This window comes from Saccostrea cucullata, unplaced genomic scaffold (assembly GCF_032062105.1).
Source record: "Saccostrea cucullata isolate Sc308-1 unplaced genomic scaffold, CSIRO_AGI_Scuc_v1 ctg5024, whole genome shotgun sequence".
NCBI lineage: Eukaryota > Metazoa > Mollusca > Bivalvia > Ostreida > Ostreidae > Saccostrea > Saccostrea cuccullata.
The window spans coordinates 1-106107 of NW_026925992.1; the positions used below are offsets into that span (position 1 = coordinate 1).

At 32.3% G+C, this 106107-nt stretch overlaps 3 protein-coding genes, 1 long non-coding RNA gene and 1 pseudogene across 4 annotated transcripts; all 5 read left to right on the plus strand.

Annotated features, from left to right (window-relative positions):
* Positions 1-8122: 8122 nt before the first annotated feature.
* LOC134270294 (uncharacterized) lies at positions 8123-12148 on the plus strand. Its single transcript, XR_009992771.1, has 4 exons — positions 8123-8156; positions 11067-11213; positions 11645-11772; positions 11916-12148. It is a non-coding gene; the product is annotated as an uncharacterized LOC134270294 (long non-coding RNA).
* Positions 12149-19314: 7166 nt separating this feature from the next.
* Positions 19315-47660, plus strand: LOC134270290 (multiple epidermal growth factor-like domains protein 10). Its single transcript, XM_062752482.1, has 10 exons — positions 19315-19395; positions 22917-23141; positions 27074-27313; positions 43206-43346; positions 44043-44183; positions 44277-44417; positions 46052-46180; positions 46505-46651; positions 47093-47222; positions 47385-47660. The coding sequence occupies exons 1-10, from the start codon at positions 19320-19322 to the stop codon at positions 47542-47544; spliced, it is 1530 nt and encodes a 509-aa protein (XP_062608466.1). The 5' UTR covers positions 19315-19319; the 3' UTR covers positions 47545-47660.
* Positions 47661-66835: 19175 nt separating this feature from the next.
* Positions 66836-75762, plus strand: LOC134270291 (multiple epidermal growth factor-like domains protein 10). Its single transcript, XM_062752483.1, has 5 exons — positions 66836-67045; positions 68555-68794; positions 70278-70415; positions 70537-70677; positions 75614-75762. The coding sequence occupies exons 1-5, from the start codon at positions 66850-66852 to the stop codon at positions 75760-75762; spliced, it is 864 nt and encodes a 287-aa protein (XP_062608467.1). The 5' UTR covers positions 66836-66849.
* Positions 75763-89203: 13441 nt separating this feature from the next.
* On the plus strand, positions 89204-90536 carry LOC134270292 (piggyBac transposable element-derived protein 4-like; annotated as a pseudogene).
* An 8568-nt stretch (positions 90537-99104) lies between these two features.
* LOC134270293 (multiple epidermal growth factor-like domains protein 10) lies at positions 99105-104701 on the plus strand. The gene is made up of 10 exons (XM_062752485.1): positions 99105-99344; positions 99500-99637; positions 99741-99881; positions 100535-100675; positions 100763-100900; positions 101505-101622; positions 102919-103013; positions 103701-103876; positions 104402-104489; positions 104604-104701. Exons 1-10 carry the CDS (start codon positions 99107-99109, stop codon positions 104699-104701), a joined length of 1371 nt encoding a protein of 456 aa, XP_062608469.1. The 5' UTR covers positions 99105-99106.
* Positions 104702-106107: the final 1406 nt, after the last annotated feature.

Consider the following 106107-nt stretch of genomic DNA (forward strand, 5'->3'; position numbering starts at 1 on the left):
TATTTGAAAATTTACGTCGAAATTCAAGTTCGTCATGTTATTGATTTACTGTAAAAATATCGATTAGTGAAGCTGAGCTATATATTGCACAGGACATAGTTTAACAGGATATGAACTTGGGAAAAACGTGTCATTTTTACATTTCTCGAGTACGGGAAAACCCAACTATGACGTCACACATTTGCGTAAAAAGCGAAATTAGACATACCTACAAAATATTTCCGTCAACAACAATGTAAAAATATTTTTTGTGTTCTCAAATTCAAATACTAGTAAAACCCCACCATATACTGATCATGACAAGTTTTTATGACATCATACTACCCGTGTTTCACTGTATATAATCTTACTGTACTAAGAGATTCACTATGACGTCAACGACTCGTTGGACGTGCAGTGTAGGAAAACAGAAGAGTGGATCAATTTTTTCCGTAATTTGATAATATTTACAAGAGAGTATGTATGTTTTAAATATTTTTTTACAAGATGGTGAAAGCTAACAAACAGTCAAAAAATTATACAAGAACTGTAGTTTAAATCGTGTTTTGTACATGTCTTATCAGAGATTATGACGTAATTAAACTGAGTCATGTGACCATACACCCTTCGTCCCCTTAATTACAGTATGCACAGAATAGTGAATAACGAACAGTGTTTAAGTTTTTTATCTTCAGATTCCCAGATGTGGAAACAAAGTAAGTGTTTGGTACATATACTTACAAGATTCAGTTTCTCACTACATTTAAAATTGGTTTGATTTTTTTTTACATTTGTAATTTGAAAATTTAAAAATTTGTAAATGTTTGAATGGGAGTAAGTTTCAATTATGTTTGTGTATTTTGATTTTCATGACTTTCGCTACGTTCATTATATACATTATAGTCAAATTTATTTCACCTTCTAATAAATGTGTTAACATTAGGTATATGTGTTAATATAGAGTATAAATGAGCAATTCGGGTTCTATTTTTAAAGTCAACTGAGTTACATGTACTCAGGTGACCTATTGGAATCTGCTTTTGTCCGTCGTCGTGGAACTTTTGAGTACTCTGGGCTTTTCCCAATAAATTGCTGAACCAATTTCAACTCATTTGTTGTAGAGCAGCTACGGGCAGAAATTATAGAATTGTTGGTTCCTGCTCTTTTGTGGTGTTAGGTATGGGCAAACACCGTGGACGTTAATACAATTTAAAAAAAAACCCTCTTCATCTGAACATCAATTAGTAAAACAGTTGGCATGTTTATAACATACAATGGGTCCTTTGCCAGAGTTGTAGAATTTAACGGCAGCTAATTCAGAGGTCCTGGTGATAAGGTAGTTCTCTACTGTTGATATAGTAAAAATGTGTTTGAAGATCTTCTTCCGAGTATTTAACAGACATACTATATGTTAACACGTGGTCATGATCGGCAAGTGTAGACTTCCATGGCCCCTTTGTCAGGGGTTTTGTGTTTGGTTGGAGTTCTATTGATTATATTGTGAAAATGTATAAATTCTTCCAAAATCTTCTTTGTTCTTTGGCATTTTTCCAATCATAATTAGCAATAATTAATATATTAACTGTGAATTTCTCACCCTCTTGGTCAGGGACTTTATTGTTGGGCGAGGTGTATTGGTTATATAGTAAAAATAAATTATTTCTTTGACAACTGTCTTCTCTGTCCCTGGGTATTTAACAAACAAGTTTAACACTAGGTCATGATGAACAAAATGTGCGAATTTAACCGCCCCTGAGAAAGGAGTTGTAGCTCTATTGAATATTTAGTAAAATGCATCAATTCACTGAAAATATTCTTTGCTCGTGGGTATAAAGCAGACAAACTAAGTGCATGGTTTTGATGAGCAAGGATGCGTATTCAAAATTGTGTCATTTTTTATCCCTGGCTTAGGTTCAATATGCACATAATACATGTATATATGTGAAAATGCAATAATTCTGTAAAAACCTAGGTTGCGCAAAAGTACAAAGCTAATAATAAGCAAGAGTCATTTACCAGAATTCTTTTTGGAAAAGTCTGGATCACAAGGTCAAGTGTTCTGTTGTTGGGCTGTAATGAATTGTAGATAGATATGTTCACACTGAATTGCTTTTTTTAATGTTACTATTAAAAGAATTTTCAAGTCAGAAAGACTTGTAGTGAAGGACATTCATAATATCCCTGACCCCCAATTTCTGTCCTTTATTTTCGCAATTTTGTATATTTTATATAAGACTATATATACAATGTGTGTGCACATTTTGGACAAAATAGTTTGAATTATTTGGGCAGGAAGTTCCAAAAGATAGCTCCATTTACTTGTTCAAGAAAATAATTTCAATCTACAAGCTTTAATTTCATTGATTTTTCAAAAGTATGAGCTAGTTTGACTGTCAGTTTCCATTGCGTCATTCATATGGCCATCAACCAAACACAAAAAGCTATGGAACGCCGTAACTGCCTTATGTGGAGAACTTTCATTATATGCTTGTACTTTGTCATTATATGATGGTATTTTGTTATTATATGATGATATTTTGTCATTATATGATGGTGCTTTGTCATTATATGATGGTATATTGTCATTATATGATGGTATATTGTCATTATATGATGGTATTTTGTCATTATATGATGGTATTTTGTCATTATATGATGGCATTTTGTCATTATATGAGTGATATTTTGTTATTATATGATGGTATTTTGTCATTATATGCTGGTACTTTATCATTATATGATGGTATATTGTCATTATATGATGGTATATTGTCATTATATGATGGTATATTGTCATTATATGATGGTATATTGTCATTATATGATGGTATATTGTCATTATATGATGGTATTTTGTCATTATATGCTACTACTACTTTTCATTATATGCTACTACATTGTCATTATATGCTACTACTTTTCATTATATGTTACTACTTTTCATTATATGTTACTACTTTTCATTATATGCTACTACTTTGTCATTATATATATACTACTACTTTGTCATTATATGCTACTACTTTATCATTATATGCTGGTACTTTGTCATTATATGATGATACTTCAACATTATATGAAGATAATTTTTAAATAGGTATAACATCGGGATCGGGATACCGTTAAGTAGTACACTAGTTTAAGGAAAAAAATGGCGCAAAATTGTGAAAACGCGATCACATTGTAAAGCATCCTCGAGGAACTAATGATGGGTCCGCAGGTTATCGATGGATTTGTAGAAGAGAGAAGAGATGTTGAAAATATTTTACATCCAGAGCGATGAACAATTGAGCAGTTCTGGAATTACTACTATTGGCGATCGAATTCGTGTAAGAGAAATGGTCAAATTCAAAACCAAGAGAAGTTCAAACACCAGTGGCAAATTTAAGGGCAAGCGGTAAATGTAGTCTTCCCGACTCCCGACGGTCTCAGATTTAGGATTTTTAGCGATTTCCTTTTATTGTTGCACAGAATTTATTCAAATTTTTCATAACATTTTCTAGGTTTAAATGAATTCATTAATGCATGAAAACTTTAGGAGACATGCGTTTTTATTACTGAATCAGCAGTATGACTATCACCTGCCAAAAAGCTGCAAATCTAGTACTCTATTATAAATGTTAAAACCCAAAACGGACACCGATGTTTTTGGTAAAATCTCGATTAAAAATATATTTTTAAAAAAAACCTCATTTACATACTATAGATAATTTGTACGCACAAAAACTTTTATATATTTTCTTATTTAATTTAAAGTTATGCTCATTAATTATCGATACATAGCGATGAGCGGAGACGTGAGGTTTCGTAGATCATTAAATTGATATTTTTTGGGAAGATAATTGGCGGTATTAAAAAATATGAACATATTAATTTTCATTAAATCCATAACATGAAAATGACCTTTAAAGTCTGTTGCCTTAAGAATTTCAATCATATAATTTTTTAACATGTCAATGGAGACGATAATCACTTATCATTAAAAGCTTTATTGAAGCAGTGTTAGATTAATTTCCTAATCACCTGATACAGTGAGAGTGAAGAGTGAAGAGATACTCTGTCAGTCTGTCAAATAAAAAAAATAATTCTGTATGGTAAACTGCTGCTAAATCGAAGCTATTGACAAAAAAGCTATTTGTGCTTTTACAGTAATTAAGTTACAAAAGTACAATCACCTTAAAAAATAAAAAGGGGGGCTCCGAGGTAGAATCATGTCAACGTCGTAGAGCCCGGCTGTGAACATGATGTGACAAAGAGTTCTATTAGTACATGTATACAAGTAAAAGAAAGAAAATATGTGGGTGTTTTTGTGCATACAAATTATCTGGCATGTAATTGAGGTTTTCCTTTATTTTATTATTATTTTTTTTAATTTTACTTCATTTTCAAAATTGTTGTTTTTAATTGCGATTCGGTTTCCGTTTTTGGTTTTCAAATTTATAACAGAGTTCTAGATTTACCGCTTTCTGGCAGGTGATACATCTGGTTCAGTAATAAAGACACAAATTTGTTAAAGTTTTTATGTACGAATGCATTCATTTAAACCTCGAAAATGTGCTTGAAAAGTTTGAATAGTTTCTGAGCACCTTGAAAAAGAGAAATCGTCAAAAATCAAAATTAAATCCGGGATCGTCGGAAGTCGGGAAGACAAGATTTACCGCTTGCCCCTTTAACGCCACAGGTGTTTGAACTTCTCTCGGGCTTGCATTTGATCATTTCTCCGAGAATAATTCGATCGCCACTAGTAGTAAATTCAGAACTGCTCAATTATTCGTCGCTCTGGCAAGCAAAAAATATTATCAACATCTATTATCTCTTCTACAAATCTATCGATCACCTGCGGACCCATAATGTTGAAGTATCATCATATAATGACAAAGTAGTAGCATTATAATGACAAGTAGTAGCATATAATGACAAAGTAGTAGCATATAATGAAAAGTAGTAGCATATTATGACAAAGTAGTAGCTTATAATGAAAAGTAGTAGCATATAATGACAAAGTACCATCATATAATGACAAAATACCATCATATAATGACAAAGTACCATCATATAATGACAAAATACCATCATATAATGACAAAGTACCATCATATAATGACATCATATAATGACAAAGTACCATCATATAGTGACAAAGTACCATCATATAATGACAAAATACCATCATATAATGACAAAATACCATCATATGATGACAAAATACCATCATATGATGACAAAATACCATCATATAATGAAAGTTCTCCACATAAGGCAGTGACGGCGTTCCATAAAAAGCATTTTGTAGAGGTACATAATCGGCATATTGTTTTTAAAGAACTTAAGGGGGGAGACTATAGTTATATTGTGTGAAAACTACAATAGCGAAACTCTTCATTTTTATTTATACCATACATAACTTACATTAACTTCAGTGTACATGCAAATTTTGGGGGAAATCTACCGTCTAGGTATTTTTGAGGGAACGTCTCAAAATACAGGTACATTTACTATAGGATACGAAATTGCCAATTTTTAGCACTTTAAAGCAAATTATACCAATACTACAATAGACATTTTGTTCAAACTATAATATTTGATGAGTAATACTATATTATACGATATATGTAAGAAACACAAAATTCTACCGTCTTGTTACCAGAGGGGTCATCTAAAAATGCAAAAAATTAGCAAATTTTACTATTTTATAGAGTATTACAAAATATGACGTACACAATGAATTCACATGAAAACATAATAAAGATATTGGAGATATTTTATAATTTCTATGTTTTAAATTTCAAGAGCGTTTGTTTATTACTTTTTCTTTAATAATATATTTATTTCCCCTTTCTTTAAGAGCTACAGATTATCATAACGTCAAAAACACACTGCAAGACATCAACCTATCTATCAATTGCAAAATCGTTAAAAAAATCAGTTATATCAAATTGTAATCACATTCTTATACCTATAATTTCTTAATTTTGTTTAATTTTAATAATTAAGTGAAAAAAGTTGCATTAAAACAGTAAATACGCTTCATTTTATGATGATGCGCAATGGAAACTATAGTCGGCCCCCTTAAACTAAAGAAATACATATATATGTTCCCTTCAGCCTTGAAAAACCGTTTTATTTTCAATTGAGTACTTTTTATATAAAAAAAAACAACAACAAAAAATATTTTGGAAAAAAACATACTTTTTTATGTTACTGGTTTAAAAAAGACGTTAAACGTTAATGCGTTAATGATTATATCTTCTTGACCAAAAACACCTTGTGATAAACATGATGACTTCAACTTTTCGGTACTCAATTTCTTTTACTTCTTAATCAATGAATTTTAAACCTTATCTCCTGCCTATTAAGTTTACGTCTTCAGCTTATTCGATACTCGATACACATGAGCATAAGAACAATTGTTGGTTGATGAAACAATTATATTAACAACAATATTAAAAGTCAACATTTACATGTAGATAGTTCTGAGGTCAATAAAATGACCTTGATATCTAATACAATCCATTATTAAGTCGAAAGCTATTTAACGTCTAAAAACTTATTGTAAGACCATTATTTACAACTGAATTGTCTACCGGTTTTTTCTGTTTTCTTGTTCATGACAAGGATCATACGACGGTTGATCTTTTCTCCTCCATTTCACATTATTTTTAAGAGGCCCACTCTTATTATAATTATTTAAATGGACTTTTGAACTTGATAACTGTGCATTTTCTACGTTTTCCATTTAACCATTAATACATTTTGACTAAATTTGTCTTTCGTAAGTTTTGTATACCCCGTTATTGAATATTTGAACATTTGGGGGTGTACAGTTTTGCTCTGTTCATCCACCTGTCTGTCTATCTGTTTGTCCACAAAAACTTAAGCATTGTCCATAAATTTTGATGCAGGGATTGAATTAAGCCATGATTCTCACATTTACAAGTGTATTTCTTGTGACAAGATCTATCTTTGGGTCAAACATATTTGACGTCATGGCATTGACATTGTTTGACGCAATTTTGCAAGAGTTTACCAAAGCTCTAACCTTGGCCATAACGTTTGAACAAATGATTCTAGGACATTCATAATTCACATGTGTATTACTTATGATAAAACCGTTTCATGGAAAAAAAAATATTCTTGACATTTTGAGCATGACATACAAGTTTTACCCACTTTAAAAAAATTAATATCGAGAATAACTTTTAAACAGTTAGTACTATATCATGTGTTCTATAGTTCTACATCATGTGACAAGACCTTCCTTTTGGATACAAACAATTTTAACCTTTTGACTTTGACCTTGAAAATAACTTTGAACAATCAACGTTGCTGCTACAGCTGTAAGGCTTTCATATTTTACAGGTATATTCATTGAGAACAAGTCCTTTCTTTGGGTAACAATATTTTTATAACTTGACTTGGAGTTTGACCTCTTTTCCAAAAACTGTCATACGGGGGTATCTGTGTTTAACAAATACACCTTCTTTTCATACAAAAAGTTAATTTCATAATCTTTTATTATTGCATGAAGGTTTGGATATTGAAGATGCAATGTATATACAATGTCAAACAGTTTTTCTTGCGAAATATAAATCTAAGAATGTCTTTGATTGAAATATAAGACAGTTCAAATTATAGAATGTAACACATGGTACGCACACATTCCACTGATATTATGTTTATCTTCAAATTATTACTCGATGACTATTTTCTTTGTTACATGTACCTCTATTATTCTTGTCAGAGGTATCAAATACTTTGTTTTAGGTTGCAATGAAACTTTTTATGGAAGAAACTGTGATCAACACTGCTCGACAGAATGTATTGAACAAAGATGTAACATCAAAAATGGAACATGCTTAAGTTACCCGCGTGGATGGATAGGAAAGGCATGCGAAGAAAGTAAGAAAATCGCGACTAGCTTTTACTATTTTGTTTTTGAATGTCTTATTGCTTATATTATTTTATGTATATAATTAAAAATTGTTTATGCATTTCTTTAAACTGGAAAATAGATATACATTCTTTTTGTTTAAAAGAGTGTCCAAGAGGATGGTATGGGGTTGGTTGTTCACAACAGTGTGTAACCCATTGTATAAATAATGAGGTGTGTAATTATATGACCGGTCGTTGTGACAATGGGTGTGCTGATGGATGGATCGGAATTTATTGTGAAAAATGTAAGTACAATAAACTTGCCGTTTCTAATGCACATTATCATCTTTATTTTTATCCAAGGGGGCCGACTGAGATTTCTATTGCACAATGCTTCGCGCATCATAATAAAATGAAGCGCATGTACACTTTAAAGCGACTTTTTTCACTTAGCTATACTGTAATAGATTTTCACGAAGATAAAACATAATTATAGGTTAAATACTTTTAATTACAATTTTATACAACTAAATTTTAACACCGTTTTTCAACCGAAAGCAGATTGACGTATTAATAGTGTGTTGTAACTTTATGAAAAACTGAAATTCTAGAAGATTGGGTAATGACAAATGTTACAAAAAGGACGTTAAAACATTTGAAATTTTAAACATATATAAAAGTGAGAATCTCAGAACTATTTTTAGTATTATTTTTTTGTTAGTATCCCTTGTTTTTGTCCCATTTTGTAGTTCTCTATAAAAAGTAAAATTTCGTTAATTTTAACAGTTTGAAATGCCCCCTCGAAAAACCAGAGGATTTTTGTCTTACATATAATGTACTATACATTATATCTCATCACACTTAAATTTAAACAAATAATATATTTTAGTATTTTTTAAAAAAAATTCCTCTGAAGAGTGAAAAAATGGCACTTTCCCAAATAATCCAATAGTAAATGTATCTATATTTTGAGATGGTCTCTAGGAAATATTTAGACGGTAGATTTCTCTATACTAGGCATGTGCACTGTAGTGAATGTAAAATACATACTGTATAAAATTAAATTTCTGTATTATAGATTTCAAACAAAAATACACCAGTCGGCTTCCTTAAATATCTTAATGTCATAATCGAATGTTGGTTGAATAATGGTTTGTTATAACATATACATGGCGACTGTTAACAGCATGTATATATGGAAGCTATGGCCCTGGTTGTGCATATAACTGCAGTGGTCACTGTCTTAATGACACCTTCTGTAACAAACAAACTGGACACTGTGACGCAGGGTGCGAACCGAGCTATACAGGAAATTTATGTAACAAAAGTAAAGGGAAAAACATTAATTAAAAAAATGTCATTTAAAGGATTATAACAAATATTAAATTTTTTTGTCAAAGATTTTTTTTCCTTTCCTAAAATGCATTTCTGGACTTTTTGGACCAAACTGTACGGAACACTGCAGCCAGAACTGTTGGAATGATGAGATCTGTAACCACATAGACGGAGTATGTACAAATGGATGCAAGAATGGATATATTGGAGAGAAATGTAACTAAAGTAAGAAAAAGACTGCTGCAATGAATCTTAGTAATGGTCATGTATTAGACCCTTAAGCTGGGTAAAGAGCAAGAGGCATCTTATGCATAAAATGGCCCTGTACTTATATAAATTAATTAACTATCACCCTCTTTCCCATTTCATATATCGAAAAACGTAGACACTTGGTGCTTTCATTTTCTATAATAGGATTTCGTTTTGAGAATCCAGATATTGAAAAACAGGTTGGAGAAATTGCAATGTTCTTGAAATTTGCAGAAAACATGCATATTTGACTACCTTCAGCAAAGAATTAAAATATGAGCACAGCCCACGATCCAAAAACTAAAACTTTTTTTGGATCTTCAGAAATATAGAAATAGAGCTTTCATTATTTATTTGCATTTTTTGGATCAGAGGTTGTGCTCTGTATGAGATATTGAAAAAATGCTTCAACTTAAGGTCATTTTTAAATGAATTTACAGGATATGAGGGAAATGACGCATTTTATGACGTCATAATATATTGACTAGTTAGGAAATTACGTCACGATTAATAGATACGTGGTCACCAACACTCCAAGTGATAAATTCTGCATTTGCAACCTAAACCGAGCGGTTTTGATTTTTCAAAAAATCGCAGGGCCAAATAAGGCCCAAAGTGGTTCTTGCTCTTCCAGCTTAATTTTATCCTTTGTCGTTGATCTTTTACTGCACTTTTCTCCAACTTTTTTTTTCTTTGGTTAATGGCGATAAACCCTAGTTCTCCCCATAATTGGAGCTATTTTTTGGAGCTTCGCTCTAAGTTCTCACATGGTACGATCTGTACTCTCATCTTTTTATTTAAGGCTCCTAAACATTCACTTAATAAAATGTTTGATTCGATTAAGTAATGTTGTGAATTCTGTTAGATATAGATGAACATTTTTACTGGAATATTTGATAATTATTATTCATAATAAAATTCATAAAAATTAAAGTCTTTTAAAAAATATCGGTACATGTAATAGAGAACATTTTATTCCAGTTTGCTATTGTTATTTTACATTTTTTATGGCAAAAGGCAAAACGACGGAAGGACAAGCACACTTCACCAATCAATTTATATATTTTTCTTTCAGAGTACTTTAATTTTCTTTTTTTTTCTTTGAACACTTGATTGAAAAATAATTATCACAATAATATATTTTAGCCTGTGACCATGGATATTTTGGAAGAAATTGTTCTGGTGTTTGCTCTCAGAAATGCATCAGTCTATGCGAGCTCAAAGACGGATTTTATGACTGTGTCCATGGTTGGAAAGGCTTAAATTGCAGTGAAGGTACGTTAAACTCAAGCGCACCGGAGCACAGACACACACACACACACACACCCTCACACACCCTCACACACACTCACCCTATACATATGAATCGTTACTATTTGATAAGAACAATAATACTTTCCTTGTAAAATGATTAGGTCCTTCGGATGGATAATTATAATACTAGCTGAGGTATACATGTACGTGGATAAAATGTAATGCTACTTTTGCTTTAGTGTAGTTTACTCTGAGATTAACGAACGATTCAAGCCAAAATATTTTCAAAATATATTTACATGATCAATATAAATATAGTTACAGGTTTGTACAGATACTTACAATAACAAAATTTTATACTCTCTTTTGATATTTAGAATGTCCTTTCGGAAACTACGGAATAAACTGTGAGGGGAAATGTAGTTTACACTGTGGATTTAACGACACGTGCGATATATACGAGGGAACTTGTCCACGGGGATGTCAAGAACCCTACACAGGATCAAACTGCTCACAGCTGCTAAGTAATTCAAATTAAAAAAAATCATAATTACATTACGTTCTTTTTCAGAGTGAAAACCAATTACAGCTGAGCCTCATGTATCCGGACGCTTTGGTTCCTAGTCAAGTTGTCTGCATATGTGAAGCGTCCGGATATCTGAATGACCAGTTAAATAAGATAAATAAATGTTAAAAAATTCCGTGCCGATGAAAAGTCGTCCGGATACTGAAGAATCCGGATATCTGAAATTTCACTGTATAATATCTTTATTTAAAGTATTTTTGTTCCTCTTCTCGTTAATTTTTTTAATCATTTTTTTGTTCTGAAATAAAATCTTTCAAATCCTTTGTAGAGTTGTTCAAGCTGATTTGATATAGAGCAGCAACGACTATATAATTTTTGATTCCTTCATACATGTAACAGACTAGTTATAGAAACATTTTTTTTATTAAGGTGACATCCTTCATCCGATATCTACCAGAGATTCCACTCTTCCCATTCCCATGCCCTGCTTTCTAGGAATCACTCTGTCTGGAGTGCTTAACTTGTGTCTAATGCTAGGAATGTGTTATAAGCTGCAGGTATTTTTTTAAAAACATAATTATCTTTTTACGATTCACTCTTTTATGATGCAAATATTCATATGTTTGTTTTCTAAAACTGTACAACTGTAATGGTAAATTGTTTTCACAATCAACTGCAACACATTTTCTTTTTCTTTAAGGGCGTGCTCAAGGAAAAAGTGTAACACTGTTTCTTCTCAAAACATCCAAAGTTCCAGCTACATTAGCAATGAAAGAGGAATCACTTCGTATGAAATACACAACTATCAAGAATTAAGAAATTCCAAAGAAGAAATCCATTATCAAGAAATTACTTCAATTTGAATTGTACTACAATTGCCAAAATATTTTTTTGTCTCACCACACTAACCCTTACCTTAAACCTGTGACTGAGATATACCTAGGTTGTCGGGGTATTAAGTGGACAAAATGTATAGAGTGAAAAATATTTAACATATTTATCTTAATATATTTATTTATTTCATTCCATTTGTAGATATATATTAATAATTAATAAAATAATACTTTTTTGAAACTACTTTATCATTCATTTACCACAGTATATCGTTATTTTTATTTAATTATTTAATTCACTGGAAAAAATATATTAGTATTTTGAAAGCATAGGTTTCAGAATTACTTAGTATATTTTAATCATCATGCTTGAAATTTATTGCACTTATGATGAGCAAGGGCGCCTTTTTCAAAATTCTTTATTCCTTATCCCTGGCATCAGATGTTTTTGGGTTGGGATCTGTTTAAGGGATAGTGGAAATGAATTTGTTTCTTGATAAAGTCTACTTTTGTGCATGGTAACATGTATTATAAGCAGGTATTCATTTATAAAAAATGGAAAGTTCATATGGCCCCTTGGTCACTGTTTCGGTGGTGCTCTGTAGTGAAAAATGCAATACCGCTTTGACATTCGTTTCTTTTCCTGGGTATTGATCAAAACAGGATAAAAACGAATAAGCAAGGATCATTTTACCAGATTTGTGAATTCATGGAGCTCTGGTGCTAAGCAGCATTTTTTGAAATTGTAGAGAAACGTGTACTCCACTGAGAGAAGTTATTCCCCTTTTCTATTCATCTTATATGATAATTAATTACTGCAATCGATGTACAATGTAAATAAAAGATTAAACTGCTTAAAAGAAAGAAAGAAAAAAAAACAATAATAATGTGTAAGAATACAAGAAAAAAATCATTTACAGTTTGTAATGGTCATGTAGATATGAAAATGATACAAAAAAGTAGATAAGATTAAATAACTGTAGACAATTACTGTAGTTTATTAATATATACACAATGTATTTTTGCATTTACGAAGCATTTGAAAAATGCAGATATCTTACTGCACATGTTTTCGAATTTGCTTTCCATCACTTCAAGCATTGCTTTAGTCTAGATCTATTTCGGATACCATCAATCGCCGATGGAAATTCGAAAATTGCAGACTGATGTAGCCGACACTAATGGCCACGGAGCAGTGAGAGATTTTCCACCATTTTCGATCCTTTACTGTATACGTAATTCGGTATCTGTTTAAATCAAAAGTTTCCCTTATTATAAAGCAAAGGACTATTCCCTATTTCTGAATCCACAGGGTAATGATAAATTCTTTATTCATTCCAATGGAATACTCAAGATAATTTATCTAAACAAATATTTTTGTACATATATGTTATTTTAACTTGTCAGGTCTCAGATGTGCCGATATGTTGTGATTACTATCATTGAATTTTAAATCCTCATACAACTGCCTACAATTATGCAGGGAGAGATTTTTTTTGCAAGCACCTACTGCGACACGAGACCTCGGTTTATAAGTCTCATCCGAAAGACCTGTCTCCAAATCACAAAGTAGGATTTGAAAGGTCAGTGACCTAGTTTGGGTGAAAAAATCTTAGGTCACAGATGCAGTAATTGAGAAAGATTGATTACTCTTGCCATTCAGGTATATCCCTCTCAACACAATGTTCCTTGATAATTTTGTGCTCCATATTATAGCCTCACAATTTTAGACAATGTCTAATTTAAAGTGCTTTGGTATATATCGAAATATATTTAATGATGTCAAATAAATGATTTTTTAAGACAAAGAACACCAATTAATTGAGTTTTTACCTACGTAAATAATATTTCTGTATACCCTGAAAACTACTAACAATGCTAATTGTAAAAGTAAAAAATTGTCGTGCGCCGACCACCGATATTTAACCGCATCTAAATGCTTTTTCTGATAAAATTATGCACAGGGCATTACAGGCTTATAATATTTTTTACAATTACGAAAAGATCATTTTCCAACTTCATGCAAAAATTATTAGTTGTAGTAGAATAGTATTTGAAATATTCAGAAACCTCGCATATACCCAATAATACCAGACATATCTGGTGCCGCGTGTGGACGTATTCACAAGCAAGGTATATTATGTCTTACAAACAAGGTATATTTAAGGAATCGCTGTCTAGCTAGTACAGTATGCCATTGACATCAACGATAGTGAGAAACATGGGATAATTTATGCATAACGGGCTTATCCCATGTTTCTCACTATCGTTGATGTCCTTGGCATACTATACTAACTAGACAGTGATTCCTTATTTTTCCATTTCATTGAGAAATAAAATTGTATATTTAGACTTTAAAATGCAGACATAGATTTCAATTACAAGAGGACTCGCATGGCAATTTCAGTAGTCCTCGCCCACTGACGTCAAACACAAAGGCAGCCGCACAAGATTTACATTCATATTTGGCCTTCTTAGCTCCTGACCTATCGTCGTGCCTAATTTACATTCCGGCAGAATTATTAAGAAATCAACTCCTCTTACTTCCAAAGAGTTATCACAGAGAGAGAAAAATAGAAATGGAATAATAATGTCTTAAATCTCCTGCATGTCAGACGGTTCCGCAATTAAACTAACATCCAAGTTAAACTCCTTGGTAAACAGCAAATCATCAAATGTGTTCAAAAGTGTTTACATTACATTAAACATCTGATAAAGGTATGTCATGTGTAAGACCGAAAACGACTGTGCTATGAAAGCAAGATGTGTTTGTGAACACTGTACCCCCGAGGGGCAACAAAGCAAATATTAAACTTCGCAGCTAGGTTAAGGACTACCAAGGGTATCGTCGTGTACCCTAAATTCGTCCGTACCTAAAATCGTGCAACCTTCTAGAGACCAGCATGTTTCGAACTTTGTATCGATGACGTCATTTTTAGTTGTTATGATTACTGAACACAATGATGCAACTGTTTTAGCAATTATTTTTTAGAATTTGCAGTTAAAACTAGTATTTAATCTAAAGAAAATAAAAAATACTTAAAATATCTGATTTTTCCTTTGGTCCATTTTTTTTTATTGAAAGTGTACACGGCAGTTACGTTTCCCAAAATTACTTCCAGATCAAATATACCTTCATTTATATATTTTTATACCTGCCAGTGTATTTGATTACGTGCATGGCCTTTCAATTTAAGAATTTGATAAAAAGAAATCAACGCTCCAAAAGAATCAAGATCGTATACACTAGGATATTGACGTTACCCGTGTTTGGTTGACATACTAGGCGGCAATGCGGGTATCTGTAATTATTTAGGGGAAAAATCTAAGTCATCACTGCAAATGAGAGTCTCCAAAAATCAAAGATTTTAACAGTCACTTTGACTAACAGCCGTGGATGCTTCCAACAGTAGAAGTTCTGTTACTACAAATTAAAACAATTTATACTTATAACTGTGTTGCTGATTTTCCCTTTTTTGTGTGTGTTTTGTTTTTAATAAGTTTTATATAATCGAGATTTTTTTCTATACAGGAATATGTTATTGAGACGGAAAATAAATAAAACAAATTATATTATATCAAAAATATTTACAATATGTTTTATGAAGTACAGTATCAATACAACTGTTAATTACTCTAGAAGTTGATGTAAGAACAAGCCTGGTTTTTTGGCATGACTTCGCCTTTATTAACCACGTGAAAAGGGGAGATGGTATTGTTTCATGATAATAATGATTAGGGAGTATTCATTAATTAATACAAAATACTGTTACATCCCCCTTTCTTTAAAATGTTAAGTTTGCAGATTTCTGTTAATTCTGAAACTTTACTGTCTTTGAATTATTGTCCATTTCAGTGTTTGATTGATTGATTGTATATTGTTTAACGTCCCTCTCGAGAATTTTTCACTCATATGGAGACGTCACCGTGTGCCGGTGAAGGGCTTAAAATTTTGACCTTTACTCGGCACTCAGGGCCATTGAGCAGTGAGGGATCTTTATCGTGCCAACGCCTGCCGCTGACACGGGGCCTCGATTTTTAAGGTCTCATCCGAAGGACCCGCAACTTTCACTTCAAAGTGCCGAGCGTATGGCGAAGGAACAGTTGCTACCAATTTTAACATAAGGTCAGTCGCGGCCGAGATACGAACTCACGACCTCCCCATCACGGAGCGAGCGCACTACCGACTGAGCTACCGTGAACGTTTTTCAGTGTTTGAAGACCATGGTCAAATTACTATTTAACTTTAAACAAAAAAGATTGTGTATATTCAGCATGCAACATTACATCATGGAATGAGAAATTAGTTTTGATTAATGACAATCAAGACTGACAATTAAATAATGAAATGCAAGGCTATTTGCCCTGTTAGGGAGACTAGGGATTATTATGCCCTCAACACAGTCTTCCTTTGCAAAGTAAACATACAAACAGTCTTAACTAAACAAATACAATGTAATGATTAACATGAAGTTCTAAGCTAAACTTAGAAATAGGTAGACGAGGAGTTATTATTACCTCTTTCACTATCTACCTATGCCCTACACATCACGATAACGCATTTGTCTCACAACTACACGACCACTACGTTTCTTCATCGGACTTGAAGAGACTGGTTGCTTTGGACGCTGAACAGGTACGGAATCTAGTGTATTGCGTAGTTCCAATGTTGGTGGAGGTAGTGTTGGTTCACTGCTGCCTATTATAGGAACTGGATCATCATTGCACTGTGATTGGTCAGTTAGAGGTTCAGGCTTTGCATTTTCATGATCAGGATGAAACGGTTCTCGACTAAATAGGAGATGACGTTGATTGCGTCTGTATACACGTGAAAAAATGAGTTTTTCCATCCTTTTTTCATTTCCTTTGGGTCTGATGCGAACTATATTCCTTTCTGCTAAGGGTTTTAGTTTCTTAGCTCCTGGATTATAGTAGTGTGTCTGATGTTCCTTGCGTTCAAAGAGTTTTTCCCTAGTGCGGTCAACATAACGTGGTCTGAGTAGATGTTTTGCTACTGGTAATAGCGTTTTAGTGCTCCTACCAAAGATTCGTTGTGCAATTGAGTAGTCTATTCCTTGAGTAGACGTATTGGCGGTATTGCGTAGATCAAGGAGCGTCAAGAATGAATCTTTTCCGCCCATTGCACACTTGTGAATGAGTCGTTTGGCAATTTTTACAGAGTTCTCTGTCTTGCCATTATGTTTCGCATATCTTGGCGATGATGTAACATGCTCAAATCTGTAACCTTTACTGAACTTTGCAAACTCTCGGCTTCCAAATGGCGGTCCATTGTCTGATATTACTCAATCTGGAGTTCTATGACGTGCGAGTTGCGATTTCATCATGTGAATGATTGAACTTCCTGTTTTATTATGAAGTCTTTCCACCTCAAAGTAATCTGAATAATAGTTTGCGAGTATGAGGTAATCTTTGCCTTCACATTCAAAAAGATCACATCCTATGGTTTGCCAAAGACGAGCAGGAATCTCATGGCTGATCATAGGTTCCCTCTGTTGATCATCCTGGTAAGTATTACATGCAGCACGTTAACCAAGGTTTGATTCAATGTCATTCAATGACATATTTGGCCAGTAGACATAGTCCTTGGCACGATAGATACACCCTTGGATACCGATATGAGTGTTATGTATACGCTGTACAATACTATGTGTGATAGATTTCGGTACAACAACTCGCTCGGCCTTGTAGATGACACCATTCTGAATAACTAACTCCTCTCTAAATGGAAAATACACTTGTATATTCAGGGTAGACTTCCTTTGACGAGTCCGGTCATCCCTTAAGTATGATCTTCTTCAAAAACTGTAGAGAGTCATCCCTGTCTGTAGCTTCCTTTATCTGTGAATATCATTCCTCAGATATTGCTAAGTAGGTGCGGTGGTTGATGCTGTGTATGTCATGCGTGTTCTCTCCGACTGAATCAGAGTCAGTTATAAGGCCCTACTTAACCTGATAGAAAATATTTAATCTTTTGGAAAGTTGAAAAATTGTGCCTTATTTGCTTTACACATAATGTTTGAAATCTAAGTTTGTTCACAAATATTAGAATTTCATCACTGAAAAATGAATTAAACATTTCCACAGTTGATATATCTGAATAGTTTTTTCCTTTGATGTTTCAGGACCAGAATTGAAATAACAAGCAGGGATAAAACTGCACCTTTCGATCCACTGAATTATTACTTGAAGATACAGCAATGTGACAGAATGGCAGAGATCCATCGTTTAGTCACATATCAGTGAACTTTCAGTAACTTTCAGTTATCGATCAGTGAATGGAACAGCTTTATTCTGTAAAGGTCTATTATCGGTTATTCCTAATGGACACCTTTCTCAATAAAGATCAATAATGCCTTTTAAACCCATTACATGTTCTGCTGACATTGGATCTGGGTTAATACGTTTTAAAGACTGGTTTTCAAGTCCCGGCAGTGATATTCGAACCCGTGATCCGAGCTAACATACTCTGAAATTTATTTTTATCTGCAAACCTTTAATTACTGAGTGTTGTTTGTCCATATTTGTAATTTTTTTTAAATTATTTACTATCATTATCCAAGTGTCATTTCTTTAATGCACACTTGATCTCAGCTCTAAATATTTGGAGGCACATGTTTCCTCTGCTCCTATTTTGTATTGTTTTATGGACTTTGAGCTTGTTTACTGTTCGTTACCTCCATATATTTCATACAAGAAATTACAACAGACTATTGAGTAAATGTAATATCTGTCTTCTTTGCGCTTCTTAAGAATCATTTGTGAAGAAAAAGAGGACAAATTAATGAAGAGAAACCAATTTTACCATAATTACTTTAGTAAGATACTTTTTGGGATAGTATGGAAGATATTTATTGTCAAAGTTTCAGAGGAGAAAAATATCAAAGAATTATCAACCTGTTACATGATATCACTATCCTCCAAAGAAAACAATGTCTGCCTAAAACCGGTATTATGTGCAAGAATTTCAAAAAATAAATCTTTTTATCATTGAACATATACCCATTTTAATTTGGAAAAAAGCCCAAAGAATATCACAATGAAAATGTGTCATGCTATAGTTCAGAAATCAACGGTGTACTTGACATACATTTCCTCAATCTTACAATATTGTATACCGTGAAGGTTGTGTTGTAAATAATGTTTTCAGATAATAGGACACAACACCATATTAATACTTTCATTTCATTTAAAACTTCCTGGAGATCAATTTATATTTTCAATTTCCTTAGAGAGTTCATTCTTATAGCAAAATGAATTATAAATCAATAAGTGAAGTTCTTCGGATATTTATTTTAATATCAAGATTCGTTCCTTTCTATGCTTACGGTAAGATCTAAAAATGAATGTTAATGCAGTAATACTCAGTCTGAGTTATGTTAAGGAAAATAGAGAGACACAATTAAGGTTAACTTTTCACCTATAATTTTCTAATTATCTGAACAAGATGTGTTTGTAAAACACTAAGCACCCGGGGGCAGCAAAATCAGAAAAAGCTATTTTAGCAAAATGTCACATTCAAGGTGACAAAGTATTTGACCTTGGTGTCATTTGAAAGAACTAATTCAATGGAGTATACATAATAGATATGAAGTCTCTATCTCTCATGGTTCAAAAGTTATGGCGAAGATAAAGTTGACAACAGACAGACACAACTGAGAGACAGACAAACAGACAAGACAACAACAATATACGCCTTGGATCTATTAATCCGGGCGCATAAAAATCTTCGTTTTATTACTCTTTTGATCCCTAAAAGAAATATAGAAAATTTTATTCACTTCTTCAAAGCTGATTAATGTTTAAGTTTAACAGTTCTATATTCATTTGCTCCCCCCTAAGTGGGTATATTTCTATGAAGTAAATCTTTGAAAAAGGCAAACATGTCTTTATTCAATTTATGAGAATTTTACGTGGATAGTGTTATCTATAAAACCTTCCTTTTAATCTTTTCCTTCTTGTGTTATAATTTACAAGACCTTCACAGAAGATTACAGTCCATATACACGTAAATATGTACTGCAAAAATATAAAACATGGACCACAGCGCTTTGTCATTTTGAATATGACAGATGACTGGATATTTTCCCCTTTGTATCTAAATCTAAATCTATTTCAGCTTGTAATAAACCCCTGCTTGCTCGAGGGACTCAGGGCCTCACCAAACGCCATGCACTTTACATTTACTCTCTTCATTGCGTGAAATAGTATTAACCGAGAAACTTTATAATTGAACGCAATTTACTATTTTTCATTTACTTGTGAAAATAATTTTTCGAAATAATTTCATATTAAATTCCTCTGCCAATGACACCTGATCCAAAGGATGGTGTTAAACAGATTTGTGTTTTTTCTGCTGATTTTGTGTTAGGTGACCCATAATCTTGAATAATGTTCGTTGCTTCATATTTAATACATTTTACTCTTTTTGTACCCCGCTATCCCAGGGATATATGATTTTTTTTTTTTACCTTTTTTTATCTTCAAAAATTTAATTTTTTTTAATCAAACACAAGTTGGTATGGTCGTTTCATCATGTGCCACAAATTGCCAAAAAATGCGTTTGTCAAATTTTACATTGTCTCAAACTTTTTTTTTTAATTTGACTATGAATTCAATGAATCTAAATACGTTTTCAAGATTCATAAAAGAAATATAGGACTCAGGATCACTCAAAAGTTCATTATACTTAAGCACACAGGTTAAGACAATACTTAGATCATTATTTTTTGCACTAACATTTTTACACCGGTCACGAAAAGCCACGGATAACACTTTTTATCATCTAAAATAAAAAAGAAAATTCGATTACATTTTATTTGTCAATAAAAGCTGTAAATATGTTTTACATTGATAGACTTTTTATAAAATATATATGTACAAATTTTGATAGGATAACTGCATTTAACGCTGTACTTTGGTTTTTTTTTTTTCGTTCGCTTCTGTTGCATTCAAATCTTGACCTAAGTTCACTTTTACATATCTACTACAGATTTCTGTCAATTAGACACCCAATTTAAATGTCAAAAATGATTTTTGACTGTTATATTAAAACTTATTTTAGGTTTTTGTCCTTACGATTTTCCAATAAAAGTCGTTTACACATATCTGCCCTTTGTTGAACATTATGTATGTGTGAGAGGCAGAATTGGTAAGAATGGAACTAAAATTAGCCTGGATGAATAACAATGACTTGAATTAAAAATACGAGATAAATAATTTACGGCAAGCGTGGGTCTCCGAATGGAATTGCGCCCGCTCCTCGGCCATTCTATTAGGAGACGTTCATAAAGTTGTATCGTTTTTAAATTCATCCACGCTTTGCTTTTCAATATTACAGGTATGGTAAAATGTTTTATTTAGTTAATTTATTTTTCTTAGAATTATAAAGAAATTGTTAATTTATCATTTATTAACATTTACCATTAATTTCTGAACTTTACAAAATTTGAGCTTTCATATTTTAATATTAACAATTTACTTTATAATGAGATCCGAGCAGTTATATTTGATAGTTCCCTTTTTAGTTTTGCTGTATTTCTGTAGTTAGTTATATGTAGATGTGTAGGTTTAAAGTTTGGCATGTTTTACCGCACATTAGTTTTATGCCGGAAATATAATGTCTTTGTTTGTTTGACTCTATTATTATTATTGAACTCTCCAGTCAAGGGAGGTAAATTTAAATGTATCCAGTATAAGTATTTCAGTGAGAAATGACATTGTTTAGATTTTTATGATATAGAGTGAGTATTTTTAATATTGTTTTATCACTCTATGAGTCACCAGATGTTAGGTAGGTTAGGGCACGCTTATTTGTAATGCTTTGAGCAACTAACGATCATTTATTATTGTGCCTGGTGACTATTTATTGTACATTCTATTCGGAGACGTTAATAAAATACGTTGTATCGTTTTTAAATTCATCCACGCTTTCCTTTTCCATATTACAGCACACCCAAACTTACACTGGACCTGGTGGCTGAAAAGCAGAATCGTAATATCTTAGGGTCTCTCACAAGCCAGCGAGTTATATAAATTCTCAAATTAAGTGCGGTCACCCAAGAGGGCGACACGACAATACTGTAAACATATTTCATTTGGACGTGCATGTTAAGGAAAGTAGCTTCTGCTAAATCAAATACATGGACATCACCTAAAGTTTTATGTTTTATGAAAGTAAGTTTCAGAATGTAGTGATTCAAATCTACGTCAACTTCCTGAAAATTCGATCACGGTCAAATATCATACATGTCAAAACATACATTTACAGTACATAAAAGATACTTTCAATTGTGTGTCTTATCTAAAACTAATTATGTAGGTGTATGAACGTTTACCAAACAGTAGTCTCGTTATAAGATCTTGTATAACGAGATTAGCTGTCTTGTATACGTTCACTTAATAACACTGAAAAAAAATTAGTGGCGTTATTACAGATACAATACCAAATTGGAATATATCATATCCTAGGACTTTTTTTTTAGATTTACCACTGTTATGAAAGTATAAGTTTTGTAAAATGCATTAACACATATGCAGAGAGATATAATATGGCAGACATCGTTGCATCAATCAGGTTAATTACGTTTTCAACTATTACATCTTTTTGGTTTCCAGTATTCACCATATTTCAAACGTACGTGTTAGGATCATATTCCTCATAAAAATATTACAATCTAATTTGTATTTTAAATTAGAGTTTTTATCAAGGAGAAAAATACTACAATGGCGTAAAAATGCACTAGGGAAATCGAATACGAAATTACAACATTTTTATGTGGTTATTTACACTTTTTCTCCTCAATATTACAATGTTATGTTGGTATATCTTGATTTGATTGTTTTTTAAGATAATTTATCAAGCGGTCGAACAACCATAATGTTGCCAACATACCACAGTTGTCATCTTCTATGTGGACCAACAACTGCAACAGATGGACAAAGAGAAACATGTACTAATACTGAGGCCATTGGACCAAGTTCAAGCAGTAAAACAACAGTATGGTCTGTAGATCTTGGAGGAAATTACAATATTTACAGCATCGATATACTATTTAAAGACTATGCTGGATGGGGTAGGATTTAGATTTGAAAATTATTACATTCTGCCCTTCTCAAATCTTTTTATATTTTCCTTTTCAACATTATACCTAATCTTAATTGCAACAAAGAACTTCTTTCGTATAACTACTCATAACAACTAGAAACATTTTAGTCTCTAGCCGGTGAAACTATAGGTTTCCTCTGAACGTGTCTGTTCTGTCCGTCCATTAGTCTTGCTGTCCCTCTCTCTGTCAGTCCGTCAGTCCCACTTGCTACTCGGCACTTTTTGTCTACTAAGAGAAAGATACTAAGCTGGTTTTGGTATGTGAGTGTATCTTGATGAGGTACAGATCAAGTTGCATTTCGTTCAACATCAATAATTTTTTTTTTACAGAATAACGAACTTTCATTTTGTCAGGGTTTCTGCATGTTTTCATATCACTTGCAGGTATTGAGCTGCTTTTGATTTGTGACTTAAACTTAAGGAGTTAAAGATGATGTTTGCACTTTGTTCCGCTCTATAGATTTTTGACGGAAGAACGACAATTTAATTTTTTAAAAGAACCAGATTACACTTACATATACAGGGTGTTTCACAATACATTGTATATGTCACATATCTAAAGACAGATAGATAAATGACAACAAAAGATACATAAACATTTTATATATCATTTTAATCAGCATATATTCAAAACTATTTTTATTGAGTCAGAAGTATCCAACATTGTCCACTTTAGTTACTATGGCAACAAATCCTAAAATGTTATTGTCCAAGTGTTTTCCCAACATTGTTCTATTAAAATAGAAATTTCTGACCACTGGTTGGTAACTTTCACAGGATACTTGAGACTTTCTGGCTTCTTAGAACCTCCAAAGTGCATATCTATTTTTATTTAAAGTTGCATATAAATAAATGTGTCTTTTCAGAACTACCGGTATGTGTTAATTTGTGTCCATTTCTTTCGCTCTTCCATTCAGTCAATCTTGCAAACTTTAACCGGCTCTGAACACCAATTGGCATTTAATGCTGAAATCTTGTATGCAGACACACTAAACTCATATTTAAGATTTCTAAATACAATTTATACACTTAACGACATTGTTACAATCCATTTCCCTAAACTCAGATCTTTAACTTTCATGAGGTTTTCTCAGTGATTGACTTCAGTTTGATATTGTTCTCGTCTCTTCTTGGTTTTTTGGGGGGAGGGGGGAAAGCTTTATCTGTCTTTCATCTCTACATTATAATATTGTTCAAACTCTCTAATTATTCTTAATATATGAAAACTAGACAGCAATTACTGGTCTGGATAGTTTTCATCATCACACCCTGTACAATGTGCAATATTTAGGATATCATTCTTATAATAAAAGTTTACAACAAAATTTTGCTGCATGTTTATTCCATTTTGAGAACAGCTTAAATTGTGACGTCACTGATTATATCATCAGTTACTTCATGGTATATTATAATTTCATCAATACTTTGCAATATCATAATTTTAGATCAATATGCTTACCTATAGTGTTTTGGTATTTTTGGTATCATGCTCGATATTCAAATTATGCCCATTTAGATGTGTGACATATATTGTGAAACACCCTGTACATTTAGGAAACTAGTATTGCTAATGCAATATCCTAAGAATTCTTGATTAAAAACCCTCTCTACAATGCATACAAAAGGGATCTGATTCTAAAGGCTTTTTTGTGCAGTTCCGAAAAAAATCCCAAAAAAGAGAAATGTACAGTATATTAATCAAAACGTAAGTAATTCAATTACACTGTTACATTATTAAAGACATACGCAAGGTACCTTACCTACTGATCATTTTTCAAGATATTCAAAATTAAAATTTATAATTCCATTACAAGGTCTTAGACAAAAAAAAATCAACATGCGTTACCAGGGTTTTTAAAAAGATACAGTAACTGTAAAATCACATATTTTCGTGGGGTCAAATTTTTGTGGATTGAGGAAAATCTCTTGGTTCGTGGGGATTTGAATTTGTGGATAGAATGAAAGTGTACTTATGTATGTAATTTTTTAAAATTTCTCGGTGGACATGAATTCGTGGGTCTCGTCATACCTCGAAAATAACGAAAATTAAACGACGAAAAGTTCGAAATTTTATGATTTCGCAGTATCAAATTATGAAAAATTTGCATTATTCAAAGAAAAAATGTACAAAAATTACAAAACTTTTTAATCCCAGCTTTTTTTTTCATCATAAATTGTTATAGAAGAGATGTACAAATCGATATATAGACATTAAAAGTATTGCACACAGGTCCTTCAATTAGTGGAACTCTTCAACTCCAGGGAAGAACCCATTCAAGTTCGAACTACGTTGCGTATGACATTAAGGTAGGATTCTTCGCACACAAAACTGTACTTCTTGTATTTAAAATTTAATTAAATTTTCACAGAATCAAGAAGACAATACTACTAAGAGATGGTATCAGTTAGATACGTTTTGACTGTTTTATATTAGAGTCAAGGTCAGGTTAAGGTCATTACCTTTTTCTCTGGACATTAAGAATAGAACTGACTGCATCTATTTATGCGATAATGTCTTCTATTTCAAAAGACGAAATGTTTCTCTTTTTGCGTAAAAAAAATTTTACCATATAGGGTCTATAAGGTGATATTACCAAAATGACGCAAATAGTTTAACAATAATGAATTTTGGCTAATCTGAATTTTTTATATTTTTGTTAAATTTTTAGGATACACATGTATTTAAGTTATTTTTTATATGCTCCCTATATCTAATTTTTTGTTATTTTCACATATGGTAGAAAAGTCATATAGAGATACAAAATGATATAAAAACAAAAAGTTTTGACCGTTTAATAAGAGATTAAAAACACCTTCTTCGGATTATTGGCTTATATCTGTACTTAGATTGGAAGCTTTTAAAAGCTAACATAATTGTAGTCTGTTTGGAAAATCATATTTTATATGTTTTAAAGCTTTAGTCTTTTATTATTAATTTAGCTAACATTTGAAAAATTCTTTAAGCCTCTGATTTTGTAAAAATTATAACTAAATTAATTGTTCTAAAATAGTTTTAGAGGAAGAAAAGAAGATATTTTCATACGCCATAATTCCGCCAAAAATATAGTCCCTGCTAGTTTTCAAACACAATTTACCATTTCTATTTAAAGTTGTAAAATTGTGATGAGGGAAGAAAAATCTGATCTTTTAAATTTGTTTCACCTAAATATATAAGACATGTCAGGTAATATACATTGAATGTTTCATCTAGTCAGAAACCAGAGAAGAATCCTACCTTAAGGGCCAAGATAAATTAGTTGAAGAAGTGAAATGCATGTATTTTTTTCCATGGAAAAAATACACTCCTTTTCAATGTCTAAAAAACTCTTTGCACCGGTAGATAGGGTCCTTAAATACAATTTAATACATTGGGCTTTCTAAGGTATAAATTGTAGAACTTTCGCTTTCTACACTGTAATCGGGAGGCCCGAGTTCGAATTTCCTTTGCGGCGCCATGTCAAACATAAAATGTAAACAGGTAGTGACTGTTCCTTCGCCAAGCGCTCGGCATTACTAGTGTATGCCACGTTTCGTTCGGATATGACCTTCAGAACATAGTTCCCGTGTCACGGTAGGCGTTGGATCGATAAAGAATCGTCACTGCTCAATTGCCTTGAGCGTCGAGTATATGTTTAAATTTGAAACCCTTCACCGACAACGGTGTCGTCTCTATATGTCATTGATGAGTGAAAAACTCTCGAATGGGACGTTAAACAATTTACAATCAATCAATCTTAGTTTAAGAGCACGTTGAAAAAAAAATAAATCAAAAAAGCAAAATGATAGCTTTTCAAAGATATTTTCAAAACAGAAAAAACAAAGACGTTATATATAAAACTAAACGAAAATTAACATGCTATTTAAATATAGAGTGCAATACGATATGACTTTGTATTTCAGAAATGAGACAAAGAGGTCGTTTTGCCGGATTTTCTCTTTATATATCCAACACGCCTCAAAAAGAGGACGGCCATCTTTGTTTCAAGAACACACTTCCGTTACCTCCCTTGGATTTCCATACAACGTGTATAGGATATGGTCGTTACGTTATCTATTACAATGAAAGACTGGACGGTGAAATCTACCCTAAAGGATACCAGACTCAAATATATACACAGTTATGTGAAGTCGACGTAAAAGGTTTTACTACTTGTCTCTTTAGTTATCAAACCTGATAAGAGGTGGGAAAAACGTGTTCATTATTGTTCATGATATTCAAATGAACCTATTTGATCATTTGTAAAATAGCCACTGGAAAACGTTACAGATATTTGTAATAGCAGAAAAAAAGTTTATGTAGAAGAACGTACCCGGGTATTCCATATATGGTATGACTAGTTACATGTAAAAATAGCGGGCTTCATATTTAAGCGGCCTTGGCGAATACGAGGATGCAATTCATGAATACGCAAAAAATTCATTTATAAAAAGAATATACGGCACGAACATGTGTGCCTGTTATTCATGATTATATTCGCCAACAAGTCCATATCCATTGTTTGCGCTAAATTTTAAACTCTCCAAATAATGTATACTTTCATGCAGTATACAATTTACATGTATGCTTCTAAACGTTACATAATGGTATGTTACATTTATTTTAGAGTGTTAAAAAAATATATCAAAAAGGATCTCAGAGAAGGAATACAATCTAAAATTATTTTTAAGACTGTTAAAAATTTATAAAAAATTAATGAAATTGAAAGAAAGTAAGATAAGCACACAATGTTATGTTTTATCTCACCTGAGCCGAAGGCTCAAGTGAGATGTTCTGATCAATATTTTCTGTCGTTTTCGTTGTAGTTGTTGTTGTTGTTTTCATAAACTTTTCACATTTTCATCTTCTTCTCAAGAATCACTGAGCCAATTTCAACAAAATTGCCACAAAGTATCCTTGGGTGTAGGGGATTTCATTTTGTTCATTAGAAGGGCCACGCCCTCTTTCAAGGGGATTTAATTATGACTAAGCGAAAAATTAATGGCATCTCTTAAAAATATTCTTCTTAAGAACCACTGGGCCAGGAAAATTGAAATTCATGTGGAAGGGGTTAGGGCGGGGTCACAATGGCTGGCCAAAATTTTACATAGGAATGTATAGGGAAAATTTTTCAAAGCTTTCTTCTCATGAACCACTAAGCCATAGTTGGTGATATTTATATGGAAGTATCCTCAGGTGGTGTGGATTGAAATTTTTATTTCAAAACATGACCCCAAATGGTAGGGTGGGGCCACAATGGACGATCAAAGTTTAACATAAGAATATGTAGTTAAATCTTAAATCTTTCTTTCTTCAAAATGCTATTCCTACAGTTTTTGTCTGTTTTCAATTTAACTTGGCACACAAGTACACTAAGATACACAATTCTGTATATCGGTTTTTGATTTCGATGAACGGTGTTGAAAAAATTTTCAAAATATTTTTCTCAAGAACCACTGGGTGAGAAAAGCTGTAAATTATGTTGAAGCATCCTGGGGTAAGTGTAGAATCTACATTTTCCAAATTATAGGATTCTTTTGTACAGAATAGCATGGCCAAAGTTACTCAGATGAGCGATGAGACCCTTTCATAAAGTGTGCGATACATCATTTCTCGGTGAACAAAAATAATTTATATAGTCTATTGTAACGTTCTAACAAAGTACAAATAATAAATGATTGAGTTCGCTTAGGTTTCCTTCCTACGAATTACGTTATAATATATGCCCTGTTCACACGGAGAGTTTAATTCGAATTATACGTAAAGTTACTGCGAATTAGCTTCGCTTAGCGTTCACACGGAGAATTTAATGCAAATTAGTTTAATTCGAATTAGTTTATTGCGCATTAAATTACTTCGCATTAGCTCCATGTGAATCGAATTAAATTTTGAGGCATGCGGAATGGCAAAATTAGGTCCAATGCCAAATGTCCGTGGTCAGATTGAAGTATTTGTGCTATTTTTGAGTGAAAACCTAAGGAAAATTGTGTTAATCACTAGAATGTGACATTATGTCAAATGCATCTGCTCCTGCATAAGGTGACGTGATTTGCAAATGACGTCATAATAGCCTTACTGACGCCTGGCCGTAGAAGTAGAATTTTAATTCGCATTAGTTTACTTCGCATTAGCTGTCGTGTGAACGCAATTTAATTCGCATTAGTTTGATTCGCATTAGTTTACTTTGCATTAATTTACTGCGAATTAAACTCGTCGTGTGAACAGGGCAATAGAATCAAACAAACTTACAGTACCGACCAGACCCAACCTGACACCCAAGCAGTCCCAGAAAGCAGTCCCCGGGACTGCTTTGGGACCACTCTGGGACTGCTGTGGGACTGCTCTGGGACCGCTGTGGGACTGTTATGGGACTGTCCTGGGACTCTAAAAAGCAGTCCCAGCAGTCCCGGCTGTCCCTGGGACTGCTTTCTGGGACTGCTTTGTTCACTCATGTGTGAAAAAGGTTCTGAGTGACATGATAGCTCCGCCCCCTTGTGTATTCTGAATTTGTAGGCTCCCAGTTGTTTTGTTTACTTGCAGCAGAGGGGATTTTAAACTATTAAAAAAAAGCAAGGATTTCTTACAATCTTTTGAAATTAGTTAATTAATATTTTCAGAGACTGTAAATGTAGTTAGAATATTTTTTTAAACAGTTATTAAAAAAGAAAGTCAGGAGAAGATTTTTATCCCTAAAAAGAAACTACAGGTTTATGAGTAAAAATAACTACATGTAGGCCTATTTCATTATTTAATATAAAATTATGTGCACTCAAAATTTGCATTGGCACTATTTAGATAAAATCATTACAGTTAGATATAAGAATTTAATTGAAAAGCTTCATGTTTTACGAGTACCACACTAAAAAAAGTATTCCATGCAACCCTCAAATAAAGCCTAACAATTTATTAAATGACCATGAAATAAAATTATGCTACCATTCTTCCATACCTTAAACAATGTGAAACAATATGAATAATCATTGGAGAATTTATTAATAAATTACCAGTAGTTTTTAACTTATGAACAAGTTACCAAAAGAATACATTTATTTTATAAATAAATAGTTGAAAATACCGGGAATTGTGTTTTATTAAGGTCTTCCGTTTCCAACGGAAGACCTTCTACTGATTCTGATGATTAAGATTATTAAGGTCTTCTGTCTTCAGCGGAAGACCTTACTGTTATTCTTCGGTTTCTTTTCCACTATTTTTATTATTGTTTTTTTTTTCTTACCGATTTTGTGCACGCGATTTCTCGAAAACGGCTGGCTCGATTTTCATGAAACTTTCAGGACTGATAGAACATCAAACAAACTTTATATATATTTTTTTGTTTTGATGACGTCACTTCCGGTTTTGAGATTTCCGCGATTTAGTGATTTTCAGATGGTCAATTTGTCCGGCAGTTTTCTCAAAAATGCTTTTAGACAGAAACATAAGATTTTCATCGCTGATAGAGCAACATGTGCAGATGTGACATACACCTCTCTTTTCCTCCGGAAATGCAGCACGTCGGCGCTCGGTATGGCTAAAAAAAGTCCTATCGGGGACATAGAATTTTTTCACACTTTTTCGGCAATATCTTTTTACAAGTTAACATTTTGTAAAAACATATAGAATAAAAGTTGTAAAGAATTTCACGTTCTTTCAAATGATATTAACGATAAGGGGCTGGCCCCTATAATTAAGGGCTGAAAGGGCCGACAATTTTTCATTAATATCTCAAAAAGTATTAAGAATTTTTAATGCATCAAAGAAGCAAAGTTGTTCAAAATGTCGTGCTTAATCTACTAAAGTCGTCGAAATACGTCCGGCGTTGTCACTTCCGGTCAAACCGTAAGTGGTCAAAAATTGCATATTTTTGCTGTTCTTGACAGGTTTTTGGATATCATTTTTCACTGGAAGCCTAAATCTTAATTTTCCGTCCGTCGACGGTACTTCCGGTCAAACCGGAAGTTGCCAAAATGGCTTAATTTTGCAATAATTAACATAAATTTGGAGGATTAAGCCATTTTGGACTTCATTTCTCTTTTAATTTAGTTTGAAAGTTACTTCCGGTCAAACAGGGCGGAAGACCTACTCGTTGCTTTGCAACGAGCTCGGCTCTAGTTCTTATTATTCTTTTTTTTTCTTCCTAGACGCCAATTTTGAGGCCTCATAGCTCACTCATTTCTAAATGGATTTTGCTCAAATTTACGGACATTATAGACGGTAATAAACTCTATCAGAATGCTGTCTAAAATTTCAAAAAGTTACTTCCGGTTATGAGTTATTTTCCTTTAAATGAAAAATTATAGGCTTTCATTTCCAGACAAAGGCTCAGAGACCGCTAGAGCTGGAGCAGAAATTTTACTGGTTTTTTGATAACAGAAGGATTGAAGTTGTGCACATCGGTTTTTGTTTTTCGATTTCTGTATTCAAAATGGCGCTATATAGGGGTCAAAAATTAGAATGCCTAAAAGAGTGAAAATTTACACATGTTTTCTTTTTTATCTTGAAAACTAAACATATTTTGTTAAGACATGTTGAACAAAAGTTGTGCATAATTGCAAGGGCTTTCATATGATACTATTCAAAAGGGGCTGGCCCCTATAATTAGGGCTCTAAGAAAATGTTTTTTGTTCGATTATACCGGGGGTATTGCGTAATACGTAGTAGAAAGCAGGCCAGGTAAATAGGTAGCGTTTTTCATTTGGAAAGGAAATCAGACCTCTTCATGTGTATAACTTAAACAGACTCGCCATCAATTATATATCCTTTAGTATTTAATGTTAATTTTCTTCTCAAAAGGGCTTTATACATGCTTTACGGTTCACTATTAGGTTGTTTATAACAATTAGGCTTTCTTTTTTTATTTATTATTAATTAGTTTTATAGTGAACACGTCTTCATAAACAGAATATATTAAATCCATCTTTCTACGTTTATTATTATAACAATTATAAGTAACTTTAAACTTTATGCATCGAATACTTCACGATCATTAGTTGTATACATTTGGCTATCTCCATATTCGCCTACTAGATGTTTGTGAAAGTTATGTAACCCAACGCGCGAATCCCACGCTGTCGATCGAGGTCACTAGTGTACCAGCCACCTGTGGTCGCAAACAAAGCAAGTGTCTGTGATCGTGTTTAAAATCCCTTGTGTAGTGCAAAGACCTATCAATTAATAGAAAATTGTGTCTTTAATTATATCGAATCAATAAGAATACTTCATCGATCTTTCATTTAATCGTAATTCTAAACACCGGTGCATAAAATCATTTTGAATTGTGATCGCTTTCTTTGGCCTGTTCACGCAAAATTATTTCTCTGTTCCGTGTTAATGTATTTTATTTAAATTGTAATTGAAAAGGGGCTTCGGCAAATTATTATAATTAGTGATGGAAGTCTTGTGATAGGTAATGTACTATATGTACATTTTATTTTTACCATCACTCTTTTGTTTCTCCATTATTTTTTTAATATTAATAAACCTTGAACATTAAAAAAATACTTTAAAATATACTATTATTCAAGTATTTGTAATCTAGTAAAAAGTTTATATCCACATCCAGCTTTGTCGCTTTGTGTGTAAGATTCTGTAGCCCGGTCCTCGTTTACAAGAACATGGCCGCAGAGAGCAGCGGGCATATCTGTGTGAAAATCCATTGTGTACTCCGATAGTTGCAAATGGAAAATTGGGTTTGAAATCATGTAGACTCCTGTCATTTAATTTTACTGTATTTCAGCTTGTTTAATTCAATTGTAATCGATTGTGCATTTGTTCATTGCAAGTTTTTTGATAGCCGGATAAACACCTGCTGGGTTTGCAACTTTTTTTTCTGTATTTATCGAGGTGGATATTATTTTATGAATCTAAAACTACATGTACGCATGAATGATAATTGTAAGTGGAGGTGACGTTTCTAATTCACAGGAAAAATCCAACATTAAATTAAGCACTTTTGAGTTTGCAGTTATTTGCTGCTAAACTTAAAATGTTATTGTACAAAATGATATACTATTTCGTCGAATAAACAAAATATCTTAATCGCACAATTTTACACGCTTGTATAATTGTACAATGTAAGTATAATTATATACATGTATGCACTTTTACATAGAAGAACGGCCAAAATATATACATGTACATCCAGAGTTTTCAGAATACGATTTTTAAAAATTGAAGATTCGTTAATCCCTATTTATCATTCTCTCTACAATAAAATATAAATAAAATTCTTTCTTTAAACGCCCTTCCGGTCAATCATTGTTAATGTTGGTGACATCAAAAGTAGATACTAGGGTGACAGTAAATAGTTTCACCTTAATTGTTTTCATTGTCATTGGGTGTTTTCATAATTAGAAATAAATTGCTTGAGGACGTCTTGTTTTCTCTTCTCACATCGGTAACGCGTATGAACAGCGGTTTGAATACAAGCTTGTGAACAAAGAAAACGTTTATAAGTTTTATGAGAATAAAGTCATTGTCATTGTCAATGGCAATTCACAAAAAAGGAAAACGGGAAGAAAAAACAGTCTATGCAAATGAAAAGCACAATCGCATTATATTGTATTTCAACGATCTGCATATGGTTTTTTCCTTCTCCCATGCACTTCGACTATACAGAAAAAAGATGAGTAAAACCTTCGGTAATATTAAATGAAAGGCGTTGGACCTTCGAACACTACATGTATATCTGAACAGTTATTAAACAGCCAATAAAATATATATCAAGGCGTCCATAAATGAATTATTTAAATATTTCAATAAATTCTAATTTAGTTCTAAGAAAGCCACGCAGTTGGCAGTTGTATACAAACATTTCGAAATGATCTTTCATGCATGTTTCATGAACCGACAAGTGGTTAAATCTCCTTTCATCACTATAAGTACCCCCCTTTTTTTTTAAAATGAATACAATGTCTTCCTTCTAAGCCGAGAATGTCAGTCGGTTCATCTGTTTTTGTACATGCGTGTATACATGTAGGTTGGGGCTGGTGTTAAATTCCGAGAGAACGTCAAAATCTATTTTTTATGTAAACCAATAATCATACACGTCATGAATATGGCTGGTGTTTGTCATATCAGACGTCTTCCATCCTTCCGTCTGTCCTTCCGTCACACTTTGCCTTTAGCTCATTTAAAAGCTCAGTTTCAAACAAACCATTCAAGATATCTTTATCAAACTTCATATTTAGCTTCAGATCTGTTGCTCTCCGCAAAAATAATATTTCACAGACCAGAGACCTGTACAGAGCCACCAACTGAAAAAAAAATCTGTCTATTTATTGCACCAAAAAGTGCACTGTTTATTAATTTATTCTCCGTGTTTTTAAAACTATAATCTCAAATTATTATTAACCGTGCATTCCTAGCATAATTTTCACTATTTCCACAAGAAAACTTGCTTTATAATTGTTGATTATAGGCCTCCTGGCCCTGATATCGAAATCATCGTAAATTTTGTCTGTTTATACTGCCATTTTTGTTTGTAAGATAATTTGGCCCATTGCGTTTCGCGTAGATGTCAACTATGAAAGTACTTGATAGAAGAGTACAGAATTTTTTGAAATCTAAATTTCTTTGCTATTGAGGTAAGAATTTTTTGTGCGCAATAAATATACAGTTTTAAATGGGTGGCACTGTAGCTATCCGGTCTATCAATATGTTTTTTTGAAAAGCTACAGTTCTGCAGCTAACTTCATATACTGATAGAGGATTAACATTTTTTTAACTTGACTTTAGGATATCTCACTTTTGTTAATTTAGTGTTTAGATCAGTTTTAAACATACCATTCTGAATGGTGTTATCAAACTTCATATGTTGATGCATACTGATGAGAGCTATTCAACTGCATCACCACTTTTGATCTTGATCTTTTTTACACATTGAACTTACTTTTGTCCTTGACCTCACTCTTTTTAAATCAGTGTTTAGCTCATTTTTAGCCCTACTGGTCAGAGACCGGAAGGGCTTATGCGATAGTAAGGTGCATCGGTTTTTGATTTCAATGAACGTTGTTGCCATGGTTACTAAAAATAGAAATTCCTGTGAAATTCCTGTAAAACGTTACTCCTCCTGCAATGTTGGCCTCAGATTTCAATATAACTAGGATCATAAGAAGACTACACTAAGATACATTATATAATGCATCAGGTTTTTTTTCAATGAACGGTGTTGTCATGGTTACTAAAAATAGAAATTTTTGTGAACATCCTTTAAAATGCTACTCCTCATACAATTTTAGTCTGATTTCAATATAATTTGGCAAATAGGTAAACTACACAAAGATACATAATATAATGCATCGATTTTTTTTATTTCAATGAACGTTGTTGCCATGGTTACTAAAATTAGAAATTTCTGTGAAATTCTTGTAAAACTCCATTCTTCCTCCAATTTTGGTCTGATTTCAATATAACTTAGCACATAAGCAGACCTCACTAAAATACATTATATGATGCATCGGGTTTTGATTTCAATGAACGGTGTTGTATTGATTACTAAACACAGAAATTTCTCTGAAATTCCTTTAAAATGCTACTCCTTCTACAGTTTTGATTTGAATTCAATATTCCTTGGCACATAAGCAGCCTTCACTTAGATACAGAATATTATGCATCCGTTTTTGATTTCGATGAACGGTGTTTTCATGGCTACTAATAATAGAAATTTCTGTAAGATTCTTTTAAAACGCTACTCCTCCTACACTTTTATTCTGATTTCAATATAACTTGGCACACAAGTAGACTACACTGTGAAATATAATTAAAAGCATCATTTTGATTTCGATGAACGGTGTTGTCATGGTTACTAAAAATAGAAATTTCTTTGAAATTCCTTTAAAACGCTACTCCTCCTACAGTTTTGGTCAGATGACAATGGCTAATTTTCTCTTCCTTTGTTATAAGTACAAACCAGTAGAGCTACAGTCTCAACAAAGACTTTATTTTTAAAGCATTTATATTTTCACCCAACTTCATTTGCTGATATCAAAACTTCGGTCTAGAGCAGATGCTCCAACCACTGCGCCACACGGGCGACACTCAGAATTGAAGAATCCATTCAAGATATTTTTATCAAACTTAAGTATGCTAATTATACATATTTTGTAAGAGCTATTTAATTATATCAAAGACTTTTGACCTTGCACTTTCCTGTGAACTTGACTTTGGTAGACTTAAATTTGCATTGTGATTATTATTAAAGAAATCATTTATAATTGAGATATTTTTATGTAAGCTTATGCATTATACAGAGTACATTATTTGACAGGGATTTATCATCTATTTTCATTTTTTAAGATTTCAATTTTTAAGAAACTATTCAAGATATTCTCAACAGACGTCATACACTAATACAGATTTTAATGCTGCATTACTAATATACACTAGACGGGGCATTCATGTCCCATAATAGACATATAACTTGAGAATGTGGCTTTTGATCTAGACTCAAGGTTACGTCTTCTTGTCCGTAGCTCCAACGGAAGACCTATTCGTTGCTTTGCAACGAGCTCGGCTCTAGTTTCTTTTTCTTTTGCTTGTGTTTACCTGGCTGATTCATGTTTATTAAATGGTATCAACACACGCGGTTTCAATCGCCTTAGGGCAGAAAATCAGTGTCTGTTATTTGGGTATACATATCAGTGTTTCACATCATTGAACATGCTGGTCAACAATGACCTAATTTCAATCTACCGTTATGTAATGCAAAAATAAAATTGATGAAATGTGTATGAATGTCCTTCAGGATTAATCAATTTTGAACATAATCTGAGGGTTCCATTCTGATGATTTACAGACGTACATTCTAACATTTACAAATAAAACACTTAAAACTAAGTATTATAGAGATACAGAAATTAACAATAATTAAATTGACATGTCAGTAAAAATAATCATGACTGAAAAATGATACTTGGCAAAATTAACAAAGAATTTTCTAAAAGCCCCCAAAATTCCTTTTGAGTCATAATCCCGATAGTATGGAAATTGGCCATATAACGATGAGATTTAAAGCTAATTCTTACAGGTGGAAAATAATTAATTCACGTTTATTTTTATGTATAAAAAATAAATGTGGGAAACAGTATTATTCACAGAAAATACAGAAATTATTGATATACCCGATAATTGTGACTAAATATTCATGTTCAGTTTAATTCATACATGTACGTGTGAAAGCCTTCTTCCTTCAAAAAATATTAATTCAATTTGTTTCTATGCATGTACTGTTCATAAAAGATCTTTGCATGCATGTAAGAATTCCTGGCATACTACCCAGAATCAAATTCTACTGCCTTTTATAGTTCCATCGTTTATTGCAAATCTCATTTCTGAGTTAGCTCCGCCCATTAAATTAATAAACCCCGCCCACTGGGACTGCTTTCTGGGACTGCTGGTACTGCTGGGACTGCTCTGGGACCGCTGTGGGACTGCTGTGGGAATGCTGTGGAATGCTTTAGCAGTCCCAGAAAGCAGTCCCCGGCTCTGCTCTGGGACTGCTTTGTATCAGGTTGGGTCCCGTCGGTACTGTACGTCAACTTCCTGCAGACGAAACAATGACAAATATAAAATCTGGATTGGCAAAATAGAAAAACTCGTGTTATAATATTTTTTTCCTCGGTCCTACCTGGATAATGATTAGCAAACAAACATGAACTTAACGACAACGAATTATAAGAAAAGAATCTACCACAATTAAACCAGTGATCAAATATAAAGTTGCATGTGACACTGTAGTTGCAGACTGAATGGTTTAACCAACAATTCTGTTGCTTCCCGACACAGTCTGCAACTACCTAAAAAGCACACCCTAAAAGTCACTGAGACACCTTTATCAAAAGTCACCAAGACACTATATTAATTAAGTCACCAAGACACTGTAGTCACTGAGACACATACAAGGAACTAGATTCTTGAGCTGAGTGGTCTAACGAACAATTCTGTTGTTTCCAGACACACCCCAAGAACCTAGTCCAAGGGGTGTTACTCAAACGATGAGTAACGACCAATTGACCAAATACTTTATGGGTGTTTGTATTTATACTCTTTCTACTTACTGATGATTGGTTAATAATTTGGGAACTCTGATTGGCTATAATGTAAACGTTGATTGGTTAATTATAAAATGATTCGATTGGTCTATTTCAAGGCATTTCAATCCACTACGATTATTCCATATCATTACACTATCCTATAATGAATGGATGAGAAACACTTACTTATTTCTCTCTCAACACTATACAAATACTTTATCCCTAATTTGATTGACAATAAATCAATGGCTTGGAAAAAAGAAATATTCTCCTTAAAATAAAAAATTATATATTATAAAATACGTAAGAATAGATACATGTAACATAAACAAAAATACAGAGGCCTTGGAATGTTTTTTTTTTTATTTTTGACCTGTAAAATCACAAATTTTCGTGGGTGTTTAATTTTCATGGTTTTCAAGGTATGAAAATAGTCAAGACTTACAAATTTTATCCTCCATCAAATAATTTTTTTACAACTATTACTAATCAACGATTTTTCATCCATAAGATCAATTCCCAACAGACTGATATTTACTCCGTAATCCACGAAATTTTGACTCCAAGAAAATATGTGATTTTACAGTATTTGGGATATAAATAATGTAGATAATAATTTTTCCAAATATTAAGAAGTGTAAACTTTAAAATTTCTGAAAATACACCAAAAAAATAGTCTTAAAGTGGTTATAACTTTAAATGAATTATTTCTTGTTTTGAAAGATATGTTAAAATAATAATAAAAATCCTGGAATGCAAGGAAAATACTAGCTGCAGAACTGTAGCTCTCTGCTTGAGAAAATTCGGACAGATAAAGCAGAGAGCTTCAGATCCAAGCGTTGTAAAAACTGCTTTATCTGTCCGAATTTTCTCAGGCAGAGACCTACAGATCTTCAGCTAGGGAAATACTCTCTAGATCGAAAAAAGCTTTTACACATATTAATTAAACTCTGGAAGATTTGAACTTTTTCAAAAGTAATCCGGAATCCTGCTGTTAACTTGAAGAAAAAAATTGAATTGTAAATTTCTGTATTTAATGCATGGTTAGCTATATGGGGAGGTTTGTCGTGTGTCTTTCTTGAAGTGGAATCTCGAACAGTTTACATTCTCCTACAAGTAATAAATTGTACGAATTGTTAGAAATTCTTAGAATTTCAACCTTAAATCATAACAGTACCCGGTAATTTGAATATTAATACCACTATGCACAGAATAGTAAATAACAAACAGTATTTAAGTTTTTTTATTCAGATTCCCCGTTGTGGAAACAAAGTCAGTGCTTGGTACTTACAAGTTTCTGATTCAGAATCAAATTTTCACTACATTTTAAATGGTTAAAGTGTAATTTGATTTTAAAAATTTGTAATTGTTTGAATGGAAATAAGCTTTAATTATGTTTATGTATTTTGATTTTCAGGATTTTTGCTATGTTCACTATATACATTTTGGTCAAATTTATTTAAACTCCTTATAAAACAGGAGGTACAGGTATATATTACTCTATAGAGTATAAATGGAGAAATTCGGGTTCTATTTTTTTTAAATCAACTGAATTACTCAGGTGACCTATGGTAATCTGCTTTTGTCCGTCGTCGTTGAACGTACATAAACTTTTGAATACTCTTGGCTTTTTCTCATAAACTGCTGAACCAATTTCATCTAATTTTGTTGTAGAGCAGCTAGGGACAGAAATGATGAAATTGTTGGTCTCTGCTCTTTTGTGGTCTTAGGTTTGGGGCAAATTCCGTGGATGCTATTACAATTTTAAAACAAAACTCTTCATCTTGACATCAAGTAGTAAAACAGTTGGCTTGTTTATAACATACAATGGGTCCTAGCCAAAATTAAAGAATTTCAAGGCAGCTGAGTCAGGGGTCCCGGTGATAAGGTAGTTCTCTATTGTTTACACAGTGAAAATGTATTGAAGATCTTTTTCTTTGCATCCTAGTATTTAGACATACTATAATTTTGTTAACACGTGGTCATGATCAGCAAGTAAAGACTTCCATGGCCCCTGCGTCAGGGGTTTTTGTGTTTGTTTGGAGTTCTACTCATAACATTTAGAAAATGTATAAATTCTTCGAAGATCTTCTTTGTTCCTTGGCGTTTTTCCAAAAATACTCAGCACAGATTATAATAAGCAATAATTATTATTTGTGAATTTCTCGCCCTCTTGGTCTTGGACTTTATTGTTGTATTACTTATATAGTAAAAATAAATTATTTATTTGACAATCGTCTTCTCTGTCCCTGAGTATTTAACAAACATATTTAACACTGGATCATGGTTAACAAAAGTGTGCAAATTTAGCCACCCCTGAGTAAGGAGTTCTGGCTCTGTTGAATATTTAGTTAAATGCCTCAAAAGACTGAAAATATTCTTTGCTCTTGGGTATAAAGCAGATAAACTAAGTGCGTGGTTTTGATGAGCAAGTGTGCCTATTCCAAATTGTGACATTTTCGACCCCTGGCTTATATGCAATATGCACATATTTCATGTATATATGTGAAAATGCAATAATTCTGTGAAAATAGGAGGCACCAAAGTACAAAGATAGTAATAAGCAAGGGTCATTGACCAGATTTTTTTTTGGGGGGGGGGAAATCTGGATCACAAGGTTAAGTGTTCTGTTGTTGGTCTTTAATGAATTCTAAAGAAATATGTCCACAATGAATTGCTATATTTAATGTTAATATTTAAAAAAAATCATGTCAGATAGACTTGTATTTAAGGAGGTACAGCCCCCCCCCCCCTCCAAAAAAAAAAAAATTCTGTCCTTTAATTTTCGCAATTTTTGTATATTTTATACAAGACTATATAAACAATGTGCATGCGTATTTTGGACAAAATAGTTTGGATGTTCCAAACGATAATCCATTTGCTGGTTCACGCGGAGAAGAAAATTTCAATCTGCAAGCTTTAAATTCATTGATTTTCCAAAAGGTTGAGCTAGTTTGACTTTCCATTGAGCCATTCAAATGACCATCACCCACACACAAAAAGTATTTTGTAGAGGTACATATCGGCAACTGTTTTTTGAAGAACTTAAACTGAAAAACTACATGTACATGTTCATTTCAGCCTTGAAAATGTGTTTTATTTTCAATTTGAGTACTTTTTTAAATGAAAAAAACAAAACAAAAAACAAAAACAAAAACATAAAACTATTTTGGAAAAACTTTTTTATGTTACTGGTTTTAAAAAGACGTTAAACTTTAATTGTGTTAATTGTTATATCTTATGGACAGAAAAAAAAACCCTTGTGATTAACGTGATAACTTTTCGGTGCTCAATTTCTTTTATTTATTTAACAATAAATTTTAAACCTCATCTCCTGCCCATTAAGTTTATGTCTTTCATCTTATTCGATACACAAGAACATTCTCTTCATAAGACCAATTGTGGATTGATGAAATAATTATATTAACAACCACTTTTAAAGTCAACATTTAGAAAGTTCTGTGGTCAATATAATGACCTCGACAGCAAATACAATCCATTATTATGTCAAATGCTATATTTATTTGACGTTTTTAAAACTTATTGTAAGATCATTTTTTACAACTGATTTGTCTAAAGATTTTTCCGTCTTCTTGATCATGACCAGAAGCATACGACGGATGATCTCTTCTCCATCTCACCTTAGTTTTAAGAGGCCCGCTCTTATTATTATTATTTCAATAATAATAATAATAATAATAATAATAATAATAATCATAATGATAACTGTTCATTTTCTACGTTCTTTATTGAACCATTAATACATTTAGACTAAGTTTGTCTTTCGTATGTTTGGTATGTCCCGTTATCGAACATTTCGGGGCCGGTGTAAAGTTTTGCTCTGTTCGTCCGCCTGTCTACATATATCTGTTTGTCCACAATAACTTAAGCATTGCCGATAAATTTTGATGGATTTAATTAAACTAAGATTCTCACATTTTACAAGTGTATTTCTTGTGACAAGAGCTATTTTTGGGTCAAACATATTTGACGTCATGGCATTGACATTGAAGTTTGATCCAATTTCGCAAAAGTTTACCAAGCACTAACCGTGGCAATACTTTTGAAAATAATAAAATAATGAAACCGTTTCATGGGAAAAAATATTCTTGACCTTTTGAGTATGACCGTTGAATTTTACGCACTTAAAACATTAATATCGAGAATAACTTTTAAACAATTAGTACTAGGTTACTTCTAAAGTATGTGATAAGACCTTCATTTGGATACCAATAATTTTAACCTTTTGACTTTGACCTTGAAAATAACTTTTGAACAATTAACGTTGCTGCTACAGCTGTAAGGCTTTCATATTTCACAGGTATATTCATTGAGAACAAGTCCTTTCTTTGGGTAACTGTATTTTTATAACTTGACTTGGAGTTTGTCTTCTTTGCCAAAAACTGTCATATTGGAGTATCAGTGTTTAACAAATACACCTTCTTTTAATACAAAAGTTAGTTTCATAATCTTTATTATTGCATGTAGGTTTGGATATTGAGGATGCAATGTATATGCAATGTCAAACACCTTTTCTTGCGAAATATAAATTTAAGAATGTCTTTGATTGAAATACAAGACAGTTCAAATTATAGAATGTAACACAGGGAACGCACACAGTCCACTGATATTATGTTTATCTTCAAATTATTAATAAATGGAACTCGACGACTATTCTCTTTGTTACATGTACCTCTATTATACTTGTCAGAGATATATCAGACAGTTTGTTTTAGGTTGCAATGAAACTTATTATGGAAGAAATTGTGATCAACACTGCTCGACAAAATGTATTGAACAAAGGTGTGACATCGAAAATGGAACATGCTTAAGTTGCCCACGTGGATGGACAGGAAACGTTTGCGAAGAAAGTAAGAAAATCGTGACTTGTTTAAATTACTTTAATGTTTTTCTTAATCTCTTATTGCTTATTTGATGTAATTGAAAATTGTTTATGCATTTCTTAAAACTGGAATATAGAGATACATCTAGATATGATTCATATGGCTTGCTTTCCATTGAAAAGAGTGTCCAAGAGGATGGTATGGGGTTGGTTGTAGACAGCAGTGTGTAACCTATTGTATAAATAACGAGGTTTGTAATCACGTGACCGGTCGTTGTGACAATGGGTGTGCTGATGGATGGATCGGGAATTATTGTGATGAATGTAAGTGTAATAAACGTGTATATAATGCACATGATCATCTTTTTTTATTTAAGGGGACCGACTGGGTTTTCTATTGCGCAATGCTTCGCGCATCATAAAGAAATAAAGCATATTCACATATTTAAAGCACTTTTTTTTGCATGATTACACTGAAATAGATTTTAACAAAAATTAAAAAAATATACCAGTATAGGTTAAAATTTTTTTACAATTATATATAAATAAATTTGGACACCGTTTTTCAACCGAAATGTAGATTGACGTAGTAATATTTTGTTTGTAACTTGTAATTGGGTCATGACAAAAGTGAAAAAAAGAAAAAAAAAATGTACGGTATAAGCATTTGAAAAAAAAAAAATGTACGTTATTCAGCATTTGAAATTTTAAACATAGAAATGTGAGAATCTCACAACTATTTTCGTTTTTTTTCGCCAATATCAATTGTTTCTGTCACATTTTGTAGTTTTCTATAAAACAGTAAAATTTCGTTAATTTTGACATTTTAAATACCCCTTTGGAAACCAGAGGATAGAACTTTTGTCATTAGATTTTCAGTATTAAAGATTTCAGACAGAAATACATTGTACCCCAGTCGGCTTCCTTTAATACAAATGAAAGGAAAATATCTTAACTTCATAATCGAATGTGGGTTGAAATAATGGTTTGTTATTACATATATATGGCGACTGTTAACAGCATGTACAAAAGGAAGCTATGGCCCTGGTTGTGCATATAACTGCAGTGGTCATTGTCGTAATGATACCTTCTGTAACAAACAAACTGGACATTGTGACGCAGGATGCAAACCGGGATATACAGGGAATTTATGTAACAAAGGTAAAGGGGAAAACATTAATTAAAAGAATGTCATTTAAAGGATTATACAAACATTAAAATATTTTGTTTCAAAGATTTTTTTCCCTTTCCTAGAATGCATTTCTGGACATTTTGGACCAAGCTGTAAGGAACACTGCAGCCAGAATTGTTGGAATGATGAGATCTGTAACCACATAGACGGAGTATGTACAAATGGATGCAAGGATGGATATATTGGAGAGAAATGTAACCAAAGTAAGAAAAAGACAGCTGCAATAAATCTAAGTAATGGTCCTGTATTAGGTCCTTTAAGCTGGGTAAATTCCAGCTCAGTTTTATCCTTTGTCGTTGATCTTTTACCGCAATTTTTTCAACTTTTTTTTCTTTGGTTACTGGGGATAAACCCTAGTTCTCCCTATAATTGGAACTATTTTTTAGAGCTTCTCACATCTTACGATCTGTACTCTCATCCTTTTATTTAAGGCTCCTAAACATTCACTATATAAAATGTTTGATTCGATCAAGTAATGTTGTGAATTCTGTTAGATATAGATTAACATTTTTACTGAAATACGAGGGGTGTTAGAAAAGTTCGCGGACAAGTTCTGTTGTGAGCGCGCTATTTCAACGAAACCGGTCAACATTTCCAGATAAAATCTTTACCTTTTATCCAATAAATACACAAGAATTTGGTGCTCTCCGGTGATTATTGAAATATATGCAGCTTTTTTATTTTGAAAAAAAAACTTGCTTCACGGAGCATGCTACATTTTGGCACGTTTACATCACAAAGACTCTTTATTAAAATTAAAAATTGCACAATTGTAGAGCAAAGAGATTTATGATATTTTACCTGCCGCTAAAGTATTCATGAAACGTCACTGGGAGAAATTTTGAACTAAACTGGAGGGTATATGACTGTTTTATAGTCGTTTATAGATGATCAACGTGTAATAACACAGCCAAAAATCGGAACGTCATTGAGCGTCATGGAGCACTGCACTGCGTGAAAATTGTGTATGCAGGCTCGAAAATGTCTAAAAAGAGATTTCAATGTTGAAGATACCTCCGGGAATTTCCTACACCTACAAAAGACAAGTTTTCAAATGGTTGAAGCTTCAAAAGAATGGAAGGATTAACATTTTGAATGATTAACTCCATTAATACTTCAGTACCCCCGTATCGCATGGACGTTGTGTTGCGCAAATATGGTTTTGCATAGTTTCCATACCTGATTGATTAACTGCATAGACTTTTTTTAAAGATCTCAATAATATCCGATCAGTACAAAAGACATTATAGAAGAAAAGTAACATGTCTTGATATAGATATTTAATTTTAAAGTAGAAAAAGATAATAAATATCTGAAGAAATGAAAGATTTATAGAACTGCGACAAAGTTTAACGGGTTGAAATCTGGTTGTCACGTCACCTTACGTCAAGTGATTGCTCCGTGAATCCCATGACCTCATAGTAAAAATCGTTTAAATTTTCAAGATTTTATAATATGGGCCTGATTTTTTACATACCAATAAATAAAATGTAGGAATTTATTCAGACATAGGTCATACTTCACAGTACACAACAGATTTTCCGTAATTCAATGTGTCCGCGAACTTTTCTAACAACCCTCGTATTTGATAATTATTACTCATAATATAATTCATAAGAATTACAGTCTTATAAAAAAAAAATATCGGTACATGTAAAAGAGAATATTTTATTCCAGTTTGCTATAGTTATTTTACATTTTTTATGGCAAAAGGCAAAATGACGGAAGGACAAGCGCACATCACCAATCAATTTATATGGTTTTTTTGAGTACTTTATTTTCTTTTTTTTCTTTGAACATTTGAATGAAAAACAATTATCACAATAATATATTTTAGTCTGTGACCAAGGATATTTTGGAAGAAATTGTTCTGGTGTTTGCCCTCAGAAATGCATCAGTCTATGCGAGTTCAAAGACGGATTTTGTGACTGTATCCATGGTTGGAAAGGCTCAAATTGCAGTGAAAGTACGTTAAATTTGAGCGCACCGGAGCACAAACACATACACTCACCCTATACATATGAATCGTTACTATTTGATAAGAACAATAATACTTTCCTTGTAAAGTGATTAGGTCCTTCGGATGGATAATTATTAAACTAGCTGAGGTATACATGTACGTGGATAAAATGTAATGTTACTTTTGCTTTAGTGTATTTTATTCTGAGATTAACGTACGATTCAAGCCAAAATATTTTCAAAGTATATTTACATGATCAATATAAATATAGTTACATGTTTGTACAGATACTTACAATAATAAAATTTTATACTCTCTTTGGATATTTAGAATGTCCTTTTGGAAACTACGGAATAAATTGTGAGGGGAAGTGCAGTTTACACTGTGGATTTAACGACTCATGCGATATATACGAGGGAACTTGTCCACGGGGATGTCAAGAACCCTACACAGGATCAAACTGCTCACAGCTGCCAAGTAATTCAAATTAAAAAAAATCAGAAATACATTACGTTCTTTTTTCAGAGTGAAAACCAATTACAGCGGAGCCTCATTTATCCGGACGCTTTGGTTCCTAGTCAAGTTGTCCGGATATGTGAAGCCTCCGTATATCTGAATTACCAGCTAAATAAGATAAATAAACGTTAAAAAATTCCGTGCCGATGAATAGTCGTCCGGATACTGAAGCATCCGGATTTCTGGCGTCCGGATATCTGAAATTCCACTGTATAATATCTTTATTTTAAGTATTTTTGTTCCTCTTCTCGTTAATTTTTTTATCATTTTTTTCTGAAATAAAATCTTCCAAATCCTTTGTAGAGTTGTTTAAGCTGATTTGATATAAAACAGCAACCACTATATAATTGTTGATTCCTTCATACATGTAACAGACTAGTTATAGAAACTTTATTTATTAAGGTGATCTCCTTCATCCGATATCTACCAAAGATTCCGTTCTTCCCATTCCCATGCCCTGGTTTCTAGGATTCACTCTGTTGGGAGTGCTTAATTTGTGTCTAATGATAGGAATATGTGTTATAAGCTGCAGGTATTTTTTCTTAAAATAATTATCTTTTTACAATTCACTCTCTTTTCCTCTGAAAAAATTCTTTTATGATGCAAATATCTATATGTTTGTTTTCTAAAATCTGTACAGCGTTAATGGTAAATTGTTTTCACAATCAACTGCTACACATTTGTTTTCTTAAAGGGCATGCTCAAAGAAAAAGTGTAACACTGTTTCTCAGAACACCCAAAGTTCCAGTTACATTAGCAATGAAAGAGGAATCACTTCGTATGAAATACACAACTATCAGGAATTAAGAAATTCCAAAGACGAAATCCATTATCAAGACATTACTTCAATTTGAATTGTACTACAATTACCAAATTACATGTATTTTATCGTCTCACCATACTAACACTTACCTTAAACCTGTCACTAAGATATACGAACTTTGCGTGGTATAAAGTGGACAAAATGTATAGAGTGAAAAATATTTAACATACATATCTTTATATATTTATTTATTTCATTCCATTTGTTGATATATATTGATAATTAATAAAATGATACTTTTTGAAACTACTCTATCATTTATTTATCACAGTATATCGTTATTTTTATTTATTTATTAAATTCACTGGAAAAATATACTAGTATTCAAAGCATAGGTTTGATAATTTCTTGGTACATTTTAATCATCATACTTAAAATTCATTGCACTTATGATGCGCAATGGCGCCTATAACAAAATTCTTTATTTCCTATCCCCGGCATCAGAGGTTCTGGTGTATGGGTTGGGATCTGTTAAAGAGATCGTGAAAATGAATTTATTCCTAGATAAAGTCTGCTCTTGGGTATTTTGTGCATGGTAACATGTATGATAAGCAAGTATTCATTTATCAAAATGGGACGTTCATATGGCCCCTTAGTCACTGTTTCGGTGGTGCTCTGTAGTGAAAAATACAACACCGCTTCGACGTTCGTTTCTTATCCTGTGTATTGATCAAAACAGGATAAAGACGAATAATAAGCAAGGATCATTTTACCAGATTGTGAATTCATGGAACTCTGGGCTTAGCAGCACTTTTTGAAATTGTAGAGAAACGTGTACTCCACTGAGAGAAGTTATTCCCCTTTTCTATTCATCTAATATGATAATTAATTACTGCAATCGATGTACAATGTAAATGAAAGGTTAAACTGCTTAAAAGAAAGAAAAAAAACAATTATAATGTGTAAGAATACAAGAAAAAATCATTTACAGTTTGTAATAGTCATGTAGATATGAAAATGATACAAAAAAGTGGATAAGTGTAAATAACTGTAGACAATTACTGTAGTTTAATAATATACACACAGTGTATTTTTGCATTTACGAAGCATTTAAAAAATGCAGATATCTTACTGCACATGTTGTCGAATTTGCTTCAAGCATTTCTTCAATCTGTTTCGGCCGCCATCAATTGCCGATGGAAATTTGAAAATTGTAAATGTAGCCGCCACTTATAGCCATGGAGTAGTGAGAAATTTTCTTTCCATTTTCCAACCTTTACTGTAATTCGGTATCTGTTTAAATCTAAAATTTCTCACATTATAAAGGAAAGGACAATTTCTCATTTTTGAATCCACAGTGTAATGATAAATTCTTAATTCATTCCAGTGGAATACTCAAGATAATTTATTTAAACAAATATTTTTGTAAATGTTATAATATTAGTTTGTTGTCATTACCAAATGAGTGTAAAACTTGACAGCTCTTCAAGTTCAAGTTAAGTTTATTCACTCAAACCATATAAATGGTACATGAGGTTCAACAATATATGTACAATATATACAAAAAATAATATGCAGGATACACGTGAAATGGCGGAAATACATTCATATGAAGTAAAACAAAAATAATTATGGAGGACAGACTTTTTCGTATACTCTATTTATGTAACTGCAAAGTTTAATTAATACCTTGGAGTCAGCAGATGACAACACTTCTGAGAATTTGAAAACATTTGGTCTATTACAATATTTACTAGGAAGATATTTTTTTCTATATTCGGAAAAATATTTACATTCTGAAATATAGTGATACTCATCAGCTATTTGTCCATTATTACAAAGATTACATAGTCTATCATTTTTGGGAATTCCAAACCATCTCCCAGTCTCAACTGGAAGACGATGATTTGCTGTTCTTAGTTTAATTAAAATTGTTCTAAACTTTTTTGGTAGTAAGGCTAAATATTTTTCAAATCCAAATTCTGTTTTGAAGATACTATAATTAAGACCTTTAGACGAATCGCGCATATTACTTCTCCACTTCTGTATGTACTGATCTTTAAGACGTTGTTCAACTATAGCTTTTAGCCATTTAATATTTAAAAAAATCTGTTCGTTCCATACATTTGAGAAGCCACAGCTATCAAGTATATTCTTAATACATAAAATCTAAGGGTTCTTATGACTTCCTGAACAAAACTGTTCAAATAAATGTCTATATGTAACATAAACAATCTTATTTTCAGGGCTTACCAATAATTTTGCCCAATAGGATATCATTCTTGAATACACTGTTATATACAAAGGGAAGCGACCTGTTTCGCCATAAACCATATAACTAGGAGTACTACTCTTTAGATTAAAAATATATTTCAAAAATTTAAGATGAACGCGTTCAATCATTTCAATGTTCTCGAAACCCCATATCTCACATCCATAAAGAAGTACTGGAGTGACAACTTTATCGAACAAATCAAGCTTACAATCCACTGGTAAATTAAATTGTCTAATTTTTCGTATAATTCCATACATGGCTTTTTGAGCTTGCTCACATAAATGTTTTTAGTTTTACAGAATGAACCTGATCGGGAAAAGAGTATACCTAGGTATTTAAATTCGTTCACAATTTCAATAACAGAATTATTGTAGTAAAATACATTTTTTACAGATGAACCTTTCGAAAAAATCATAATTTTTGTTTTGTCTACATTGACATTCAGTTTCCATTGTACACAATACGAATGAAACTCATTTATAGCATGCTGTAAACCCTCTGCAGACTCAGGCATTATAACTGTATCGTCAGCATAGAACAGAATAAATAATTTAAAATACAGCAAAATTTCATTTTCTACAGAGTTTGAACTGCTTACATTATTAAAAGATAGCCCATGCACATTTCTGCTGGCGAGAAACTCTTCTAAATCATTAATATACGAGCAGAAATCAGTAGAGGTGATAAATTTTCTCCTTGGCGGACACCAATATTACAATTGTAAAATTCAGATGAAAGACCATTCATAGTCACAAGGGACTTGACTCCATCATACATGTTTTTAATAAAAGTAAAACATTTACCGCTAATGCCATTATTCAACAGTTTGTACCAAAGCCCATTTCTCCACACAGTATCGAATGCCTGTTTGAAGTCAATAAAAGCACAAAAAAGTTTCTTTTTGAGGGACATCACCATGTTTGTAAGAAAATGTAAACTAAGTATATTATCCAAGGTAGAAACCTTTCCGAAAGCCAGTTTGACTTTAGCTTATAAGATTTAAGTTCTCTACATAACATTCCAAGCGTTTACATAAAATGGAGGTAAAAACCTTACCAAGGCAACTTAAAAGTGTTATTGGACGATAATTTTCTGGATTTGTTGGGTCACCTTTATTCTTAAAAATCGGTTTGACAATAACCGTGAGCCATTCGTCTGGAATGATTCCACTATCAAAAATCAAATTAAACAGTTTCTTATATACAGGCAAAAATATAGCTATTGTTAATGAAATGTGTTCGTTTAACAACTGGTCGTAACCTGCTGCCTTATTATTTTTCAGTTTTTTAACTGCACATAAAATTTCTTCCTCACTAATCTCTAAATTCAAAAAATCATCCCATTCATGGGTATCTGTTGGGAAACTTAGAGTATCGACATCTTCTACGTCATTATTATGACCTTCATTGATGCCCTTCAGAAAATCAAACATAGCATTAATACTTACAGCACATTTATTTAATGCATTAGGACCATTTAAAATTTTCCAGTGATCTCTAGTATTTGTTGAGCGTAATGATTTCAAGTTTTTTTGTTATGCCTTTCCTATAATCTTTTATACATAAATCCAAAATCTTTTTCATAGTTTTTGCTTTCTAAATGAAGATTAGCTTTATTTTCTAAACAAGAATTTTTACTATTTAATCGCTTTGCCAAATGATATTTCGTTCTCGCCGTCCTGCACTCTTTATTGAACCAGGGTTTATCACGTTTGTTTTCACAATTATTTTTCTTAAAATTGCGACTAAACCCAATTGTTGATTTAGCTGTGTTTAAAAATATACCACATAACTTATAAGTAACATCGTTTGGAGTGTCTTTACTAATGTTACTTATTTCTGTACTACTGGTCAAAATATCTAATTCATTCTCTATGTCCTTGACCTTAGATATATCCACATTCTCTGGGAAATGTTTTGCTTGGTCTTGTGACAATAGTTTTACACGTGACTGATTTTCAACAATATCTTCACACCTGTGTTCTGTGAAAAACGCTGGTAAAATAGAAAATGAAACTGGGTTGTGCACATCCGAATACAGGTTACAGAAGTCAGAGATATCAAAATCTTGAATAATTTCAAACAGAGGTGCTGTGGCAACCACATAATCCACCGTGCTACTACCCTTACAAGTTAAACCTCCCACGTATTTATCACTGCCAACACGGTCATTTACAATATAAATATCATTGTTTTTGCAAAAATCAATCATTTTGTATCTAAAGTTATTAACATGGACTTCTTGTACCACCCTATGGAGAGGAATCTTAAAGTTATCAAAAATAATAGTTCTGGACTCTATGGCTGTCTTAAAAAATTCCTCACATTTGTGTAATTCTAGCTGAAAGTCATCAGCTTCAAACCAGTCATGCAAATTGCCCACTCTGGAGTTAAAGTCACCCATTAAACACACATATTTGCTATCTTTAGATATATAGAAATAAATTCACTCTCAATGTCTAGAAAACAATCTGAAGATGTATAAATAATATTTACTGCCTTCCGGGGGCAGGTACACGACACCAAATATTGCATCTTCATCATTATTAAACAAACATTTACTTATCTTAAACCAAAGAACATATTTACAAGTGGTGTTCAATATTTTCACATGTTTAACCAAAGTATCTCTTACAGCTAAAATAATTCCTCCTGATCGAATTTTTGACTATTTTTGTCTATTTTTCATAAATAATGTAAAACCTGGAATCTGAATTATATCAGCGACATCAGTTTTTGTCTCGGTAAAACCGATAATATCAAATTTGGATATGTAATCCAAATATTCACTATAATTGAGTTTATTTTTAATTCCGCACACATTTAAACTAAGAAGTTTGATAGAGTTGTTTGCTGACTTCTGGCCCTCCGCGCTCTCCTATTTCGTCGGTGTCGAAGATTTCCTGAAGCGTTTGTTTCCCCGTGGGCGTGGTGTAGGATTGTCATTATTGGCAGGCCCGCGGCGCGCACCGGACGCCCACGGTGTGCTCCTGGAACTCTCGGACATCCTTTGGTTGGAGTAGTTAAGGGAGTTGACGTGTTCCTCTGTATCGCTGGGTTCATACAACTCACAATCAATGTACAGTTTGTCCACAACAAGTTTCACCCGTCTATTATTTTTCAACGCCTTGCGCATAACAGGATACAACTTTCGCCGTTTCTCCTCTACCACCGGTGGAAATTGTTCGTTCACCCAAATGTTGGATCCCTTAAGTTTGAGTGGGGTACGTCTACGAACAAATTCCCGATCTTTATAAAAATTAAACTTTGCCACAATGTTCCTTGGCTTGGTTCTGTACTCATCAGGTTTTCCCAAACGATGCACTCTCTCTAAGGGAATTTCGTCATGAATTTTTAACTTGTTTTTCAGGAAATCTCGCAGAACTTCTTCACAGTTTTCCTCTCTGTTTTCTGATATTTCAGTGAATACTAAATTATCTCTCATGGACCTGCTCTTTAGATCGATCACTGATTTATGTAATTCACGATGACTGTTGCTTAACTCTGTCATATCATCAGTTAATTTCTTGTCTAAATTGGCTGTATCAATTCGAATAGCTTTCACGTCTTGATCTGCGTGATCTGCGTGAGATTTTACATTCTCAAACATATCACTCATAGACTGCGCACTTGCTTCAATGGACGACACGGTCTGTTTCACATCCTTGACCTCTCAGATGCGCCGATATGTTATGATTACTTTCACGTAATTTAAAATCCTCATAAAACTGCCTAAAATTATGCAGGGAGGGATCTTTTTTTGCCAGCACCTACTGCGACACGTGACCTCGGTTTATAAGTCTCATCCAAAGGACCTGTCTCCACATCACACAGTAGGATTTGAAAGGTCATAGTGACCTACTTTTGGTGGAAAATTTCTTAGGTCACAAGATGCAGTGATTGACAAAGATTGATGACTCTAGCCATTCAAGTTTATCCCTCTCAACACAGTACTAGTGTTTCTTGATAATTTGGTGCTCCATATTACTGCCCAGCGTCACAATTTTAGACAATGTCTAATTCAAAGTGCTTTGGCATATATCGTAATATATTTAATGATGTCAAATAAATGCTTTTTTTTAGACAAAGAACAACACAGATTAATAGAGTTTTACCTACGTAAATTTTATGTTATTTTATGTTATTATAATATTTCCGTATACCCTGGAAACTATTGACAATGCTAAAAGTAAAAGTTAAAAATTGTCGTGCGCCGACCACCGATATTTAACCGCATTTAAAGCGGCAATACATCTGCAAATCGTGTTCTTTTTCATTCAAATTTACCCAATATATATTTCAGAAATATGGTAAAAAGTTGAAGTAAGCATTTTTAGAAAAATAAATATTCTCTCCTCAAATAAAATTAACGTAAATAGAATCTGCCGGAAAATCAAGGGTTGTACAACTTAGATATGTTTACTTGTACCACGTGAAATCTAAAATGGCACGTGCATACAATGTAGGGTTTACAATTATGATGGAATATAAGGTAAAAGCAATTCTCAGAATCAAAATATCTTAACTATCTTGTAAATTGATAATAGTTAGCATTTTAGTCTGCATTCAGACGAATTTAACATGATTAATTACAAATGTTGACGTTTTGTGTATTGGGGTGCAGGAAAGAAAAATCCACCAAATCATACGTCATCGCGGCAAAATGTCAAACAAAATATCTTTCTGCTGTTCCAATACAATTTGCACTTTAAATGGCAATAATTTTTATATGTCATAAGTGCATTTTTATGTTGAATTTACAAATTTTTTTCTTTGAAAGCCATGGAGATACAAGAAATGATAGCATGTATAAACAAACCTGTAGGGGAGAAGCTTCGCGAGTCCCACGTGAATGTCGCCGAGATCCCGTTACTTATTCATCCAATGATATTAATCTCCCAACTAAATTTTTGTAAGGAAAGTTGCTTTTTAATTTCAAGCCCTATTTTTGTTTTTGTTTTTCGTTTTGGTCGATTTTGTCAATGTAGCAGGCCTACGGGGCTTCCCTCTCTTACCATGCTGTTTTGTTTATGAAAACTAGACACATGCGTGTATATCATGGAATGTGGAATCTCGAACACGTTGCTATGTATATATTTATGTACCATTAATAATTATTAATTTTAATGAAATAATAAGAATTATTTACTTATAAAATTTGTAATTTTCTAAAAGTGTACAAATTTATGAGTATGAAAAAAATTCCAAATCCTATAGGGAAATTTGAACAAGTCTATTTTTGAAGATATACGTCGTATTGTCACTTTAAATGCTGTTTCTAATAATTAAAATTATACACATGGCATTACAGGCATATGATATTTTTTCACGATTACGAAAAGATCATTTTCCAAATTCATGCAAAAAATATTAGTTGTAGTTGAATATATATATATATATATATATATATATATCATCAAATGTGTTCAGCAATATTCCTGATTGATCTTACTTCACATGAAGCAGAATGTGTGGAAAACTTTATTTGTTAAAATAAGAAACTATTTGCTGTGATGCTATTTGCATCTCAACATTTAAGAATTGTGTTTCGACGATACAATGTCAACTAACAATGGTTACTTACATTCATATGTCGACATGATGTATACCAATGAGCTTAAAATAAAACATTCTACAGAGTCTGTAACATCTCTTACATATCTGAATTCATTACTAGAAAGAGACATTTATGGTTATCTTATGACAAGCTTCAAGATTAATATGATAACTTTTACTTTACAATTGTCAATATCATTAAACACCAAATTGACAATGCTTTTTTCGATTATTTCCTGATCATGACATGGAACACAGGGCGGTTAAAACCGCTGTAAGGGGATTCTCACTCCTCCATAGCAATTGATCCCAAACCTGATGTTTTAGAGGTCTAGTCTATTGTTTGTTCTGCTCCTGATTTGAATTTTTAATTCATTTTTAAGCTTTGATAATGTTTATTATCTTTATATATTTAATTTATACTTTTAATTCTTCGGGGAACTCTAGACACTAACAAAGAGTGTTTTGTGGATCAAACTTTAATATCAAGGTTTGCAAATTGAGACAATTTAAGTCATTTTCATCATAGAAAACCTATCTTATTTCTGTAATAACAATGTTCTAAGACACTGAACTAAATGTATTTGCGAGCAGAAATCGGTGTTGTTAACTTACATTGGTAAACTAATGAAAATGATTAATTCAGATACTTATTCATGGTCTAATACGAGGGGCATTTCAAAAGTTCTGAGAACTGTTAAATAAAAAATTAACCGTTTCACGGAAATAATTGAGTTTGATATCATTGGAAAGATCAGAAAAATAAACACATATTGTGACGTCACTTTGTAATTTTTATGACGTAATATCTCCGAAAATGACGTCAGAATATAGAATGTTTAGCATACTGGCTATAATAATGACGTACAGTAACAAATGACACAATTTGATCCAATTAAAATTTCAAAGACAACTTTTGCTCATTACTCGGGTGCAAGCTATTGGACGCAAATGCCAGTTGGTGGAATGTTCACATAAACAACAATCTATCATATTGTGTTCTATTTCAGAGATCTTCTTGCTCTGAAATGGTTTTAGCGATTGTCAAACATCACATGTTTTTATCGGATCTCGCTCAAATTATTGCGTAAAACAGACCTAACTGCGAGATAAAGGCAAAGTTGACAATCAAAGAAAAATAGACTATCGTGTTACAAAATTTGATGGCATCAAATCGTCAGGTGTTTTAACTAGATTTGTGAGATCGATGAAGGCTCAAGAGAAATTAAGTTTAGTGTGCCCAATATGTTCGCGTAAAATCCAAAATGGGGCGGGCGCAGTTGTAACCCCACCGTACCTCCACATATTCGCAAAATTTAATTCATGGAAATTAAATTTTACATGTTTGTCTAACTTATAAATCTTTTTTGGAGTTAAAAGTCAAAAGCGGTAGTGAGTTTGGGGCGCCGAAGTTGAATTAATAAGAAAAAATACGCACAGAAACAAGTCAAGTGCAAGACTTTTGTATATTTTATTTGTAAACGGTAAGAGTACTGTTACTCAAAATATATTTGTTGAAAACTGCATTAATATTCTTCAGTTTTATACAGAACATGTTTTATTTCATACAATGGAGAGCTTTACAAAAGACCGAAAATCCAGTCGTATATTGTAACTTAAAATCGTAAATGAATGTCGATGATAGCATAACCGGACATAAACAGTGCTATTAAACAAATCATACAATGAAATATGGAACTGTTGATAAACAGTACCATAGTCCTACTTTACTTTCTTGCAAATAAGAATTTTCTTTGAAATATTTTTTCAAATAAGCCTTTGGTAGCACTTTAAAATCGTCTCATGTGGATGAAAACGCGACATTTCAGTATGATAATCATTCTATATTCTGACGTCATTTTCGGAGATATTACGTCATAAAAATTGCAAAGTTATGTCACAATATGTGTATATTTTTCTGATCTTTCAAACTCAATAATTTCCGTGAAACGATTAACTTTTTATCAAACAGTTCTCAGGACTTTTGAAATGTCCCTCGTATACAGTATAAGGTTACGAATAATTATTTAAATCCACAAATTGTATAATGTACTGAAAATGTTCATACAATAAATCCTCTGTGTATAGCAACAACTGCAATAAATTGACAGAAAGTATCATATACTGGTCATTGTTCAGAGTTCACAAAGGATTTCTTGTGTGCAAGCATCTACATTGACCGTAGTTATTAAGTCCCATTCGCACTGAAATTCTCGCCATTGGATTCGAATCTACGGTTTTCTCCTTGCACTGTAATTCTAACCACTGTGCTTTACGAAAGTCTCGGGATAAGGTCTATATAGATGAAGTGACCACCCTCTTTTTTAGGATGGAAAGTATCATTCTTTAAGTTGTTAATATAATTTATATTCATCATTGAAGATAAAAAGAGAAATATCGTGAAGAATGTTTGTAAATAAGAAGACTTATAACTACATGTAGTTTTCAAATTCCAATTGACTCAAATAATTTATTTTACAAGTACATTTTTCTTAGTTTCACATTTCATTTTAACTTAATATGTCATATGAAAAATATTTCTATAAAATATTTAATTAATAGCCATTCTCTGTAACCACTTGAACTTCGTTGCCACGCATGGTAACCGATTTTGATGAAACTTCACCCATGGTTATAACTTGACACCAGAAACAAATATCAAACTAAAATTTCGTTGCTAAGTGTCTCGGTTGCTATGGCAACAGCCGGAAAAGTTTGAAAAATCGAGATTTTCAGCCACTTTAAATCTTGACTGTGGCTTAATAAAAACTAGAAAGAGCAAACAAACCATTTTCACAAAAACATGACACCTTGATGTCACTTATACTGTAAAGAAACTGTTTAGAATATATCTCTAAGTAAGTGGTAACCAAGGGTACATTTAGAATACATTTAAAATGCTGAAATATGCTGAAAAACCCTCCGTATTCACTAATGGTAGGTGTTGCATGCTCAAACCCAATCAACGACTTAAAAAGAACAATGAAAATGTTTGACCTTAAGTATATAAGTATAAGCAATATTATTCTATAAATAACTTTTATGGTTGCCATGGTAACAGAGTGTAACCATGCAAAACCAGTAACTGAGATTGGGTTAATGCCACTGTCTTGAGGAAAAACATGAAAATTCAAGACTGGCAAATATGCATCCTTAGGACCTTGCATAACCAAAGCCATAAGAAAAATTGGGTATAATTGCTACTTTGCAGTGTTACCGTGGAAACAAAGTACCAGTGCTTAAAAGTGAATTATTTTTTGCTGCATTAAGAATTAAATCGCCATATCATCAAGAAACAAATTAAAGGACTCAGCTTGAATAGTACTTATCTGTTAGAACTGAAGTTGAATATCATATATTGATAAAATTTGATGAAGAAAACAACACTGTTGCTATGGTTACCAAGAAGGGAAAATGTTCGATTTTGTGAACTTTATATCAATATTAAACCCTGTTTGCCAACTTCTTGCATCCACTTAGAGATTGGATGATCGTCAAAATTAAAAGTCAGGTTAGCTGTTAATAAATATCAATCATAAAAGTTTTGGGAATCTACATTTAAGGGTACGTATCCAAGGAAAGAAAATATTTTTCAGGTTTTCAAGCATATATTTTCTGCTTATTTCCATAGCAACGCTCTATTTAAAGAATCTAATCTGAATTTTTTCAAAAGGGAAAACTAGGAACACACCAACATCTTTAAAAATTGATCATTATTTGTGAGAAAATGTCCTTTTTTAAAAGATAGGATCAGATTTAAACATACAGAGTGTTACTTTGAAGGCTCTCTGTGGTATAAAAACCTTGGCAACCATTGCCAACCAAAATGAAATATCATATTTTGTTCTTGGTATATGTTTCAAGGCTCTTTTTTCTATTATTCGACCACATTTCATCCTGTAATTGCTTTTTATTTTTATGTGTATGACTTTATAAAATTCAATGAATATTTTTTTTTTTTAATTTTGAATACTTTGTTACCATAGTAACGTATGCAATAGTTGATTTACCAAACATGTTTATCATGCATTTGAGACATCTGACCTTCAACTTTTGGAAACAGTCATTGCTAATTGTTTGCTTTGCCGCAAATGTTAACTATGGGGTTCTAAACATGTTAAAAAATGCCATTTTTCGAACATTAAGACATGTTGCCATGGTAACTATAAAGCATAGCAACCAATTTTTGCCTGATTTCAGTTTAGGGTATCAATGACTTTTATCATAGAGAGTTTGGAGAAATTCTGAGACTATGCGTGCCACAGCTCCTATATAAAATTTCAAATCACTACAGAGAATGGCTCTTAAAGTGCCAGAATGAACTTATAGAATAAATTTTAACCAGAGAATAGTTGTCATATAGAGTAATACATTCTGTTGCATTTTTAACTTCCTTTAATTTGTATTTTAAAAAAACCGTTAAGTAAACATTTATGTAAAATATGTTGAGTAATTCATTAAGTGGATACGAGGTTCCCGAAAAGAATACACAAGGTGAGATTTATTCGTTTCCTATGTCCAAAGCACGGAAAAGCAAGTGTTTACATAGCATAAACAGCTGATAAAGTTATGTCATGTGTAAGACCGAAAACGACTGTCCTATGAAAACAAGATGTTTGTGAAACACTGTTGCCACCGATGGGCAACATAGCAAAGATTAAACTTTTCTTAAAAGCAAACATACTGAAAATACAATTCTAAGATATGAAAGTAGGCCAAGATTTCATTTTTTTCATAAGTACGGAAATCTCCAAGGTCAAAAGATCAAGGTATTGATAATGGAGAAAGAGAAATGCAAATAAAAATGTTTCCACAATGCATAAAAATCTCTTGAGCCACTTACTCTTGACATAAATGTTTTTATGCTGTTAAAGACCCAAAGAAATCTGATTCAGTACTTGAAGTAATATTTGATTTTGAAACTCCTTTTTAAGCTAATAAGGAATGCTCTTTTTAGATTGATTTTGTTAAGTTTATTTGTGTTTTACTTATAGATCTAAACACTTTTTCTTCTTTTTTAAAGAAACTTTGGATAAATTTTACCAAAATAAGCTGTTCAGGCCAAGATTTAGAACTAAATCGTTAACAGTTGATGTTGAGTCTGCATCACAAAATCCCCTAATTTTTCATACTATTAATTAAAAATATATTATGCCATTTTGTTCTTTTTTTATTGGATAGGATTATATCTAAGGTTACATAATTTATAAAACACATGTTTTATCATAATTGAGATAAGTTTTCCAAAGCTGTCTTTGGATAGGTATACCCCCATCTTAGAAATATCAAGTTTTACCAGAATTCTTAGCAAAATTGTGAAAAATATACAAAGATGCAGTCTTTAAATGAATTATACATCTCACGTAAATTTGTAAAACAAAAAAAAAACAGCTCAAGTAATTAAGAAAAATACAATTCCTCCTTAACATACAGGCAACTAAGAATAGAGTGTCTGTGTCAGCATACAGTGACCTAGATGGAGTTAATCAGACTTGCAGATGGCAAAGTATTCAGTCCTGTAATAATATACTAGTATATAATTACCAAAATCCATGTGCTTAACACTCTAAAGTAAACATAAAAAAGACATGTTATAATTTAAACCAGATCCGTTCAAGTTATGTCCTTCCTCAATTACCAAATATATGTTTAATGTTAAGGGTCTAAGCTTGATATAAAAAAAACTAGGATCATTTTTGTGAGATAAAACTACTCTCTACGAGGCATTATTTTAAATAATCAACTGAGTAATTTTCAACTGAGTTAAATTGTCCTTTTGACAAGATGCAACATAAAACTAGAATATACTCTACCTCAATTCAAAGATTTACATGAGAGGTTGAATGGGACGTTTGGTTCAACCCCTCTTTAATAGGAAATTGCAGGCAGGTTTAGACAGTATTGAATACTTATTTGTCATTTTTGTAGGATAAAATATAAAATCAAGCTCCATTCAATTAGGGAAGCAGCTACTACACATTTCCCAGTTCGGGGGGGGGGGGGGGATTAGGACACACATTGTTATTGTTAGAAGTAGCTTAGAAGCTTAGAACCTTAAGCTAAGAGGTGACAGTATTGTTTCTTTTTCCAATTTCGGTATGCCATTTGGGTATTTTTCAGTACAAAACCCTTTAAGAAAACTATTAGCAACATTTGCAAAGAAAGTTATTTTTCTATAAGTTCTATATTACTTTGTCGAGGAAACTTGGTCTGAAGTGTTTTCAAGATTTGAAAGTCATAAAAAGAGTGACCGCCTTTTATGTTATTAATACAATTAACCAATGGAAAAATACAGTGCAAGTAGGTATCAACCATGTTAGAGTGAATAGAAGTTGTTTTATACGGATAAGTCCTTGACTCCATTTTTGAAACTTGTGTAATCACTTATTCTGTAAATTTGTTGAATGAGCAGGCCCTGGTCTACGGTGATCATTTGCACTGAGGTACTATCGCCGTCACCATGGTTTTTGGCACCCCATTGGTGGCGGTTGCACTTCCATGATTACTCGTAGTAGACACGAACAGTCATGGCCCTCGCAATTGGACGAATGCAACACATATTCTTACGCTCATTCCATGGTTAATTGACTTGATTGATATTTGAATTAGTTGATTTATAACTAACTGATGGATTGACAAGTAATTGACTTCATTGATATTTGAAATGATTGATTATGGATTGATTGATTGAATTTGATTGATTATTGAATTGTGACGTTCATGCACTTGTGACCTCCAGTACCTAGAGCATGATTGCCCGATTTGGGTCGTCACATATGTTGTATTGATTGTTGATTGTAGGGCACCCCTGTGATAATCCCAGCAAATTGATCACTGCGGCCAGAAGTGCCATATTAAACAATTGGAGAAGTTTAATGGGTTAATTTGAAACAACAGACACATGACAAGATGATGTTCAATCGACATACTTACTCCTCAATGACACCTGATCCCTCTTCTGCTGTTGTACATGTAAGAGGTCCGTGTTTGCTATGTTTCTGATTTGTATTGTTGAAATGAACTTACGAGTATTATAAATGTACGTATTCATCATATTTCATATTCTTAACAGAAATAAAATTTGTCCATAAAAAATACTATCAAAATTAAAACATATTGCTGTATATTTCCGTATCTGTAGCTCACATTTTTTTGAGTTTCTTCAACGACATTGTAGTTGATGGTTGTCAACTGAGACTTCAAAACTTTTTTTTCTTTCTACACTCTTTGATAACATTGCATTTCCTTCCAACATCAACAGAAAAGCTGAAAAGTGAAAAATGTACGCTGAAGTTTTGACAGTTTTGACAAAAAAAACTTCCTAGTACTGAATTGGTCATATTCAATCTTGGTTCGCTTTGAATTTATGCGTAAAACTGGACAGAGAGACATATTTGGGAATAGAATACAGGTAATAAAATTGGAATTTGGAAGACCTTTTTTGAGACAGATAAAATATCAAAAACAATCAATTTGACTCATCAGTTTTAAGCAAAACCTAACAAACCTGAAAGAAAATATTTAATCTTTGGATTCGCCATTTTTTGTTCTATTTTCAATATCAAAAATGAAAAACTTCTGCCTTATTTGCTTTCCATATAACATTTAAAATCCGAGTTTGTTCACAAATATCAGAATTCGTTCATCACTCAAAGAGGACAACATATCCACAGTTGATATATACCTGAACGGTTTCTTTCCGTTGATGTTTGAGAGCCAGATTCTAAATGACAAACAAGGATAAAACTGCACCTTTTGTTCCACTGAATTATTACTTAGATATCCAGTAATGTGACAGAATGGCAGAGATCCGCCATTTAGTCACATACCAGTGAACTTTCAGTCAGCTATCAATAATGTGTCATTGAATGGAACAGCTTTATTCTTTGAAAGTCTATTATAGGTTATTCCTTCGTGATGTTTCTCTCAATAAAAAACCAATAATGCCTTTTTGAAATCCATTTAATGTTCTGCTGTCACGAGACCTCGGCTTATACGTCTTATCCGAAGTACCGCTGTGGGATTCGAACCCGTGATCCAATGAAAAGATACTTACTCAGAAACGTTAGCGTAAACGCTCCAACCATTGCTCAAAGCGATCGATCTTTGAAACTACGCGAAAAGATCAAAAACTGAAATATTTTTAATCTGTGAAAATCTTTGAGATATACAATGGTTAAATCATCGAGAATTTTTTTTCTTCATAAAATGCTAGTTTCGTTTTCATTATAGATCTATTAATTTGAGGTCCATTTAGGCTGGATAGAAGACAGTTTTTAAATAATATATATTAGACAGTTTACAACTTTTACTTAAGTCATATGTATAATGATGCATAAAAAGCTGTCTTTATTTACATGCAAAACCAAAATGGGGAACATCAGTCTGTGATTTTTCTGATTTTCTTACCATTTTCCCCTCATAAATTTCACCTGGCTTGGTTTATCTTTTAAATTGTTTATATAACACTTTTAGCATCAAGCTAACGTATTCTGAAATTTATTTCATCTGCAAACGTTTAGTGAGTGTGATTTGTCCATATTTGTATCATTGTCCAAGTGTCATTTCTTTTTGACCTCCTAATAATACCTCTAAATGTTTTGGAGGTCTCTGTTTGCTCTGATCCTATTTCGTATTGTTTTATGAAATTTGAGCTTGAATACTGTTTGATATCTCCATATGTTTCATGCAAGAATATGCAATAGACTACTGAGTGTAATAAAAGTCCACTTTGTGGTCATTTAGATACATTTTAAAGAGGAAAAAGAGGGCAAATGAAGGAAGAAGAAAAAATTTACCTTGATTACTCTAGTTGAATATTTATTACGGGGGAAATATCGAGGTTATTCAAAGTCTAAAAAGAAAAAAAAATCGAAAAATTATTCACTTTTTTCAACCTGTGACATGATATAGAGTATTCTCCAAAGAAAACATATGTTTGTATCATCTGTCCTGAAACGGTCGGTATCATGTGCATGATTAAAAAAAATCGGCATTTTGATCATTGAAAACTCTTCTTTGGAAAAAAAACCCACGTAGAATACCACAAAGAAAAATGTGTCGTACTATAATCCATAAATCAGTAGTGTACTTGACATAATCTTCCTCAATATTAAAATATTGTATACATGTAGTTTGAGTCTTTAGAAAAAAAAACAGGACAATATTAATGCTTTCATTGCATTTAAAACTTCCGTGGAGATCAATTTATATTTTCAATTTCCTTACTATTCATGCTAATAGCGAGATGAATTACAGATCAATAAGTGAAGTTCTTGGGATTTTTATATTAATATTAAGATTCTTCCTTTACTGTGCTTACGGTAAGATATAAAAATGAATGTAATGCTCTGAATTATGTCTAGGAACATAAAGGGACATAATATAAACTTTTCGCCTATATTTTCTTTAAAAACCCTTCGATTTGTTGCTCTGACCCTGTCCTATGACGACTACAATGCATCAATTCTTGCTCAAGGGACTAAGGGCATCACCAAACACTATAAGGCATTTTTCATTTGCCGACTGGACATTACTTGAAACAAATTGACAATAAAATTAAAAATACAACGCACTTTACTATATTTCACGTACTTGTGAAAATTATTATTATTTTTCTAAAAATTCCCTATAAAATTCCTCCTCCATTGACACTCGATCCAATCTGTGGTGTTAAACAAATCCGTATGTGTTTGATCTGCTGATTTGTTTTGTTTTAGGTGACTTACCTTTGAGCTCCACTAACATTCATTGCTCCATATTTTATGCGTTTACTTCTTTCTTTTTGAACCCCGTTTTCCCAGGGATGTCTGATTTTACCTTTTATCAACAAGTTGGTAGACGTTTCACCAGGTGACATAATTTTTTTTTTTTATAAAATCGTTTTTCAACATTGCACATCGCACATCTCTAAATTGTTATTTCAATTTGACTATAAAATCAATGAATGCAAAATTGTACTTGAGCACGTATATGTACATATGTATATGTAGTTCGGTTAAGGAAGAACTTAGATCATCATTATTATGCACGCTAAAATTTTTTACACTAGTCACATAAAGTCACGGATAACAATTTCTTTTATCATTTAAAATAACAGAAAATGTCGTTAAAATTTTAAAAATACTCCCGGAAAAATCCTTATTGCAGTGTTTATAGATGATATGACGTTTACATCACGTTTCCATGCTTTCAGTGATGAGAGAAAGTCAACTAGATCTGAATATTCAATTTTAAACCAAGTGGCTTCTTTCACTGCAAGGTCAATCTGCATGATTGACCTAAAATTGTCGAAGTAATTCTCTAGTATGTGGTAGGCATAATACATAGATGTTGCATTTATTTTTATCTCTTGGTGATGGAAGGATATATTCTCTAATAATGATGTTGCGTAAGGTTATTGAGAAGGATTTTAATTTTGTTAAAGATTAACGCCAAATATCACGAACATGTACATGGCAACTTAGCAATATTAATTTAGGACATTTGGATTGAGCGCAAAGTTGCATCCAAAGTGGTTATGCATATTTTACAAATCTGTTTCTTCCACATATCCATACATGCAATGCTGTACATTTTTTTAAACACTGTACGATATTCCGTAGTTTATTTGATTTATTCTCAAAGATATCTGAGAAAAAGTTTGTTGAAAGATGTTGACTGAATAACCCTTATTCTATTTAATATTTGATAAACTATGAACGAATTATTTCGCTGCGTATATAAATATGTGCTGCAGAAAGTAGCTCATCCTAATTCAAGTACACCGATCGCTAAAAGTCTAAATAAATGTAGACATATTTATATAAATTACTTTAAGACGGTGCTAAATAAAATCTACACTATGTTGCTGAAAATTTGAGAACCTTCAAGTATCATACACATGTACACCTTAAAAGAGTACATTCACAGTATATGAAAGATACTTTGTGTGTCATATCTCGGATATAATCCTCATTTGTTACATGAAAATATGTATAAATACCATCTGATACAAAACTAGCTTTTGTAAATGTTTAATTAGTAATAATGTAAAAATACTGAGTGGTATCATTACAGATGAAATGCAAAATTTGAATCTATCAGATTCTGATTTTTTAAAAAGGTTTTAAGTTGTTATGAAAGTTGTTAACTTGTTAAATTCATTAAGAAATTTAAAGAAAAATACAATATGAACGACATCGTACATACATTGTACTTTTGAATTTACCTAAAATCTGTGAAAAATTTTCTGCTATTTTTTTTTTTAATCATTAAACAATCAGGATAAGTTTGCAAGGAGTACAACTTTCTTGCTAACAGTCACCATTAATTATTAACGATTTTCATTATCTTATAAATGGATCATATATTCTTCATTAATATCTTAAGAATCTAATTTTCATTTAGAAATGTAGTTTATTAAAGGACACAATACTATAATAATGTAACAATGTGCTAGCGAAATGCAGTACGAAAACTTTTGTGTTTATTTTCACTACTACGTGTACGTGTCCTCAATGTATCGTTTATATATCTTACTTTGATTCTGTTTAAAGACAATGTATCAAAAGATCTAAACACAATAATGTTGCCAACACACCATAATTGTCAACCTCCATGTGGACCAACAACTGCAACAGATGGAAATAAAGAAACATGCACAAATACTGAAGCCATTGGTCAGAGTACACAAAGTAAAGCAACGGTATGGTTTGTGGACCTTGGTGGAAATCGCAGTATTTACAGCATTAGTATACTATTTAAAGAGTATGCTGGATGGGGTAAGATTTTCTTCTGATTATGTAACACGCCTAAAGTTTCATTTCTACATGACGAATGTAATTTATTGGATCTAAATTGCTTTGATGAACTTTTAATACATCTATCAGGACACGAAATTCATCATTGCTATTATTTCAATCAAACATAAAATTTCTTTTTCTGCAGGAATGGGTAAAATTATTTCTCACAATTTATTTTTTTTCATATTTTCGTTTTCAATGCGATATATATATAACTTTAATTGCGACAACGAACGTCCCTCTGTTAGCCTCTCCCACTTGCTTTTTGGGTTTTTTTTAATGCTTACAGATAATGAGCTGGTTTTTTGGTATGTGTGTGTATCTTGATGAGGTACAGATCAAGCTTGCCTTTTATTCAACATCAATGGTTTTTGAAAGAATAACGAACTTTCATTTTTTTTCTGCATTTTTTCTAAATTCTTGCAAATATTGAGCTGATTTTTGATTTGTAACTTAATCTTGAGGTGTTATAGATGAAGTTTGCATTTGCTCCGTTTTGCTGATTTTTGAACGGAATTATAGCATTTTCGATTTTTAAAAGAACCATATCACACTTGCATGTAAGGAACAAGTATTGTTACTGCAATACCCTAAGAATGCTTGTTTTAGAAACCTTTTTAAGATAGTTGATTCTAAAGGGGTTTTTGTGCAGTTAGAGTGATCTGACCTTACTTCTGAATTCCAATAAATAGAAATTTTCAGTATATTAATCAAAATGTAAGCAATTCAAGTACATGCATTTTCAAGGGAAAAGATAAGTAAATTGAAGAAATGAAATAGAAATTTTCAGTATATTAATCAAAATGTAAGCAATTCAAGTACATGAATTTTCAAGGGCTAAGATAAATTAGTTGAAGAAGTGAAATACCTGTATTTTTCCATGGCAAAATGCACCTTTATTTGTGTAGAGATGTTTTTCAATACAAATTAAAACATCGGGCTTACCCATACTAGTAGTTCTTTTAAGTTTCAAGCATATTGAAAAAAATTAATGAAACAGCAAAATGATAGCTATTCAAAACATTAAAAAATTCAAAGACATTACATATATTAAAGATTATGCAAAGTGATCTTAATCTTACCGCAAGTGCAATGATTTGACGGGCCCTTTTTAGGGCCACCAACCTTCACATTGACCCTGAGTGTTTACATTTGGATTTGGTTTGAACCTTGAGTGAATCCTACATTACCCAAATGAGATTTATTCCTGAATTTATTATCATTATTATATTCATCAACATCATTTTTAATGGAGTATTTAGATTGATCCAATTGACTCTGGCTACTCGCAGCTAATGGAATATTTCGGGTGTATATATTATCAACTGACCTTTATTTTGAAGTTTCACTTGAAAGTAAATTATAGACAATAGACATGTAAAATAAATTGTAAATGCAATTACCAAAAAAAAAAAATAAATAAAAAAATAAATGAAATTAAAATGCTATTTAAATATCAAATGCATTCAATATGAAATTGTCTTTCAGTAATGAGACAAAGGGGACGTTTTGCCGGTTTTTCTCTTTATATATCCAACACGCCTAAAAAAGAGGACGGTCGTCTTTGTTACCAGAACAAACTACCATTACCTCCCTTGAAATTTAATACAAAGTGTATTGCATATGGTCGTTACGTCATCTATTACAACGAAAGACTGGAAGGAGTTATCTACCCTGAAGGATACCAATATCAGATATATACACAATTATGTGAAGTCGAAGTAAAAGGTTTTACCACTTGTTTCTTTACTTATCAAACCATTTAAGAGGTGAAAACAAACTGATTCCATTACACTTACGTGGATATAAAGGAACATATCTGATCATTTTTAACTGTATGCTGCAAGACCCTATACATATTTGTAACAGCAGAAAACAATCAAAATTAAAACAGAAGTACATGCTCCATATAAACAGGGTATATTTCCTGAATTTAACATTTCTTACATTAATAATGAAGTGTTAATGAAGTGTGAATTGTTTTTTAAAGAAAGGATCACAAAGGATTTTTGATAAAATATCTTTTAATTTTAATCACCGCTTTTTGAATTTTTTTTAAGAAGATTAATCAAAAATAAAAAGCTGTGTTATGGCGTAAGTACATTTGATACGCACATTTAAGAAATGTATTTCATTTTTGAAGATTCGTGAGGACATGGACTACGACGCTTCAGGCCAGCATATTTCATGAAGCATCACTTCGTGATAAATATGCCGGTGTGAAGCGTTGTCATTCAATGTACCTCATGGATCTTCAAAAATGAAATTCATTTCTTATATTTACTTTATTTTCTGATGAGTTACGACAAATTATTACCTAACCTACTATATAAATTATAATTAGGCATTTTGAACTGTTTCACGGTTTACTTTATGTTTTTGCGTGATCATGAAACAGTGAACTGTTGACCGGTCCACAGAATGAACTGTTGCCTGTTTAAAGCGTCATCGTGATATTCAAGCGTTTTGATGATCACGACATCACTATTTACCTGCTCTATTATTAATCAAATTTAAACAAAACACACAAACAGTCAATTTATTAAGTATTACTTTAAATTAAGAATATTGATTTAATCTTTTTATTATGTGTTCAGCTAATTAATAGACAAGTATGTGAATAAACAGTTGTGAAAACTTTTTATTGATTGTGTGTTTTTATTCCAATTTAATTAATTATATAGTAGGTTAGGTAATAAAACACTTATTCAATGACTACTCGGTGAAATCAAACTGTTGTCCCTCGGTAGTGGGGGAGAACTGGAAAACTGTTGCCCTCGGCCTTCGGGCAACAGTTTCCCATGTCTCCCCCACTACCTCGGGACAACAATTTGACTGTTTACCTCGTAGTCATTAAATAAGTGTATATTACGTCATTCAACTGTCATTTTAAAAGCAAAACAGTTCGAACTATAGTTTTTGACGTCAAGTACGGTATTATGACGTAACAATGGAGATATTCATGCTCATCCATGGAAGTGTATGAGAAAATGAACAAATTTATAATTTGAAAGGGATGTTAAAGACAAAATATGGAAATATAAATGTTATAATTTGAATGAAATAAAATTTAATTTTCTTTAAAATATTATACAACCAAAATGTACAAAATGGAGAATCAATTACGTACAAAGTAAAATTTGTTTTTTGTTAATTTTAGCTTCTTCCATTTTTTCAACAAACATAACTGCTTAATAACCTCTTTATCTAGGATGTGCCAAGGCAGGAGTATATGGGATTAATTGTAATTTACCTTGCCCGGACAATTGTCAAGAAAAGAGATGTAATATTGTGAATGGAACATGTTTGGAATGTATTCTTGGATGGACGGGAGACATGTGTAATATAAGTGCGATTTCAATCGTATTAATAGTTGCTTATCTTTTTTTTTTATGTTTTTATAAAATTAAAATTTATCAAATGATAATTCTATCATTTACATTTAATTTCTATATTTGTTCCTTCCAAAGAATGTCCATGGGGATGGTATGGCCTTTCGTGTAAAGACACATGTACAGGACATTGCAGTGGGAACCAACCTTGTAATCACGTGACTGGTCAATGTGAAGCTGGTTGTGCAGATGGATGGATGGGGAAGTTATGCGATGAACGTTAGTTATAAAAAAATTTATTTTGTTTATTTAAATATAAATAAGTTGATATAGTCCAGCATTAATAGGACGATTTCCAGTTAAGTTTGGGCTTTTAGTAAGGCGTGGCATCATCGACGTTATCTAATTAGCTTCTGAAATTTACACAGCTTTCGTTCCCTGTTGAACTATTCATAGGATAGAAATTAGACCGAATGTCAACTGGTGAAGCAAATAGCGAATTAAAAATTCTCGCACGACGCAGAGGCGGGGCTTAAGTCCTCTCATCGTAGTCAACAACAATTTAAAGTTCCTGATGTTATTAATTTCTTAACCAATCTATCCGTCATTTGACAGAAGCTAGTTGCATTGCGCCGAGAATGCCAAGTCTTACTGAAAGTCTAAGCTAACCTGAAAACTGTATTAACATAACGAGCAACATGTAGTATTAATTTGATTTCGATTCTTTTTTTTAAACTTGTGAAATTTTAATCAAATCATCCGAGTTATTTAGTTATTGTATCTATACAGTTTCAAATCTTTGTACTTGTAGATAAATAACAAAAATAAACATCAAATAACTTGATGGTGTGAAAATCGAGATTTCGGCTTTTCTGTCGTCAACTTTCCTTTTTTAGGTAGTAATATTCCGCTATTACTCGTTTAAACTGTTTATGCCTTCCCACCTATTATCTACTCAATCACACGCTCTTTAGTTTATAAATTGTTAAAGCAAAGCATGCTACTCCCCGATTATATGATGTTTCAGGAATTTCAACAATCTCTTAAATCAGCATTCTTAAATTGTACGGTCTTGTGATGTGTAGGCATCCCATGCACCTGATCCCACCTCCGGAACTTCCAGGGGTCTGTGTTTTATGCCCTCTAATATTAATATTACCGTAAATCTGAAAATTTTTGCTGTAGAATATTTTTTAGCAAATTTGCGAGTTCATTGCATTCGCAAAAATATTTGTCTTAAAAAAAATAACCGATAATCTCTTTTCAGAAATAAGGATTATGTTTCAAATGTAAAACAAGTAATCAAGGAGACACTTTCTGAATACAAAGGCCCTGAATCTAATACAATTACTGAATCAAGTCTAACGGTCCCTGATGATTTGTTCCTGGATATACTTTTAATGAAAACAAGAAGTATGACTCTGTATTATTCAGCTAAAAAAGCGAAGGAAAGAAATAATAGAAAACAAGAACTACAAATTCAAATAAAAGTTGTAATGGAATTGTACAATGCATATCACTTAGAAATATGTTCAAATATGCTTAATGACCTACAGATTGAATTAGAAGAAATCAGAAAATATGAACTAAATGGACTTTTATTAAGGAGTAGATGTAAGTGGATTGAGGATGGTGAGAAACCCACTAAATATTTCCTGGGTCTTGAAAAAAGAAATTATGTCAATAAAAATATAAATAGATTAATTAATAGTCAAGGTAAAACTATTAATAAACAAGATGAGATTTTGGAAGAGATTTTAATTTTTTTACAAATCGCTTTATAGCAATAAAGATCAATTATTAGAGGATGTATACCTAAATGATATAATACATATAAATGATATTAGAAAGGTATCCCCAGAAGCTAAAAAGAAACTAGAATGTGAAATAACTAAACAGGAAATACTTGATACACTAAAAAACTTTAAAAAGATAAATCACCAGGTACAGATGGTTTTACTGCTGAGTTCTTTAAATTCTTCTGGTCAGACATTGGTACACTAGTACTGCTTTTAAAGTCTTTTAAACATAGCTTTAAGACTGGTAGACTATCACTTACTCAAAGACAAGGAATCATTTCAATCCTGCCCAAAGGGAATAAACCTAGAGAATATTTAAAAAATTGGAGACCAATTTCACTCTTGAATATCACGCATAAACTTTTATCTGGTGTATTAGCAAATCGTATTAAACCAATTTTGTCAGAAATAATTCATGAAAATCAAAAAGTTTTTCTTGCAGGACGGTACATCGGTGAAAATTCTAGGCTCCTTTATGATATTATACACTATTGTAATGAAAACAATAACCCTGGATTAGTCCTTCTTATAGACTTTGAAAAAGCTATTGACTCCGTCTCATGAAAATTTATTTTTAAAGTATTAGATTTTTTCAATTTTGGTGATTCCTTTATAAAGATGCCAATTTATGTGTAGTACAGAATGGTATTTTTTCAGAATTTTTTAATATAGGTAAAGGTTGCCGACAAGGCGATCCAATCTCTCCGTATTTATTTCTCCTTTGTGCTGAGATAATGATTATTATGATAAGGAATAATTCGTTAATCGGGAGCATTACTACAGTGAGTAAGGAATTTAAATTACTTCGATATGCAGATGACACAGTACTGCTACAAGATGGTTCCAAAAATTCTCTAAAATTAGCACTCTCTCTTGTTGATCAATTCTCAAATTTTCTGGATTAAAACCTAACTATGAAAAAACCCACTGTATTAAAATAGGCTCACTAAGACAAAATTTGGAGATATCGGAGGAATTCAAGAACTCAAACTGGTCTCAAAAGCCCTTTACTGTATTAGGAATAACATATTGTGTAAATCTAGAAAGTAATTCTATGTTTGAATTAAACTTCACACCCAAACTTAAAGAAATAAAAGCTCTAATATGTTCATGGTCACGCAGAATGTTATCAATAGCAGGACGGATTACTGTAGTTAAATCATTGATTCTTCCGAAAATTACACACTTGTTAATTAGTTTACCAACTCCCCCAAAAGAAAGATTAAAAGAAATTGAAAATATTTTTTATCAGTATGTTTGGAACTCTAAAACTCCAAGAGTTGCAAAGAGTGATATTATTCAAAGCTATTAAAATGGAGGTTTCCAAGTGATTTGTCTTGAAACTTTTGCTAAAAGTCTGAAAGTTACATGGGTTCGCCGATTTTATGATGATACTTGTAAGTCTGGATGGAAACACTTGATAATTGAAACTTTGCCTAATGTATCACAGATAACAGTTTTTGGTCTTTCTTTTTGCAAAAGCTTATTAAAATTAGTACAAATATATTTTGGATTGATGTTTTTTCAGCATTTTTAGAATTAAGAAAATGTATTGAGACTCATTGTATCTTGAGTCCTGTATGGTTTAACGAATCAATATGTATCAATGACAAAAGTATATTTTATAAACAATGGTTTGATAAAGGTGTGTGTTACATATTAGATTTTTACAATTACACTGGTGAATTGATGTGTTATGAAGAGTTCTGTAACTGGTACAATTTTCATCCACCATTTACTTTGTACTATGGGATTATAAATAGTATAAAGAAACTAGATTTGTATTACAATATAGATTATATTGTCAATAACTTACCTGTTTACCCACAATTTTTGCAAACAATACGAAAAAGTAAAATGGGCTCAAAAGACTACTATAATGTTTTTTTAAATCATAGTTGAAAAAAACCTAGATGTGAAATAAAATGGGAAAAGGAGTTTGATCTAGATGTAAACAGTAGTTGGTGAAAGATTAAAAATAGTCTTATATTTAAAGTCACATGACATGCAAATTAGATGGTTCCAATATCGCATTATGCACAGAATTCTTGCAACAAACACATTTTTAAACAAGATTGGGATTGTTTAATCAGGATTGTGTACTTTTTGTAATGTACACCAGAGACATTAGGACATTTACTGTGGGAATGTGAATATGTAAGTGAGATCGTGGAAAAAATTCATGATTGGATAAAAGAAATATCTGGAATTGATATTGCAATGAATAAATTGGACATAATTGTTGGAAATTATTTTAAATTTTATTATATTGTAAATTTGATAACATGTATTGTAAAGAGGCACATATACCGAAAAAGATGTTTAAATCAAATTCCTTCATTTGAAGGAGCTAAAAATGAGATTTTGTACTATTATAAATGTGAGAAATATATTTACAAGAAAAACTGTGAAATTGAGAAATTTGATAGAATATGGAGCTGTGTTCCATTAGAATATGCACTGTAAAATGGTTTCATTTAAAAATACCTTGCTGTTTCAACTACTTACTATAGAAACAATTAATTTCTTTGTATCATTTAGTTGATTAAGCTTGCAAACACATATATGTATGACTGAAGTGTGAATGTTGTTTTTTTTTTCTTTTTTGTTCATAAAAACTTCATCTGTCACATCTCACAAGATGTATGTTCAATATAAGGACTTTGTCAAATTAGTTTGCAGAATCCAAGGCTCCCCAACCTTGGCTGTAAACTTTTTGATCACCATATTCATGTGATGGGGTAATGAAACATTATATATATATATATATATATATAAAAATAACCAATAAGAAAATGTAAACAAAGCAGTGGTAATTCGCAAATTTTTGAAACGTAAAAATTAATCAAAACCATTTTGACCCGAATTCGCAAAATAAAATCGACGTAAAAATTTCCAGATTTACGTTATTAAAGAATGATCATTGTTTTCTTTCTTCATCTTTTGTATGTTTCATTAATTTGTTACAGGTTCTTTGATAAATGTAACAAACCTATTGATTAGATTTAAAAAAAGGGAAGGACTTGATTTTTTGTACAGTTAATGTATTATTGTCGAACATTTTAGTGAATGCTTACCTTTTATATATACGGGATAATGTGAATTCTGTTAGTTTTGTATTACTGCCATATTCAATAAGCAAGTGTACCTTAACCCTGGATAATTTTATCGGATCATGGCATCCAAACAGTTTTATATTTGTATCACATGTATATTACATAAGGACAGGGAATGCACATGTCCAAATAATTCTAAATAAACAATAAAAAAGTTAAAAAAAATAAATAAACAAGAAAATAACCAAATTGTTCTTCATGTCTACAACTATTTTTTAAACATCAGTGTTTTTGGTACTTAATAAAAAGATGAAAAGAAGGATCAATCTCGTACTCACACACTTAATTTTGCTATTACAGCATGCAAAGATGGGTTTTACGGTCCAGACTGTATCCATAGCTGCAGTGGTCACTGTCTGAATAACACCTACTGTAGAAGAGAAACTGGTTACTGTGACAACGGTTGTAGCCCGGGATATACAGGGGATTTTTGTAGTAAACGTAGGTAAATTTTTAATGGTTGAGATCAGAAATGCCCCTTTTATGGGATAAAAATAAACGTCTTTTTCAGCATGCCCTATAGGATCGTATGGAGATAACTGCCATGGACAGTGCAGTAAATATTGTAAGAATAACAGATGCGACCATACGGATGGAACTTGTAAAGAAGGATGTTTAGATGGCTTCGTTGGAAGAGAGTGTTTTAACAGTATGAAATTAAATTGCTTATTAGAAATTGCACAATGCATTGTAAGTATTATCCAAATGAATGAATTATTTTAATTTATATAGTTGTTGCCATATAATTTTTGAACGATATAAACTACTCTTATTTTGCTTTCAGTGTGCAAAGAGGGATATTTTGGTACAAACTGTTCTTTTGTTTGTCCTTGCAACAATTCATGTCACCATATTGACGGCTCTTGTAATCAAGGTCAGTGTTTATTCTGGATAATTGTTCTCCATTTACATGTACATGCGATTCTACACATTTGTTTCTGAATACTACTTTTAAAGAGTTTTTTTCCCCGCAGTGATTTTAATTTTCAAATCATATCTTGATTTTAAATATGCCCGATAGCTTTCATTATGAACTGGGCCCGTATAAACGGGTAGAGTTGAAGACCATATTAAATAGTGAGAAACATGTAAAAAAAAAATTATAAATAAAAAACATTCTTGATTTTTATTTTTTCTCCATGAGAAGGCATGACCTACCAGGGTATTGTACAATTTCACATGCATCATCGTTTAACACATAATAAAAATAGCTTAATAATATATTGAAAACTTATCAATAGTTGCTACTCCCCGCATTTTACCAACGGAGAAAAGAAGGAGAAAGGATCGAAGATAGAACGGGGAGGGAGTTTACCTAATAAAGTGTCGCTTTCTATCTTTTTTGCAGCATGTTAATTACTTGCGTCAAAAATAAAAGCAGCGAATTTGCTCATTCTACTGGGTACCAACGAAGTTGGGGAACATATTGTTTTTACTGTGTTTCTTCTTCTTCTTATTTTTCTTCTTCTTCTTCCTGGGTACTTTTGTGTCCGGGAGTGATCTTGTAAACTACACATCCGACTTAGTTAAAACCTTTTTAGGGTCAGTAGACACGTTATGTAGATTTGCAGAACGAAGGTCATTTTGCGCGCACGTGCTTGCAAGAGCGTGCACGTGCAACACGTGAAATGACCGATTTGATTGATATAGGCGTAACTTTTTACATTTTTGATGAAATGCTTTGAAACTCATAATATAAGGATATTTTAGTAGCATAGACAATATGACATGGTCAAAGTAGCAAGATATTACGCGCATGCACGTGCGCTTCTCTCTGATTGGCTGAAACTAAAGTCTCAAAATCTTTCTTGTTTCTTGACGAAATCCTTTGAAATTTTGAACATAGCCATGCATTAGGACATCCTACAACACGATATATAGCAATTATCATGAAAACACGTGCATGAACGTGCGCTGCAATCTGATTGGCTTAAACTTTAAATAGCTATAACTCCCTTGGTTTTCAACCAAACAGGATGGGATTTGGAACACAGATAGATATAATAGACTTCTACAAGATGGTATAGTCACCATGCACATGCATACACGTGCGTGTACGTGCTCTGCAATCTGATTGGCTGAAATTTTAAACAGCTGTAACTCCCTTGGTTTTCAACCAAATGGGGTGGGATTTAGAACATAGATAGATGTAATGGACTTCTACAAGAAGGTATGGTCACCATGCTTATGTATGCACGTGCGTGCACGTGAAATGAGTAAAATCAAAAATACACTTGAATGAGCGTATGTTTTAATACTTTTGGATTCAATACTTAATATTTAGTATATTAAAATATATAGATTGTGTAGACAAGATGATATGGTCATTACGCACATGCATTCACATGCGCACGCGTGCAATGCTAAAATTTGAATGATCTTGGTACACTTCTCGGTAAACGTTGTTAAAGTTTGTCTAATTTAATGAAGCTTACAGGGAATATGGCACCGAAAGGGAGTTGGGGAGCGTTTGGGGAACATCTGTAACGGTCCCCGTTACAATTAGCACTAGTTTTATAATTAGCTTTATTTAAAAATGCCGAGCACTATACCATTTTCAGAAAGCAAAATAAACTGAAATGTATTGAGTAAAGAAAACAAACCCCAATTTAAAATGAAATTGTCTATTTTATCTATTTTTATCAAAAAACTTCTTGATGAAGAAAAGGTACTTTCTAAATAAAAATAGACGCATTTCTATACATCTATTACAAGACTGCATTGCATTATATGTATTCATTTTTTTCTTTCTGCATTCAAAATAAATCACAAACACTGTAAAAACTCTCTTGCTTCAAACTTCAATATTTCTAATTGTATCTATCTTGAAAGTAAAATCAAACTACATACACATTGAAACATTTTTACTAGATTTCGTACATTATTCAAACAATTCATTGCTATTGCTAAAGACTAATTGCTTTAATTTTGAATAAGGCAGTAAGCAAATTTTATCCAAATGTTTGATTGAGGAAGTGTTAATTCTACACAAGTTTTTTCTTAGCAGATAAAGCATCCACAGAGACTTTTGCAGTAGAGATTCCGATTTCAATTGGTGCTACTATCATTGCTGTATTTGTCATTGTTGTACTCATAAGGTATTATTCATATAATTTGGTAAAGTAACATGCACATACTTTCAAAATGAAGATAATAAACAATGAACTATGACTGATATTGAAAACTATTCAAATGTAAAAACCTTGCGAATTGGGTTGTAGATCTTGCTTGTCGACAAGTCACATCCGCTGACAGAACCATACCGGTATTTTGATCAGATTGACGAAGAATTTCTTAATCAAATTTGCAAAAAACAAAGGTCTAATAATTAGTTGAAAAATTCACGTCAAAATAGTACCCAGAATGTATTTGCTACATGTTAACAGGTAACGAAGTCATTACACTGTATAACGACCAAAGAAATCATGAATGGCCAGCTTAAACAAGAATGTTTATAAATTTATATGAAACCTGCATCGGTTAAAAAAAATTGTCATACCAGGTATACGGTGCATTCTTTTGTGAAATGAACACAATAAGCAGGTTATGGCGGAATATTACTACCAAAAAAGAGGCAAGTTGATAAAATTTTGGAAATGACACAAAAATTTTAAGAACTTGCAACATTTACATGTCCTAGCAGTTAGCATATTAACTTATGAAAACAAACACACGTTCTCTTTTTTTTTTTACAATACCTGCTTAAGTAATCATATAAAATTTTAAATTTTGAATTATCTTTCTAAAATTTTACTTAAGGACAGATGATACAAACAAACGTATGTCAAAAAATATGAAAATAACAAATATGGTCATGTTTAAATGAGTAAAATGAATAGGTTTCACCGCGTATTTTTTAATTTTTTTATTCAGAATTTCACAAAAATGGGAATTGAAGTGAAAAATATTTGTATAGAATAATAAGGATGGTTTCAAAAGAGTATACCTTTGAACATCACAGAAGGTTAACAATTTATATTCTAGAAATTAATTTTTGCATCATTTGCAATGAAATTAGGCCAAAAAATATATACCAATCCAGGCATCCATTTTTTGTTTGTACCATCTGTCCTTAATAAAAAAAAAAACAATGACTGAAGACATAAAATTCTGAAATCATTATTACATTTTCTATTGTAGACGGAAGAAATTCAAAGAATTTACTAGAAAAAAGAAACAGTCAAAACAGACAGCAGAACAAAATGCCGATTCTCTAACTTTGAAAACATTTTACGAGGAATTGAACGTCTTTGAAAATAAAGACCACTATCAAGAGCTACATGTGAATACTCAAATTACTTACGAAAACCTCTCTTTGAAGACTTTGTAGAGCTACATGTAGAATGTGAAATTCCTGTACAAATGCAATGTATTGCAAGCTATAGCATCATTAAAGATAAAAAACTAAGATGATCAGCTGTTAATTTGTATCTGAGTAAAATTTAAACCTTTTGTTTATGGTTTGTATATTATGCTTACGAGTGATCTAGCAACTCTTTTCTTTAAATGAAATTGTTTTCAGCTGTATTCTCTTTTCAAACTCGTATCTTTCTCTCCCATAGATTGCTTGATCTTTTATCGTTAGACTCTGATCTGGATATATTTAAATCTAAACAACTTGAAGTTGCTTGCATAACAATTCGAGGGTTGTTTTGAAGCTATTCAGAATTTACATTCAACTCAACTGAAGGAATGGATATAAATTCATGAAACTTTACCAGAATTTTATTAAAATGATGCAGATGGCACAGTTTTCCAAAATTCCAAAGTAAAAGCTTCATTAGAAAAACCTCAGTGAAAATTTCATTTACTAGATGCACTCCACAGAGTCTGGATTTTAAAGTTCCGGCCTAAGACATTGTTTTATTTTATTTGAAATTATTGTATGGCTTAAGCCGTTCTTTTGTGGCATGGATTAATGATATTTAATAAAGAATGACATCTTTTGTGCGATCTTAATTTCAATCTGTCTTTATAACTGTTTTGAAACTGTTGTAAAATCTTTATCTATATCATATTCCTGATAAAGCAATCTATCAAACATGCACAAATGAGAGCAAAAATAAAAAAAATGTTGTGTACAATTTTGTGAATTTTCAAACATTCTCTGAGTCAACCTGAACCTGTACGTGTACATCTAGATGTAAAGAACCCAAACAACCGAATCCGAGACTACGCTAGATATATACCTACACTTAAAGACATCATCTACAGGACGACTAAAATTAAGACAACTGATATATTTTTCTGTTGTTATCCTAGGCCTTTTTGTACATGCTACTTGCCATGAAATAAGAAAGGGAAAAAAATCATAATAATTCAATAATTTTCCAACAGTCGTATGTCTTATGAAGATTTTATTGTAATATTAATTTTGAAAAAAATCCAAAATTTCCAATTGTTATCTTTCATCTCCTATTGAATCACTACCCTTAACTTGGGTAATAATTAGAAGAAAAAAAATCAATATCTACACTATCTGGGAATATCTTTATTTATGTGACAGTTAATGACTATGCTGTTCTTCAGGATATTTATCTCAAATATGTTTCTTAGTTAAATTCTGATCTTCATTATATCTTTACAATAGCTGTTTGGATCAGTATGTGTTTTGATCCATTTGTTCAATATAAAGAATTCACCATTTAAAAAAGGGTACTAACGATTCATGGATAAGACAAACTCCATACAGTATCGGTCCGTTCTCCGGAGAATTTTCTCTACGAATGATGTGGAGCTGTACCTTAATGAAAAACTGTTTTGAGATTGAACTGATGACGCCTTACTCTTATATTAGTGAAGATATATGTAAATTAATACATCGCTCAGGTGAGCTTATAGTAATAAAGATAAAAATACAGTAATATTTACAAAACACGATGTGTTTGTGAAACACCGATGCCCCCTTATGACAACATAGCAAAGATTAAACTTTTCTAAATGCAAATATAATATATTGGTACCAAAATTAGGGAATTCTCTTCGGAAATACAATAAACTATTGTATGATATAAAAGTAGGCCAAGTTTAAAGTTTTTTATTAGTACGGAAATCTCCAAGGTCAAGGTCAATTGCCACGAAGAATAAATATGGAAGCCCTAGCCCCAACCCTTCGAAAGGTAAAGCCAAGGTTAACAATTTTAAAAAGTAGGACAAACTCCAAGGTTAAGGTCAAAGGGTCAAAGTTCTTGATATCAAATTAAAGGGCTTGTCAAAATGATTAAATATTAAAAAAAAATATGAAAGCTCCATAGTCATAACCCTTCAAAAGTTATGGTCAAGTTATGTTTTCTTTTAAGTAAGTCAAACTCCAAGGTCAAAGGGTCAAAGTCCTAGAAAACTCATGAAGGTTGTTCTCACAAGGATTACATATATGAAGTATGAAAGCACTAGCATTAGCTGTCAAAAGTTATGACTGAGGTTAAAGTTTTTTTCATATGTACGGAAATCTCCAAGGTCAAGTTTAAAAGGTCAGAGATGTTTGAAATCTCCATTGAAGGGGCTTTTCAACAAAGAAAAACATGTATGAAGTATAGAAGTCCTGGTATCAACTGTTCTAAGGATATGGCCAAAGTAAAAATTTGGAATTTTTGCGTAAAAGTGGGTCAATATCCAAGGTCAAGGCCAAAAGGTCAAATTGTTGGTACCCAAAGAAAGGTCTTGTCACAAGGAATACACATGTGGAATATGAAAGTCATAGAAACATTTAATCAAAACTTACGGGCAAGGTTAAAGATTTTGCTGACAAACAGACAGTCAGACAGAAAGACAGATTGACAGACACGACACAAACTATATACCCCCCGAAACTTCGTTTACGGGGGCATGAAAAAAACAAGAAGTTTTATGTTTGTTATAATTGTAATTAAACTAAAGAGGTACTTTGAGCAATGATCTCACTAAATGTTAACTCCCGCCTCCCATATGAATAAAATGGCAGTGTCCATGTTTTGGTCTGGGAAACCCAAAATATGTGTCGGATCAAAAAGTAAAATAGGAGATGTACAATGCCAATATGTAATAAAGATTCTGTGAAAGTTTCATCAAATTTCATTCAGTGGTATAAGAGGAGTTGCGGATAAGAGATGGATACCCCAAAGCGTAACAGACGGACATACCGATTACTCTATACCCTCCATCTTTTCAAGCGGGGACGTAATAAACTATTCAAATTTACATTTGCCCTGCATAATATAATTTCTTAAAGCATTTTTGTTAGGTAATTTTTTTTAGTAAATTATATAGCAAAGTAGATTTGGATTTTTTAAAATCTGTACATTAAGTCACCTATGACAGTACATTATTTGTAAATGAAATGTTTAACAGTATATCATCTTTGGAAATGAAAATTCCAATGCAAAAAGACGCATATGTTATATCCTGATGCAGAATAATTTTAAAACATCCATATCCAGAAATTTCTTTATCAATAAATAAACGTCTCATCATCTTCACAACATTTGTATATAAAAAAAAAATGCTGGGCATGGTAGATCCATTCCATGAATGTTTATTGTTAAAATATATCCAACAGCAATTTAAATTTTACAAGAGAAAGGAATATTTCCCGATGAAATGATAAGCTCACTAGATGCACTGCAGGCGGAATCATTTTTACGACAGGAATCACAAATTTTCATTTTTTTTCATACACTTGTCATCAGTTGAATCCCCATATTTCCACGAATTCTCGAATTTAATTTACTCTCTGCTCCTATTTATTGTTGGTTCAAACTGTAATGGATGTGTGGCCTGTTTTTCTCTTCTATTAGCGGTTCTTCAGTCTCAGCTTAATACATGTGGGTCGCTGCTGGTGTTCTCAAAGAATGTTTCCTATCGTTTCTATTTAATCCTGATTGTTCACAAATTAAGATTTGTGATATTTTTTTTTATCAAACTTTAACACCAACTTCAGAATCTGCATACCTACAGGCTTCTGCTTGTGCCTATCCATCTTAATGTTTATACCACCCTTTGGCTTGTATTTTGGAAAAATATGTATTACATTCTCCATCCGATGAGAATATCTTCACTCATGAAGCTTTACATGGTAAATAGTCAGAAATCAAGTGAGCTAAATCAACTTAACCTGGCACTGTCCATTAAGTTGAACAATACAGCTATTGTTTTCACTCCTCACTCTCTGGTCAATCAAGTGTGATACGTAATCATTGCAAATATATAACCATTACCTGGGACAGTTTATTAAGTTAACAATAGAAAAAAAATGTTTTTAGTAGGATAAAGTCATCAAACTGTCCCTTCTGGCCTCGAACGGTTCTTTCTCTCACAGAATAGACAATTTTCGGACTTTCTCCTTTACTTATTGTCTGGTTTCTGACAAGATAAAAAATATTATTATCGGCTGCAGTGAGTAAAAAAAATTTTTTTCTCAGGTTGGCCCCCCCACTTTCAAAAACGATGCTACGTGCCTGTAATTTATGGTAAAATAAAAAGAGTTCACAATAAGTACTCCCCAGCCTGGGAGTGTGTAAGATATGAAAGAAAATCATATTTTCTGGATAATAATGACGTGGTATTAACTAGTAAAATTGTTTTGAATATGCTACAGCTGCGACATCGTCTCAAACCAAAAGGCCAAAATGTACGATCCTCTCCCATTCTGGCCGTGGTTGAACGAGGAGAGAATTCTTCGTAGCTCACTAAAAAATAGACCAATGCGAGTAAAGCATAGTCGGATGATGAACTTGATCGCGACCTTTCAATGTCCAATCACAGTATAGGAAATATTTCTTGTATACTGTTGACGTCAGTTGTTGATTTCAGTTGCGATGGAAACAAAATTTACCACTGACTGAATATGACGTCACAATAGAGAGGTGTAAATATTCAAGATTACGACATTTCTTGTGATCAAGCAGCCATGGGTAGGAAAGAGCTATGTGCGGACTCCGGACCGTGGCTTGAGACGATGCAGCTGCGAATGATACAAGGATATTTTTTCTACATACGTACATGTATATTGCACCGCGCCTTGCAGCACAGCTGCCGAAACATTGGGCATTATCACGTGACAAAGATCCAGGGTATCAGCCCGTAGTTCATCCTGAGCTGTTGAGAGGTCTACATCTTCAATTTGATGACAGTAAATCCTTAACATTTATCATTGACTTTATTACATCGATAAATCCGCTTGATGGGCAAAAGATTGCACTAAAATTTTCATACATAATTTTTAAAAAAATATTTATTTCCTTTGCTTTGAAGACAGCCTGAAATACAAAATGGTCACTATTTCAACTTTGAATACTTTGTGCTTTCCTTGCATGGATGGTTTTAAAATTGTGAAAGTACTTTTTGAAATGCTAAATTTTGTTTGCGGCCGATTTGATGCTTTTCATCAATTCTACTTGTACATTTATTGACTGAGTTTTAGGGCAACATGTGTTTTGTCAGACGTAAGAAGCAATCTCTCTACCTGAGGTCGTTAGGCCAAAGGCAGAAAGTTTGGTTCGAGGGTCGACAAAACGCATTTTGCCCGAGAACATAGTCAATAAATGTTTTATTATAGATGTGATTTTAATTTTTTTGACATACATGCTATTTGTATTGTCTTTCGTGATGTAACCTCAGGTTCGTCACCTGTGAACACCAAAGAATGAAAATGATAAACTCCACAATTTCTGTGACATCTCATCGACCGGTCCAACATCTCACTCAGCGGTCAAACATCGATGTTTTATGCCCGCTGGGCAAAACATTAGAAATGTTAGACTTTTTTCATATAGATGGTAAAGCAAATTTTTGCTTTTGAACAAAACAATTTTCTCGATTAGTGCAACAATTTTTTTTGTATTAATGGACTTCCGTAGTCTTTAAATGACCTGTTCATAAATTTCCAATTAGAAATATTTAATGCCATTTCCTGAAATATAGTTTGAGATTTGATATATTTTTCCAGAATATTATGATGAATTTTGAAAGAAATCCCACGGGTTAATTTTTTTTAAATGACTTAAGGCCTGATGCTCAGATTTTAAGGATCGGACAATTGTTAAAGTTAACACAACTGTTTTTGCAAGAAAGGGTTACCATATAATATGCGTAAAAACCGTTTGAGTTTCCTGTTCAATTGCGTATCAATTCTTTGATTTAAATGATGGAAATAAGTTATAGAATAGGACTATTTCTTTTAGGAATAACTTCTGTAGATGGGTATGGTATGTCAACATCAATACAATTCCTTATTTTTATGATTTTTTAAATGATTTTTTGTACTTAATTAAAAATATACAACTTTTTTTTTTACGAACAATTTTCTTTTACTGCGTTTATCTGAAGGAAATTAAAGTCCAGATTGAACATTGAACTATTTATATACGAATATGACTGTCGCATATTATTTATGCATTTGAAGCAAGTCGAAAATCCGTTGAAATATTTTTTTTAAAAAATATTGTCAGTGTTTACAGGTAAGAGGAAACTAATTCAAGTGCATCTCTTCGATCTGCGATTTAAAAAAAAAGAACGAATGTGCAGGAACTAACTTTTTAAATAAACTATATATCAACGGCCGCCGGAATAATATTTAAGGCAACTTGTTCACTCTGTCTTGCATGTTAATTACAGGAGTTCGCCAGACACTCAAGAAATGTTCAAAGATGGCCGATTCAGTGATTAAATTTCAAAGAAAATAAATCAAATAATTCATACTTACTAATTTAAGGGCAAAAAATCAGCGAAATATTTTCAAAATTTCGTATCTATCAAATCTAATTCCGCAGTCTCGTTGAATCTCTTGGGAAGACGTATTAATCGAGTAAATATATCATGACATAAATTGTATACATTCATGAATGGACATTTAAAGGATCAAGTAGCAGAGACAATATGATATAGGCAGATTATATAATTATTTCCTTATTTTTGCTTTTGAAAAAGAAAAAGAAATATCCGAAGGTCGAAAAATATTGTATTACTTCCATACTGCACTGTTGAGTAAATTAGTGGAAAATCTACATTTTCCCTCTCTTTTGTTTTAAATTTAGACTTTAATATGCCATCAACTTTACGTTTAAATATTTTTAAATGATTTTAAAGACGATCTATCAAAAGATCAAAACACAATGATGCTGCCAACACACCATAATTGTCAACCCCCATGTGGACCAACAACTGCAACAGATAGAAATAAAGAAACATGTACTAATACCGAAGCCATTGGCCCAAGTTCGACCAGTAAAGCAACGCTGTGGTCTGTTGACCTAGGTGGATATCGCAGTATCTACAGCATCGATATACTATTTAAAGAGTATGCAGGATGGGGTAGGGTTTTCTTTTGATTTATTATATAACACGCGTTTTGTTTTATGTCTTCATGATGAATGTCATTTGTAAGATCTAAAATTGCTTTGAAGAACTTTTTTATAAATCTACATGTATAAGGGCAAGAAATTCATCATTACTATTATTGCAGCCAGACATAAAATTTCTCTAAAATTCTTTATTTTTATTTTCACTGCTAAAAGCATATCACTTCTTTTATGTGTATTAAATTGTCTCAATTTAAAAGTGCGGAAACATCATCACTCCATTTAAATTTACAATCACTATGATCACGTTGATATACAATGAAATTCCCTTTTGAGGTCAACATGGTGAAATAAAGATCCGAGACCTGGCCTACGAGGTGACCCGACCTGACCGAGGCCACGTAGCGGCCGAGGTCAGAGCAGGTCATCGAGTGGGCCAGGTCGAGGGTCCTTATTTCACCATGTTGACCTCAAAAGGGGTAATATCAATTGTTTTATTATACCGATATACATGTATATTGAAAAGTATTAACCCCCTTCCCCGCAATCACGCATTTTAACGCATATACCGTTTCCTATTTCTGACGCAAAATCACGCATTTACCGTTTCCCCGCAATCACGCACTTTTCACGCACTTTCAAAAGTACGTTTAATCTTCAGTTTAATGCCGATTCCCGTTTATTTTATACTTGTTAATATCTTTAAAATAAAAAAAAAGTTTTAATCTGATTAAAATATTACGTCATAATCGATTTTAAACGTCATTATTGAGTATAGATGACGCAATATTATTAATTTTGTGAATATGATAGAAATATGACAAATTCGTCTCCAATAGCAAATTCTGATATTTTTCGGAGTCTTTATAATTCTGACCAAAGTTCAGATGAAGGAGAGGCCGACAGTGACGAAAGTCCATTTGACTATGACTCAGAATCAAGCAGCAGTAGTGATGTTGAAGAAAGCGAGGGCATCGCACCAAATTGGACTTCAAGTTTAGAAGAAATAGCGCTCCCGCCTTTTCTTGGCACCACCGGGCCCACACATAATCTGGAGAATGACACTGAAGAAAAAGACTTTTTTCAGCTTATTTTCGATGTTGATTGCTTGAGTATATTAACAGCAGAAACAAACAAATATGCATGTATGCAGCAAAGACAGAATGGTAAGAAAAATAGTATTGATTATAAAAATTACTTTGCAATACAATAGAAATGTTGTACTTGATTGCATGAGCAGAACAGCAGAAACGAAGGAACCAAGCGCATAACTAGCTGTGGAAATGTAATTGCATACGCATAATTATTTAAGAAAAAAAATGAAGATGGAAAGCTATTTGGAGTTAAATAAAACATTACCATCCACAAAAATATTGTGCTTAAATGTATGAACAGTTTAAAATTATTTTGAGTCATATTGTTCCAGTTCAATTTTTGTTTGATATCATTTCTACCGGAAAACGACATGGCATAAATTTTTGCAAGGAAATAAATACTCGTGTCAGGAAAAAAAACAAAAAACTTCTAAGTACTTGACCCTTAGCACCTATCAGGGCACCGTCCCGGACCCGCTTTTGGGCTTACGGCAGCCCCCCCCCCCCTTCCCCAAACCTGCGGTACACTTTACTTTCATTATGAATATGTGTTGCACGGCAATTTTTTTCATTAAAATAGAAAGATAGGTCTGTCTGATTTTCAAAATCAAGTATTATATTGTTTAGGAGCCTACTATTCTTACATAAACAGAGTGCTAAAATAAAACTCTCTCTCTCTCTCTCTCTCTCCTTCATTTTCAACAGTAAGCTGTAATTAGCACTCCTAGATGTACTTATCAAACAAACATTCTACGATAAATAAATAAATATTGAAGGTTAATTCCTACAAAATTAGTATAAGATTGATTAAATATAATTATCATTTGGAATAATTCACTTTAAATTATGCTTTCTTCTCTTTTTTTCTTTCCATCGTTTTGTGATGAGGGTTCTACACCAGTCTAGTATCTATAACATTAATCTGACTGGAATACATGGTTTACATTTCTTATCTGCAGAAAAAAATAATATACCGGGGTATATATTGTGTACTGGTATTTTCTTTATCAGTACCCTTTTTAGGAAATGAAATAAAAAGGGGGCAGAACCCTTGTAAACCCCCCCCCCCCCCCTCTAGGAAATGAATAAATTTCATTCATTGAAAAAATTCACAATTTATAAATCCTTTGAAAGATAATACAAAATTCTCATCTTTGGTCACGGCGGACAGACAATGATATAATAAAAGTTCCCACTATATCTATGTTACAGGTCATGATCCGCATTGGTACAATTGCACTACAGAAGAGATGAAAGCATATATTGGACTTTTGATATTAATGGGCATCAACAAGCTACCGGATTATAAACTTTATTGGAGCAAAAACAAGTTCTTGGCAAATGCCGGTTTTCAGAATGTCATGCCAGTAAAACGCTATGAAAAACTCACCCAGTATCTACATTGTAGTTCAGTTACTGATGACAATGATCAGTTGTGTAAAATCCGTGCCTTAATGGACATGGTTTCAGAGAACATAAATAAGTCATACGGTCCAGGGCAGTACCAAACAATTGATGAAGGGATGATTGCCTACAAAGGCCGCCATAGGGTAGGTTTTTTTTTAATCTAATTTTTTTTAATAAGTAAACAAGCTTTACTTCCACAGCTTCAATCAAAAAAATTGAAACTTTTTAAAAGCCCATCTATAAAAAGACAAATTGTGCGAAATGATGTAAATTAAAAAAAAAAAGGAATGTTAATTAATTAGCACTATTCTTGATTATATTAAAAATATATTTATATTAGGCTAAACAGTATATACCATCAAAACCTGTTCGCTGGGGCCTTAAGTGTGGTTACGCTGTGATAGTGTGTCTGGTTTTTGTCACCAGTTTGAGGTGTATATGGGGAAAGCACGTGGTCAGCGACAGAGTATTCCGCTGGGCCAGGGTGTGGTTGAGAGACTTACCGAGAGTCTTGTTGGCAAGAACTTTCATGTATTTTATGACAGTTTCTTCACATCGATAACCTTAGCTAGAGTTCTGTTATCAAAAAAAATCTTCTCCTGTGGAACTATAGTAAGGACCAGGAAGGACTTTCCCACGGACTTGAAGTCCCTCCCCACACTTAATAAAGGGGATTATCTCATCAGGTATTAATTTGTTACTGATAAATTTTTTTTTGACATTTAGAAATATGAAATTCCAAATCAGTGTCAAATTACCCAACTGATGAATTTAATTATGCAATTCATTCCAGTGAATTCAAAGAGTTTAAAATACATGTACATGGATTAAAATTTTATTTATAGACAGGATGGACAATTGACGGCCACCGTCTGGATGGATACGAGACCCGTGGCTGTGCTATCGACGAATTCTTCTCCTCTACATGAAAGTGCACCCGCCTCACGAAGACTGAAGGACGGATCTACAGTGGTAGTTCGCCGTCCCGAGTCCATCACAAATTACCAGAATTATTTCCGAGGGGTGGATATTTTTGATCAGTTAAGATCGAAGTACACTATAGGTAGGCAGAGTCGAAAATGGTGGAAATACTTATTGTATTTCCTCCTTAACTTGGCCGTCATCGACTCATTTATGATCTGTAAAGAAAGTGGTCAGTCAAGGAAGAAAAGATACAGTCAACTTGATTTTCGATTGGCGTTAGCGGAGCAATTGATTGGACAATTCTCTGGAAGAAAAGAACTTATTTCCAGTCACAAACTTCCAAGTATGACAGGCCATATATTTGTGAGGTTGGGGAGATCCAGGTCCTACTGCAAGCGATGTTTCGTGTTAACACCCAGGAAAAGAAAAGACACTTGCTACGGGTGTGGCGTCTGCAATATTCACTTGTGCAGCAATTCCTGTTTTAATGATTATCATGGAATCCAACAACAGCAAGAGGAATAAAGTTATTGTTTGATTGATAAAATAAATTGCTGCAATTTCCTGATTTCTTTCAAATAAAACATTAATTTTCGGGGGGGGGGGGGGATTTTAAAATTCGTTGGTTTCACTGTCGGTTATGCAAATAAATTGATAAATAAAACTTGTATTTTTTAAAAATTAAAATTTAAACCTTAAAACCTAATATAAAAGTTATAAACATTTCTTGTTTTCAAATACATTTTGAAGTTCTTAAACAATAACTACTACACGTTGCAAAAAAATATATATATTTAATACGTAAAGTTGTTTTTTCTTTTTTTTATTATTTACGCTTAACTTTAGAGAAACTTGAATCGCGCTATAAAGTGCTTGCGGGGAAAAGGTAACGTCATACTTCTGTGACGTGATAGTTAAGGTAAAGATCCATACCATCCTATAAAAATAACGGAACTACAGATTTTGTTGAAACTTTTCAGAATCTTAACTGAGTATTTGTCCTTTCCAGATCAGTGTAAATTTTGGGGTCAACCGGGCCTCCTTTTGAAAGGATTGTTACTAAAAATAGACATTGTCTCGTGAAATGACGGAAATGCGGAAATTAAGATATTAATTCTAGCTTTCTAAAATTAAAAGCAAAAGAATTTTTTTAACATATGAATCATAGAGAAAATACGCTTGTTTAAATGTTTAATTATTTTTTTAATCTGCTGATCCACCTAATATTACTTTCTAGGGCGAATTAAACATATTTAGCTCAAAATTATAAAGTTCATTACTAGTAAAAATAAATTGCTGCTTGATATTCTGACTACAGATTTCTTTTTAAAATTAACACGTTATTTTCCAATGTTCTCTCCCTTATATGGCATAAAAATTAAGTGGGGCAGCGGGCATCAAACAAGAAAATATCACATTTTTAAACCAAATTTGCTGAAAAATGATAATTTGAAAAATCTTTTTAACATCTATACTTTTAGGGTTTGGGTGTAAAAATCGCTTTAAATATTTGAAACTATCGATAATAGAACAGTAATAAGTATGGTTTAAATCATAAGTTGTATATTTAATGCATAGACGGCCAAAAACTCGTTTTCACGATTCACAAGCATAATAGTAATCGGGTTCAATCTTCGGAATATTCTATAAACCGTTCATGCGCATGTGTGACGTTGTGACGGAAGTGAAAGAAGAAAATACTTTCAGTTTCAACATGGGTAGTTTGGATGCGATTTAGTTGATTAAAAATTTAGAGAAGTGGCACGTTTTACTACTTTTTGTGTATATGTAATACATTTCTCGCTATTCATAGATACAAATAAGTGGTTTGTTTGCCACATCTTTTTAACGTCTGGTTTCTGATCTCAGGAAATGCTCGGACCTGTCCAAGTAAGGTTCAACGTTGTTTATCATGTTTTTATTCATATACCATATAAAATAGATCAAATTAATGTACGCAGAGATGAATATGTTCAGTGTTTCCACTTTGTAATGTTTGTTTGTTTAAAACACCGTGCTTACAGGCGATCATATCCTTGGAAGGCAGAGATCCCCTTCTTCAGCTAGGGACACTCTAGCACTGAATGATCGAGGTTTTCCGTACATAACTCAAATTCGTTTAATAAATTCAAGCTCCATAGTTGATGACTAGAATTGCATTGAGAGCATCATTACTAAAGCTATGTCATTTAATTGGTAAAATGTGAAGCAATTTATGTATTTTTAAAATCAATAAGGTTTTATAAATATATGAAAGAGTTCATTAAAAGGGTTAAGTAAGTCAAACAATAAAAAAATAGCTGTCAAAAGCACCCTTACACAATAATTTTTGTCAGCACTTATATTTTTTTTCTCGTTTCCATAGTATAATTTCTATAGGATGCTTTTTGATTGAAATTTTCATGGCGGATATAGTGGTGAGTGCGTGTGTTCCCATGGACATTGCAGAATTATTAAATGTACATACTTAACCTAGCAGTACAATTATTCTCTGCCATCCTTGGACTTTTAGTAAGACGTAGTATTCTCGGCACTAGTGTCTTTCAAATGGCAAATAAATTTTCATTGGTTAAAAAATTAATAACATCAGGTACTTTTAATCATTGTTGACAATCATTAGACAACTTACCGGTAATCTTACTTTCTTATATGTCCTGAATTTCTATCCCGGCCACATATATTTCAACGATGAATGAAAGCTGTGTAAATTTTAGAGGCTAAATACATAACATCAAGAATATCCCGCCTTACTGAAAGTCCTAAGATAACAGTGAATTTTACTAAAAGTGACCTTGGATGACAGGACCCCTCCTTGGAAAAACTGATCTATGCAAAATTGGTATGAAAAGTCATTGGTATGATGCTTTAAAAGTCAACAACTCCCTGAGTAAATAGAATGTTCTATGTTAAAGTGATATTTTGATATGGATCCAGTGAACATTTGTTCCATGAGTTTTGACACAGGTTCTCGAACCTGAAATTGTCTGAGCTGATGAACATCATTATAGGTACTGAATATTTAATTTGTATGTATACTTGTATATTAAAAGTACCTGAGGAATAAAACATGCATTATGAACTTGGTCTAGTTTAAAAAAAAACTCTTTTCTGTTGCTCTGTGCCTAAAATAAAAACATTTAATCAAGACATCCAAGATGGTTCAATTTGACTTGTATTGGAGTTTAGGCAGTTCAATTATACCTCTTTAAAATTGTATTCTAATAATGAAATTTAAAAAAAAAAAGATTTTTTTCTTCTCCAGCTTTTTATCATGCTACATGACACAGCACAAAGTCCTAACTCATAAGTTTGGGAAGGACTCTTCATTCATTTGGGGGAAAATGGTTTCAAATTGATACAAGTTTTGCATGCTGGTCCAATACATTATCTGGCTTTTTGGAACTGTGTTGCTTAGTGCATATTGATGTTAAAATAGGTAAATGTGTAGGTGTATAATATTATTAAGCTCAATATGATATCAAAAACTATTTATGTAGGAAAAGAAAGAACTGAATAATCACTGGGAAAGTTATGCTATTTTTTTTAAACAAGTATCTTGATAAACCAAGTTTAACATCAACAAAAAAAAACTTATATAATTGTCTCCCCTTTCACTGAAAGTGGGGATACTAAATTTAGGTCTGTGCATCTGTCCGTGTGTCTTTCTGTCTGTCTGTAACACTTTCAAGAAGCCTTTGCATTGAAATTTTACACAGCAACTCTCTGTGGCTCGAGGGAGACCCTTATTGATTTTGTGATCAAAGGGTCAAGGTAATTATGCAATAAATTCTGTATTTTGGAAAATTGATTTGTTTTTGAATAAAAAAACACTGTCATAACTTTTATGAGACAGTATTAATAATTTTTCATTCAAATAAAAAGCTACAATCTTGACATAAATCCATTAAATTCTAAACTGAAACTCGGGTTATCTTTGTTTTTAATGATTAATGCATGATTAAACTACGCACGAACAACCTAATTGTATAACTAGGAGACTTATTGTTCACAGAACAATAAGAGGTCTTTCCACCTTCTTTGAATTTCAAATTTATTTATATCTGACTCCTTAAAATTATATTCCATGATAAAGAAACCAGAATTGTCTTAAAGCATAGAAAAAGTAAAATTAAAGAAAAAATTGGAAAGACTTTGACCTTTGACCTTGAAAAAATATTCAAGGTCAAAAGTCAAGGGTCATAATGCAATTGACCCCATGCTTCTCTGACTTATAGTTTTCAAGTTATAAGGTTTAATAGTAAGTACAAAGAAGTTAAAGGGCAATAACTCATATAAGGGTCATGAGATCCTTTTGCACTTGTACAGTGAAGTTAGGCGTAAAGACCCTGAAGACATTTGTGAAGATTTGGTGACTCTACGGTCTATAGCTTCGGAGGAGTAGTGAAAAATAGGTTTTTCGCACAAGGGGCAATAACTTTTAAAAGGGTTAATGTTAGGGGACAAGAATGAAATCTTTGAAAAAGTTTTAAAAGTACATAGTAATGATGCATAGACATTAAGTATATGTTGAAAGACAAAAGAGATATAAAAACAGCTAAATTTCTCATTTTTCGAATGACCTTGACCTTTGACCTTTACATGAATTTTAAGGTCAAAGGTCAATGAATCTTATGCAGTTAGTCCCATGTCTCTACGACTTCTCATTTTGAAAATTTTTAATTATTTGTAAAATTCAAAAAGTTTCAGGGGCAATAACTCATTGAAGGGGTCATGAATACTTTTGCAATGAAGGATTTAAGGTTTTTTTAATTAGTCGAAGACATTGGTGAAGGTTTCATTCCTCTACGATTTACGGTTTTGGAGGAGTAGCAATAACAAACATTTTTGCGAAAGGGGCGATAAATCTGAAAGGGGTCAAAGCTCATATACGCAGGGTCAAACAAAAAAATCATTTAAGGAGTACATTCTTATGAACTTTAAATCTCTTCAATAACTTGTGAAACAAAAAACCATTCGGCGGAAAAATAATAAAAATAACTAGGAGACTTATTGTTCACAGAACAATAAGAGGTCTTTCCACCTTCTTTGAACTCTGTTTTATATCTGACTCCTTAAAAATTAAATTCCATGAAAAAGAAACCAAAACTCTCTTAAAGCATAGAAAAAATGAAAATTTAAAAAAAAAAAAAAGAATGACCTTGACTTTGACCTTGAAAAAATATTCAAGGTCAAAGGTCAAGGGTAACAATGCAATTGACCCCATGCTTCTACCACTTATTGTTTTCAAGTTATAAGGTTTAATAGTAAGTACAAAGAAGTTAAAGGGCAATAACTCATTTAAGGGGTCATCAGATTCTTTTGCACATATACAATGAAGTTAGGTCTAAAGACCCTTAAGACATTAGTGAAGGTTTGGTGTCTGTAGGGTATACAGTTTCGGAGGAGAAGCGATAACAAGGTTTTTCGCACAAGGGGCAATAACTTTTAAAAGGTTTAATCTTAGGGGACAAGAATGAAATCTTTGAAACAGTTTTAAGAGTACATATCACTGATGGATAGACATTAAGTATACGTTGAAAGACAAAAGAGATACAAAAAGAGCTAATTTTCTCATTTTGGGAATGACCTTGACCTTTGACCTTTACATGAATTTGAAGGTCAAAGGTCAATAAATCTTATGCAGTTGGTCCCATGTCTCTAGGACTTCTTGTTTTGAAAATTTTTAATTATTTGTAAAATTCAAAAAGTTTCAGGGGCAATAACTCACTGAAGGGGTCAATGAATACTTTCGCAATGAATCATTGGAGTGTCTACTAAATTAGTCAAAGACAATAGTGAAGGTTTCATTTCTCTACGGTTTATGGTTTCGGAGGAGTAGCGATAACAAGCTTTCTTGCGAAAGGGGTAATAACTCCGAAAAGGATCAAAGTTCATATACGCAGGGTCAACTGCGAAAATCTTTTATGAAGTACATTCTTATGAACTAAAAATCTTTTCGATAAATCTTATAACTCAAAATCACACGGCGGAAAAATAATAAAAAATAACTAGGAGACTTATTGTTCACAGAACAATAAGAGGTCTTTCCACCTTCTTTGAATTTTAAATTTGTTTTATATCGGACTACTAAAAATTAAATTGCAAGAAAAAGAAACCAAAACTCCATTAAAGCATAGAAAAAATGAAAATTAAAAAAAAATAAGAATGACCTTGACCTTTGACCTTGAAAAAATATTCAAGATCAAAGGTCAAGGGTCACAATGCAGTTGTCCCCATGCTTCTATGATTTATAGTTTTCAAGTCATAAGGTTTAATAGTAAGTACAAAAAACTTAAAGGGCAATAACTCATATTAAGGGTCATCAGATCCTTTTGTACTTATACAGTGAAGTAAGGCCTAAAGATTCTTAAGACATTAGTGAAGGTTTGGTGTCTCTACAGTCTACGGTTTTGGAGGAGTAGCGATAACAAGGATTTCCGCACAAGGGGCAATAACTTTTAGAAGGGTTAATCTTAGGGGACAAGAGTGAAATCTTTGAAACAGTTTTAAGAGTACATATTAATGATGCATCGACATTAAGTATATGTTTAAACACAAAAGAGATATAAAAAGAGCTAAATTTCTCATATTTGGAATGACCTTGACCTTTGACCTTTACATGAATTTGAAGGTCAAAGGTCAATAAATCATATGCAGTTGGTCCCATGTCTCTACGACTTGTTGTTTTGAAAATTTTTAATTTTTTGTTAAATTCAAAAAGTTTCAGGGGCAATAACTCATTGAAGGGGTCACCAAATGCTTTTGCAATGAATAGATTGAAGAGTCCCCTTAATTAGTCGAAGACATTGGTGAAGGTTTCATACCTCTACGGTTGATGGTTTCTGAGGAGTAGCGATAACAAGCATTTCTTGCGAAAGGGGCAATAACTTTGGAAATGCTGAAGGTTCATTTACGCAGGGTCAACTGCAAAAATCTTTTATGGAGTACATTCTTATGGACTATAAATCTCTTCGATATATCTTGAAACTCAAAATCACACGGCGGAAAAATAAGAAGAATAAGAAACAGAAGAATACCAATAGGTCTTTCCACGGAAAGGTGGAAAGACCTAATAAAAAAAAGAAACAGAAGAAAATCAATAGGTCTTTCCACAGAAAGGTGGAAAGACCTAATAATAATAAACAGAACAATTTCAATAGGTCTTTCCACGGAAAGGTGGAAAGACCTAATTATTACATTGTAAGCACTCGGCTTAACTAACAGAGTTGATTTTGTGAAATGTTGGATTGAAATTTTATCCTTTTCCTTATTCCTTTTTATATCACCCTCTATGATCTCATAGGCATTCCTATTTATCATCTTATACATGTATTCCCTTCTTTGTTACTGTCATATTGTTATTTGTGGGTTTAAGTCTAACTATCATTACAGTAATCATGGTAATTCAAAAAATTGCACATTATCTTATTAGCGACTGATATCTATTGCTATACTATTCAGTATAAGACAGAAGACAGAAATATCCCCATTCCCCATCTGATATAGACCCCTTGGTCTGTTCGATGTATGTTTTTCTCATTTATTATACATATTGTATATACCGTAGATGAGAAATATGTAATTTTATCATCAATTTGGAAATTGGCTCTAGCAAACATATAACAAGAGGCCCAAAAGGTTCGAAAATGGTTATGTACTATGTACAAGTATATAAGCAAACGATAATGACTTTCGACAAAAGAGAACCATTTATTTGTTATTCTGTATTTTTTCAACTTCCAGAGAATCGAACCCAGGACACCTGTCAGTCTAATGACATGTGCAGCAATACACTACATTGTATACCCAAAGCACTACAAATGATAGCTAAAGATTATTGTACATGTGCACTAGCTTTAAAACAATTTTTTCCAAATTTTCAGCATATATGTCACATATTATGTGTATTAAGGAATTTTTTTGTCAATGTATCAATGTCCTTTCCTACTTAAATGAAATATTCTGGGTTTTTTTTTATCAATAATTATTTTATGTTTCAGTGCAAGGATATACCAAATAACAGAGCATTAATATTTGTGCAGTACCTGTTTTATGTATGATTGTAAAAAAAAAAAAAAGTTTTCCATAATTATTTTTCAAAATCCTGAGTCAATCCCCAGGGGACGATATTTTAATTCAAACAATCGAGAAGAGAAAAACGACATATAAAAATCGGAATATTGAAGCAAAGTAGTTAGGTACCTGAATACTTTCAGAGACGTACGTGGTTCGAAAATGGTTATGTACTAAGCCTATGTACAGACATGTAAGCAAACGATAATGATTTTCGACAAGAGAACCATTTATTTGTTACTCTGTATTTCTTCAACTTACAGAGACAAAAAACGACCCGATTGTCGAAGTCTTTTAGTTATCTTGTACTCGAGACAATGAATCTTCCATGCCATCTTTGTTGTACTTTCGGTTTGACGAATCATCTAAATTTAAACTCTCCTTCGATCATGCATCCCGGAAAATAACTGAACATCGTATATTTATGCCTTTTATTTGGAAATTGATGTACCTTTTTTTTACGGTAGGCCTAAGTGAAATCGACGTCAGGCATTTTTGATATAATAAGCCTCGCGCGCGTTTGACGTAATAACGGCACAAACGAGAATAACGTCACATAACGTTATTTTACGTGGTATGGATCTCTACCTTAAGTATATGTTGCGTCACAGTTCCACAAGTTGTAAAGAGTTAATCTCTTACTGTTATCAATTCTTTCTTTGATCGGGATAGGGATTAACTTCACTCAAAAAGGAATTTTTGATTAAAAGGTCAATATTTAGCGGTCATTATTATAGAAAATATTTAATTCTGAAACACCAAAAGAATAATACATTTTTAATGTAATGCAGAAATGCTTTTAAATTCCCAAATATTTTAAATTACATATGATGCATCAATAATATTGCAGTTTTAAAATATCGATATTTTTTTTCGCTATTCAATGAAACCATCTCATTCTATCTTCATTAAAATGCTCTGGCATGCAAACTCAGAAAAAGTCGGATTGATAATCAAGAAAAAAAAAATGATACAGAAAAATGAAATTTTAAATAGCAACATTGTATAATTGTCTTTCAGTAATGAGACAAAAAGGTCGTTTTGCCGGTTTTTCTCTTTATATATCCAACACGCCTAAAAAAGAGGACGGTCGTCTTTGTTACCAGAACAAACTACCATTACCTCCCTTGAAATTTAATAATACGTGTATAGAATATGGTCGTTACGTCATCTATTACAATGAAAGACTGGACGGAGTTACCTACCCTGAAGGATATCAATATCAAATATATACACAGTTATGTGAAGTCGAAGTGAGAGGTTTGTTGCATTTATCATTCAAAAATTTGCATCACACAGATATGAAATTGTCAGTTTTTATGGCAATCATTACAATATATTTACATTCAGTGTAAGTTTTTTAAAGAAATTCATTAGAAATCTACGACGTCACTTATCACTTATCTTTCTTGTAGGATGTACCAATGCAGGAGTTTATGGGAGTAACTGTAATTTACCTTGTCCGGACAATTGTCAAGAAAAGAGATGTAATATTGTAAATGGAACGTGTTTGGGGTGTATTCCTGGATGGACAGGAGACATGTGTAATAAAAGTACGATTAATTCCATTAAGTTAAGAGTTGATATTTACATAAAAGGCTATTTCCTTTTCTTCAGATTATCTTATGATTGTTGTGCCGTTTGTTTCTTCCAAAGAATGCCCATGGGGATGGTATGGCCTTGCGTGTAAAAACAAGTGTGCAGGACATTGCATAGGGAATCAACCCTGTAATCACGTGACGGGTCGATGTGAAGGTGGTTGTGCAGATGGGTGGATGGGGAAATTATGTGATAAACGTAAATACTAGTAATCATAAACATTTATCTTAAAATTAATTTTTTTAAAAAAGTAATTCTACTAGAAGTGTGCGCATTTTGACAATTACATATTTTATGTTGAAGATAATTAAATACCGTACGATATCATATGCCTGATCTTTTCTACAAAAAAAGTATCAATAGGTAAATAGGTAAATGCAAATTAAAATAATCAAATAAGCTAGACTTGAAATGTGAAGTTTCATATAACCAGACAATTATAATCGTGAAAAATCTGTCCAAGACACCACAATAAAATAATTGTTAAAGTTTCTCATTAAAATTTTCTAGGCAGGTTCCATAACGCTTGATTTTCTATTTTGATTAATGATTTCAAAATTTACGTTCCGAGTTTTCAGGAAAAAACTGTTGCCGAATACATCCCATAACTTTTTCACACCCAACAAAAATCCGTTGTCATAATCAACTCTTAACTGACATTTACAAAAGAATGCTTTGCTTCATATTTTCTGATCTATTGCTCTAATATTGATTTTATATAATACCTTTGCCAAAGTTTCAAAATATTACTGTATTTAATAATCTGCCGAGAAAAGAAAAAGGAAAAACAGTTTAAATGTTAAAATATACTTTACCTAAATAATTGGCCTTGGTTTACTTACAATTTACAGCATGTAAAGACGGCTTTTACAGCCCAGACTGTATCCATAGCTGCAGTGGTCACTGTCTGAATAACACCTACTGTAGCAGAGAAACTGGTCACTGTGACAACGGTTGTAGCCCAGGATATACAGGGAAGTTTTGCAATAAACGTAAGTAAATATTTAATATAATTATGTATGTGTTTGTGTTCAGAATTGCACCCTTTGATAAAGAAAAAAACCACGTTTTTTAAATAGCATGTACTCCTGGATTCTTTGGAAACAATTGTTATAGACAGTGCAGTGAAAATTGCAAGAATAATAGATGCGACCATACGGATGGAACTTGTATAGAAGGGTGTTTAGATGGCTTTGTTGGAAGAATGTGTTACAACAGTAAGAATTAACATGGTTTAATGTTAATTTCATGAGTTCACATATTTAGTACATTGTACATTAAGCTAATATTAATAGAACTATGAAAAGGTTTCTTATCTTGCTTTCAGTATGCAAAGAGGGATATTTTGGTACACACTGTTCTAATATCTGTTCTTGCAACAATTCCTGTCAACATATTGACGGCTCTTGTAATCGAGGTCAGTTATAAGTTTTTCACTTATCTGTACATGTTATCCTATAAATTTAATTTTTGCATTTCTTTGGACATTTTTTCCCTTTTTATAATTAAAATCCTACATGTACAAAAGTGCTTTAAAAATCTTTTATTCAGTTTCCAGTTTAACGGAGACATTTTGATCAGGCTGTATGTTAATGAATAGGAATACATTGTACAGTTTTACCTACATTAAGCATTTTAAAGTGTACAGAAAATACTATATGAAAAAAAAAATGCTATAGTAATATAACTGGCGAGTTGGTTTTCTTGTATCCAAACTGAAATATATAGAGCATATTCGTGTAATATGATTTGCCTAACTGTATTCTAAAATAAATAATATTTTAAAAACACTCTTTGATGATCTGTATTTTCCTTTTTTAGATGAAGAGAACGTTGTTAAGTTGGAAACTGAATCAACTAATGCTTCAACTATTGGCGGTGTCTTAGGAGCGTTCGTAGTCATTCTTGTTCTTGTTCTTCTAGCAGTCCTTTTTATGAGGTAAACTAAAATATTTATCCTTTGTTTAGCATTAATCTTATTATCTTTTGTTAATTGTTATAATTGACTGAATATCTCATAAGTTTATGTAAATTGTTGAACGATTTTACAAAAGTGAGCTATAATTTAAGAGGGTTGTCCTAAAATGTGGAAGACAATGTTTATAACTTTTTAAACATGCAACTAATATTAACCAAATTTTGCATAGACTAAACATATTCAATGTTCTTAAAAATTGTAAATTCTTAAAATTATATCTTTCATATTAATATTATTAGGACGATTTGTATCAAGGCCGATATGGTCTGTCGGTGCATGAACAAAATTCGGAATAATTTACGCATATAACCATTACATTTGTTTTTATTTCTTTAGTAAGTATGCAAAACAGTGAACTCAAATTTGAATCAGTGAAACCAGAATCAAAATCTTAATAATATGTCAAAATTTCATATAAATAGAAACAGACGATTGGTGTAATGCTTCTCAAAGTGTTGTTGGAATTCAATTTGATGGAAATGACGTCATCAAACGCGTAACCGGCGCACGGAGATGTATAAATTGTTTTGGATATGGTTTATAAATTGTATTCATCAGATACGGGAAAACGAGTACAGAAGTGACATTACATACTAGATTTTAATAGAGAAGTTATTTTTAAATGGTATGAAAATCGATGAGGGTTTTTCCTGTATACCGAATATAGTTACAGCATGAAAGAAGTAGGGTACCCCTGTTTGTTAAACGTTGACAATGGGAAACGATCTGGGCCATGCACGAACGACGTCAAACAATGTCAATTCTCTGCTGCTTAATATGTAATGCGATCTTTCGACTAAATTTCGACTGAAATTTGAATATGCTTAAAAAAAAAAAAAAAGGGAAAGTAATGAATTGAAATAAGTCCCTTGGTCAAGAGTGGTCTTTCACTTTAAAAAAAACATATTAAATGTTAATAGACGCGTGTGAAGCGGAAAGAGAGATCATGACGTTAAAAGAAACGTAAATAACGTTTGCTTTCATGCGCCGATGTACACTTATATGCTTTCTTTATTTTTACATAATTTTCTTATTAAATGTGATATCATCATGAAACTTGAAATGCATGATCATAAAATGTTACTTTTTGTTATGACAAGGAAAGAAATTTAATTTTGCAAAGGGAAACTAAACTGTTTTCCCTGTCTACGACTTTTTGGGACAACCCTCGTACAAAGTACTGTAGCCTAGTGAATTTCGTCATTGGTGTATTATATTGATTATTTTGTTATTAGTGCCATCAGTATTTTAACGTAGGTTCAAGAAGAGAGCATTAGTGGAATTTTTTGAAAAGTCTAAGAAGGAAACGGATTTGCCAATGGAATTGAAAGAGGGAAAATCTTCGACAATTGGTAATCATATACAAAATACGTATATTTTATTTAAAATCATCAACTCATTTCCTTGAAAAAATGGCATAAATAATATAGGTTAATAATGTTGAATAAAACATGGAACTGAAGTAACTTCACAACTTAAATCTAATATTTTTAATGATGATCGAATATATTGTCACCCCTGTATACTTTGATTTTCTTTTGAATACTTCTGTCTATTGCATTTTAAAAGAGTGTCTTTTTTCCGTATGTGTTTTATATTATGAAAAAGAAGCAAACATGTTCGTTGATTTTATGCATACATGAGAGTAATCTGCATATAGAATTCGTAGACCAGTGTCAGTGACTACCATGCAAATTTTGTACAATTTCAATTTGAAATACACTATATATACAAAATTAAAATGTGGATTTTTTAGCAAATACTTAGAAGAATTGTACAAAAAAATGTTAAAGAAAAACATATGTATTTAATTTGAATTCTTTATTTGTAAGTTTGAATATCATATGAATTCGAGGTTTTGTTTGAAAAAAATGATATAACAAGTAAATTTTTATAAGTAGCTGACTAAAGTTGTATTTTTCTCTTTGCAAAATGAAGATAAAGGCACTTCGTGCCGATGGCGAAACGACTGTTTATTGTCTTGAATGTATCAGAAATAAAAAAAAGGTTTTTCAACAGTGTAATCAATAATCTATTAGCTTTCGGCGATTTAAAGGATGAACACAACGAAAGTATCAGAAATCGGACAAGCGTTTTGCGAGAAACTGCGAAAAAAGGTCCCCCGACGAACAAAACTATTCCAGTGAGAAATTTGATGGCCATTATAGTCAAGATGTCTGCTGCTGAAAACGCTGGATTCAAACATGAGTATCATGTATAATTTTAAACATTGTTCAAATACATGTACATTTACAATCATGAATCCATTTTCATTTAATACTTAGAAATTTTAGTAACTTTACAAAATGTCCTGTCAAATCATTTTAAAATTCAGACCATAAATATCATATTCTTAATTTTTGCATGTTTATCTCGCATCTGTTCTGGTTCATTTCTAGTGAAGTTTTACAAAACGTTTATTAATGGTTAATGAAATTGATATTTTGAATCAAATTCATGAATTTTTCGAGAAAAATTCCATTTTTATGTATACTTATAAAATGTCCTTTGCTCTATCCATATTAAGTTCATCTGAAATGGTCATGATGTTTGACGTTGGCTTTCCAGCTTATTTTCATAATTAGTTAGACAGATTCTGATATCATTCTTGTAAAAGAAAAAAAAATCATCTTTTCACAAAGGTTTAAAATAAAAATGAACTTTTTTATGCGATGTTTTCAACAAATTTATCAGTATATCAATTAATATGAAAATTTAATATCTTTTTTTCTCTTGAAAGGAAATACCAAAAGGGGAACTTTATCCCTGCGAAGAGGCAAAGAAGCCGGAAAATAAAGCAAAAAATAGATACACGTCAACATTCCCCTGTAAGTGTTTTTTTTTTATTTCATTAAAAGTAACAATATTATTGAAAACTCAGTATCTTCCATGAAAACTACTTTGCAATCTAAGAATACTTTAAAAAGGTTTATATTAAATAGACGACCACTCGAGAGTTGTTCTAAAGAAGACACATGAAGGAGATTATATCAATGCAAATTACATCGAGGCAAGTATTCTGATGCTGCAATCTACCTGACCTTTATATGAAAAATATTGCAATTAAAATTTATTCAAGTTTTGCATGTAAATGTACACATAGTAATTGTGTTCTTCTAACAACTGAGACCTCAAATTTAAATCCATTAAAAGCGATTAAATTACTGTAGATCAGATGAACAAAATAAATCTAAAGCTACTGCTGCGTAATATGCATTGTTTATATAACTGTTATAGTTTTCCCATTTGTTCGTTTGATAAAATGCAGTTGCGTTCGCTTTATACGTGTATTTATATGTAATTATTTTAAAAGTTTTAACTATCTTTACATATTTTTTTCTATCTAAATGTTCTGATGACAGAATGTACATGAACAACGAAACTACATTGCAACTCAAGGTACGTGGATATATAAACATTTAAGCAGCTTACATGGTTTTGTTATCATATTTAAAAACTAAAATTCAAAAGGTTAGAATAAAGTACCGGGATCGATCTCTAAGCTAAAAAAATACAAATCAATAGTAATGAGACCATAAAACATATCGTTGGCGATCCCAGAGGTAAATCGGGTGCCGGGGGGGGGGGGGTAAATATTCCCAACAGAACGGTCGCACCCACTTGAGTTCTATATATTGATAAGTTAGAACGTTCCGTTGTGAAATTTAATATAAAAACAAAAGACCTTACAATTGTTTTGAAACAAGTGAGCAGATGTACCTGGATTTTCCTAAAGAATTTTAAAAATTTCGATATTAAACGAGGCAGTTGGAATTCCCTGATATAATTTGGTTAAATCTTTCTTTAGACATTATGAATTAATATCGTTTTAGGTCCTAAACCAAAGACTATTGCTGATTTCTGGCAGATGATATGGCAGGAAAATGTATCCGTCATTGTTTGCCTGACCAACCTTAAAGAAGGAGGAAAGGTTCGTTTTACATTCTAAATGCTATTGCTTTACATACATATATTACTTTTTTGTTTTATATCCGCTTTGGTAATATGTAATAATAATAATCTTGTAAAACTGCAGTGATGGAGAGAAAACCTTCTTGCGTTACAATATCATTTATGAAAGAAATTGTCGGTCCTTTGACTGAGACTGTATTAACCGAGGTCCCGTGTTGCGGTACATAGGTGTTGGAACGAATAAGATCCCTTGCTGTGCAATGTCTTTGAGTGCTGAGTATTTATGAAGATTTGCAGCTTTCCGCCTGCAAATGTAGGCGTCTCCGTATGAGTGAAACTTTCTCGAGATGGCGTTCAAAAACAAACAAACAAATTAAAGAAATTGGATGTTTTCCAGTTATGATAAATTAAATTCATCTAAAAAACCCAGATGTTTTGAAGAACGAAAAAAATGTATCTCTTGCTACCAATTCACATTGGATATCATTAATCTAACTAATTGTCCAAATGTAAAATCAATATCTTGCTTAAATT

Coding starts and splice junctions, on each gene's coding strand:
- LOC134270293 (XM_062752485.1), top strand. CDS start 99,107: ATGAGACAAAAAGGTCGTTTTGCCGGTTTTTCTCTTTATATATCCAAC. Junction 99,638..99,740: donor AGGAGACATGTGTAATAAAA/GTACGATTAATT, acceptor TTTCTTCCAAAG/AATGCCCATGGGGATGGTAT. Junction 103,014..103,700: donor GGGAAAATCTTCGACAATTG/GTAATCATATAC, acceptor ATAATCTATTAG/CTTTCGGCGATTTAAAGGAT.
- LOC134270291 (XM_062752483.1), top strand. CDS start 66,850: ATGTTGCCAACACACCATAATTGTCAACCTCCATGTGGACCAACAACT. Junction 67,046..68,554: donor TAAAGAGTATGCTGGATGGG/GTAAGATTTTCT, acceptor ATTGTCTTTCAG/TAATGAGACAAAGGGGACGT. Junction 70,416..70,536: donor GGGAGACATGTGTAATATAA/GTGCGATTTCAA, acceptor TTCCTTCCAAAG/AATGTCCATGGGGATGGTAT.
- LOC134270290 (XM_062752482.1), top strand. CDS start 19,320: ATGAATTATAAATCAATAAGTGAAGTTCTTCGGATATTTATTTTAATA. Junction 27,314..43,205: donor ATGTGAAGTCGACGTAAAAG/GTTTTACTACTT, acceptor TCCATTGAAAAG/AGTGTCCAAGAGGATGGTAT. Junction 44,184..44,276: donor AGGGAATTTATGTAACAAAG/GTAAAGGGGAAA, acceptor TCCCTTTCCTAG/AATGCATTTCTGGACATTTT.